The sequence below is a fragment of the Symphalangus syndactylus genome, chromosome 5 (genome assembly GCF_028878055.3).
Source record: "Symphalangus syndactylus isolate Jambi chromosome 5, NHGRI_mSymSyn1-v2.1_pri, whole genome shotgun sequence".
NCBI lineage: Eukaryota > Metazoa > Chordata > Mammalia > Primates > Hylobatidae > Symphalangus > Symphalangus syndactylus.
In genome coordinates, this window is record NC_072427.2 from 74,970,114 (window position 1) to 75,114,292 (window position 144,179).

Here is a 144,179-nt window from a genome sequence, read left to right on the forward strand (position 1 = left end):
GAATCACCACCCTGATGATGAATCTTCTTGGAATCATCACCCTGATGATGATGAAGCAACTGGGAATCAACACCACGATGATGCAACTTCTGGCAGTCACCACCCTGATGATGATGAAGCTTCTGGGAGGCACCATTCCGATGATAAAGCTTCTGAAAGTCACCAGCCTGATGATGATGATGCTTCTGGGAGTAACCACCCCAATGATGTAGCTTCTGGGAGTCACCACCCCAATGATGAAGTTTCTGTGAATCCAAACCCCGATAATGAAGATTCTAGGAGTCACTAACCCAAAGATGAAGCCTCTGGACGTCACCAACCCGATGATGATGAAGCTTCTGGGATTCACAATCCCGACGATGATGAAGCTTCTTGGATTCACCACCCCAATGTTGCAACTTCTGGGAGTCACCACCCTGATGATGATGAAGCTTCTGGGAGTCATCACCTCAAGGATGAAACTTCTGAGTGTGACCACCCTGATGATGAAGCTTCTGGGATTCACCAACCCGATGATGAAGCTTCTGGGAGTCACCATCCCAATGATGAAGCTTCTGGGATTCACCAAATCAATGATGAAGTTTTTGGGAGTCACCATCACGATGTTGATGAAACTTCTGGGTGTCACCACTCCGATGATGATGAAGCTTCTGGGAGTCACCACAACGATGATGAAGCTTCTGGGAATCACCACTCCGATGATGAAGATTCTGAGAGTCACCACCCCGATGGTGAAGCTTCTGGGAATAATCACCTGGATGATAAAGCTTCTGGGAATCACCAACCCCATGATGAAGACTCTGGGAGTCACCACCCTGGTGACATAGCTTCTGGGATTCAGCACCCTGATGATGATGAAGCTTCTGTGAGTCACCACCCCGATGATGAAGCTTCAGAGAGTCACCACCCCAATGATGAAGCTTCTGGAAATCACCACCACGATGATGAAGCTTCTGGGAGTCAACACCCTGACTCGCTTCTGCAAGTCACCACAACGATTATGAAGCTTCTTGGATTCATCATCCCGATGATGAATCTTCTGGGAGTCACCATCCCGAAGATGCAGATTTTGGGAAGCACCACCCTGCTAATGATACTTCTCGGTATCACCACCCCAATGATGATGAATCTTCTGGGAGTCACCACAACGATTATGATGGAGCTTCTGGGAGACACCACTCCTATGATGATAAAGCTTCTGAGAGTCACCAACATGATGATGATAAAGCTTCTGGGATTGAACACCCCGATGACGATGAAGCTACCTGGAGTCACCACCCGGATGATGGTGAAGATTCTGGGTGTCTCCATCTCGAAGATGATGAAGCTTCTGGCAGTAAAAGTCCCGATGATGAAGCTTCTCAGAGTCACCACCCTGATGATGAAGTTTCTGGGAATCACCACCCCTATGATGAAGCACCTGGGAGTCACCAACCTGATGATGAAGCTTCTGGGAATCACCACTTCGATGAAGAAACTTCAGGGAGTCACCATGGCGATGATGATGAAGCTTCGGAGACTCACCACCATGATTATGAAGCTTCTGGAAATCACAACCCCGCTGATGAAGCTTCAGGGAGTCACCACAATGATGAATAAGCTTCTGGGAATCACCACCCAGTTGATGAAGCTTCAGGGTGTCACAACCCTGATGATGATGAGGCTTCTGGGTGTCACCACCCCAATGATGAAGCTTCTGGGATTCACCACCGCAATGATGAAGCTTCTGGGAATCAGCACCCCAATGATGAAGCTTTGGGGAATCATGACCCGGATGATGATGAAGCTTCTGGCAGTCACCACCCTGATGATGATGAAGCATCTGGGAGACACCACCCCTAAGATGATAAAGCTTCTTGGAGTCACCACCCCGATGATGATGAATCTTCTGGGATTCAGCACACCAATGACGATGAAGCTACTGGGAGTCACCACCCCAATGATGATGAAGCTTCAGGGTGTCACCATCTCGAAGATGATGAAACTTCTGGGAGTAAAAACCCCGATGATGAAGCTTCTTGGAGTCACCACAACAATGATGAAGTTTCTGGGAATCACCATCCCTATGACGAAGCATCTGGGAGTCACCAAACCGATGATGTAGCTTCTGGGAATCACCATCCCGATGACGAAGATTCTGGGTGTCAACACAATGATGATGAACCTTCTGGGAATCAACACCCCGATGATGAAACTTCAGGGAGACACCACACCGATGATGAAGCTTCTGAGAGTCACCACCATGATTATGAAGCTTCTGGAAGTCACCACCACGATGATGAAGCTTCGAGGAGTCACCACAACGATGACTAAGTTTCTGGGAATCACCACCCATTTGATGAACCTTCAGGGAGTCACCACCCCGATGATGATGAAGCTTCTGGGATTCACCACCACGATGATGATGAAACTTATGGAAGTCCCCAATGCGATGATGATGAAGCTTCTGGGATTCACCATCACTATGAGGAAGCTTCTGCGATTCACCACCCTGATGATGAATCTTCTGAGAATCACCACCCTGATGATGAAATTTCAGGAAGTCACCACTCCAATGATGAAGCTTCTGGGAGGCACCATCCCGATGACGAAGCTTTTGGGAATCACTACCCGTTGATGAAGCATCTGAGAATCACCACCGCGATGATGAAGCTTCTGGGAGTCACCACCCAATGATGAAGCTTCTGGGAATCACCACCACGATGATGAAACTTCTGGGAGTCACCACTGCGATGGTGAAGATTTTGTGAAGCACCACCCCGCTGATGATACTTCTGGGAGCCACCACATGATGATGATGAATCCTCTGGGACTCACCATCCCGATGATGAAGCTGCTGTTACTCACCACCTTGATGATGAAGAAGCTTCTGAGAGTCACGACCGCGATGATGATAAAGCTTCTGGGAGTCACCACCATAATGATGAAGCTTCTGGGAGTCACCACCCTGATGAGGAATCTTCTGAGAATCAACACTCAGATGCTGAAGTTTCTGGGAGTCACCACCCCGATGATGAAGCTTCTGGGAGCCACCACCCCGATGATGATGAAGACTCTGGGAGTCACCACCATGATGATGAAGCTTCTGAAAGTCACCACCAAATAAAGATGAAGCTTTTTAGAGTCACCACCCTGATGATGATGAACCTTCTGGAAGACACCACCCCGATGATGAAGCTTCTGGGAGTCACCACCCCAATGATGAAGATTCTGGGAAACACAACCGCGATGATGAAGCTTTTGGTAGTCACAACACCAATGATGATGCTTCTGGGAGTAACCACACCGATGATGACGAAGATTCTGGGAATCACCACCCAACGGTGATGAAGATTCTGGGAATCACCACCCGACGATGATGAAGATTCTGGGAGTCACCAGCCCTTTGCCGAAGCTTCTGGGAGTCAACAACCTGATGATGAAGAAGCTCCTGGGAGTCACCACCGCGATGATGAAAATTATGGGAGTCACCACCCAGATGTTGAAGCTTCTGGGATTCATAACCCCAATGATGAAGCTTCTCTGAATCACCACCCAGATGATGAAAGTTCTGGGATTCACCACCCAGATGACGAAGCTTCTGTGAGTCACCAAAACGCTGATGAAGCATCTGGGAATCACCACCCCGATGATGAAGCTTCTGGGAGTCACCAGAGTGATGATGATAAAGCGTCTCAGATTCACCACCACAGTGATGAAGATTCTGGGATTCACCACACCGATGATGAAGCTTCTGGGCGTGAATAACCCGATGATGAAGCTTCTGGGATTCATCATCCCGATGATGAAACTTCTGGGATAAACCACCCTCATGATGAAGGTACTGGGAGTCAACAACAGGATGATGATGAAGCTTTAGGTCACCACCCCAATGATGATGAATCTACTGGGAGTCACCACCCCGTTGATGATGAAGCTTCATTTAGACACCACCCCAACGATGAAGCTTCCGTAAGTCACCACCTCAATGACAAAGCTTCTGGAAGTCTCCATCCCAATGATGATGAAGCTTCTGGGAGTCACCACCCCGATGATGAGGCTTCTGGGAGTCCCCACACTGATGATGAAGCTTCTTGGAATCACCACCCTGATGGCGAAGATTCTGGGATTCACCATCCCAATGATGAAGCTTCCAGAAGTAAACACCCCGTTGATGAAGCTTCTGGATGTCACCACCCGATGATGAAGATTGTGGGAATCACCACCCCGATGACGAAACTTCTGGGAGTCAGCACTCTGATGATAGAGATTTTGGAAAACACCACCCCGCTGATGATGATTTTGGGACTCACTACCCAGATAATTCATAACCTTCTGGTAGTCACCACCCCGATGATGATGAAACTTCTGGGAGTCACCAACCCTATGTTGATGAAGCTTCTGAGATTCACCACCCTGATAATGATGAAGCTTCTGGGATTCACCACACCAATGATGATGAAGCTTCTGGGAGTCACCTCCCCGATGATGATGAAGCCTCTGGGAGTCTCCATCTTGAAGATGATGAAGCTTCTGGGAGTCACAACCCAAATGATAAAGCTTCTTGGAATCACCAACCTGATGACGAAGTTTCTGGAAATCACTCAGATGATGAAGCTTCTGAGAATCACCACCCCGATGATGAAGCTTCTTGGAGTAATCATGATGATGACGCTTCTGGGAATCACCACCCCAATGATGAAGCTTCAGGGAATCAACACTCCAATGATGAAGAGGATTCTGAGAGTCACCACCACGATGATGAAGCTTCTGGGATTCATCACCACCAAGATGAAGCTTCTGGGAGTCACCATCCCAAGGAAGAAGCTTCTGGGAGCCACCACCCCGATGATGAATCTTCTGGGAGTCACCACCCCGATGATGATGCAGATTTTTGGAGTCACCACCTCACTGATGTTGAAGCTTCTCGGAGTCTCCACCTCGAACTTGATGAAGATTCTGGGAGTCAAAATCCCGATGATGAAGCTTCTGGGAGTCCCCACCCTGATGATGATGAAGCTTCTGGGAATCACCACTCCGATGATGAAACTTCTGGGAGTCACCACCCCAATGATGAAGATTTTGAGAAGCACAACCCCGATCATGATGTTTCTGGGACTCACCACACTGACGATGATGAAGCTTCTGGGGGTCTCCACCCAAATGATGATGAAGCATCTGTGAATCAACACCACGATGATGATGAATAATCTGGGAGTAACCACCCCAATGAAGAATCTTCTGGGAATCACCACCCCAATGATGAAGCTTCTGTGAGTCACAACAGCAATGATGAAGTTTCACCGAATCATCACCACCATGATGAAGCTTCAGGGAGTCAATATCCAGATGATGATGAATCTTTTGTGAATCACCACCCCGATGATGACTAAGCTTCTGGGAGTCACCACCCTGATGATGATGAAGGCTTTGGGAGTCACCACCCCAATGATAATGAAGCTTCTCAGTGTCACCCCACCAATGATGACAAATCTTCCGGGAGTAAACACCACGCTGATGGTGAAGCTTCTGGGTGACAGCACTACGAAGATGATGAAGCTTCTGGGAGTCAACACCCCGATCATGAAGCTTCTCAGACTCACCACCCCAATGATGAAGTTTCTGGGAATCGCCAACCTAATGATGAAGCTTCTGGGAGTCACCACCCCAAAGATGAAGCTTTTGGGAGTCACTACAACGATGATAAAGCTTCTGGGAATCAACATCCCGTTGACGAAGCTACAAGGAGTCACCACCCTGATGATGGTGAAGCTTCTGAGTGTCAACAATCTGACAATGAAGCTTCTGGAATTCACCACCACAATGACGAAGCTTCTGGGATTCACCATCACAATGATGAAGCTTCTGGGAATCACCACCCCGATGATGAGGATTCAGAGAATCACCACCACAATGATGAAGCTTCTGGGAGACACGACCCAGATGACAATGAAGCTTCTCAGAGTCACCATCCTGATGATGATGAAGTTTCTGGGAGTCATCACCCAGATGATGAAACTTCTGGGAGTCATCACCCTGATGATGATGAAATTTCTGGGACTCACTACCCCGATGAAGAAGCTTACGGGAGTCACTACACCGATGATGAAATTTCTGGGAGTCACCATCAGGATGAAGAAATTTCTGGGTGTCACCACTCCGATGCTGAAGCTTCTGGGAGTCACCACCCTGATGATGAAGCTTCTGGGATTCACCAACCCGATGATGAAGGTTCTGGGAGTCACCACTCTGCTGATGAAGAAGCGTCTGAGAGTCATCACTGCGATGATGAAAATTATGGGAGTCACCTCCCGGATGATGAAGCTTCTGGGATTCAAATCCCTGATGATGAAGCTTATCGGAATCACCACACTGATGATGAAGTTTCTGGGATTCACCACCCTGATGATGAAACATCTGGGAGTAACCACTGTGACAAAGAAGCTTCTGGAAGTCACGACCCTGATGATGAAGCATTTGCGAGTCACCACAGTGATGAAGCATCTCAGAATCACCACTCCGATGATGAAGCTTCTGGGAGTAACCACCGCAATGGTGATGAAGATTATGAGCGTCACCACCAATATGATGAAGCTTCTGGGATTCTTCAAACCGATGATGAAGCCTCTGGGAGTCACCATACCGATGATAAAGCTTCTGGGATTCACCATCTCGATGATGAAACTTCTGGGATACACCAGTCCCATGATGAAGTTTCTGGGAGTAACCACCCCGATGATGAGGAAGCTTCTGGGAGTCACCACACCGAAAATGAGGCTTCTCGGATTCCCCACACTGATGATGAAGCTTGTTGGAGTCACCACCATGATGACGAAGATTCTGGGATTAAACATCCCATTGATGAAACTTCTGAGAGTCCAAACCCCGATGATGAAACTTCTCAGAATCATCACCCTGATGATGAAATTTCTGGGAATCACCACTGCGATGATGAAGCTTCTGTGATTCGCCACCGCGATGATGAAGCCTCTGGGAGTCAACAGCCCAATGATGAAGCTTCTGGGATTCATCACCCCGATGATGAAACTTCTAGGATTCACTAATCCCATGATGAAGATTGTGGCAGTCACCACCAAGATGATGATGAAGATTCTGGGAGTATCCACCCAGATGATGATGAAGTTTCTGGGAGTCAACACCATGATGTTGATGAAGCTTCTAGGAGTCACCTCCCCAATGATGATGAAGCTTCTGAGAGACACCACACCAATGATGAAGGTTCAGTGAGTCACCACACCGATGACGAATCTTCTGGGAGTCACTGCCCCGATGATGATGAAGCTTCTGGGAGTCACAACCCCGATGATGAGGCTTCTGGGAGTCCCCACACTGATGATGAAGCTTCTGGGAGTCACCACCCTGATGATGAAGATTTTGGGATTCACCACCGCAAAGATGAAGCTTCTGGTGGTAAACAATCAATGATGAAGATTCTGGGAGTCACCACCCCGGTGATGAAGATTCTGGGAATCAGCACACCAATGATGAAGCTTCTGGGAGTCGACACCCCAATGATGAAGATTTTGGGAAGCACCTCCTTGATCATGATGCTTCAGGGAGTCACCACCTCGATGATGATGAATCTTTTGGGAGTCACCAACCTGATGATGATGAAGCTTCTGGGAGTCACCACCCCGATGATGAAGATTCTAGGATTCACCACCCTGATGATGAAACTTCTGGTGGTCAATAAACCGATGATGAAGATTCTGGGAGTCACCACCCCAGTGATGAAGCTTCTGGGAATCACCACCCCAATGATGAAGCTTCTGGGAGTCGACACCACGATGATGATTTTGGGAAGCACCACCCTGATCATGAAGCTTCTGGGAGTCACCCCCCCGATGATGATGAATCTTTTGGGAGTCACCAGCCCGATGATGACGAAGCTTCTGGGAGTCACCACCTCAATGATGATGAAGCTTCTCGGAGTCCCCACCCGGATATTGAAGTTTCTGGGATTCACCAACGTGATGATGAAGCTTTTGGAGTCACCACACCGATGATGAGGCTTCTGGGAGTCACCACAACTATGATGAAGTTTCTGGAATCATCACCCCGATGATGAAACCTCTGGGAGTCTCCACCGCGATGATGATGAAGCTTCTCAGAGGCACCACCCCGAAGATGATGCTTCTGGGATTCAACACCTCAATGATGATGCTGCTGGGAATCACCAACCCGATTATGAAGCTTCTGGGATTCATCTCCCTGATAATGAAACTTCTAGGATTCACCACCCCGATGATGAATATTCTGGGAGTCTCCAAAGCGATGATGATGAAGATTCTGGGAGTCACCACCCTGATGATAATGAAGCTTCTTGGAGTCACAACCCCAATGAGGAAGCTTTTAGGAGTCACACCCCAGATGATGATGAAGCTTCTGGGAGACACCACCAAAATGATGATGGTTCTGTGAGTCACCACTTCGAAGACAAAGTTTCTGGGAGTAACCACCCTGATGATCAACATTCTGGGAGTCACCACCCCAATTATGAAGCTTCGGGGAATCACCACCCTGATGATGAAATTTCTGGGATTCGCCAACCCGATGATGAAGATTTTGGGAAGCAACACCATGATCATGATGCTTCTGGGAGTCAACATCTTGATGATGATGAATCTAGTGGAAGTCACCAGCCTGATGATGATGAAGCTTCTGGGAGTCACCACCCCGATAATGATGAAGCTTCTGTGAGTCACCATCCCAATGATGATGAAGCTTCTGGGAGTCATCATCCCGATGATGATGAAGCTTCTGGGAGTCACCACCCCGATGATGAAGCTTCTGTGAGTCACTACCCTGATGATGAAGCTTCTAGGGGTCACTACCCCGATGTTGAAACTTCTGGGAGTCACTGCCCCGATAATGAAACTTCTAGGAGTCACCACTCTGATGATGAAGCTTCTGGGAGTCACCACCTGATTCTGATGAAGCTTCTGGGAGTTACCACCCCAAAGATAATGAAGCTTCTGAGAGTCATCAACCCGATGATGAAGCTTCTGGGAGTCACCACCCTGGTGATGAAGAAGCTTCTGGCAGTCATCACCACGATGTTGAAAATTATGGGAGTCAGCACCCTGATGAGGAAGCTTCTGGGATTCAAAAACACTGATGATGAAGTTTCTGGGAGTCACCATCCTGATGATAAATCTTCTGGGAGTCACCACTGCTATTATGAGTCTTCTGGGAATAACCACCCTGATGATGAAGCTCCTCGGAGTCTCCATTACGATGATGATGAAGCTTCTGAGAGTCTCCACCCCGATGATGAAGCCTCTGGGATTCACCACACTGATGACGAAGCCTCTGGGAGTCACCAATCTGATGAAGAATCTTCTGGCATTCATCACTCCGATGATGAAAGTTCTAGGATTCAGAAATCAAATGATGAAAATTATGGGAATCACCACAGCATTGTTGATGAAAATACTGTGAGTGTCCACCCATATGATTATGAAGTTTCTGGGAGTCAACACCCCGATGATGACGAAGCTTCTAGGAGTAACCCCCCAAATGATGGCAAAGCATCTGGGAGACACCACCCCAGTGATAAAGGTTCTCTGAGTCACCACCCCGATGACAAAACTTCTGGGAGTCACCACCCCAATGATGAGGCTTCTGGGCGTCCCAACACCGATCAAGAAGCTTCTGGGAGGCACCGCCCCGATGATGAAGATTCTGGGATTCACCATCCCGATGATGAAGCTTCTGGGAGTCAACACACAGATGATGAAACTTCTGGGAGTCACCACCCTGATTATGAGGCTTCTGGGCATCCCAACACCGATCATGAATCTTCTGGGAGTCACCACCCCGATGAGGAAGATTCTGGGATTCAACATCCCAATGATGAAGCTCCTGGGAGTCAACACACTGATGATGAAGATTCTGGGAGTCACCACCCTGATGAGGAAGCTTCTGGGATTTACCACCCCGATGACGAAGCTTCTGGGAGTCGACACTCCGATGATGAAGATTTTGGGAATTACCACCCTGATCATGATGCTTCTGGGAGTCACTACCCTGATGATGATGAATCTTCTGGGAGTCACCACCCCGATGATGACGAAGCTTCTGGGAGTCACCACCCTGATGATGATAAAGCCTCTCGGAGTCATCATCTGGATGTTGAAGTTTCTAGGATTCACCTACACGATGATGAAACTTTTCGGAGTCACCACACTGATGATGAGGCTTCTGGGAGTCACCACAAAGACGACGAAGTTTCTGGAATCACCACCCCAATGAAACTTCTGGGAGTCTCCACCACGATGATGATGAAGCTTCTGAGAGTCACCACCCTGAAGATGAAGCTTCTGGGATTCGACACCTCGATGATGAATCTTCTGGGAGTCACCAACCCGATGATGAAGCTTCTGGGATTCATCTCCGCGATGATGAAACTTCTAGGATTCACCACCCCAATGATGAATATTCTGGGAGTCTCCAAAGCGATGATGATGAAGCTTCTTGGAGTCACAACCTCGATGAAGATGAAGCTTTTAGGAGTCACCCCCAGATGATGATGAAGCTATTGGGAGACACCACCCCAGTGATGATGATTCTGTGAGTCACCCCTCCGATCACAAATTTTCTGAAAGTCACCATCCTGATGATGATGCTTCTGGGAGTCACCACCCCGATTATGAAGCTTCTGGGAATCACCACCCAATGATGAAATTTCTGGGAGCCACTACCCCGATGATGAAGATTTTGGGAAGCACCACCCTGTTCATGATGTTTCTGGGAGTCACCACCTCCATGATGATGAATCTACTGGGAGTCACCAGCTTGATGATGATGAAGCTTCTAGGAGTGACCACCCCGATGATGATGAAGCTTCTGGGAGCCACCACCCCGACGATGATGAATCTTCTGGGAGTCACCATCCCGATGTTGATGAAGCATCTGGGAGTCAACACCCCAACGATGAAGCTTCTGTGAGTCACCACCCTCATGATGAATCTTCTGGGTGTCACTACCCCGATGTTGAAACTTCTGGGAGACATTGCCCTGATCATGAAACTGCTGGGAGTCACCACCCCGATGATGAAGCTTCTGGGAGTCACCACCCAATTCTGGTGAAGCTTCTGGGAGTCACCACCCTGACGATAATGAAGCTTCTGGGAGTCATCACCCTGAAGAGGAAGCTTCTGGGAGTCTCCATCACGATTATGAGGAAGCTTCTGAGAGTCACCACCGCGATGATGAAGACTCTGGGAGTCACCAACCTGATGAAGAAGCTTCTGGAATTCATCACCCCTATGATGAAAGTTCTAGGATTCAGCAATCCCATGGTGAAGATTATGGGAGTCACCAACGCATTGATGATGAAAATTCTGTGAGTGTCCACAACTATGATTATGAAGTTTCAGGGAGTCAACACCTCGATGATGATGAAACTTCTAAAAGTCACCCCCCAAATGATGGCAAAGCTTCTGGGAGACACCACCACAGCGATAAATGTTCTGTGAGTCACCACCACGATGATGAAGCTTCTGGGAGTCACCACCTGGATGATGAAACTGCTGGGCACCCCAACACTGATGATGAAGCTTCTTGGAGTCACCACCCAAATGATGAAGATTCTGGGAGTCATCACACTGATGAAACTTCTGGGAGCAACCACCGCGATGATGAAGCGTCTGGGAATCACCACCCCTATGATGAAACTTCTGGGAGTCACCACCCCGATGATGAACATTTTGGGAAGCACCACCCTGATCATGATGCTTCTGGGAGTCACCACCACGAAGATGTTGATTCTTCTGGGAATCACTACCCCAATGACGATGAATATTCTGGGAGTCACCATCCCAATGATGATGAAGCTTCTGGGAGTCACCACCAAGATGATGATGAGGATTCTGGGAGTTACCACCCCGATGATGATGAAGCTTCTGGGAGTAACCACCACGATGATGATGAAGCTTCTGGCAGTCACCAACCAGATGAAGAAGCTTCTGAGAGTCCAAACCCAGATGGTGAAACTTCTCGGAATCATAACCCCGATGATGATGTTCCTGGGAATCACCACTGCAATGATGAAGCTTCTGGGATTCACCACCCCGTTAATGAATTCCTGGGAGTCACCAACCCGATGATGAAGCTTCTGGGAATCACCACCCCAATGATAAATCTTATTTGAGTCACGACTCAGATGAGGATGAAGCTTCTGGGAGTCACTACCCTGATGATGAAGCTTCCGGGAGTCACCATCCCGATGATAAAGTTTCTGGCAGTCACCACGCCGACGATGAAGCTTCTGGGACTCACCAACCAGATGATGATGAAGCTTCTGGGAGTCACCACCCTGACGAAGATGAAGCTTCTGGGAGTCACCACACCCATGAAGAAGCTTCTGGGAGTCACCACCCTGATGATGAAGAAGATTCTGGGAGTCATTACCGCGATGATGAAAATTATGGGAGTCATTACCCTGATGAAGAAGGTTCTGGAGTTCAAAACACTGATGATGAAGCTTCTCGGAGTCACCACCAGGATGATGAAGTTTCTGGGATCCACCAAACCGATGATGAAGCTTTTGGGAGTCACCACCCCAATGATGAAGTTTCTGGTTGTCACCACAATGATGATGAAGCTTTGGGGAATCACCACCCCGATGATGAAACTTCTGGGAGTCTCCACCGCCATGATGATGAAGCTTCTGAGAGTCACCACCACGATGATGAAGCTTCTGGGACCCAACACCCCGATGATGAAGCCCCTGAGAGTCACCAACCCGATGGTGAAGCTTCTGAGATTCATCACCCCGATGATGAAACTTCTAGGATTCACCAACCCGATGATGAATATTCTTGGAGTCACCACTGCAATGATGATGAAGATTCTGGGAGTCACCACCCCGATGATGATAAAGCTTCTGCGAGTCACCACCCCGATGATGATGAAGCTTTTAGGAGTCGCCCACACTTTGATGATGAAGCTTCTAGGAGACACCACCCCAATGACCAAGGTTCTGTCAGTCACCACCATGATGACGAAGCTTCTGGGAGTAACCACCCCGATGATGATGAAGCTTCTGGGAATCACCTCCCCAATGATGAAGACTCTGGGATTCACCACCCCGATGATGAAGCTGCTGGGAGTCAAAACCCCGATAATGAAGCTTCTGGGAGACACCAACCCGAAGACGAAGCTTCTGGGAGTCACCATCCTGATCATGAAGAAGCTTCTGGGAGTAATCACCGTGATGATGAAAATTATGGGAATCATTACTCTGATAGTGAAGGTTCTGGAATTCAAAACACCGATGATGAAGCTTCTAAGAGTCACCAAAAGGATGATGAAGTTTCTGGGATTCACCAACCAGATGATGAAGCTTTTGGGAATCACCACTCCCATGATGAAGATTCTGGGTGTCACCACAATGATGACGAAGCTTCGGGGAATCACCACCCCGATGATGAAACTTCTGGGAGTCTCCACCCCGATGATGATGAACCTTCTGAGAGTCACCACCCCGATGAAGCTTCTGGGATTCAACAACCCGATGATGACGCCTCAGGGAGTCACCAACCCGATGATGAAGCTTCTGGAATTCATCACCCCGATGATGAAACTTCGAGGATTCACCAACCCAATGATGAATATTCTGGGAGTCAACACCACAATGATGATGAAGATTCTGGGAGTCACCACCCCAATGATGATGAAGCTTTTAGGAGTCACCCACCCGATGATGAAGCTTCTGGGAGACATCACCCCAGTGACGAAGGTTCTGTGAGTCACCACCACAATGAAGAAACTTCTGGGAGTCACCACCCCGATGACGATGAGCTTCTGGGAGTCACTACCCCGATTAGGAGGTTTCTGGGAGTCCCCACATCGATCATGAAGCTTCTGGGAATCACCTCCCAGAAGATGAAGTCTCTAGGATTCACCACCTTGATGATGAAGCTGCTGGGAGGCAAAACCCCGATGACGAAGCTTCTGGGAGACAACAACCCGATGATGAAGCTTCTGGGAATCAAAACCCCGATGATGAATCTTCTGGGAGTCGACACACTGAAGTTGAATAATTTAGGAAGCACCACCCTGATCATGATGCTTCTGGGAGTCACCACCACGATGACGAAGAATCTTCTGGGAATCACAACACCGATGATGATGAAGCTTCTGGCAGTCACCACCACGATGATGAGGAAGCCTCTGGGAATCTCTGTCGTGATGATGAAGATTCAGAGAGTCACCACCCCAATAATGAAGCTTCTGGGAGTCACCACCCCGATGATGAAGCTTCTGGGAGTCAACACCCTGATGATGAAGCTTCTAGGAATCACCACCCCGATGATGAAGATTTTGGGAATCACCATCCCTATGATGAAGCTTCTGGGAATCACCAACCCAGTGATGAACCATCTGGGAGTCACCACCCTGATGATAAAGCTTCTGGGAGTCACCACCCTGAGGATGATGTTCTGGGAGAAGCCAAATCAATGATGATGAATCTTCTGGGAATCATCACCCCGATGATGGTGAAGCTTGTGGGGGTCATCACCCAGATGATGATGATTTTTCTGGGAGTCACCACCCTGATGATTATGAAGCTTCTGAGAGTCACCACCCCGATGATGATGAAGCTTCTGGGAGTCAAAACCCTGATGATGAAGCTTCTGGGAGTCACCAACCTGTTGTTGAAACTTTTGGGAGTCACCAACCTGATGATGAAGCTTCTGGGTATCCCTACTCCGATGATAAACATTCTGTGATTCACCACGCCGATGATGATGAAGCTTCTGAGATTCACCACCGTGATGATGAATCTTCTGGGAGTCACAACCCCGATTCTGAAACTTCTAGAATTCTCCACAAAGATGATGAACCTTCTGGAAGTCACCACCCATATGATGAAGCTTCTTGGAATCACCAACCAATGATGAAATCTCTGGGAGTCAACACCCCGATGACAAAGATTCGGGGAGTCACCATGCTAATGATGAAGCCTCTGGGAATCACCACCACGATGACAAAGCTTCTGAGAGCCACCAACCCTATGATGAAGCTTCTGGATTTCACCAAGCCGATGATGAAGCTTCTGGGTGTCACCACACCGATGATGATGAAGCTTCTGGGAGTCAAATCCCCAGTAATAAAGCTTCCTGGAGTCACCCCCCTGCTGATGAAGATTCTGGGAATCACATCCCGATGATGAAGCTTCCGGCAGTCACCAACCAGAAGATAAAGCTTCCGGGAGTCACCACACCGAGGATGAAGTTCTGGGAGTCACCAATCTGATGAAGATGAATCTTCTCGGAGTCACCACCCCAATGATGATGAAACTTCTATGAGTCACCACCCAGATGATGAAGAACCTGGGAGCCACCACCCTAACGATAATGAACCTTCTGGGAGTCAGCACCCTGATGATGATGAAGCTTCTGGGAGTCACCACCCTGAAGATGTTGAAGATTCTGGGAGTCATAACACTGATGATGAAGCTTCTCGGAGTTACCACCCCGACGACGAAGTTTCTGGGAATCACCACCCTGATCATGAAGCTACTGGGAGTCACCACTCCGAAGTTGAACCTTCTGGGAGTCACCACCCAGATGACGAAGATTCTGGGAGTCACCACCTCGATGATGAAGCTTTTTGGAGTCCCCATCCTGATGATGATGAAGCTTCTGGAAGTCACAACCCCGATGATGAAGTTTCTGGGAATCACCACCCTGATGAGGAAGCTTCTGGGAGCCACCACCCTGATGATGAAGCTTCTGGGAGTCACCACCCTGATGATGAAGCTTCTGGGAGTCACCACAATGTTGATGAAGCTTCTGGGAGTCACCACCCAGATGATGAAGCTTCTGGGAGTAAAAAACCCAATGATGAAGATTCTGGGATTCATCACCCCGCTGATGAAAGGTCTAGGATTCAGCACCCCAATGATGAATAATCTGGGATTCACCTATGCGATGATGATGAAGCTTCTGGGAGTCACAACCCTAATGATGATGAAGCTTTTAGGAGTCAACCCCCGATGATGATGAAGCTTCTGGGAGAGACCACCCCAGTGACGATGATTCTGTGAGTTACCACCTCGATGACAAAGATTCTGGGAGTCACCACAATGATGATGAATTTTCTGGGAGTCACCACCCGGATCATGAAGCCTCTGGGAATTACCACCAAGATGATGAAATTTCTGGGATTCATCACTCTGATGATGAAGATTTTGGGAAGCACCACACCGATCATGATGATTCTGGGAGTCACCACTCCGATAATGATGAATCTTCTGAGAGTCACCACCCTGATGATGATGAAGTTTCTGGGAGTCACCAACCCGACGATGATGAAGCTTCTAGGAGTCACCAACATGAAGATGATGAAACTTCTGGGAGTCAAAACCCTGATGATGAAACTTCTGGTAATCATCAGGCCCATGACGAAGTTTCTGGGAATCACCACTGTGATGACGAAGCTTCTGGGAGTCACCATGCCGATGATGAAGCTTCTGGGAGTCACCACTACGATGCTGAAGCTTCTGCTAGTAAACACAACGATGATGAATCTTCTGGTAATCACCGTGCCAATGATGAAACTTCAGAGTATCACCACCCCGATGATGAAGCTTCTGGGAATCATCATCACGATGATGAAGTTTCTGGAAGTCACCAACCCTTTGAAGATGAAGCTTCTGGTAGTCAAAACCCCAATGATAAAGCTTTTGGGAGTCACCATCCCGAGGATGAAGTTCTGGGAGTCACCAACCTGATGACGATTAATCTTCTGGGAGACAACACCACGATGATGAAGATTCTGGGACTCACCACACTGATGATGAAACTTCTGGGATTCACCAACCCAATGATAAATCCTCTGGGATTCACCACCCAGATGATGATGAAGCTTCTGGGAGTCACTACCCTGATGAAGATGAAGCCTCTGGGAATCACTACCCGATATTGAGACTTCTGGGAGTCACTACCCTCATGATGAAGCTTCTGGGAGTCACCACCCCGATGACAAAGCTGCTGGGAGTCACCACCGCAATGATGAAATTTCTGGGAGTCACCACCCCGATGATAAAGCTTCTGGGGTTCACCAACTCGATAATGAAGCTTCTAGGAATCACCACCCAGATGATGAAGAAACTTCTGGAAGTCACCACCCAGACGAAGATGAAGCTGCTTGGAGTCACCACCAGGATGACGAAGCTTCTGGGAGTCAACACCCAGATGATTAAGAAGCTTCTGGGAGTCCTCAAAGGATTGATGAAATTTATGGGAGTCATCACCCTGATTATGAAGCTTCTGGGATTCAAAACACTGATGATGAAGCTTCTCAGAGCTACCACCAGGACGATGAAGTTTCTGGGATTCACCAACCTGATGATGAAGCTTTTGGGAGTCACCACCCGGATGATGAAGCTTCTGGGTGTCACTACAATGATGATGAAGCTTCTGGGAATCACCACATCGATGATGAAAATTCTGGGAGTCTCCAGCACGACGATGATGAAGCTTCTGAGAGTCATCACCACAATGATGAAGCTTCTGGGATTCAACACCACTATGATGAAGCCTCTGGGAGTCAACAACCCGATGATGAAGCTTCTGGGATTCATCACCCTGATGACAAAACTTCTAGGATTCACCACCGGGATGACGAATATTCTGGCAGTCACCACCATGATGATGACGAAGATTCTGGGAGTCACTACACTGATGATGATGAAGATTCTGGGAGTCACAACCCTGATGATGATGAAGCTTTTAGGAGTCACCCCATGATGATGATGAAGCTTCTGAGAGTCACCACCCCAATGATGAGGCTTCTGGGAGTCCCCACACCCATGATGAAGCTTCTGGGAATCACCTCCCTGATGATGAAGTTTCTGGGACTCACCACCCCGATGACAAAGCTTCTGGTAGTCAGCACCACAATGATGATGAAGCTTCTGGGAAGCACCACCCCGATGATGAGGCTTCTGGGAATCCCCACACTGATGATGAAGCTTCTGGGAATCACCTCCCTGATGATGAAGTTTCTGGGATTCACCACCCGATGATGAATCTGCTGGGAGTCAAAACCGTGATGATGAAGCTTCTGGAAGACACCTATCTGATGATGAATCTTCTGGGAATCACGACCATGATGATGAAACTTCTGGGAGTCGCCACCCCGATGATGAATATTTTGGGAAGCACCACCAGGATCATGATGCTTCTGGGAGTCGTCACCTCAATTATTATGAATCATCTGGGAATCACCACCCCTATGATGAGGAAGCTTCTTGGAGTCACCTTCTCGATGATGATGAAACTTCTGGCAGTCACCACCACAATGATGATGAAGCTTCTGGGAGTCACCACCCCAATGCTGAAGCTTCAGAGAGTCACCACCCCAATAATGAAGCTTCTGGGAGTCACCACCCCGATGATGAAGCTTCTGGGAGTCAACATCCTGATGATGAAGCCTCTGGGAGTCACCACCCCGATGATGAAGCTTCTAGGAATCACCACTACGATGATGATGAATCTTTTGGGAGTCACCACCCTGTTCTGGGAGTCACCACCAGGAGGATGACAAAGATTCTGGGAGTCCCAACCCCGAGGATGAACTTTCTGGGAATCACCACCCCAGTGATTAGGATTCTGGGATCCGAGACCCCGATGATGAAGATTCTGGGAGTCACCACCGTGGTGATGATGTAGCTTCTGGGAATCACCATCCCGATGATGATGTGGCTTCTGTGAGTCACCACCCCGATGAAGCTTCAGTGAGTCACCACCGCAATGACGAAACTTCTGGGAGTCACCACCCCGATGATGATGAAGATTCTGGGAGTCAGCACCCCAATGATAAGGGGTCTGGGAGTCCCCACCCCGATGATGAACCTTCTGGGATTCTCCACCCCAATGATGAATATTCTACAATTCACCATCACGATGATGAAGCTTCTGGGACTCAAAACCCCGATGATGAAACTTCTGGGAGTCACTACCCGATGATGAAGCTTCTGGGAATCCACATCCTGATGATGAAACTTCTGGGAGTCGCCACCCCAATGAGGAAGATTTGGGAAGCACTACCATGATAATGATGCTTCTGCGAGTCACCACCCCAATGACGATAAATCCTTTGGGAGTCACCACCCTGATGATGATGAAGATTCTGGGAGTCACCACCCTGATGATGATGAAGCTTTAGGAAGTCAACACCCCGATGATGATGAAGCTTCAGGGAGTCACCTCCCCAATGTTGATGGCGCTTCTGGGAGTCACCATCTCGATTATGAGGAAGCTTCTGGGAGTCATCACCTGGATGATGAAGAAGCTTCTGAGAGTCACCACCCCGAGGATGAACTTTCTGGGAATCACCACCCCTATGATGAAGCTTCTGGGAGTCACCACAATGATTACGAAGCTTCTGAGAATCACCACCCTGATGATGAAACTTCAGGGAGTCACCAACCTGATGATAATGAAGTTTCTGAGAGTCACAACCCTGATGATGAAGCTACTGGGATTCACCACTCTGATGATGAAGATTCTGGAAAGGAACACCCTGATAATGAAAATTCTGGGAGTTGCCACCCCGATGATGAAGATTTTGGGAAGGACGACCCCAATGATGTTGCTTCTGGGAGTCACCACCCCGATGATAATGAATCTTCTGGAAGTCACCACCCCGATGATGATGAAGCTTCTGGGAGTCACCATGGTGATGATGATGAAGCTTCTGGGAGTCACCATCCTGATGATGATGAAGCTTCTGGAGGTCACCACCCCGATGATGATGAAGATTCTGGGAGTCCCCAACCCGAGGATGAACTTTCTGGGAATCACCGACCCGATGATTAAGCTTCTGGGAATGACATCTCCCCCGATGATGAAGCTTGTGGGATTCACCACCACGATGAAGAAGGTTCTGGGTGTCACCACAACGATGATGAAGATTCTGGGAATCACCACCACAATGACTAAACTTCTGGGAGACACCACCCTGATGACGAAGCTTCTGGGGTTGACCACCCCAGTGATGAAGCTTTCTGGGAATCACCAACCTGATGATGAAGCCTCTATTAATCACCATCCTGATTATGAAGCTTCTGGGAGTCACCACCCTGATGATGAAGCTTTTGGTAGTCACCACCACGATGATGAAGATGCTGGGGCTCACCACCCCAATGAAGATGAAGCTTCTGCGAGTCACGTCCCCGATGATGATAAAGCTTCTGGGAATCACCACCCCAATGATGAAGCTTCTGGGAGTCACCACCCCGATTATGAAGCTTCTGAGAGGCACCACCACGATGATGAGACTTCTGGGAGTCATCAACCGGTTGATGAAGCTTCTGGTAATCACCAAACGGATGATGAAGCCTCTGGGATTCACCACTACGATGATGAAGCTTCTGGGTTTCACCACCCCATTTATGAAGCTTCTGGGATTCAACACCTTGGTGATTATGAAGCTTCTGAGAGTCACCACCCCTATGATGAGTCTTCTGTGATTCACCACCGCCATGATGAATCTTCTGGGAGTCCCATCCCCAATGACGAAGCTTCTGGGAAACACCACCCCATTGATGAAGCTTCTGGGAGTCACCAAAACGATGTTGAAGCCTCTGGGAGTCATCACCCTGATGAAACTTCTGGTAGTCACCACGCCGATGATGAATCTTCAGGTAATCACCACCCCGATGATGAAGCTGCTGGTATTCACCACCCCGATGATCATGAAGTTTCTGGGAATCACCACCCCAATGATAGTAAAGCCTCTGGGAGTCACCACACTGATGATGAAACTTCTGGGAGTCACCAGCCTGATTATGAAACTTCTGAGAATCAACAGCCTGATGTAGAAGTTTCTGGGAGTCACCACCCCAATGATGAAGCTTCTTGGAGTCACCACGCTGATTTTGAAGTTTCTGGGAATCACCACCCCAATGAGGAAGCTTCTGAGACTCACCACTGCGATGACAAAGTTACTGGGATTCACCACCCAGATGATGAAGCCTCTGGGAGACACCACTAGGATGATGAAGCTTCTGGGAGTCAACACCCCGATGATGAAATTTCTGGGATTCACAACCCCGATGATGAAACTTCTGGGAATAACCACCCCGATGAGGAAAATTCTGGGAGTCACCACCCTGGTGATGAAACTTCTTGGATTCAAAACCCCGATGATGAAGCTTCTCGCAATCACCACCCCGATGATCAAGTTTCTGAGAGTCACGACAGTGATGATGAAACTGCTGAGAGTCACCACCCCGATGATTTAGCTTCTGGGATTCAACAACCCGATAATGAAGCCTCTTGGAGTCAACAACCAGATGATGAAGCTGCTGGGATTCATCACCCCGATGAAGAAACTTCTGGGATTCACCACCCCAATGATAAAGATTATGGGAGTCACCACGCGGTGATGATGAAGCTTCTGGGAGCCAACACCCTGATGATGCTGAAGCTTCTGGGAGTCAACACAACGATGATGAAGCTTCCATGAGTCACTGCCCCGATAAAGACTATTCTGGGAGTCACCACCCCGATGATCATGAAGCTTTGGGAGTCACCACCCCGATGATAAGGCTTCTGGGAGACCCCACCCCAATGATGAAGCTTCTGGGATTCACCACCCTGATGATGAACATTCTGGGACTCAGCATCCCGATGATGAAGCTTCTGGGAATCAAAATCCAGATGATGAAGCTTCTGGTAGTCATTACCCAGATGATGAAGCTTCTGGAAATCAACAACCCAATGATGAAATTTCTGGCAGTCTCCACCCTGAGGATGAAGATTTTGAGAAGCACCACCCCAATGATGCTTCTGGGAGTCACCACCCTGATGATGAAGAATCTGGGAGTCACCACCCCGATTACGAAGCTTCTGGGAATCACCATCCCGATGAGGAAGCTTCTGAGATTCAACACCCCGATGATGATGAAGCTTCTGAGAGTCACAACCCCGATGATGAAGCTTCTGGGATTCACCAGCCAGATGATGAAGCCTCTGGGAGTCACCAACCCGATGATGAAGCTTCTGGGATTCATAACACTGATGATGAAACTTCTGGGATTCACCATCGCGATGATGAAGTTTCTGGGAGTCACCACCACGGTGATGATATAGCTTCTGTGAGACAACACCCTGATGATGATGAAGCCTCTGGGAGTAACCAACCCGATGATGAAACTTCTCTGACTCATGACCCCGATGACAAAGTTTCTGGGAGTCAACACCCTGATGATGATGAAGCTTCTGGGAGTCACCATCCCGATGATAAGGCTTCTGGGATTGCCCACCCTGACGATGAATATTCTGGGTTTCAACACCCAGATGATGAAGATTCAGGGATTCACCATCCCGAAGATGAAGGTTCTGGGAGTCAAAATCCCGATGATGAAGCTTCTGAGAGTCACTACCCAAAGATGAATTTCTAGGAATCCATAACCTGATATTGAAACATCTGGGAGTTGCCACCCCGATGAGGAAGATTTTGGGAAGCACCACCCCGATGATGATGCTTCTGGGACTCACCACCCCGATGATGATGAATTTTCTGGGAGTCACCACACCAATGATGATGAAACTTTTGGGAGTCACCACCCCAATGATGATGACGCATCTGTGAATCAGCACCCAGATGATGAGGAAGCTTCTGGGAGTAACCACCCCAATGATGACAAAGCTTCTGGGAGTCACCACCCCGATGATGAAATTTCTGGGAATCACCAACCCGACCATGAAGCTTCTGGGAGTCACCACCCCGATGATGAAGTTTCTGGGAGTCACCATCCCGATGATGAAGCTTCTGGGAGTCACAACAATGATGATGAAGCTTCTGGAATCACCACACTGATGATGAATCTTCAGGGAGTCACCACCGCGATGATGATGAAGCTTCTGAGTTACCATCCCGATGATGATGAAGCCTCTGGGAGTCAGCATCCCAATGATAAATATTCTGGGAGTCACCATTCCGATTATCAAGCTTCTGGGAGCCACTTCCCTGATGCTGAAGCTTCTGAGAATCCTACCCCGATGATGAAACTTCTGGGATTCACCAAACCGATGATGAAACTTCTGAGATTCACAACCACGATGATGTAGCTTTTGGGAGTCACCACCCTGATGATGAAGTTTCTGAGAATCACCGTACACATGATGAAGCTTCTGGGAATCACCACCCCATTGACGAAGGTTCTGGGAGTCACCACCCCGATAATGAATCTTCCGGGAATCAACAAACCGATGACGAGGCCTCTGGGAGTTACCACCCTGATGATGAAGCTTCTGGGAGTCACCATCCTGATGACGAAATTTCTAGGAGTCACCACCCCGATTTTGAAGCTTCTGGCAATCACCATCCCAATGATGAAGCTTCTGGGAGTTACCACCCTGATGATGAAGCTTCCAGGATTCACCACCCCGGATATGAAGCTTCTGGGAATCACGAACCCAATGATGAAGCCTCTGGGAGTCACCACCCCAATAATGAAGCTTCTGGGAGTCACCAACCCAATGATGAATCTTTTGGTAATCATCACCCCTATGATGAAGCTGCTGGGACTCACCACCCCAATGATGATGAAGCTTCTGGGAGTTACCAAACCGATTATTATAAAGCTTCTGGAGTCACCACTCCGATGATGAAGCTTCTGCGCATCACCACCCCGATAATGAATCTTCTGGGAATCAACAACCCGATGACAAGGCCTCTGGGAGTTACCACCATGATGATGAAGCTTCTGGGAGTCACCATCCTGATGATGAAGTTTCTGGGAGTCACCACCCCAATTTTGAAGCTTCTGGCAATCACCATCCCAATGATGAAGCTTCTGGGAGTTACCACCCTGATGATGAAGCTTCCGGGATTCACCACCCCGGATATGAAGCTTCTGGGAATCATGAACCCGATGATGAAGCCTCTGGGAGTCACCACCCCAATAATGAAGCTTCTGGGAGTCACCAACCCGATGATGAATCTTTTGGTAATCATCACCCCTATGATGAAGCTGCTGGGACTCACCACCCCAATGATGATGAAGCTTCTGGGAGTTACCAAACCGATTATTATAAAGCTTCTGGAGTCACCACTCCGATGATGAAGCTTCTGGGCGTCATCACCCCGATGATGAATCTTCTGAGAATCACCACTCCGATGATGAAGCTTCTGGGCGTCACCACCCCGATGATGAATCTTCTGAGAATCACCACCCCGATGATGAAGTTTCTGGTAGTCAACACCCTGATGATGAAGCTTCTGGGAGTCACCAACCCGATAATGAAGCTCCTGGGAATCACCATCCAGATGACGAAGCCTCTGGGAGTCACCACACAGATGATGAAGCTTCTGGGAGTCTCCACCCCGATGATGAACTTCTGGGAGTCACCACTCCGATGATGAAGCTTCTGGGAATCACCACCCCGATGATGAAGCTTCTGCAAGTCAACAAACCAATGATGATGAAGTTTCTGGGAGTCACCATCCAGATGATGATGAAGCTTCTCGGAGTCACCACACCAATTATGAATTTTCTGGTAGTCACCACCATGATGAAGATGAGGCTTACGTGAGTTCCCCCCCCAGATGATGAAGCATCTGGGAGTCACCACCCCGATGATGAAGCTTCTTTGTGACACCACCCTGACGATGAAGCTTCTGGGAATCACAATCCCAGTGATGAAGTTTCTGGGAGCAACCACCACGATGATAATGAAGTTTCTGGGAGTCACCATCCCTATGATGATGAAGCCTCTGGGAGTCAGCACCCTGATGATAAAGCTTCTTGGAGTCACCACCCAGATGATGAAGCTTCTGAGATCACCAGCCCGATGATGAAGCCTCTGGGAATCAACACCCCGATTATGAAGCTTCTGGGAGTCACCACCCCGATGATGAAGCTTTTGGTAATCACCACCCCGATGATGAAGATGCTGGGGCTCAACACCCCGATGATAATAAAGCTTCACTGAATCACTTACTATATGATGATAAAGCTTCTGGGAGTCACCACTCTGATGATTATGAAGCTTCTAGGAGTCACCACCCCGATGATAAGGCTTCTGGGAGTGCCCATCGCGATGATGAATCTTCTGCGATTCACCACCCAGATGATGAAGATTCTGGGATTGACCATCCCGGTGATGAAGCTTCTGGGAGTCAAATTCCCGATGATGAAGCTTCTGGGAGTCACTATCCAATGATGAATTTCTGGGAATCCACACCCTGATGATGAAACTTCTGGGAGTCACCACCCTGATGAGGAAGATTTTGGGAAGCACCACCCCGATGATGATGCTTCTGGGAGTCACCACCCCGATGATGATGAATTCTCTTGGAGTCACCACACCAATGATGATGAAGCCTTTTGGAGTCACCACCCCGATGATGATGAAGCTTTTGGGAGTCACCACCACAATGATGATGAAGCTTCTGGGAGTCACCACCCCGATGATGATGACCCTTCTGGGAATGAGCACCCTGATGATGAGGAAGCTTCTGGGAGTCACCACCCCGATGATGATGAAGCTTCTGGGAGTCACCATCCCGAAGATGAAATTTCTGGGAATCACCAACCCGATGATGAAGCTTCTGGGAGTCACTACCCCGATGATGAAGCTTCTGGGAGTCCCCACCGCGATTATGAAGCTTCTGGGAGTCACCACAACGATGACGAATCTTCTGGGAATCACCACCCTGATGATGAATCTTCAGGGAGTCACCACCCTGATGATGATGAAGCTTCTGAGAGTTACCATCCTGACGATGATGAAGCCTCTGGGAGTCAGCATGCTGATGATAAATATTTTTGGAGTCATCACTTCGATTATCAAGCTTCTGGGAGCCACCTCCCGGATGCTGAAGCTTCTGAGAATGCTACCCCGATGATGAAACTTCTGGGATTCACCAAACCGATGATGAAGCTTCTGAGATTCACAACCACGATGATGTAGCTTCTCGGAGTCACCACCCTGATGATGAAGTTTCTGAGAATCACTGTACACATGATGAAGCTTCTGGGAATCACCACCCCATTGATGAAGCTTCTGGGATTCACCACCCCGATAATGAATCTTCTGGGAATCAACAACCCGATGACAAAGCCTCTGGGAGTTACCACCCTGATGATAAATCTTCTGGGAGTTACCATCCTGATGACAAAGCTTCTGGGAGTCACCAATCCGATTTTGAAGCTTCTGGGAATCACCATCCGAATGATGAAGCTTCTGGGAGTTACCACCCAGATGATGATGCTTCCGGGATTCACCACACCGAATATGAAGCTTCTGGGAATCACGAACCCGATGATGAAGCCTCTGGGAGTCACCACCCCAATTATGAAGCTTCTGGGAGTCACCAACCCGATGATGAATCTTTTGGTAATCACCATCCCTATGATGAAGCTGCTGGGACTCACCACCCCAATGACGATGAAGCTTCTGGGACTTACCAAACCGATGATTATAAAGCTTCTGGAGTCACCACTCCGATGATGAAGCTTCTGGGGGTCACCAACCCGATATTGAAGCTTCTGGGAATCACCATCCAGATGACGAAGCCTCTGGGAGTCACCATCCAGATGATGAAGCTTCTGGGAGTCTCCACCCTGATGATGAATCTTCTGGGATTGAACATCCCGATGACGAAGCTTCTGGGAATCACCAACCCGATGTTGAAGCCTCTGGGAGTCACCACTGTGATGATGAAGCTTCTGGTAGTCACCACCCCGATGATGAATTTTCAGGTAATCACCACACCGATGATGAAGCTGCTGGTATTCATCACACCGATGATCATGAAGTTTATGGGAATCACCACCCTGATGATAAAAAGCTTCTGGGAGTCAACACCCTGATGACGAAGCTTTTTGGAGTAACCACCCCGATGATGATGAATCTTCTGGGAGTCTCCACCTTGAATATAATGAAGCTTCTGGGAGTCAAAACCCCGATGATGAAGGTTCTGGGAGTCATCACCCAGATGAAACTTCTGAGAATCACCACCCCGATGATGAGGTTTCAGGGATTCTCCACCGCAATGATGAAGCTTCTGGGAGGCACCACCCCGATGATGAAGATTCTGGAAATCACCACCCCGATGATGCAGCTTCTGAGAATCACCACCCCAATGATGAAGCTTCTGGGAATCACCATCACGACGATGAATTCTCTGGGAGTAACCACTCTGATAATCAAGCTTCTGGGAGTCACTACCCCGATGATGAAGCATCTGGTAATCACCACCCTGATGTTGAAACTTCAGAGAGTCAACACCCCAATGACGATGAAGCTTCTGAGAGTCATCACCCCAATGATGAAGTTTCTGGGATTCACCACCGCGTTGATGGATCTTCTGGCAATCACCACTCCGATGAAGACGAAGCTTCTGGGAGTCACCAACCCAATGATGATGAAGCTTCTGGGAGTCACCATCCCGATGATGAAGCTTCTGGGAGTCATCACCCTGATGATGATGAAGCTTCTGGGATTCACTACCCCGATGTTGAAACTTCTGGGAATCACTACCCCGAGGATGAAGCTTCTGGGAGTCAATACCCCGATGATGAAGCCTCTGGGAGTTACCACCCCAATGATGAAGCTTCTGGGAGTCACCATCGCCATGATGATGCCTCTGGCATTCACCAACCCGATGATGAAACTTCCGGGAGTCACCACCCCGATTCTGATGAAGCTTCTGGGAGTCACCACCCCGACAATAATGAAGCTTCTGGGAGTCATCACTCAGATGACAAAGCTTCTGGGAGTAACCACCCTGATGATGAAGAAGCTTCTGGGAGTCATCACTGCAATGATATAATTTATAGGAGTCAGCACCATTATGATGAATCTTCTGGGATTCAAAACACCAATGTCGAAGTTTCTGGGAGTCACCACCCCGATGATGACGCTTCTGGGAGTCACCACCGTTATTATGAAGCTTCTGGGAATAACCACCCTAATGATGAAGCTTCTTGGAGTCTCCATTGTGATGATGATGAAGCTTCTGAGAGACAGCACCCCGATGATGAAGCCTCTGGAATTCACCACCCCGAAGATGAAGCCTCTGGGAGTCACCAACCTGATGAAGGATTTCCTGGGATACATCACCCCGATGATGAAAGTTCTAGGATCCAGCAATCCCATGATGAAGATTATGGGAGTCACCACCACGATGATGATGAAGATTCTGTGAGTGTCCACCCCTATGATTATGAAGTTTCTGGGAGTCAAAACCCCGATGATGATGAAGCTTCTTGGAGTCACCCCCCAAATGATGGCGAAGCTTCTGGGAGACACCAGCCCAGTGAAAAATGTTCTGTGAGTCACCAACCCAATGACGAAGCTTCTGGGAGTCACCACCACAATGATGAAGATTCTGGGATTCACCATCCCGATGATGAAGCTTCTGGTGGTCAACACACAGATGATGAAGATTCTGGGAGCCACCACCCTGATGATGAAACTTCTGGGAATCACCACCCAGATGTTGAAGCTTCTGGGAGTCGATACCATGATGATGAAGATTTTGGAAAGCACCACCCTGACCATGATGCTCCTGGGAGTCACCACCCCGATGATGATGAATCTTCTGGGAGTCACCACCGCGATGATGACGAAGCTTCTGGAAGTCACCACCCTGATGATGATGAAGCTTCTCGGCATCACCACCCGGATGCTTAGGTTTCTGGGATTCAACAACGCGATGATGAAGCTCTTGGGAGTCACCACACTGATGATGAGGCTTCTGGGAGTCACTACAACGACGATGAAGTTTCTGGAATCACCACCTCGATGAAACTTCTGGGAGTCTCCACCGCGATGATGATGAAGCTTCTGAGAGTCACCACCCTGAAGACGAAGCTTCTGGGATTCAACGTCTCGACGATGAAGCTTCTGGGAGTCAGCAACCCGATGATGAAGCTTCTGGGATACATCTCCGTGATGATGAAACTTCTAGGATTCACCACCCGGATGATGAAAATTCTGGGAGTCTCCAAAGCGATGATGATGAATGTTCTGGGAGTCACCACCCTGATGATGATGAAGCTTCTTGGAGTCACAACTCTGATGATGATGAAGCTTTTAGGAGTCACTCCCCAGATGATGATGAAGCTTCTGGGAGACACCACCCTAATGATGATGGTTCTGTGTGTCACCATTCCGATGACAAAGTTTCTGGGAGTCACCACCCTGATGATGAAGCTTCTGGGAGTCACCATCACGATTAAGAAGCTTCAGGGAATCCTCACCCTGATGATGAAATTTCTGGGAGTTGCCACCCCGATGATGAAGATTTAGGGAAGCACCACCCTGATTATGATGCTTCTGGGAGTCACCACCTCGATGAAAATGAATCTACTGGGAGTCACCAGCCTGATGATGATGAAGCTTCTGGGAGTCACCACCCCGATCATGATGAAGATTCTGGGAGTCACCACCCTGATGATGACGAAGCTTCCTGGAGTCACCATCTGGGAATCATCACCCAGATGATGAAGCTTCTGGGAGTCTCCATCGTGATGATGAAGCTTCTGTGAGTCAGCATCCCGATGATGAAGCCTCTGGAATTCACCACCCCGAAGATGAAGCCTGTGGGAGTCACCAACCTGATGAAAGATCTTCTGCGATACATCACCCTGATGATGAAAGTTCTAGGATTCAGCAATCCCATGATGTTTATGGGAGTCACCACCGTGTTGATGATGAAGATTCTGTGAGTGTCTACCACTATGATTATGAAGTTTCCAGGAGTCAAAACCCAGATGATGATGAAGCTTCTTGGAATCAGCCCCCAAATGATGGTGAACCTTCTGGGAGACACCACCCCAGTGAAAAAGGTACTGTGAGTCACCACCCCAATGATGAAGCTTCTGGGATTCACCATCCCGATGATGAAGCTTCAGGGCATCCCAAAACCGATGATGAAGCTTCCAGGAGTCACCACCCCGATGATGAAGCTTCTGGGAGTCAACACACTGATGATAAAACTTCTGGGATTCACCACCCCAATGATGAAGCATCTGGGAATCACCAACCCGACGATGAATCTTCTGGGAGTCACCACCCCGATGATGAAGATTTTGGGAAGCACCACCCTGATCATGATGCTTCTGGGAGTCACCACCACAATGATGTTGAATCTTCTGGGAGTCACAACCCCGAAGATGAAGCTTCTGGGGGTCACCATCCCAATGATGATGAAGATTCTGGGAGTCACCAGCAAGATGATGATGAAGCTCCTGGGACTTAACACCCTGATGATGATGAAGCTTCTGGGAGTAACCACCACGATGATGAAGAAGCTTCTGGGAGTCACCAACCCAACGATGAAGAAGCTTCTGGGAGTCCAAACCCCAATGATGAAACTTCTCAGAATCATCACCCCAATGATGAAGTTTCTGGGAATCACCACTGCGATGATGAAGCTTCTGGGATTTACCACCCCGATGATGAAGCCTATGGGAGTCATCAACCCGATTATGAAGCTTCTGGGATTCCTCACCCCGATGATGAAACTTCTAGGATTCACCAATCCCATGACGAAGATTGTGGGAGTCACCACCATGATGATGATGAAGATTCTAGGACTATCCCTGCAGATAATGATGATGTTTCTGGGAGTCAACGCCCTGATGATGATAAAGCTTCTAGGAGTCACCTCCCCAGTGATGACGAAGCTTCCGGGAGACAATACCCAAATGATGAAGGTTCAGTGAGTCACCACCCCGATGACGAAGCTTCTGGGAGTCACCATCCCGATGATAATGAACTTTCTGGGAGTCACGGCCCCAATGATGAGGCTTCTGGGAGTACCCACATCAATGATGAAGCTTCTGGGAGTCACCACCCCAATGATGAAGATTCTCGGATTCACCATCCCGAAGATGAAGCTTCTGGTGGTCAACACACAGATGATGAAGATTCTGGGAGTCACCACCCCGATGATGAAGCTTCTGGGAATCACCACCCCGATGTTGAAGCTTCTGGAAGTCGACACCCTGATGATGAAGATCTTCGGAATCACCACCCTGATCATGATGCTCCTGGGAGTCACCACCCCAATGATGATAAATCTTCTGGGAGTCACCACCACGATGATGACAAAGCTTCTGAGAGTCACCACTCCGATGATGATGAAGCTTCTCGGCGTCACCAACCGGATGTTGAAGTTTCTGGGATTCACCAATGTGATGATGAAGCTTTTGGGAGTCACCACACTGATGATGAGGCTTCTAGGAGTCACCACGACGATGATGAAGTTTCTGGAATCACCACCCCGATGACGAAACTTCTGGGAGTCTCCACCTCGATGATGATGAAGCTTCTGAGAGTCACCACCCTGAAGACGAAGCTTCTGGGATTCAACATCTCGACGATGAAGCTTCTGGGAGTCACCAAACTGATGATGAAGCTTCTGGGATTCATCTCCGCGATGATGAAACTTCTAGGATTCACCACCCCGATGATGAATATTCTGGGAGTCTCCAAAGCGATGATGATGAAGATTCTGGGAGTCACCACCCTGATGATGATGAAGCTTCTTGGAGTCACAACCCTGATGATGATGAAGCTTTTAGGAGTCACTCCCCAGATGATAATGAAGCTTCTGGGAGACAACACCCCAATGATGATGGTTCCGTGTGTCACCACTCCGATGACAAACTTTCTGGAAGTCACCACCCTGATGATGAAGCTTCTGCGAATCATCACCCTGATGATGAAATTTCTGGGAGTCGCCACCCCGATGATGAAGATTTAGGGAAGTACCACCCATATCATGATGCTTCTGGCAGTCACCACCTCGATGATGATGAATCTACTGGGAGTCACCAGCCTGATGATGAGGAAGCTTCTGGGGGTCACCACCCCTATGATGATGAAGCTTCTGGGAGTCACCACCCTGATTATGATGAAGCTTCTGGGACTCACTATCCTGATGATGATGTAGCTTCTGGGAGTCACCACCCTGATGATGATGAGACTTCTGGCAGTCACCACCAAGACGATGATGAATCTTCTGGGAGTCACCACCCAAATGATGAAGCTTCTGGGAGTCAACACCCTGACGATGTAGCCTCTGAGAGTCACCACCCCAATGATGAAGTTTCTGGGAGTCACCACTCCGATGATGAAGATTTTGGGAATCACCACCCCAATGATGAAGATTCTGGGAATCACCACCGCGATTACGGAGCATCTGGGAGTCACCACCCAGATGATGAAGCTTCTGGGAGTCAACAGCCCGATGATGAAGCTCCTGGGATTCATCACCCCCATGATAAAACGTCTAGGATACACAACCCAGATGAAGAATAATCTGGGAGTCACCTACGCAATGATGATGAAGCTTCTGGTAGTCACAACCCTGATGATGATGAAGCTTTTAGGAGTCACCCCCACGATGATGATGAAGCTTCTGGGAGACAACATCCCAATGATGATGATTCCGTGAGTCTCCACCCTGATGACAAAGATTCTGGGAGTCACTACAAAGATGATGAAGTTTCTGGGAGTCACCACCCCGATTATGAAGCTTCCGGGAATCACAACCACGATGATGAAATTTCTGGGAGTCATCACCCCAATGATGAAGATTTTGGGAAGCACCACCCTGCTTATGATGCTTCTGGGAGTCACCACCCCGATGATGATGAATCTTCTGGGAGTCACCACCCTGATGATCATGAAGCTTCTGGGAGTCACCACACCGATAATAATGAAGCTTTTAGGAGCCACCCCATGATGATGATGAAACTTCTAGGAGACAGCACCCCAATGATGAAGGTTCTGTGAGTCACCACCCAGATGACAAAGCTTCTGGGAGTCACCATCCCGATGATGGTGAAGCTTCTGAAAGTCACCACCCTGATGATGAGGCTTCTGGGAGTCCCCACATGGACGACGAAGCTTCTGGGAATCACCTCCCCGATGATGAAGATTCTGGGATTCACCACCCCTATGATGAAGCTGCTGGGAGACAAATCCCCGATGATGAAGCTTCAGGGAGACACCTACCCGATGATGAATCTTCTGGGAATCACCACCCTGATGATGAAACTTCTGGGAGTCACAACTCCGATAATGAATATTTTGTGAAGCACTACCATGATCATAATGCTTCTGGGAGTCACCACCCCGATGATTATGAATCTTCTGGGAATCACTACCCCTATGATGATGAAGCTTCTGGGAGTGACCTCCATGATGATGATGAAACTTCTGGCAGTCACCACCACGATGATGATGAAGCTTCTGGGAGTCACCTCCCCGATCATGAAGATTCTGGGATTCACCACCCCGATGATGAAACTTCTGGGAGTCACCACCCCAGTGATGAATATTTTGCAAAGCATCATCATGATCATGAGGCTTCTGGGAGTCACCACCCCGATGATTATGAATCTTCTGGGAATCACCACCCCTATGACGATGAAGCTTCTGGGAGTCACCTCTCCGATGATGATGAAACTTCTGGCAGTCACCACCACGATGATGATGAAGCTTCTGGGAGTCACCACCCCAATGATGAAGCTTCAGAGAGTCACCACTCCAATAATGAAGCTTCTGGGAGTCACCACCCCGATGATGAAGCTTCTGGGAGTCAACATCCTGATGATGAAGCCTCTGGGAGTCACCACCCTGATGATGAAGCTTCTGCGAATCACCACTACGATGATGATGAATCTTTTGGGAGTCACCACCCCGATGATGATGAAGCTTCTGGGAGTCATACAGTGATGAAGATGAAGCTTCTGGGAGTCACCACCCCGAGGATGACGAAGATTCTGGGAGACCCCACCCCGAGGATGAACTTTCTGGGAATCACTGCCCTGATGATTAAGCTTCTGGGAGTCAACACCCTGATGATGCAGCTTCTGGGAGTCGCCAACCCAATGACGAAGTTTCTGAGAATCACCGCAATGATGAAGCTTCGGGAAATCACCACCCTGATAATGAAGCTTCAGGAAGTCACCACCCCCATGATGATGAGGCTTCTGCGAATCACCACCCCAATGATGAAGCTTTTGGGATTCACCATCATGGTGATGAAACTTCTGGGAAACACCACCCCGATTATGAAGCTTCTGGGAATCACCACCCCAATGATGAAGGTATAGGGATTCACCACCCCGATGATAAAGCTTCTGGGAATCACGACCCTGATGATGAAGCTTCTGGGAATCACCACCCCAGTGATGAAGATATAGGGATTCACCACCCCGATGATAAAGCTTCTGGGTATCACCACTCCGAAGATGATGGTATTGAGAGTCAACACCCCGATGATGATGAAGCTTCTGAGAGTCACCACCCCGATGATAAGGCTTCTGGGAGTCCCCAACCCGATGACGAAACTTCTGGGATTCACAACCACAATGACGAAGATTCTGGGACTCACCACCATGGTGATGATGTAGCTTCTAGGAATCACCATCCCGATGATGATGAAGCTTCTGAGAGTCACCACCCAGATGATGAAGCTTCAGTGAGTCACCACTCTGATGACGAAGCTTCTGGGAGTCACCACCCTGATGATGATGAAGCTTCTGGGAGTCATCACCCTAATGATAAGGCTTCTGAGAGTCACCACCGCGATGATAAAACTTCTGGGATTCACCACCCCAATGCTGAAGATTCTAGAATTCACCATCCCAATGATGAAGCTTCTGGGAATCAAAACTCTGATGATGAAACTTCTGGGAGTCACTACCTGATGATGAAGCTTCTGGGAATGAACACCCTGATGATGAAACTTCTGGGAGTCGCCACCCCAACGAGGAAGATTTGGGAAACACCACCACGATGATGATGCTTCTGGGAGTCAGCACCCCGATGATGATAAATCTTCTGGGAGTCACCACCCCGATGATGATGAATCTCATGGGAGTCACCTCCCCGATGATGACGCTTCGGGGAGTCACCACCCTAATGATGAGGAAGCTTCTGGGAGTCACCACGCAGATGATGATGAAGCTTCTGAGAGTCACCACCCCATTGATGAGCTTTCTGGGAATCACCACCCCGATGATGAAGCTTCTGAGAGTCACCACCCCGATGATGAAGCTTCTGGGAGTCACCATAATGATTATGAAGCTTCTGAGAATCACCACCCTGATGATGAAGCTTCAGGGAGTCACCAACCTGATGATGATGAAGCTTCTGAGAGTCACAACGCCGATGCGGAAGCTTCTGAGATTCACCACCGTGATGATGAAGCTCCTGGGTGTCACCACGCCGATGATGAAGCTTCTGGTAATCGGCACCCCGATGATGGAGCTGCTGGTATTCACCACCACAATGATGATGAATTTTCTGAGATTCACCACCCTGATGATGATAAAGCTTCTGGGAGTCACCACCACGATGATGAAACTTCTGAGAATCACCACCCTGATTATGAAGTTCCTGGGAGTCACCAACCCGACTATGAAGCTTCTGGGAGTCACCACGCCGATTTCGAAGCTTCTGGATATCACCAACCCGATGATGAAGTTTCTGAGAGTCACCACCACGATGATAAAGTTTCTGGGATTCGCCACCGGGATGATGAAGCTTCTGGGAATCCCAAACCCGACGGTGAAGCCTATGGGAGTCAAAATCCCGATGATGAAGCTTCTGGGAGTCACCACCCCGATGATAAAGCTTCTGGAATTCACCACCTCAATGATGAAGATTCTGGGAATGAACACCCTGATGATGAAACTTCTAGGAGTCGCCACCCCAATGATGAAGATTTTGGGAAGGACCACCCCGATGATGATGCTTCTGGGAGTCACCACCCCGATGATGATGAATCCTCTGGGAGTCACCATCCGGATGATGATGAAGCTCCTGGGAGTCACCACGGCGATGAAGATGAAGCTTCTGGGAGTCACCACCCCGATGATGATGAACATTCTGGGAGTCACCACCCCAAGGATGATGAAGATTCTGGAAGTCCCCACCCCGAGGATGAACTTTCTGGGAATCACCACACCGATGATTAAGCTTCTGGGAGTCACAACCCCGATGATGAAGCTTCTGAGATTCACCACCATGATGATGAAGCTTCTGGGTGTCACCACAACGATGATGAAGATTCTAGGAATCACCACCACCATGATTAAGCTTCTGGAAGAAACCACCCTGATGATGAAGCTTCTGGGATTCACCACCCCAATGATGAAGCTTCTGGGTATCACCAACCCGATGATGAAGCCTCTGAGAATCACCACCCTGATTATGAAGCTTCTGGGAGTCACCACCCCGATGATGAATCTTTTCATAATCACCACCCCGATGATGAATATGCTGCGGCTCACCATCCCGATGATGATGAAGCTTCTGGGAGTCTCAGCTGTCCCCTACCTGGGGGATGTCTGGCTTCTTCAGCATCAAGCTGGCAGAGGCTCCAAGGACTGGTGTGGAAGGACAGAGCAGTTTTCCCATGTGACGGGGAACTTGTTTCAGAGGTGTCAAGAGATCCACACTAAGCCTGGTGCTATAAGCTCCAGCTGGTTCCCAACTGAAGTTTTGTGGGGATGAGGAAGGAGGGTGATTTCTAGGATAGGGGAAATATGCTGTTGGTTGAATACAGGATTGTACTTCTCGATATATCTTGGAAAATTTCCTTAGGTTTTGGAAGCCTCAGAACCCTCCAGAGTTTCAATTTCAGAGGCTAAGTCTTTCAGGGTCCCAATAAGAAATATAAAAAGTACAGCCTGCTGGTGATAAAAACAATGACGGTAGTGAGGAGAGGAGGATACTGAGGGAAATGTTTCTTCTTGGCTCATGATAGTTCCTTTCTGTGAAAGGGTGCAATTGACAGAAAGAGTGGGGCTTCACCTGTGGCATCACTTTCTCTACCTTAGCAAGGAGAGGGCCTTATCTGGTTGGAAATTTTCAGAAAAAAATACTAGCTCTTTCTTTTTGTCCTCTACCGATGTTAACTCATCAGCAGAAATGTGAGTTCTTGCCAGCTTCTCCATGCTGTAAGTCTTATGTGGCACCACTGCCTGGGTTGATTGTGAATCTACCTGCCAGAGGGTTGAGGGTGGGAGTACCTGAAACCGTTGAATCCTGCAAATACAAACCACAGCTTCCATTCTGGTCTTTATCTGGCATACAGTTTAGAGTTGCACTTTCCAATCTGCAGCTCTTGTGTCTTGTTTCTGTGCGAAGAATGTGGGTGTGGATGGGCATATTTATTGTGTCCCTGTGATAGTCAATTTTATGTGTCAACTTGGTGAGGGTATGACACCTAGTTGTTTCATCAAACGCCAGTCTATATGTTGCTATGAAAATATTTTTAGATGTGATTAATATTTAAATCAGTTGACTTTAAGTAGAGCATATTTGTGTCCATAATGTGGGTAGGCCTCATTCAATCAGTTGAAGGCTTTTAGAGCCAAGACTGAAGATTTCCCAAGAAAGCAGCAATGCTGACTCACGACTGCAACATACAAATCCCGCCCAAGTTCCCAGCCTACCGACTCAAGACTGCAACACCAACACAACTGAATTTCCAGCCTGCCAGCTTGCCCTATGGATGTAGACTGGTTAGCTCCCACGGTTGCATAAGCTAATTTCTTGAAATAAGTCTCTCTCTGATATATGTCTCCTAATGGTTCTGTTTCTCAGAAGAACTCTGGCGTATACAGTCCCTCATGATCCCCGCACATAATGACTAATAACTGTGGCTGATATCATTGAGTCCTCAACTAATCCTCACAATTACTTACAAGGTAGGCAATAGCATTCCTCCCATTTTAAAGATGGGGGAGCTTAGATGTGAAACAGTTAAGTAACTTGCTCAAGGCTGTGGAACTAGTAAGTGGAGATGCAGCATTTGAATTCAAATTTTCCTGAAACCGTAACTTACGTGTTTAACTATTATTCTATGCAGCCTCCAGGCCACAATAGGAAGTCCTACTCAAAGTTATGATATACTGCACAGTTAAGTTGAAAACACCCATTTGATCATAGTCAAGAGAGGAAAGTCTTTGTTAGTCTTATGCTGAGTGTTTATATTTTGAGTGTCTCTCTGTTTCAGTGCTGGATGAAAGAATTACATGTTAAAGCTGATAGTAATAACCCAATGGTTACTTCTCTGGCCAGCCTCATGGGTGCTTCCATCCCTTAGTTTGGGATGTGATCTATGGTTATGAGTGTCCTTTTTGTATTTGTTACTCTAATATTTAGCATAATCAGTAACTCTCAACGATGGCTATAGGAAGCACACATACCAGCAAGGATAGTGGCATGAAGAAATAAAAGAATCATCATTGATAAAATTCACCTTTGAGGATTTATTCATACATTCATCTGTCTCTTCGTGCATTTATCTGATAGTCGACCAGAAAAGTTTATTGAGAATTTATTCTGTTCATGTATTTTTATTTCATTCATTCATTTATTCAGAAATGAAATTATTATTACACACTCTGTCTCGGTAGGTGGATTCTCCCAAATTCACCCTTGTTTTCACACCCTGCCTTCAACTTCTCTCCCATCTACCTCTTGGAAATGTACCTAACCCGTTTCTATTCCCTCAGTGCCTCGCACTATATTTTCCATGACGATATTTGATAAACTAATACAGATAAATGGATTAATGGAATTGAATGGCATAATGGTTAAGACATACTCAGTTTAAGTGAGTTTTTTTAAAAGCACATCATCTTGATGCAGAAGCAATAACTTTTATGATGGACACTTCAGGCAATACATTATGAGTGGTTTTGGTCTGATGAGCCTTCCCAGTGTCCATTCAATCTCACTACCCATGTTGAGGGTAGCAGTACCATTTTATCAGAAGCCAGCAATATGTCATCTTGCACGACATATTACTTGTTCATAGGATGATTCTCTCATAACATAAAAAGAACCAAGTATTTGCATTAAGAAACTATTTATGTAAGAAAAAGACAATGATTGAAAGAGGCCAACAGACTTCAAAGTGTTTCCTCTCTGGCTTCATAAAAATACTACTTTACTCCTTTGACAGAGGCTGAAGCTGCCTAATCAATAGCCACATTCCTGAACCAACATGTTGGTTAGGATGTAATTCCCACCAATATTTTGGTTAGGCTGTCTAGTTAAAAGACTACATTTTCCATGCTCCATGTATCTAGCTCGTAGGGTGTTTCTTCTAGGAAGTTTCTACAAGTAATGCTGACTCAGCTAAGAGGTGTTTCCTTTTGTTTTTCCCTCTTCTTCCTGCCTGCAAAGCAGATATAAAGGCTGTAGATTCAGCAGCCATTTTGGAACATGAAGCAATGTTAAGAATTGAAGACATAATAATATTGTAGAGTGTAAAGATACGGAGAGTTTGGGTCCTTGGTGAGTAGGGAATTATTCCCTCCATATTGGACTACCTACATCCAGAATTCTTTGATGTAAAGAAGATATACATTTCTGCCTCATTTCAAACTTCTTCAATTTTTGCTTCCACGTATGTGTTCTACTCACCTGAATATGATAGCAACTAACACATCCCCCAAGTTTATCATTAAAATCTATGAACTATATTATTCCAATAATAATGTTTCATTGGCCAGGTGTGGTGGTTCAAGCCTGTAATCCCAGCACTTTGGGAGGCTGAGGTGGCTGGATCATGAGGTCAGGAGATAGAGACCATCCTGGCTAACACAGTGAAATGCCATCTCTACTAAAAATACAAAAAATTAGCCAGGCGTGGCGGCAGGTGCCTGTAGTCCCAGCTGCTTGGGAGGCTGAGGCAGGAGAATGACATGAACCCAGGAGGCAGAGCTTGCAGTGAGCCGAGATCATAACACTGCACTCCAGCCTGGGTGACAGAGCGAGACTCCAACTCAAAACAAAACAAAAATAATGTGGGCAGTGGTTCCAAGATGGCCGAACAGGAACAGCTCCAGTCTGCAGATTGCAGCATGAGTGACACAGAAAATGGGTGATTTCTGCATTTCCAACTGAGGTACAGGGTTCATCTCACTGGGGATTGTCAGACAGTGGGTGCAGGACAGTGGGTGCAACGCACCAAGTGTCAGCCAAAGCAGGGTGAGGCATTGCCTCACCCAGGAAGTGAAAGGGGTCAGGGAATTCCCTTTCCTAGCCAAGCAAAGGTGTGACAGACAGCACCTGGAAAATCGGGTCACTTCCACCCTAATATTGTGCTTTTCCAATGGTCTTAGCAAACGGCACACCAGGAGTTATATCCCACGCCTGTCTCGGAGGGTCCCAAGCCCACAGAGCCTCACTCATAGCTAGCACAGCAGTCTGAGATCGAACTGCAAGGCAGCAGTGAGGCTGGGAGAGGGTCACCCGCCATTGTTGAGGCTTAAGTAGGTAAATAAAGTGACTGGGAAGCTCAAATTGGGTTCAGCCCACCACAGCCCAAGGAAGCCTGGCTGCCCCTGTAGACTCCACCTCTGGGGGCACAGCATAGCCGAACAAAAGGCAGCAGAAACCTCTGCAGATTTAAATGTCCCTGTCTGACAGCTTTGAAGAGAGAAGTGCTTCTCTCAGCATGGAGTTTGAGATCTGAGAACAGACAGACTCCCTCCTCAAGTGGGTCCCTGAATCCTGAGTAGCCTAACTGGGAGGCACCCCCAGTAGGGGCTGACACTTCATATGATCAGGTACCCATCTGAGATGAAAATTCCAGAGAAACAATCAGGCAGCAACATTTGCTGTTCAGCAATATTAGCTTTTCAGCAGCCTTCACTGCTGATACCCAGGCAAACAGGGTCTGGAATGGACCTCTGGCAAACTCCAACAGACCTGCAGCTGAGTGTACTGACTGTTGGAAGGAAAACTAACAAACAGAAAAGACATCCACACCAAAATCCCATGTGTACGTCACCATCATCAAAGATCAAAGGTAGATAAAACCACAAAGTTGGGGAAAAAAGAGAGCAGGAAAGCTGAAAATTCTAAAAATTGGAGCGCCTCTCCTCCTACAAAGGAATGCAGCTCCTCACCAGCAATGGAACAAAGCTGGACAGAGAACGACTTTGATGAGTTGAGAGAAGACGGCATCAGATGATCAAACTTCTCCGAGCTACAGGAGGAAGGTCAAACCCATCACAAAGAAGCTAAAAACCTTGAAAAAAGATTAGATGAATGGCTAACTCGAATAACCAGTGTAGACAAGTCCTTAAATTCTCTACACTGATGGACCTGATGGAGCTGAAAACCATGGAACGAGAACTACGTGATGAATGCACATGCTTCAGTAGCTGATTTGATCAACTGGAAGAAAGGACATTAGTGACAGAAGATCAAATGAACGAAATGAAGTGATAAGAGAAGTTTAGAGAAAAAAGAGTAAAAAGAAATAAACAAAGCCTCCAAGAAATATGGGACTATGTGAAAAGATCAAATCTATTTCTGATTGGTGTACCTGAAAGTGATGGGGAGAATGGAACCAAGTTGGAAAACACTTTGCAGGATATTATCCAGGAGAACTTCCCCAACCTAGCAAGGCGGGCCAACATTCAGATTCAGGAAATACAGAGAACACCACAAAGATACTCTTCGAGAAGGGCAACTCCAAGACACATAATGGTGAGATTCAACAAAGTTGAAATAAAGGAAAAAATGTTAAGGACAGCCAGAGGGAAAGCTCAAGTTACACACAAAGGGAAGCCCATAAGACTAACAGCTGATCTCTCCACAGAAACTACAAGCCAGAAGAGAGTGGGGGCCAATATTCAACATTCTTAAAGAAGAGAATTTTCAACCCAGAATTTCATATCCAGCTAAACTAAGCTTCATAAATGAAGGAGAAATAAATACTTTACAGACAAGCAAAGGCTGAGAGATTTTGTCACCACCAGGCCTTCCCTAAAAGAGCTCCTGAAAGAAGCGCTAAATATGGAAAGGAACAACCGGTACCAGCCACTGCAAAAACATGCCAAATTGGAAAGTGCATCAATGCTAGGGAGAAACTGCATCAACTAATGAGCAAAATAACCAGTTAACATCATAATGACGGGATCAAATTCACACATAACAATATTAACCTTAAATGTAAATGGGCTAAATGCTCCAATTAAAAGACACAGACTGGCAAGTTGGATAAAGAGTCAAGACCCATCAGTCTGCTGTATTCAGGAGACCCATCTCACGAGCAGAGACACACATAGGCTCAAAATAAAGGGACGGAGGAAGATCTACCAAGCAAATGGAAAACAAAAAAAAGCAGGTGTTGCAATCGTAGTCTCTGATAAAACAGACTTTAAACCAACGAAGATCAAAAGAGACAAAGAAGGCCATTACATAATGGTAAAGGGATCAATTCAACAAGAAGAGCTAACTATCCTAACTACGTATCAAAGAAGGCCATTACATAATGGTAAAGGGATCAATTCAACAAGAAGAGCTAACTATCCTAACTACGTATGCACCCAATACAGGAGCACCCAGATTCATAAAGCAAGTCCTTAGAGACCTACAAAGAGACTTAGACTCCAACACAATAATAATGGGAGAACTTAACACCCCACTGTCAACATTAGACACACCAATGAGACAGAAAGTTAACAAGGATATCCAGGATTTGAACTCACCTCTGCACCAAGCGGACCTAATAAACAGCTACAGAACTCTCCACCACAAATCAACAGAATATACATTCTTCTCAGCAACAGATCGCACTTATTCCAAAATTGACCACACAGTTGGAAGCAAAGCACTCCTCAGCAAATGGAAAATAATAGAAATTATAAATGGAAACTGAACAACCTGCTCCTGAATGACTACTGGGTACATAATGAAATGAAGGCAGAAATAAAGATGTTCTTTGAAACCAGTGAGAACAAAGACGCAACATACCAGAATCTCTGGGACACATTCAAAGCAGTGTGTAGAGGGAAATTTATAGCACTAAATGCCCACAACAGAAAGCAGGAAAGATAAAAAATGGACACCATAACGTCACAATGTAAAGAAATAGAGAATCAAGAGCAAACACATTCAAAAGCTAGCAGACGGCAAGAAATAACAAAGATCAGAGCAGAACTGAAGGATATAGAGACACAAAAAAACCTTAAAAAAATCAATGAATCCAGGAGCTGGTTTTTGAAAAGATCAACAAAATTGATACATCACCAGCAAGACTAATAAAGAAGATAACAAAGAAGAATCAAATAAGTGCAAAAAAAAAAAGATAAACGGGATATCATAACTGATCCCACAGAAATACAAGCTATCATCAGAGAATACTATAAACGCCTATATGCAAATAAACTAGAAAATCTAGAAGAAATGGATAAATTCCTGGACACATACACCCTCCCAAGACTAAACCAGGAAGAAGTTGAATCTCTGAATAGACCAGTAACAGACTCTGAAATTGAAGCAATAATTAATAGCCTACCAACCAAAAAAAGTTCAGTACCAGACGGATTCACAGCACAATTCTACCAGAGGTATAAGGAGGAGCTGGTCCCATTCCTTCTGAAACTATTCCAATCAATAGAAAAAGAGGGAATCCTCCCTAACTCATTTTATGAGGCCAGCATCATCCTGATACCAAAGCCTGGCAGAGACACAACCAAAAAAAGAGAATATTAGACCAATATCCCTGATGAACATCGATGTAAAAATCCTCAATAAAATGCTGGCACACCAAATCCAGCAGCACATCAAAAAGCTTATCCACCATGATCAAGTGGGCATCATCCCTGGGATGCAAGGTTGTTTCAACATACGCAAATCAATAAATGTAATCCAGCATATAAACAGAACCAAAGACAAAAACCACATGATTATCTCAATAGATGCAGAAAAGGCCTTTGTCAAAATTCAACAACCCTTCATGCTATAAACTCTCAATAAATTAGGAATTGATGGGACATATCTCAAAATAATAAGAGCTATCTATGACAAACCCACAGCCAATATCATATTGAATGGCCAAAAACTGGAAGCATTCCCTTTGAAAACTGGCACAAGACAGGGATACCCTCTCTCACCACTCCTATTCAACATAGTGTTGGAAGTTCTGGCCAGGACAATCAGGCAGGAGAAGGAAGAAAAGAGTATTCAATTAGGAAAAGAGGAAGTGAAATTATCCCTGTTCGCAGATGACATGATTGTATATCTAGAAAACTCCATTGTCTTAGCCTAAAATCTCCTTAAGCTGATTAGCAACTTCGGCAAAGTATCAGGATACAAAATCAATGTTCAAAAATCACAAGCATTCTTATACACCAATAACAGACAAACAGAGAGCCAAATCATGAGTGAACTCCCATTCACAACTGCTTCAAAGAGAATAAAATACCTAGGAATCCAACTTACAAGGGATGTGAAGGACCTCATCAAGGAGAACTACAAACCACTGCTCAATGAAATAGAAGAGGACACAAACAAAAGGAAGAACATTCCATGCTCATGGATAGGAAGAATCAATACCATGAAAATGGCCATACTGCCCAAAGTAATTTATAGATTCAATGCCATCCTCATCAAGCTAGCAATTGCTTTCTTCACAGAATTGGAAAAAACGACTTTAAAGTTTATACGGAACCAAAAAAGAGCCTGCATTGCCAAGTCAATCCGAAGCCAAAAGAACAAAGCTGGAGGCATCACGCTACCAGACTTCAAACTATACTACAAGGCTACAGTAACCAAAACAGCATGGTACTGGTACCAAAACAGAGATACAGACCAATGGAACATAACAGAGCCCTCAGAAATAATGCTGCACATCTACAACTATCTGATCTTTGACAAAACTGACAAAAACAAGCAATGGGGAAAGGATTCCCTATTTAATAAATGGTGCTGGGAAAACTGGCTAGCCATATGTAGAAAGCTGAAACTGGATCCCTTCCTTACACCTTATACAAAAATTAATTCAAGATGGATTAAAGAGTTACATGTTAGGCCTAAAACCATAAAAACACTAGAAGGAAACCTAGGCAATTCCATTCAGGACATAGGCATGGGCAAGGACTTCATGTCTAAAACACCAAAAGCAATGGCAACAAAAGCCAAAATTGACAAATGGGATCTAATTAAACTAAAGAGCTTCTTCACAGCAAAAGAAACTACCATCAGAGTGAACAGGAAATGAACTCAAACAAATTTACAAGAAAAAAACAACCCCATCAAAAAGTGGGTGAAGGATATGAACAGACACTTCTCAAAAGAAGACATTTATGCAGCCAAAAGGCACATGAAAAAATGCTCATCACTGGCCATCAGAGAAATGCAAATCAATACCACAATGAGATACCATCTTACACCAGTTAGAATGGCGATCATTATAAAGTCAGGAAACAACAGGTGCTGGAGAGGATGTGGAGAAACAGGAACACTTTTACACCATTGGTGGGACTGTAAACTAGTTCAACCATTGTGGAAGCCAGTGTGGAGATTCCTCAGGGACATAGAACTAGAAATACCATTTGACTCAGCCATCCCATTACTGGGTATATATCCAAAGGATTATAAATCATGCAGCTATAAAGACACATGCACATGTATGTTTATTGCGGCACTATTCACAATAGCAAAGACTTGGAACCAACCCAAATATCCAATAATGATAGACTGGATTAAGAAAATGTGGCTCATACACACCATGGAATACTATGAAGCCATAAAAAATGATGAGTTCATGTCTTTGTAGGGACATGGATGAAGCTGGAAGCCATCATTCTCAGCAAACTAACACAAGGACAAAAAACCAAACACCTCATGTTCTCACTCATAGCTGAGAACTGAACAATGAGAACACATGGACACAGGAAGGGGAACATAACACACCGGGGACAGTTGTGGGGTGGGGGAAGGGGGGAGGGATAGCATTAGGAGATATACCTAATGCTAAATGACGAGTTAACGGGTACAGCACGCCAACATGACACATGTATACATATGTAACAAACTTGCACATTGTGCACATGTACCCTAAAACTTAAAGTATAATAATAATAAAATAAAAATAAAAGATCGAGACTTCTGGCCCAAAGGGCCTGCAGCTGGTCTGACCATCTATCAAAAAATCTGAATTTAAATGGAGACACATTGGATTGTGACATGCAATAAAAGAACTAAAGCAGCAGCAGGTCTTGATTTGGGTTTCCCTTCCACCCTACACAGCTCCAGTGAATGGAGGAGTGAGCATGCCTGTGGTGCTCCTGACACATCTGGGGTGGTTCCCACTGACAGTGGTCAACCTTTGGGATTTTCTACACATTGCAGGGTCATCGTCCATCTATGCTAACCTAGAATCTCCAGATAAAAGCTCCTGTTTGGAGACTGGAGAGAAGACTGTCAAACCTGAAGGCCCATGAACTGTCTCAGTCTGGGGAGAACACATGTAGGAAAGGCTACAGAATCTGATGTAAGAAGCCTAATTTCAGATTGACCCATATAGCTTTACGATTGTGAATAATTACCTTACTTTTCAATGCTCTGTTATTCTCTCATCAATGAGAAAAGTGAACCAAATAGTCTCCCATATCCCCTCCAATCTTAACATACTCTGACTTTATGATTAAAGAGTGATACTCACTGGGTGCAGTGGCTCACGCCTGTAATCCCAGCACTTTGGGAGGCCGAGGTGAGCACATCACCTGAGGTGGGGAGTTTGAGACCAGCCTGACCAACATGAAGAAACTCTGTCTCTACTATTTTTACAGAATTAGCCAGGTGTGGTGGTGCATGCCTGTAATCCCAGCTACTCTGGAGGCTGAGGGATGAGAATTGCTTGAACCCGGGAGGCAGATGTTGTGGTTAGCCAAGATCGCACCATTGCACTCCAGCCTGAGCAACAAGAACAAAAATCCACCTCAAAAAAAAAGAAAAGTGATACTAGTAAGGCTAAAACTGTGGCTGAACCCCAATAGGAGCCTGCTGGGATTATGCTATGCAAAATTACTCCACACAGAGCCATTCTGACCATGTCCCTCCATACACCAGCTATCATACAGATATGCACTACTGATATGAGAAGTCCTTCCTACAGAGGACATTGACTGATTCAATAATAGACTAAGTCATTCAACCAAAAAATATTTACTGAGCACTTTCTAGGTATTTAGGTATACAACAGAGCAAAACAGACAAAAATCCCTTCCCTCATGGAGCTTACATTTTAGTGAAAGAGGAAGAGGAGTCAAGTATCAAATAGGAAATATGAGTTGAGGAAATATTTTATGCAGAGCAGCCTGGAGGCCCTTGATAAGGTGACTTTTGAGCCAAAATCCAAAGCAGTGAGAGTGAGCCATGCAGACATAAGGGGAAGAATGTTCCAGGCACAGGGAACAGCAAGGCCCAGAGACAGGACAAGGTCAAGCATGCCTGGCATGTTAAAGGAAACACCATGAGCTCAGTGTTTATAAAGAGGAGTAAGAGCAGGAGAGTAGCAGGAAGCACAGTGAGATAGGTAGTAGGGGACCAGATAATGTAGAAAACAAAGCCACTGGAGAATTTCAACCGAGGGGTAAACATGATCTGAATTCCACTGTAAAAGGATTGTTCTAGCTGTTGTACTGAGAGTAGACTGGGTGGGTGCGGTGGCTCATGCCTGTCATCCCAACATTGAGAGGCCGAGGCAGGCAGATTACTAGAGGCCAGGAGTTCAAGACCAGCCTGGCCAACAGGGCAAAACTCTGTCTCTACTAAAAATACAAAAAAAAAATAGCCAGGCCTGGTGGCTCATGCCTGTAATCCCAGCTATTAGCGAAACTGAGGCAGGAGAATCACTTGAACCCAGGAGGTGAGGGTTGCAGTGAGCCAAGATCACAACATTGTACTCCAGCCTTGGTGACAAAGCAAAACTCCATCACAAAAAAAAAAGAGAGAGAGACAGTAGACTGAAAGAGGCAAGCATGGAAACAAGGAAACCAGTTAGGAGACTGTGGAGATAATCCAGGTGAGAGATGATGGCAGATAGGTCCAGGGTGGCAGCAGTGAGGAGTGAAGAAGGACAGACTCTGGGATATATACTGAAGTTGAATCAACCAGGCACTGGAGGACAGGATGATCTTGGAAAATCTTGGGACTACTGCAGAATCGAATGAAGCTAAATGGCACTAAATTCCAACATCCACTGTGAAATCCTGGGATCAGGGATTTGTTCATCTCTGTCACCTATTGTCCCCACCCAGTGCTTGGCATATAATGGAGATATAAAATGTCTTCAATTCTTGAATGAATAAATGTGGAACTGAATATATTACAAAGCCAAAAGCCCTGTAGTTTGATAGGTTATTAGGAAACCAAAAGCATGTGGTACTAGACATGTTTTACTAACAATGGAACAATGGATTCTCTCCCCTGAGTAAACCTATTTCTCATTTTTTTTTTTTTTTTGAGAGTCTTGCTCTGTCACCCAGGCTGGCAGTTGCACAATGTTAGCTCACTGCAACCTCCACCTCCCAGGATCAAGCAATTCTCATGCCTCAGCCACCCCAGTAGTTGGGACTATAGGCACCCACCACCATTCCCAGCTTATTTTTTTTTTTGTATTTTAGTAGAGACGGGGCTTCACCATGTTGCTGAGGGCTGTCTCAAACTCCTGAGCTCAGGTAATCCACCTACTTTGGCCTCCCAAAGTGCTAGGATTACAGGCATGAGCTACCACACTCAGCCTGAATCTATTTCTTTTTATAAAAAAAATTCCCTTTATAACTTATTTCACAGTAATAAGCAATGAAGCTGACAAGCAACTTTATATAATACAGTTGAAAATCTGAACAACTTGGCCATTTCCCTGAGAGGCCAGATGTAGTCACCAAACCTCATACCACCTCAGTAACTTCCAACTAAAATATAGGGATAAATGTTATACAAGTAGTAAGCTCATGTTCTTATAAATAGTAAATCATGTGCCAGGTACCGTGGCTCACACCTGTAATCCCAGCACTTTCGGAGGCTGAGGTGGGTGGTCACCTGCGGTCAGGAGTTCAAGACCAGCCTGGCCAACATGGTGAAACCCCATCTCTACCAAAAACTACAAAAATCAGGTGTGTGTGGTGGTGCGTACCTGTCGTCCTAGCTACTTGTGAGGCTGAGGCATGAGAATCCCTTGAACCTGGGAGGCAGAGGTTGCAGAAAGCCGAGATCATACCATTGCACTCCAGCCTGGGCAACAGAGCAAGACTCTGTCTCAAAAATAAAGTAAAATAAAAATAAAGGCATACAGGATGCCACTTACATGGACAGGTGTTCAGAGCTTGTGTGGAGGAGTTGTGGATGAGGATGAAAGGCAGCTTGGAGACAATGGAGGCTAACTGGAGTTACTGGATGAAGAAAGGAGGGAAAGAGAGACAAAAGGAAAAGGGTAAGCGGAGTGGAAGATTTGCCTCAGTGTGGAGGTCATCTCTGATTGCTGACAAAGGAAAATGTTGGAGAAGGTCTGAAAATATTGCTAAAGGTCGGCAGTTTCAGAAAATCTTATAATATTTCCTTTACTTTAAAAGAAAACTCAGCATCTCAAAGGTTTAGTAGGAGTTGTTCCCCACCCCACACCCATTTCAGTAGTTGAACCATTCAGCCACAGAAAATAACTCCAGTATGAACACATTAGAATACTACCAATAAAGACATGGGACTCTCCTCCTCTGAGGTTGAGCGCTTCTATTCACTTGCTGCTCAGCCTCCTCTTCTGCGCATCCTCACCTCCTTTGCTGGCATCTGTTCCTCCCATGGATGACTTCACGCCCTCCTCACACAGCCAGGTGCCACCTCCCACTCTTCGAGCCTCCATCATGTGCCTGGCTCCACCGCCTTCTCACGTATGACATCTACCTTTCACCAAGCTGAGGACACAGTGCACCCATGGTGTGTTTAAGGAGACAGTTCTGATGGCCACAAAATTCTTTTGTCATGTGCTCTGTGATTTTAATTGTCCTGTCCAAACACTAATGCATGGTCCACAGTCAGGCCAAGTAAGGTTATGTTAAAATGAGGAACCACCAAGCACCTTTAATTCCTTCCAAGATCTTTTATGAGTGGGACAGAGTCAAGTGCTGTTAGTGATGGCAAGAAGAAGATTCTCCTTCTGGTGACACCTGCTGTACTCTGGTGATGATGGCAAGTCCAGCACTGCTCCAGCACCCAATCCTTGCAGTGTCTTCTTCGACACTTGCACATTCTTTATATAGTACAAGTTTCACATTCTCACTTTCTGCAATAACTGTCACAACTGCTCCTAACAAAAATGGTGACTGCACTCCTCACAACCTTGAATTTGAGCTTTGTCTTCAGAAATGAAGTTTTCTACAGGTTTCATCATCTTCAGACTAATGCAAACTGAAGATCTACCTCCAGGAATATTTTTCTTTCTCTATTACTTCCCTTAGAAAGAAATGTGTAACTTCCAGTCTTCAATTCTTCACCAATGCTTTGATTCTTTGGCTAAATCAAAAGCATGCTGAGGGCAAGGTGTGGTGGTTCACACCTGTAATCCCAGCACTTCAGGAGGCCGAAGTGGGTGGATCACAAGGTCAGGAGTTTGAGACCAACCTGGCCAACATGGTGAAATCCCATTTCTTCTAAAAATACAAAAATTGGCCAGGCATGGTGGCATGCACCCGTAATCCCAGCTACTCAGGAGGATGAGGCAGGAGAATTGCTAGAACCCGGGAGGCAAATGTTGCAGTGAGCTGAAATCATGCCACTGCACTCCAGCCTGGGTGACAAAGCGAGACTCTGTCTCAAAAAAAAAAAAAAAATGAAAACCATGCTTAACCTATGAGTTAAGCACTGAGTTTTGTCTTCTCCATTGCAGAACTCTTGGACAAGGATAATTTTCTTACGCTACTACAGAATTTCTCAACCACTTTCCATGCCATAATCCACACAAAATCTATTTGGCACATTGACTGACCTTAAGTAATTGCCCCAAGGTACTTTGAAAGCTGAAGGAGCCGTATTTTAGGATACACTCATTAACCCAACTTGAGAACATGTATTCACCTTAGCATTCATGAGAATGATTAACTGCACAAATTTGTAAACACCTAATATACACACATAATTCATACTTGATTCCCAACACTTATTTCCTGACAATACAAAAGTTCAAACTAAATAGCCATTTATTAGTTCCTGGCAACATAAGTTCCTAAGGTAATGGATGATCTACAAATTGTGGTCACTTACTCTGACAATGCACAATGGCAAACAAAAAGATGGAAAAGAAAGGTACACCTAGAGCTCTAATAAAGAAACTAGGCTGGGCACGGTAGCTCACGCCTGTAATCCTAACGCTTTGGGAGGCCATGATGGGCGGATCACTTGAAGACAGGGGTCCGATACCAGCCTGGCCAACGTGGCAAAACACCATCTCTACTAAAAATACAAAATTTAGTCAGGCACGGTGGCATGCACCTAGAATCCCAGCTACTCGGAAGGCTGAGGCAGTAGGATCACTTGAACCTGGGAGGCGGAGGTAGCAGTCAGCTGAGAACGCACCATTGTACTCTAGTCTGAGCAACAAGAGCAAAACTTCATTCCCCACAAAAAGAAAATAACATTATTTGTTCAACAGAGACTTATTGGATCTTTTTCTGTTAGGCTGTGATATTCGTGTGCAGGCCAGAATTACAGTATTTGTCATTTTAGGAACAGGGCACACATGAATAAACATTAAGGTCTAAAGGCAAATAGTAACTGCTATCCCTGAACAGCTGAAATGTGGCTACTTCAAACTGAAATATGCTGTGAGTATGAAAGACACACCAATTGTCAACAAAAAGAATATACGCAAATGAAGAATGTGAAATACTTCATTGTGTATTTATAATCATTTCAGGTTGAACTCGAAAATATAAAATTATGTATGTGGCTTGCCTTTGCAGCACATGTTGTATTTCTGTTGGATACCACCGGTCAAAATTCAAAGCTTAATGCCAGGTGCGGTGACTCACATAGGTAATCCCAGCACTTTGGGAGGCTCAGGCAGAAGGATCACCTGAATCCAGCCTGGCCAATATGGTGAAAACTCGTCTCTACACAAAATAAAAAACTCAACCAGGCATGGCTAACTTAGCCTGTAATCCCAGCTACTCGAAAGGCTGAGGCAGGAGAATTGCTTGAGCCTGGTTGCAGTGAGCCGAGATCACACCACTGCACTCCAGCCTGGGTGACAGAGTGAGACTCTGTATCAAAAAAAGAAAGAAAGAAAAAAAAAAACCTTGGGTTATTCCTACACTGCATCTGTTCATATTGATAAATCACAGAGTGCCTATATTGAGCTTCTGCAAAAGATTTTTTGGGGACGTGAAGGAAGGAGCAGTTCCATCATGTAAAAGATTAATTTTTAAAAGCTTCAAGATTAATCTGTGCTTTTAAAAAGGATTTCACAACTATTTCACTTGTTGTATTTGTTCTTGGCTGAGTAAGTTCAGTTGTATTGAGAGTAAGAAGTTTTGGTCTGTGAAAAACAGTTGATATTAATATTATAATAAAACATTTAGAAGATATTTACAGGTCTTTCTCACACAGCTTTGCACTGCTAAATATTATTATTATTATCTGAGATGGAGTCTCATTCTGTCGTCCAGGCTGGAGTGCAGTGGCACAATCTCGACTCACTGCAACCTACGCCTCCCAGGTTCAAGCTATTCTCCTGCCTCAGACTCCCGAGTAGCTGGGACCGCAAGTTCACACTACCACACCTGGCTGATTTTTGTACTTTTAGTAGACACAGGGTTTTGCCATGTTGGCCACACTGGTCTTGAACTCCCGGCCTCAGGTAATCCACCTGCCTCAGCCTCCCAAAGTGCTGGGATTACAAGCATGAGCCACTGCGCCCAGCCAATTGTTAAACATAATACATTCTGCCTTCATTTTACAGTGAAAAAAATCATTTTGGTGACTTGAATTTTGAAAATAGCAATTTTCAGACATTCAGGTGAGACCACCTGGATGTCTCCAAAGTCATCTTTTTTGTAAGATAAATATGCAAAAGTCACTTTTCCCCCAAACCAGCCCAATTATATTTCTGAATCTTAGATGAACTGTCCCACAGCACAGCCAGAAGCAGCTTGCTGTATCATCTTAAAACTTTCCTCTCCCTTATAACTCAGTCCCAACGAATATACACAGACACACAACCTCAATCAGTAAGCAAGACTCTACCCACTTCAACATTCCTTCCATGAGTAGAGAGAGGCTTTCTGTTCCTACCCCCCAACGCTCAAACTACTCACGTGTTACCCTTCAAAATCAAGCCAGAATAACTTTTCTAAAGGGCAGATCCAAATTATTTTAAGAGGAAACTGCTATGAGACCATTTAATGACTGCCACTGCTTTTGTAGGAGCCAAGGCCTTCCTCCATTTGGCCACAAAAGTCTATCTAAGCAATCCCACCATGCCCACATGGCACTCCTCACTCCACACAGAATGGGCAATGTATGTGAATATGTGAGCATATTTGACTCCTCTCTGCCTTTACTCATATTTGAAATACACTGCCTCCCTTCTGGATGCACAAGTGACTGATCTGGGTGTGCCATCCTTGCCTTCTCCCCAAAAAATGCTCAATAACTCTTCATTGCATTTTTCTGAGTATTAAGCCTCCCAAGGACAGGGTTCTTGCTAGAACCAATTTTGCACATCTGATGCTCATACTAAATAAATGTTTGTTCAATAAATGAATCTAAATGTTAATTTTAATATAAAGAAGTCATGATAAGAGGGGAACAAAAGGCCCATCTTGGTCAAATTAATCTTTCCTTGGGGAAGACAATGGATTTGTTTCTGCAGATTATCATCTTACCTCTTAATAACAAACTTAATTCGATTGGCCACTTGAAAGATGTTTTCGAGCCTTGGGATTCCATGTAATGAGGGGCTTCTGAAAGGAATGTTTTCTGGTAGTCCTTCCACATTCAGCTCATTCACATGTGTTTCAAATTTTTGGTATGGTACAGCCTTGGCTTCAGTGCTCCCCAAGGCTTCAGCTGAAAAAAACAAAGTAATTCAGAAGATTATGTTTGTGTTGAAATCAGATTTTAGTACAATCCAAAGCAAGGTGCAAGTCAATTTTTTTTAATTGGAAAATCTCTAGAAACATATTTACTAACTATTGAAACAGACTTAAAGCAAAGGCAACTATCAATGACCCATCATTAGACAGATCAACGACACAGAAAATTAACAAGGATATGAAGGACTTGAACTCAGTTCTCGACAAAGCAGACCTAATAGACATCTAGAGAACTCTCCACCCAAATCCACAGAATATACATTCTTCTCAGCACTTCATCGCACTTATTCTAAAATTGATCACATAATTGGAAGTAAAACACTCCTCAGCAAATGCAAAATAATGGAAATAATAACAAACAGTCTCTCAGACCACAGTGCAATTAAATTAGAACTCAAGATTAAGAAACTCACTCAAAACCACACAACTACATGGAAACTGAACAACAGGCTCCTGAATGACTAGTGGGTAAATAACAAAATTAAGGCAGAAATAAAGATGTTCTTCAAAACCAATGAGAACAAAGACACAACATACCAGAATCTCTGGGACATATTTAAACAGTGTTTAGAGAGAAATTTATAACACTCAAGGCCCACAAGAGAAAGCAGGAAAGATTTAAAACTGACACCCTAACATCAAAATTAAAAGAATTAGAGAAGCAAGAAGAAACAAATTCAAAAGCTAACAGAAGACAAGAAATAACTAAGATCAGGGCAGAACTGAAGGAGACAAGAAAAACCCTTCAAAAATTGAATGAATCCGGGAGCTGATTTTTTTAAAAGATCAACAAAATAGGTAGACCACTAGCCAGAATAACAAAGAAGAAAAGACAAGAATCAAATAGATGCAATAAAAAAAATGATAAAAGGGCTACCAACACTGATCCCACAGAAATACCAACTACTATCAGGGAATACCATAAACATCTCTATGCAAATAAACTAGAAAATCTAGAAGAAATGGATAAATTCCTGGACACATACACCCTCCCAAGTCTAAACTGGGAAGAAGTCAAATCCCTGAAGAGACCAGTAACAAGTCCTGAAATTGAAGCAGTAATTAATAGCCTACCAACCAAAAGAAGTCCAGGACCAGACAGATTCACAGCTGAATTCCAGCAGAAGTACAAAGTAGAGCTGGTACCATTCCTTCTGAAACTATTCTAAACAATAGAAAAAGAGGGACTCTTCCCTAACTCATTTTATGAGGCCAGCATCACCCAGATAAAACCTGGCAGAGACACAACAAAAAAGAAAATTTCAGGCCAATATCCCTGATGAACATCGATGTGAAAATCCTCAATAAAATACTGACGGCCGGTCACGGTGGCTCACGCTTGTAATCCCAGCACTTTGGGAGGCCGAGGCAGGCGGATCACGAGGTCAGGAGATCGAGACCACGACCACGGTGAAACCCCGTCTCCACCAAAGATGCAAAAAATTAGCTGGGCGTGGTGGCGGGCGCCTGTAGTCCCAGCTACTCGGGAGGCTGAGGCAGGAGAATGGCATGAACCCGGAAGGCGGAGCTTGCAGTGAGCCGAGATTGCGCCACTGCACTCCAGCCTGGGCGACAGAGGAAGACTCCATCTCCAAAAAATAAAAAAATAAAATAAAAAATACTGACAAATCAAATCCAGCAACACATCAAAAAGCTTATCCACCACAATCAAGTCAGCTTCATACCTGGGATGCAAGCCTGGTTCAACATACACAAATGAACAAATGTAATCCATCACATAAACAGAACCAATGATAAAAACCACAGGATTATCTGAATAGATGCAGAAAAGGCCTTTGACAAATTTCAACACCCTTCATGCTAAAGACTCTCAATAAACTAGATATTGATGAAACATATCTCAAAATAATAAGAGCTATTTATGACAAACCCACAGCCAACATCATGCTGAATGTGCAAAAACTGGAAGCATTCCCTTTGAAAACTGGCACCACAAGGATGCCCTCTCTCACCACTCCTATTCAACATAGTATTGGAAGTTCTGGCCAGGGTAATCAGGCAAGAGAAAGAAATAAAGGGTATTCAATTTGGAAGAGAGGAAGTCAAATTTCTGTTTCCAGATGACATGATTGTTTATTTAGAAAACCCCATCGTCTCAGCCCCAAATCGCCTTAAGCTGATAATCAACTTCAGCAAAGTCTCAGGATACAAAATCAATGTGCATAAATCACAAGCATCCCTATACACCAATAATAGACAGAGAGCCAAATCATGAGTGAACTACCATTCACAACTGCTACAAAGAGAATAAAATGCCTAGGAATACAACTTACAAGGGATGTGAAGGACCTCTTCAAGGAGAACTACAAACCACTGCCCAAGGAAATAAGAGAAGACACAAATAAATGGAAAAACATTCCATGCTCATGGATAGGAAGAATCAATATTGTAAAAATGGCCATACTGCCCAAAGTAATTTGTAGATTCAATGCTATCCCTATCAAGCTACCATTGACTTTCTTGACAGAATTGGAAAAAAACTACTTTAAATTTCACATGGAACCAAAAAAGAGCCCGCAAAGGCAAGACAATCCTAAGCAAAAAGCACAAAGCTGGAGGTATCACGCTACCTGACTTCAAACTATACTACAAGGCTACAGTAACCAAAACAGCATGGTACTGGTACTAAAACAGGTATATAGACCAATAGAACAGAACAGAAGCCTCGGAAATGACATCACACATCTACAACCATCTGATCTTTGACAAACCTGACAAAAACAAGCAATGGGGAAAGGATTCCCTATTTAATAAATGGTGTTGGGAAAACTGCTTGAGCCATATGCAGAAACTGAAACTGGACCCCTTCCTTACACCTTATACAAAAATTAGCCCAAGATGGATTAAAGATTTAAACGTAAGACCTAAAACCATAAAAACCCTAGAAGAAAACCTAGGCAATACCATTCAGGGCATAGGCATGGGCAGACTTCATGACTAAAACACCAAAAGAAATGGCAACAAAAGCCAAAATTGACAAATGGGATCTAATTAAACTAAAGAGCACAGCACAGCAAAAGAAACTATCAACAGAGTGAACAAGCAACCTACAGAATGGGACAAACCACAGAATGGGACAAAATTTGTGCAATCTGTCTATCTGACAAAGGGCTAATTAACAGAATCTACAAAGAACTTAAACAAATTTACAAGAAAAAAACAACCTCATCAAAAGTGGGCAAAGGATATGAACAGACACTTCTCAAAAGAAGACATTCATGCAGCGAAAGAACATATGAAAAAAAAGCTCATCATCAATGGTCATTAGAGAAATGCAAATCAAAACCACTCCAGTTAGAATGGTGATCATTAAACAGTCAGTAAACAGAAGATGCTGGAGGGGATGTGGAGAAATAGGAACACTTTTACACAGTTGTTGGGAGTGTAAATTAGTTTAACCATTGTGAAAGACAGTGTAGCGATTCCTCAAGGATCTAGAACCAGAAATACCATTTGATCCAGCAATCCCATTACTGGGCATATACCTAAAGGATTATAAATCATTCTACTATAAAGACACATATGCAAGTATGTTCATTGTGGCACTATTCACAATAGCAAAAACTTGGAACTAGCCCAAAAGTTCATCAATGATAGACCAGATAAAGAAAATGTGGCACATATACACCATGGAATACTATGCAGGCATAAAAAAGATGAGTTCATGTCCTTTGCAGGAACATGGATGAAGCTGGAAACCATCATTCTTATCAAACTAACACAAGAACAGAAAATCAAAAACTGCATGTTCTCACTCATAAGTGGGAGTTGAACAATGAGAACCCATGGACACAGGGAGGGGAACATCACACATCGGGGCCTGTCAGGGGGTTGGGGGCTAAAGAAGGGATAGCATTAGGAGAAATACCTAATGTAGATGAGGGGTTGATGGGTGCAGCAAACAACCATGGCACGTGTGTATAGCTATGTAACAAAACGGCACGTTCTGCACATGTACCCCAGAACTTCAAGTATAACAAAAATAATAATAATCACAAAATCCTACTCCCAATCCAAGGCCACAATTTAATTAAAGTCTATAAAACAGGATAAACAAAAAAATCACTCAGTTTATTTCACTCCACAACTTGTATGTGTGACTTACAATGCATTTACTTTAATATCAGTCTTGATAAACTCTGGAGCAGAAAGCCAGGGGTAACCCACCTAATCTTTTAATGAAACGTCTCCAACATGGCCTCGAGTGTGTGGGATCTTTCTCAAGCCCCCATGCTTAAGTGCCATTTGCTGATGGCCCTTCCCCATGAGCGAAGAAGCTGTGTCACTAGTTGAACACTAGGTACAAGAGAGCATGAGAATCATGCTTGCAGCTGTAGTTAGCTGGGGGGCTGGGGGAGGGCACTGATCCATGATTGTGTATTCTGAGTTCTCCCATTTTAATGATAACTGTAAATGTTTTCTATCTTTGAAGATACTTGCATTTTTACGTATGAGAATCCCAAGGCTGAGAAATAAAAATTTTAAAAACTAAAATAATAAGAATAGCCATGCACAGTGGCTCACGCCTGTAATCCCAAAACTTTGGGAGGGCAAGGCAGGCAGATCATGAAGTCAGGAGATTGAGATCATCTTGGCTAACATGGTGAAACCCCATCTCTCCTAAAAATACAAAAAATTAGCTGGGTGTGGTGGCGGGCACCTGTAGTTTCAGCTACTCAGAAAGCTGAGGCAGGAGAATGGCATGAACCTGGAAGGCAGAGCTTGCAGTGAGCAGAGATCGCGCCACTGCACTACAGTCTGGGTGACAGAGCGAGACTCCATCTCAAAAATAAATAAACAGATAAATAAATAAATAAATAAATAAATAAATAAATAAATAAATAAAAATTACCCATCATTAACAGCCTGATTTTGGCAAATTTAAGTGCCCTGGTCCCAAGACAAAATAACTCTAAGATCTTAAAAGACTGAACTCTATTTTTCAGTATCCTTAGGAAGAAGAGAGAGAAAGAAAATCATTATAGACAATAAAGAATACAACCTAAATACTATTTTTTTTTTCTTTTTCGAGATGGAGTCTTGCTCCGTCACCCAGATTGGAGTGCAGTAGCATGATCTTGGTTCATTCCAACCTCTGCCTCCTGGGTTCAAGTGATTCTCCTGCCTCAGCCTCCTGAGTAGCTAAAATTACAAGTGCCCACCACCATGCCTGGCTAACTTTTGTACTTTTCAGTAGAGTCGGGGTTTCACTATGTTGGCCAGGCTGGTCTCAAATTCCTAACCTCAAGTGATCCACCCATCTCTGCCTCCTAAAGGGCTGGGATTACAGGCATGAGCCACTGCACCCGGCCTGCAAATACTATTTGGAAGCAGCCTTTTGCTACGAACTGTTCATGACTGTAATAAACCTCCTCCATTTGCTGCTGCAAACTGGCACATTTCAGGCTAAACTTTCATCTACACTGAAACAACAAGATCAATGTTCTTTACCCCCTTCAACCTCGTGAGCAATATATATATATATATATATATATATATACATACATATATATATAACTGTGCACACAGAATTCATGGAATGGGAAATAAAAAAAGTAAGCAGAGGCCAGTTTAGATTACAAGAAGCATAACAACCAAAGTTAGCACATGAAGATTTTTTGGATCCAGATTTAAAGCATAATTTTTCAGATAATGAGAAAATGAGATACTGTCCATGTAAGAGTGAGAAACTTGGCTGGGTGTGGTGGCTCATGCCTGTAATCCCAGCACTTTGGGAGGCCAAGGTGGGAGGATCACCTGAGGTCAGGAGTTCAAGACCAGCTTGGCAAATATGGCAAAACCCCGTCTCTACTAAAAATAGAAAAATTAGCCAGGCGTGGTGGCATGTGCCTGTAATCCCAGCTACTCAGGAGGCTGAGGCAGGAGAATCGCTGGAGCACAGGGGGCAGAGGCTGCAGTGAGCCGAGATTACGCCATTGTACTCCAGCCTGGGTGACAGTACAAGACTCTGTCTCAAAAAAAAAAAAAAAGAAAAAGAAAAGAGTGAGGAAATTCAACTAAGGGCTGCATATGAGCTGACACCAAAAAAATCATTGTCAATTTTGTCAGATGTGATGAGATACTGGCTGTGTAGGAATACGTAAATGCTGTTCGGGGATGCACACTGAACAGATAAAATGATGTGATGACTGATGTGCTTTGCAATATTCCTGCAAATGGAGGTAAAGGAGTAGAACAAAAGGTGAGACAATCTTAAAGATCACAGAAATTGAGGAATGGGTATTTTAGTGGTCATTGTACTATTTTCTCTACTTTTGAATAGGTATAAAAATTGTGATTTAAAAATGTAAAATAAAACAGCCGGGTGCTGTGACTCATACGCGTAATCCCAGCACTTTGGGAGGCTGAGGCAGGTGGATCACATGAGTCAGGATTTCGAGACCAGCCTGGTCAACATGGTGAAAGCCTGCCTCTACCAAAAATACGAAAAACAAACAAACAAACAAAAAATCAGCCAGGTATGGTGGCAGGCACCTGTAATCCCAGCTACTCAGGGGGCTGAGGCAAGAGAATCCAGGAGGCAGAGGCTGAAGTGAGCTGAGATTTTGCCACTGCACTCCAGCCTGGGTGACAGAGTGAGAATCCACCTCAAAAAAAAAAAAAAAGAAAAGAAAAAAAAGTAAAAATGAATTGATTAATCCCTGCTCTGAAGCCACATCCAAACAGAACTCTAAAAAAAAGATTCAAGCAATTTACATGGTACTTGCTTATATGCACATCTCCCTCGCACCTCTGTATGTAACATTTAAATATTTTGCAACATGATGGGTGGGAGTCGCTCAAAGCTGGACATGCTGGCATGTGCCTGAAGCCCCAGCTACTTGGAGACTGAGGCAGGAGGATAACGTGAGCATAGGAGTTCTAGTCCAGCCCAGACAACATAAGAAGACCCTGTTGCTTTTCTTTTTTTTTTTTTTTTTTGAGATCCAGTTTCACTCTTGTTGCCCAGACTGGAGTGTAATGGTGTGATCTCGGCTCACTGCAACCTCCGGCTGCTGGGCTCAAGCAGTTCTCCTGCCTCAGCCTCCCAAGTAGCTGGGATCACAGGCACACACCACCACACCCAGCTAATTTTGTATTTTTAGTAGAGATGGGGTTTCTCCATGTTGGTCAGGCTGGTCTCAAACTCCTGACCTCAGGTGATCCGCCTTCCAAAATGCTGGGATTACAGGCATGGGCCACCGCACCTGGCCAACCCTGTTTCTTTAAAAAGAAAGGTCGGAGAGCTGTCAGGGAGCTCATTGATGAATTATTTTGGCGATATCAACAATTGCTATCAAAACACCACTATAAAATCCAAAATTATATCTATTCCCAGATCTTTCTCCTTACTTCTAAACTCATTTAACCGTCTCCTCCACCTCCACACCTCAACTTAAATGTCAACTCAAAATAAATAATAATTAATTTATTTGTTCTTAGACTGGCTTTCCTCTAACATCTCAAGACTTGTCTTAAATTCTTAATGTTATTAGCACCAAATCTGAAAGACTCCAGTATACAGACTCTTTGATATAAGAAACACGTGTTTTTGAGAAACCACACAAAATAAAATAATTATCATAGCTGTAAAAACAAATATGCCCATAAACAAATAACAGTAAAGGATTAGAGGATTTCAATCACACTAGAGAGTGATGTTAAATAAAATTATTCTGTTAATTCAACAAGAAAATATATAAACCTGATTCTAAAAAACTTTCTATAAAATAAAAAAGAACCAATTGTTGAAGTTGAGAGTGAAAAAAGTGGAAGTTTCAGAAAGAGGTGAGGCCAACTGCAGAATGTGCTCCTCACGTATCATCAAGGCTGCCCCAATCACACCCCCTGCCTCCCCATCCCCTTATTCTACTTAATTCTATCCCAGACCTTAACACCTTATGTAGTAAATATCTCCTACTTACTACAGCTTTCCCCACCAGATTGAATGCTCCAGAATGTATGGGGCAGTTCCCCCTCCCCCCACACCCGGCACGTGACTCACAGGTGCCAAATGACTGCAGGATTATGAGGCTGGAAGTAGTAAATATTTCCTCAATACTTGCAGTGGTTCACAGCCATGAAAAATCTAATATTTCCTCTCTCCCTTTCAGGAACCTTAAAGAAAGCAGCAATACTGTCATAGGCATTTGAATGAGAGCAACTCGATTTTAAATAGGAGCTGGGTAAAATGAGGCTGAGACCTACTGAGCTGCATTCCCAGATGGTTAAGTCTTTCTAAGTCACAGGGTGATGGAGGAGGTCAGCAAAATATACAGGTCATAAAGACCTTGCTGATAAAATGAGTTGCAGTAAAAAAGCCAGCCAAAACCAAGATAACGACGAAAGTGACCTCTGGTCATCCTCACTGCTACACTCCCACCAACGCCATGGCAGTTTACAAATGCCATGGCAACATCAGGAAGTTATTCTCTATGGTCTAAAAGGTGGACCATAAAAATAATCCACTCCTGGCAGAGTTTGGTGGCTCTCACCTATAATCTCAGCACTCTGGAAGGCCAAGGCGGGTGGATCACCTGAGGTCAGGAGTTTAAGACCAGCCTGGCCAACATGGTGAAACCCCATCTCTACAAAAAGTACAAAAAAAAAAATTAGTTAGGTGTGGTGGTACATGCCTGTGATCCCAGCTATTCAGGAGGCTGACACAGGAGAATCGCTTGAACCCAGGAGGTAGAGGTTGCAGTGAGCCAAGATCTCACCATTGCACTCCAGCCTGGACTCCATCTCAAAAAAAAAAAAAAAAAAACCAGTATGGAGAGCCCGGGTGTGGTGGTTCAGGCCTATAATCCCAGCAGTTTGGGAGGCTGAGGTGGGTGGATCACCTGAGATCAGGAGTTCGAGACCAGCCTGACCAACATGGTGAAACCCCATCTCTATTAAAAATACAAAAATTAGATGGGCATGGTGGCAGGTGCCAGTAATCCCACCTACTTGGGAGGCTGAGACAGGACAATAGCTTGAACCTGGGAGGTGGAAGTTGCAGTGATCCGAGACCACGCCACTGCACTCTAGCCTGGGTAACATGAATGAAACTCTGTCTCAAAAACAAAACAGTAAGAGAAAACTGGAGCTGAGTACTACTCATTGTATTTACTTTCCTAAATAAAACATCATTATAAAAAACATTACTCAGTAATATAATTTAATTGAAGGGGAAAAAACAGACTTACCAAATTTTTTTGCAAAAAGCTGATCCACCATCTTTCATAATTTAGTGATTCTGGTATACCATACTTCCTTCGCTATCGAAATCACAGGAATACAAGTTTTCTCAATCTAATGGATTTAATAACTTAGGTTATTAAATATTATTATTATAAAATGGCAGTATTTTTCTTTCCTGTGACTAATTTTTTTTTTTTTTTTTTGAGATGGAGTCCCGCTCTGTCGCCCAGGCTGGAGTGCAGTGGCACAATCTCGGCTCGCTGCAAGCTCCGCCTCCTGGGTTCATGCCATTCTCCTGCCTCAGCCTCCCAAGTAGCTGGGACTACACACACCTGGCTAATTTTTTGTATTTTTAGTAGAGAAGGGGTTTCACCGTGTTAGCTAGGATGGTCTCGATCTCCTAACCTCGTGCTCCACCCACCTCAGCCTCCCAAAGTGCTGGGATTACAGGCGTGAGCCACTGCACCTGGCACCTGTGACTAATATTATTTCTAAGATCCAGATTGTATTTATTACTGAAACAATGTTGACATACACTGCACAAAAAAAGGAAGAACCAGGCATTCGTTAAAGCTAGGAAAAAGCAGAACTGTGTGCTCAAGAACCACTAGCAGGCAGGACAGGCTGTCTTATGCCTATAATCCCAGTACTTTGGGAGGCTAAGGCAGGCAGATCACCTGAGGTCAGCAGTTCCAGACCAGCCTGGTCAACATGGTGAAACCCAAACTCTAGTGCAAATAAAAAACTTAGGCAGGCATGGTGGCAGGTGCCTGTAATCCCAGCTACTTGGGAGGCTGAGGTAGGCAGAAATGCTTGAACCCAGGAGGTGGGGCTTGCAGTGAGCTGAGATCATACCACTGCACTCCAGCATGGGCAACAGAGGAAAACGTCATCTCAAAAAAAAAAAAAAAAAAAACAGTGAACAGTTAGCAAGTGCCATTTGCTATGTGGAGACTAGGGATATGATCTTGCTGGCAATCCTTCCATTTTAGTAAATCTAAACAGTGTGATTCCATTCTTTTTTGTCTTCACTCCACTCCAGAGCCAAAACAAGTAAGAAAATCAATTATATTTCTATTTCTTTCAAAACACATCTAACAATTAAGAGATGATATGCATGGCTCCATACTCTGAAAGGAACCTTCTTATGTCCTGGGTATCGTGGATATTTGATGAATGCTTGTTCAGTTGACTAGTGTAGACTTCAATAATAAACTGTTCAATGCATTATGCCAGATAAATCTTGCATGTCAAATGTAGGACAACTATTGTGCTTTTAGTTATGTCTACCCATAAATGCAACATTTACATGTATTTATAAGGGGTTAATAAAAAGAAAATGAGTTTATTGTTCTAAAGAGTATTAGAATTTTGATAACATGAATTCTCCTGTCCTGGAACATAATTAAAAGTAAGAGGGATCTTATTTCATGTGAAAGCTACCATTAAAAAAATCATTGTTAAGCATTAAATAATTATTTCACATAATCTTCTAATCTGATTTAAGACTGAAGACCTACCTCCTAAAGCTGGTTTATCAAGTTGTAAATCTTCATGTGTTGAATTCATAAGTTCATGTCTGAAAGGTGAGAATAAATACTTAATATTCACTAGGCAATATTCAGCAAAGTAATATTCACTGGTGCATATTTTACATTTCATCACCAAGGGTGGCTTTGAAAAGAAAAGAAAGGCTGGCCATGGTGGCTCACACCTGTAATCTCAACACTTTGGAAGGCTGAGGCAGATAGATCATGAAGTCAGGAGTTCAAGACCAGCCTGGCCAACATGGTGAAACCCCATCTCTACTAAACATACAAAAATTAGCCAGGCGTTGTGGCAGGTGCCTGTCATCCCAGCTGCTCAGGAGGCTGAGCTAGGAGAATCGCTTGAACCTGGGAGGCAGAGATTGCAGTGAGCCAGGATCATACTCCAGCATGGGTGACAAAAGTGAAACTCCTGCTGAAAAAAACAAAAGAAATATCCCATTACTTTAAGGCAATGTAGATACAGCCAGAATTTCTACAGAAATCTGAACCACATTACAAAGCCAGAAAAACATACCAGCTAATATTATTTAATACAGATAATACTAAATGGAAGAGGTACTTTTTTTTTTTTTGAGATGGCATCCCACTCTGTCACCCAGGATGGAGTGCGGTGGCAGGATCTCAGCTCACTGCAACTGTCGCCTGCTGGGTCCAAGCAATTCTCCTGTCTCAGCCTCCCGAGTAGCTGGGACTACAGGCACCTGCCACCATGCCCTACTAATTTTTGTATTTTTGTAGAGATAGGGTTTCACCATGTTGGTCAGGCTGGTCTTGAACTCCTGACCTCAGGAGATCCGTCCACCTCGGCCTCCCAAAGTGCTAGTATTACAGGCATGAGCTACCAGGCCTGGCCGGAAAAGGTAATATTTTCCAAACATAAACATTAGCGTAACCTTATTGGACTTATAAAAATAATTTTTTTTAGTAACAGAAGCAGAAGATTCTCCTGAACTGTATCATTTCAGCTAACATTTATTTACTTAAGATGAAAATAATATAACAGCTATAAAAAGGCAAGAGGTAGCCAGGTGCAGTGGCTCATGCCTGTAACCCAAACACTTTGGGAGGCCGAGGCAGGTGAATCACCTGAGGTCAGGAGTTTGAGACCAGCCTGGCCAACATGGTGAAACCCCATCTCTACTAAAAATATAAAAATTAGCCAGGCGTGGTGGCAATCGCCTGTAGTCCAAGCTACTAGGGAGGCTGTGGTGGGAGGATCACATGAACCTGAGTGGTGGAGGTTGCAGTGAGCTAAGATCACACCACTGCACTCCAGCCTGGGTGAGAGAGCAAGATTGTTTCAAAGAAAAAAAGAAAAAGTCAAGAGCATTGGGAGTATTAAAATCAGACAGAACAAATGGTCTATCATCAGAACAGCTCCATTTTTTTGCTATCATTATGTGTCAAGGTCAATTTGCTAAACATTAATATTTGTATTAAAGTTTTAAGTGTACCATATAACACATTAGTGCTGACTTAGGTTTAATGTCCTTTGCTGTACAATATAGTTGAATATCATACTTATATATCACAACAAAAGTATCTTTCCCTAAGGCAATTACCATTAATACTGCTTTAAAGTTATAAAATGTGGGCTGAGGGGTGGCTCACACCTGCAATCCCAGCACTTTGGGAGTCCGAGGCAGGCAGATCACGAGGTCAAGAGATCAAGACCATCCTGGTCAACATGGTGAAACCCCGTCTCTACTAAAGTACAAAAAACCTGGGTGGGGTGACGAACACCTATAGTCCCAGCTACTTGGGAGGCTGAGGCAGGAGAATCTCTTGAATCTGGGAGACAGAAGTAGTGGTAAGCCGAGATTGCAACTCCAGCCTGAACAACAAGTGTGAAACTTTGTCTGAAAAAAAAAAATTATGAAATGTGAAGATTGTTTTCATAATTTTACAACACTTGAGCATTACTGTCTTTAAATAATCTAATAAATCACCATCACAACAAAAGCCCCACAAGCTAATCTGTTTCACCTTATAAAAAGCACTGACATTTAGTGTGCGGTAATTTGTTGCAGCAGCCACGGGAAACTAGTATTGTAGTGAAGCCTCAAAACCCACCTGAAGGGGCTGGACATGGTAGCTCATGCCTGTAATCCCAGTACTTTGGGAGGCCAAGGTGGGTGGATCACTTGAGGTCAGGAATTCGAGACCAGCCTTGCCAACATGGTGAAACCCCATTTCTAAAAAAAAATACAAAAATTAGCCAGGCGTGGTGGCACATGCCTATAATCTCAGCTACTCAGGAGGCTGAGACATGGGAACTGTTTGAACCCAGGGTGGGGCAGAGGTTGCAGTGAGCCAAGATTGTGCCACTGCACCCCACCCTGGGTGACAGAGCAAGGCTCCATCTCAACAACAACAACAACAAAAACAAAAAAAAACCCACTTGAAGAAGGTTTTTAGTTCTGTCAACAGTGCCCCACCAAACCCCTTAGAAGCACACATTCCTTTGCTATGGGCCATGGACAGGAAGAAGGAAGCACCTCCTCATGGCAGGGGCCTACCCAGGAGAAATTCAAGGGAAGGCACTGCCAGGCCGGTCCTTCTGCCACGGCCATTTTCTTTTTTTTTTTTTTTTTTTGAGACACAGTTTCACTCTGTCTCCCAGACTGGAGTGCAGTGACACAATCTTGGCTCACTTCGACCTCTGCCTCCCCAGTTCAAGCGATTCTCCTGCCTCAGCCTCCTGAGTAGCAGTGATTACAGGAGCATAGCATGCCTAGCTAATTTTTGTATTTTTAGTAGAGATGGGATTCTGCCATGTTCCCCAGGCTGGGCTCAAACTCCTCGCCTCAAGTGATCCACCTATCTCAGCCTCCCAAAGTGCTGAGGAGTGAGCCACCACACCCAGCACTCACCAAGGCCTTTGATAGCAGGCTTTTTCCAGGTGAGCACTCTTGTCTGGTCTGGTTCTGCCCCACTCTCCGTCTCACCAAGTTGGAATCCCTCACTACTTTTCAGTAGATGAGAGTGTGTACCCCAATCTCAGCTTGGTATGATTCAGGTCTGCATTTAACTCATGAAACCTGGCTGATCTGGGGAAAAAAGTGTCTCTCTGCAGGTATGATACGGGATGGGCCTGTCCCCAGGACCCTGGGAGAGGGAAGCCCAATGTCCCAGCAGGTTGGCAGTGCTGGGGAAGGGAAAGTGTTATGGTAGCCCCAAGACTAAAAAGAGGCAGCAGAGGGAGCAGGGCATCATTCCTATTGAACTCATGCCACTGCCTGAGTGAGGTGAGAGAGGAATGCACCCGAGTGATGTGAGGCAGAGAGGTGCGGTTCCAGGGTGGCCTTCACCCTCCCTTCCTGCCATGTTACTCTGATCCCCTGCAGGTGAGCCTGCCCACTTTGGGCTTAGGGATGCCGCTGAGGCGTGTACTTAAACGCAGCCTCCCATGAATCATGTCTCCAGGAGTGGGGCAGAGCAGGGAGGAGTCCTAGACAGAGGAGAGGCCAGGGCAGGAGGGAGTGGGCCTCAAACTCCAGGAGGGGGCCCTTCTCATGGGTCCTCTTTTCCGGTCTCTCCTTCCTTACCCCTGGGCTGATCACCTGGGGAAGAACTGAGGCAAGGTTTCTCATCCTCAGGTCTGAGGGGTTCAATTACCAGGCCCAAGTAGCTGGGATTACAGGCAAGCACCACCATGCCTGGCTAATTTTGTATTTTTAGTAGAGACAGGGTTTCTCCATGTTGGTCAGGCTGGTCTCGAACTCCTGACCTCAGTTGATCCACCCACCTCTCCCTCCCAAAGTGTTGGGATTACAGGTGTGAGCCACTGAGACTGGTCAAGAAATCCTTTTTTAAAAACGAGCTGGGCTCAGTGGCTCATGCCGAAAATCCCAGCAATTTGGGAGGCCGAGGTGGGTGGATCACTTGAGGTCAGGAGTTTGAGACCAGCCTGGGCAACATGATGTAACCCCATCTCTACTGATATATATATATATATATATATTAGCTGGGTGTGGTGTTGGGCACCTGTAATCCCAGCTTTTCAGGGGGCTGAGGCAGCAGAATCACTTGAACCTGGGAGACAGAGGTTGCAGTGAGCCGAGATCATGCCACTGCAATCCAGCCTGGGTGACAACAGTGAGACTCCATCGCAAAAACAAAAACAGATTCCATCTCAAAAATAAATAAATAAATAAATAAAAATAAATAAAACAAAAAACGTGGTATGGCAATGAAAATACTGTGTTAAAGTTTCATAGAAAATAAAAGACCACTCAGATAAAATAAGCTGTCTTTTTAGATGAGTATATTTGTTATTCTTATTTTACAGCTAAAGAAATCGGTTCAGAGAATGCTATTTGATTGGACCATGTTGCATTTCTGGACAGTGCAGCTGAGATCAGACTTCGTGTGTAACTCCACTAGCCTACCAGGGTGCCTCTCATAAAGGTAAGAAACGTAAATTTGGCCTAATATACAGTTTCCAGGGCAGCACTAGGTCAATTTCACATACAGTACTTCTATGTTCATCAAGGGAAACCTGAAGGGAAGGTGAAAATGCTTCTAGAAGGCAACTGGACACCAGCGCCCTTGTTTGTTGCCTTTGGGCTCTTCCTCTAAGGCCAATAGTGACCTGAAATTACTAACTCTTCCAATCAAGTGGACAAAAGGGTACCAAGGTCGTCAACATCAGACAAATTCACCTGAGGACCTATCTATGTGCTTTGAAAGACAAAACTGCTTTTGTAAAGGATACTGTATTTCAGAAAAACATAATCATATAAACAACTAATAACACTGTAAAATGCTGATGTGTTGAATGCTACTTTAGAAAAACATGTTCAAATCTAGGAAAAAAATTTCTGATAGAAAACTACATATCAGCTGGGCGAGGTGGCTCATGCCTGTAATCCCAGCACTTTGGGAGGCTAAGGCGGGCAGATCACGAGGTCAGGAGCTCCAGAGCAACCTGACCAACATGGTGAAACCCCATCTCTATAAAGATACAAAAAGTTAGCCGGGCATGGTGGCATGTGCCTATAATTCCCAGCTACTCAGGAGGCTGAGGCAGCAGAATCGCTTGAACCCAGGAGGCAGAGGTTGCAGTAAGCCAGTGAGCCAAGATCTGCACCCCAGCCTAGGTGACAGAACAAGACTCTGTCTCAAAAAAAAAAAAAAAAAAAAGGAAGGAAGGAAGGAAGGAGAAAGGAAGAAAGAAGAAGAAAGAAGGAAAACTACATATCAGTTATCTAGCTAGCTAGCTATCTAGAGACAGGCTTTCATTCTATTGCTGAGGATGGAGAGCAGTGGGATGATCATAGCTCACTGCAGCCTTGAGCTCCTGGCCTCAAGTGATCCTCCTTCCTCAGCCTCCTTAGTAGTTAGGGCCACAGGTGAACACATTTACACCTCGATTTTTTGTTTGTTTTATAGAGATAGGGTTTCACTACATTGCCCAGGCTGGTGTCAAACTGGAGTCTCGCTGTGTCCGCCAGGCTGGGGTGCAGTGGTGCGATCTTGGCTCACTGCAACCTTCACCTCCTGGGATCAAGCTATTCTCCTGCATCAGCCTCCTGAGTAGCTGGGACTTCAGGCATGCACCACCACATATGGCTAATTTTTGTATTTTTTGTAGAGACTGGGTTTCACCATGGCCAGGCTAGTCTCGAACTCCTGACCTCAGGTGATCCACCCGCCTCGGCCTCCCAAAGTGCTGGGATTACAGGCGTCAGCCAACAAGCCGGGACGAACACTTTATGTTATTAAATAGCCTAACCCAAGCAGGGTGTGGTCCCTCATGCCTGCAATCCCGACAACTCTGATGGCCAAGGTGAGAAGATCGCTTAAACCCAGTTGTTCGAAACGGGCCTGGGCAACATAACCAGACCCCCATCTCTACAAAAGGTACAAAAATTTGGCCAGGTGCGCACCACGCCTGGCTAATTTTTGTATCTTTTGTAGAGACTGGGTTTCGTCATGTTGCCCAGGCTGGTCTCGAACGCCTGAGCCCAAGCCATCCATCCTCCCGCCTCGGCCTCCCAAAATGCTGGGATTACAGGGCCCAGCCAGCCTCATGTTTTATTTAAGCGGTCCCTCCCTGTTGCACACTTGGATAGTTTTTTTTTTTTTTTCTATTTTTTTAGACAGGGTTTACCTCAGTCTGGCAGGCTGCAATGCTGTGGTGGGATCATAGCTCATTGGAGCCTCGAACTTTGGGGTTCAAGTAGCTGGGGGGCTGAGGTAGGACTGCAGAGATCCGGTCGCGCCATATTGCTAGGCTGCTCTTGGCCTGAAGGGATCCTCCAGCCTCGGCCGCGCCCGGACACAGTCTTCCAGTTTTGACCAAAATAAACACTGTGCTTGGTCTGAGTTTTCAACTACCCTTCTCCAGCCAGCAACACACAGGACCTGGCGGAGAGGTCGTGGTTACCAGGCTACACGCTGAGAAGACTGCCAAGCTGCAAGGACCCTACCGCCCCAGTGACGTCACCGAACGCCCGCGCCTGTGACGTCGCCGAAGGCCCACCTCTATGGCGTCACCAAGGACCGCCTCTCACACGGAGCCAATCGGAACTCGCGGAGGGGCTGCTGGGGGCTTCCAGGAGTGCGCATGTGCGGACGGCTGGCTGCAGGCGGCCCGGCGGGCTGGAACCCGCCGCTGGGCTGGCGCTTTTGTGTCCGGAGGCTTCGGCCTGGCCGCTGTCGCCTATAAGCTACGAGGAGGAGATTTACGACTTGGCCGGGCACAGCAAAGGCCAGACTTTGCGCGAACAGGCGCTACGCGCCAACCGGCCGGCACCTGGCGGGCACCATCGCACGGTGGCGCAGAAGCTCCTCAATGGCCAGCTCCAGCTGCAGCAGCGGCCGCGCACTCGCCTCACCTGAGCTTGGGTACGTGCGCCCCACAACACCTCCCCCAGCCAGGGCTCGGGGACCCCCGGGAGCGTGCCCCCGCTACCTGGCGCCGCTCATCCTGGGCGGGGTCGGTCCCTTCTGAGGCTGCCCCTCATTAGGGAGCTGCACCCCCGAGCTTGACCTCTGAAGGCCCTTTGCGATAGCATTAAGCCTTTGAAACTTTATAGCGGGTTAGAAGGGGCTAGAAAACGAAGAAAACATCTTTTAAAAAATATAAGCGATCAGCGGGGCGCGGTGGCCCACGCCTGTAATCCCAGCACTTTGGGAGGCTGAGGCGGGTGGATCACGAGGTCAGGAGTTCAAGACCAGCCTGGCCAGCATGGTGAAACCCCGTCTCTACTAAAAACACAAAAATTAGCCGGGCGTGGTGGCGGGCGCCTGTAATCCCAGCTACTCGGGAGGCTGAGGCAGAGAATTGTTTGAACCCGGGAGGCGGAGGTTGCTGTGAGCCGAGATCACACCACTGCTCTCCAGCCTGTTGGACAGACTGAGATAACGTCTAAACAAACAAATACATGTATGTGTTTATATATATGCGATCGAGCCCGAGAGGTTGAGATTAAGTAAGCCGAGATTATATAAGCAATCAAGCACGGGAGGTTGAGGTTACGGTGAGCGGAAATTGTGCCATTGCACTCCAGTCTGTGTGACAGAGGGAGACTCTATCTCTAAAAAATTATATGTAAGTGAGAGCTTTTCTTCCAGCCCTCATGCTCAGATTGAAGAAAGTAATTGGGCCAGGACCCGTGGCTCACGCCCTTAATCCCAGCACTTTTGGGGGCCGAGGCCGGCGGATCGCTTGAGCTCAGGAGTTCAGACTAGCTTGGGCAACATGGTGAAACCCTGTCTCTACAAAAATACAAAAAATTAGCTGAGCGTGGTGGCACGCCCTTGTAGTTCCTGCTGCTTGTGGAGCTGAGGCGGGAGGATCGCTTGAGCCTCGATCCTCGCTGCAGCCTCCACCTCCTGGGCTCAGGCAATCCATTTCAGCCTCCCAAAGTGCTGGAATTACAGGAACGAGCCATCGTGCCTGGCCTTACACTATATTTTAATGCTTTTTTTGAAAATGGAAACTTCTACAGGCAATTCACTTCTTCAAACTAATGATAAGGAAATGATGCTGTTCTGTCCTGTTATGTGTTTTGTTTGCGTGTATGTGTGTGTGTGTTTTTTCTTTTTTGAGACAGGATCTTGCTCTATTGCCCTGGCTGGAGTGAGGTGGTGCAACCATAGCTCACTGCAGCCTTGACCTTCGGGCTCAAGGAATCCTTCCTCGTCAGCCTCCCCAGTAGCTAGTACTACAGGTGCCTGCTACCACACTTAGCTAATTCTTTTTTTGACATGGAGTATCACTCTGTCTCCCAGGCTGGAGTGCAGTGGTGCAATCTTGGCTCACTGCAGGCTGGTCTCAAACTCCTAACTTCAGATGGTCCACTCACATTGGCATCCCAAAGTGCTGGGATTACAAGTGTGACCCACTGTGCCCGGTGATTTTGCTCATTTTAGATACTAGAACTTCTTAATTTAATTTTTTTTTTTTTTTCCTGAGATGGAGTTTTGCTTTGTCGCCAGGCTGGAGTGCAGTGGCGTGATCTTGGCTCACTGCAACCTCTGCCTCCTGGGTTCAAGCGATTCTTCTGCCTCAGCCTCCCGAGTAGCTGGGAATACAGGTGCACACCACCACACCAGGAGTTCAAGGCTGCAGTGAGCCATGATCGTGCCACTGCACTCCAGCTTGGGCAACAGAGCGAGACCCTGACTCCACAAGTAAATAAGTCAACATCATATGATCTGTACCAGGGTACAGGCAGGTGCTATTATCCCCACTTTCCATCCTCAACTCTGAGTTGAGTCATACATCAACCTCTAGTAAAAAGTGGCATGCTCTCAGTCAAAGGGGCAAGCCCAAACCACGTGGAAAGGATCTTATCTCTCTTGAGAGCTAATATAAAAAGAATTCCTCCTAGATATAAGCATTGTGACATCAGTTACTTAGGCTAAACATGCCTATTATGCTAAGTGAGTTATTAACAGTAAATACTTTAACTCTGTGCCATGTTAATTATCATAATATGATTTACGATTTGTTTTAACCTTAGGTTATATGTACCTCGAAGCCATTTATATTTTGGTATACATTTAATGGTTACTATACACTAGACTATGTGTATTGGACTAGACATGGAGAGTCAAAAAGAGTATGTGATCAGAGTAGAAATCATGCCCTAGCTTCCTTCGTGTCTACCTCCTACCTCAAGTAGAAGCAGTAGAAAAAGTAATTACCTAAGATTTTCTGGATTCTGGTTTGTGGAGAAGCACCCTTATATTTAGGCTGATGGGTGGCTAAATTAGAAAGGATTTTTTGTGATTTAGAATTTTATACGGAGATGTTCATTGTGATTAATTATTCTTTGAATTAGCAGATTTTTGCTTTTTATAGCTGCATGATTTCTTGTTTATTATTCATTCATTGTTGTCTATTAATAAACAAAAACTTTATTTCACTGAAACAGTGATATATAATCCAAGTTGGGTTTTTTAATAATGACTGACTTTTTTCTTTGGGAATACATTACTGTTAAAAATGTAGATTATTAGATACATTATTTTTAATGAATATAAGTGGTATAATTAGAAGGCTGAAAAGAATCCTTGGAAACATTAGTTTAATTTGATAGCTAACAAACTGAGGACAAGATATTTATTCTTTGTAGCATATTTTCTAAAGTCATTTCATTGTCTCACCAAGAAGTACTTGCATGAAGCCAGTTCAATTCTAGCATCTGTTGAATATTTAAGGTTGAGTAAAGTGGGTGAGTTTAACAGATATTTTCCCTTATTTCTTTTAGGCGAATGTGCATTGGGAAAGTTGACATTAATCAACTCATTATTCCTCATAGATTTGTATTCTGCAGAGTATCCGGGTCCTTCTCACAGAATTAAAAAGACTGTACAGGTATGGATATTAGTATTGTTAATTGATGATAAGCTGGAATAATATTAATACACACAAAGCACATGTTGTAACTTTTATTATGCTTCCTTAGAGGTAAGATGCAAACTTGCCCTTAGCTAGTGTAAGATGGTAAGTATGACTTCATCAAATTAAAAAAAAAAGGAGAAGAAGTACAGTTAATCAGAAGAATTATCTTGACTAGAACTTTCCAAATTTGTCCTAAGGACTTTCCTAGAGATGACACTGTGACATAGTAACCAATTCCCCTGGAGTTGTGCTATCTAGTATGATAGTCATTTGCCATATGTATAAATCAGTTAAAATTAATTAAATTAAAAATGCAATTTCTCATTTGCTCCAGATACATTTCAAGTGTTCGACAGCCACATGTGGCAAGTGGCTGCCATTTTGTGCAGCACATATATGAAGATTTTCATCATTGCAGAAAATCGCGTTGGACGACGTAGAGAAAACATGATTTACAGAAAAGCTATTGTTATTTAAATACAATGTTCTATATTAGTCAGTGGGATAATACCATATCATAGTTAAATGGCAATAGCAATTCTGTAAGACTCCCAAGGTATATATGATCTAATTTACTGCTTCTCAGTCTTTGCTATGCATTCCAATCCTGGGTATCCTGTTAAATTTAGTTCTTCTAGTAGGTCTGAGATGGGCTGTATTTCTACATTTCTAACAAGATCCCAAGTGATACTGATGCTGCTGGATGGTAGATCACACTTTATAGAGCAAGGGGCTAGACTCTAGATGTGCACTTCTTATTAAATGGTACAGCAGCCTGTAGCCACTTCTCATCTTAGCAAAGGTCACCTAACTTCAAGTAACATGACTTGGGTTCATATACGAAGTTTGCCACTTATTTGATAAAGTTGTTTAATTTTTTTAAACCCATTTACTTTTCTATAAAATGGAGATAATACCTATCATAAAATTGTTTTTAAGACATACTCTAAAATAATGTAGCTAGATAGAAGAATTCTCAGTATTGTAAGAAATTTAAAACTGTTTGCTTTAATTTTATCCATTTGTATAAATTCTATCTCAATCCTAATTTAAACCTGATATTTAGACCTTCAGTTTTTCCATAAGTCCTAAATAATATTTTTATTTTTGTTTGAATTCACATTGTTTTTGAGGTATTTTTCTGTCAACTATTAAAACTCCTAAGTTCATCATGAAGTTTTTATATTATTTAAAGTAATCTCTCATTTGAAATTTAAAACTGAATATAATTGTTTTCATATTATGAAGTGTGTTATTAATACACTTAGTGCAAATAATATGCTAATAATTTAGCTGTGTTTCAACAATAAATAGTTTATTTTCTTTCATTTGGAACGTTTTGAAGTAATGAATAAAGATTTATTCAACATAATTTATATTTTTGAATCTTTATATAGAATAAGTGGACATATCTTCCACTGGTAAATTCATTTTGCCTATTTGAAAATATCGATTATTGTCCCTTAACAGTCATCAGTTAATTCATATGTAGAATTGCAACTTAATTGTTTGTTTATTTGCATTCTATAGCTGGCAGCCTGTTATCGATTACATTGATAGTAAATTTGAGGACTACCTAAATGCAGAATCATGCATGAACAGACATCAGATGCCTGATAACAGGGTGCAGTGTTGTTTATCCTTCATTGCTTCTTCAGGACATCGGTCAGTACCTTGATACTTCTGATTCCTTTTTGTTGTTGTTGCTTACTGTTACCTGTATGTGCATATTTTAGTAATCTTTAAGTTTGTGAAGTACATACAGCTATACCCATTATGAAGTACCAAATTTCATGTAGAAATGTCTTAGTTGAAAAGCCTTTTTAAGTCCTGTATAAGCTAAGTGATTTTACTCCTTAGTTCTTTATTCATAAGGATTTTCCCTGCTTCGTGGAACTAAACAGTGTTGCCACCGTTGTTTGAGGTCTCAATATGGCAAATTTAGCTTTCATGTTGACCACTCTGCTACTAATTGAACGACCAAATGAAGAGAAGTAGCCATACCAGTTAGACCTACTCAGAATCAAAGATGCTATTTATTATAAGTCTCGTAAGAGATGGTTATCAAAAGCACTTGCATGCCAGTGTTTTCTTGTGCCATTTCTTTCTACTATAAATCTATTTGGCTTCTGTTTCACCTTAGCTGTCATAGACATGTTGTTTAGGTATCATATTGTCATTACTAACTTTTTGTTTATTAGGGCATAAGACCTAAGAATCTAGACATTAATCTGATGTGATTGTTCTGTTATAGTTAGCCTGTACTCCCTTTTTTTGTTCTTTGTACTTCCCCTTTATTTTGAGTACATATATGTCATTGACAACTGCAGATTTTTCCAGTTATTCTTCCTCAGTCTTTTCCTTTGGGTAAGTAACTCAGCATACATAATTCAGTCACCTGATAATTGTAAATCCACCATCTCTCCACTGAAAGAACTGTAGTAGCATCAGGCTAAACAGCATTAAATTATCTAACACTCACATTACAGTAATAGTGTAAACCAATTCCTGCAAGCATACCTTTCTCTTCTATTTTTGGCTTCTCGCTCTCTTTTTTTTTTTTTTTTTTTTTTTTGTAGATGGGTCAATGCCCATTATCACTCTAGATGGATAAGGGAGCCTTAATTATATACTTACATGTTTGCACTGTCAGATTGGAGTGGGTAAAAATGTTTCTTCTTTTATGTTTAATACTCTTTTTATTTATTTATTCTTTTTGCTATGCCCTAGACCATTACATAACTGAAGACTCCCACCTTCAGGCAGGATTGCGTAGTACATGTTTGTAACTACTTCACATTGCCTTTTGTTGAGGTAATTTCAGTTTTTATTATTATTATTATACTTTAAGTTCTAGGGTACATGTGCACAACGTGCAGGTTTGTTACATATGTATACATGTGCCGTGTTGGTTTGCTGCACCCATTAACTCGTCATTTACATTAGGTATTTCTCCTAATGCTATCCCTCCCCCATCCCCGCACCCCACGACAGGCTCCGATGTGTGATGTTCCCTACCCTCTGTCGAACTGTTCTCATTATTCAATTCCCACCTATGAGTGAGAACATGCGGTGTTTGGTTTTCTGTCCTTGTGATGGTTTGCTCAGAATGATGGTTTCCAGCTTCATCCATGTCCCTACAAGGGACATCAGCTCATCCTTTTTTATGGCTGCATAGTATTCCACGGTGTATATGTGTCACATTTTCTTAATCCAGTCTATCATTTAACAGTGTTCTCAGTTTACATATTTAAATCACTAAACTGACTCTTTGACTTAAAAGGCTCAAAAAAAGTAATCTCAAAAATACAGCACACTGTATAACCTTTTATGAGTATTTATGTAGCTTCTTGAATTTATATTTTTAAATCTTTCTCATTTAACTTGTCAGGGCCTTTTCCTGAAAGCCAGCTGAGTGAAATCTTAACCTGCAGTTAAGTCAATGAAATTTGTCAGTTTATAGCCAATTTTATTATTTTAGATCTGGACTCTCTCCAAGTTTAGTAATTCTCATGAAATCACATTCCTCCCAACCCTTTGGGGAAAATTTTATTTCTTAAAATTGCATGGGAAATGAGAGCTTTTTTAAAAGAAAAAAATTTTTATATTCAAATGATATCTAGTGGCTTTGCACCATTTCTTATTTGTCACAAGGGGTAAGATGTTTAAAATTGCTTTATCTTATATATAAAATGTACCTTTGAATAATTTCTCAGTTTTAACTATTTTTAGAAATGGAGCAAACTTTTGCCCATTGGTACATGATATTGTGGATTAATTGAAAGAATATGAGGCCGGGTGTGGTGGCTCACACCTGTAATCCCAGCACTTTGAGAGGCTGAGGCGGGCGGATCACCTGAGGTTGAGATTTCGAGACCAGACTGACCAACATGGAGAAACCCCGTGTCTACCTAAAACACAAAATTAGCTGGCCATGGTGGCCCATGTCTGTAATCCGAGCTACTAGGGAGGCTGAGTCAGGACAATCGCTTGAACCTGGGAGGCGGTGGTTGCGGTGACCCGAGATCACACCATTGCACTCCAGCCTGGGCAACAAGAGTGAAACTCCTCCTCCTCAAAAAAAAGAATATGGCACAGAATTTTATGTATAGAGTTCCAGATACCCTGCTCACTACAGACTGAAATTCCATGCAGTCTAATACATTAATCAGAGCCTTTCCATCTTGTCTGGGTAGTCCCTAGGTTCCCTTTTTAGAGGGATTTGTTTTTAGAGTAATTATAAATTGGTCCAACTGTGTACTTTCAGTGCCTCCTACCTCCCTCTACAAAGTATGAACTGCATGCATGGCTAATTTATTATTTCAGTTATTATTCCTTCATGTGCATTGTTCCCTATTTTGTAACTATTATTAAAGTAAAAAACTGACTTGGAACATGAATTTTAAAATAGTGTTTTATCCTTCAAGTATTAATTACCGCTTTTAGAAAAATTGGTATCATCCAGTGAGTTTTATACAGGATTTTTTTCCCTTAGAAATACATACATACATACATACAAAAAAAATTTATCATTTACCCTGTAGTTGTTTATTATGCTGTAGACTTTGAGGTTAAATAGTCTTTTCTCTCTAGTGTGGGTTTATCTTCTAGAAATGATAAAGGATATTCTATTGCTTAAAAACAAGATTTAAAAACTAAATTTGTTGATGAAAAGACCAGCCAATATAAAACTAAATGGAAAGAAGAAAAACATTCAACCAGAATGTAGTATACATGTGAACTAAATGTTTTTTGTTGCTGACGTTTTGTAGTCTTCTGAAATTTAATGAGACTTTTACAAGGTTTACCTTTTCTCCCTAAAGTTTAATTTTTAAGCTGACTTCAATGTTTTTTGACTCTTTGATTATATTTAAGAAGTTGACTTCTCTAATTTCCTTATCATGTTTATTTTTAAATATCTTTCTCTTTAAAAGTTGGGATATTATAATAAGTGTTCAGCAAGTATTGATTTGCATTTAAATATAAAATCTTGTTATTTGGATTTTAATACTTTATATTAAATGCCTTTAAGATTTATTAAAATTTTAGATTAACTGAACTCTATTTTTTTGTCACTGGATTAATAAGCAGGCTTATATCTGACGTAATAGCTTAATAAGGCAGTGACAATTTAAATTAGTCATGAGTATAAATTGAAAAACCATAATTTAGAAATCTGAGATTGAATAATTCCTGGCATTTCTATTTAGTGTTTTATATAATGATTAATAAAAAGAAGCAAAACTTAATTCTTTTTTCAAAGATGGATAGGTTCAGGCCAGATGCAGTGGCTTATGCCTGTAATCCCAGCACTTTGGGGACCAAAGCAGGAGGATTGCTTGAGGCCTCAGACTAGGCAACATAGTGACATCCTGTCTCTACAAAAAATAAAAAAATTAGTTGGGGCTGGGCGCAGTGGCTCACACATGTAATCCTAGCACTTTGGAAGGCTGAGGCAGGGGGATCACCTGAGGTCAGGAGTTCAAGACCAGCCTGGCCAACACGGTGAAACCTTGTCTCTACTAAAAATACAAAAATTAGCTGGGCGTGGTGGCGGATGCCTGTAATCCCAGCTACTTGGGAGGCTGAGGCAGGAGAATCGCTTGAACTCGGGAGGCAGAGGTTACCGTGAGCCAAGATTGTGCCACTGCACTCCAGACTGGGCAATAAGAGTGAAACTCAAAAAAAAAAAAAATTAGTTGGGCATGGAGGCACACTCCTGTAGTCCTAGCTACTTAGAAGTCGAAAGTGGAAGAATTGGAGGCTATGGTGAGCTATTACTACACCACTGCACTCCAGCCTGGGTGACAGAGCAAGACTCTGTCAAAAAAGTAAATAGAAATGGATAGGTTCGTTTAGTTAACACTAGTGAGGCAAGAACACAGTTTACAGATAATATAAACAGTGTTATTCCATCCACACACTCTTTTTCATTGTGCTCCCTATTCTCTGAATGCCAGTGTTAAATTTCAAGGGATTTAAGACAAGGAGAATTAGAATAGGCAACTATCTTAATTCTCCATGTTTGCTTTCTCCCCCTCACTGTCTCTTTCTGCCTGTCAGCCTTACTACCACAGTGAAGTACATACAGTAATCTTTGTTAGTAAAAAGACTGGACTATCTTATTAGTCTTAGGACTCTGATCCCCCCAATTTTAATATATATGTTTCTCTTTCTTCATTTTAAAATGTCAGTCAATTCAATTATTAGTATTAGTCAATACAGTTAATAACAGAATGAGACCTTTATTTCATTTTTCTCATGTTTTTATAAAAATTAAGGAATACCACTTTAGAATGGTAGTCCTTTGCAAAATATTTCTAATGTCTTCATTTATTCTTATGAAACATAAAATTTTAGTCCACAGTGTATTCTAGATTTGGGGACTTTTGTTCTCATTTAGAATTGCTAAAGGACATAAGGAAAATCGCAGCAGCTTACTTTTTTCTCAGCAAATATTTGGGCACCTTCACGAGTGTTAGATACCATGCTAGGTCCTGAGGATACAGATGAATTGAGACAAGGCCCTAGCTGCAAAGAGTATTTCAGTGAGAAGATGGGAGAAACAAATACAGATGCTCCTCGACTTGGGACAGGGTTACATTAACCCATTGTAAGTTGAAGATACGTTTGATACACTTTGCCTACTAAACATTATAGCGTAGCCTACGGTTGGACAAATCATTTAACATAAAGCCTATTTTGTGATAATGTTTTGAATATCTCGTGTAATTTATTGAATACTATACTGAAAGTAAAAAACAGAATGGTTGTATGGTTTCTATTCAATGCATATTGCTTGCACACTATCAAAAATTTGAAAAATTGTTAAGTGCAATCATAGTTAGTGAGGAAGCATCTGTATGCAGGCAGGCAGTTACTGTACAGCACATTAAGCGTTGTGATCACATAGAAATATGCCTAGTCTTAGGCTGGAGAAGGATTCCCAGTGGAAATTGGATCATAAACCAGTGTCTTGAGGATGAATAGGAATTAGCCAGGCCAAGGAGAAGCAGGATGATAATGGAGGGTGTTCCAGCCAAGGTGGTAGCCTGTGGCCAGATGTCAAAGTATGGTGCTTTCAAGGAATTGTAAGAAGTTCAAAAAGGTTGGCACATTGGAAGTAGGAGGTAAAGGAAAGGCTAAGAATGCTAAGAGATGAGGTCAGCTGGAGAATCTACGTCTTCACAAGCCTTGTAGGCCATACTAGTTAAGGCATCTGGTCTTTAATAAGATTTTTGGTCAGGGCATAACTTAATAAGATTTGGATTTAGAAAGACCACTCTGACTTCAGTATGGATGGTTTGTATTACAGTTATTCATTCCAAAGGTCTTGGTGGCCTAGACTAAAGTAATGGAAATGGAGATATACATACATATATATGTACATCTATACATATACTATATATATGGGAAGAGGATTAGAGGAGTGGAGGAATCCTAGGTTTCACACTTGAGTAATTGGGTAGACTGTAGTGCCATTCACTGAGATAGGAAGCATAGAAGAGAGAAAATGAGGTTCAGATGAGCTTTTGATTTTAAGGAGCCCATGGAAGACCCGGGGAGCATATCTACTGGGTAAACACAAATCTAGAATGTAACAGTGAGATATGGGCTGTGTATGAAGATTTGAGAGTCAGTTGACCAATTGAAGATAATTGAAATCTAATTGGGGATGTGAAGAATCTTGTTCTCCCAAACCGATCAATTCAGTCATATTAAATACTGTGTATTTCAGACTTACACCATTGGATATTGAGTTAATGAAGCGTTTGCATGAAAAAGTGAATATCATCCCACTTATTGCCAAAGCAGACACACTCACACCAGAGGAATGCCAACAGTTTAAAAAACAGGTGAGCAGGATGTATTAACTCAGGTTTCTTATACCATTCTCTCATAATTTGCAGTTTTTACTATTTTTAGTATAATGTGTTGCAATCCATTCCTCTTACTGCTTTATTGTATTGTCACTTATGCTGTATTAAAAATAACTTGAATCTTCTGCCTTAGTTTTCCCCTCAAAGCTCTTACTCATCATAGTATCCTTATCCTTTGTCAGTTTTTAAATATGGTTGTTTTCATTTTTTTTTTCTTTTTTTGAGATGGAGTCTCGCTCTGTTGCCAAGGTTGGAGTGCAGTGGTGTGATCTCGGCTCACTGCAAGCTCTGCCTGCCGGGTTCACACCATTCTCCTGCCTCAGCCTCCCAAGTAGCTGGGATTTACAGGCACCTGCCACCACTCCCGGCTAATTTTTTGTATTTTTAGTAGAGACGGGGTTTTACCGTGTTAGCCAGGATGGTCTCGATCTCCTAACCTCGTGATCCACCTGCCTTGGCCTCCCAAAGTGCTGGGATTACAGGCCTGAGCCACCGCCCCCGGCCTTAAGTGTTCTTTAATAACACCCCCACACAGACAATTTCTCCCCATACTTTTTAAAATTATTTTCTTAAAATGAATTCCCAGGAAGTGGATTATTCTTTCAAAGGCTGTGATTATTTTTATGGGTCTTTATCTCCCCCACTCCCCATTTTGTCATGGTGCTTCCCCACTAAAGCAAATTCATCTTATAAAGCGTACATCTGTTTCACTGTGACTTTGCCAGCATTGTTTGTTATTTTTATTTTGAAAACCTTTTGGGAATGAAGTGGTACCTAATCATTTCTTTATCTTTTCCTTTTATTTTCCAGAAAGGCTGAACATTTTAAAAACAAAGTTTTCTTTTCCCCTTTTTGTAAACACCTGTTCAAATCCTTTGTCTGTTTGACCAGTAGTACTTGGTATTGCCCGAATTTATTGATATGGGTTCTTTTTATTCTGGGTATTTAGTTCTCTCTCATTTTCACTGTATTTTTTATATTTTTTCTTTTGCTGCTTATATCCTATTTTTGTTTTCAGTGGAAATTACATAAGCAACCTTATATCCCATAATACATCCCTTTCTGCTGTAACTAGCTAGAGCAGAAATTATTATTTGCAGTGAACACCACGAGAGATACAGGTGTTAATTTGCAGACTAGTTTCAATGATGCTCCATATCCAACCTCTTTCTTTCCTGTGTATATTTCTCTAAGAGATAAAAACAATTTAAATGAAAAATAAATTGTCTCAGACACTAAGTAAAAGTAGTTCAAACCAAATCCAATGAACCATGCATGTACTATCTTCAGCTCATCCAGCTTCTTAAACTTAAATCAATAAGGCAGAAAATTCAGACACTTTTAAATTCAAATGTTTTGATTTTCCTATTTGATTAAAAATTGGCTTCCTAAGCACCAAATTTCTAGTTCCTTATGCCCACGAAGGATAATTTTTTTCTAAAATTAGAACCCACATCTTCTATTACTTGCCATGCCTAACAAAGCAAGCAACACAAAGCAAAGAGTCTAGGTTAAAAACAAGCAAAGTTTGTACAAAAAAATAGTAAGAAATTGGCCACTTTATCCATTCAAAAGAGAAAAACCACAGCTAGATTTTAAAGAGAAGAAAATAAATAAATAAATATAAATCGATGTCTTTTAAAATGTCCTAGGAACATTTATTTCCAGTAAAACCTCGGGGTTTTTTTTTAGTCTAAAATGTTGAAAGCCGTGGGTTTCACACCTTTCTCCCTGTTGTATGATAACTAATGTTTAGAGTCAGAGTTAGGAAGGTAAAAGACCTATCTTTTTATCCACATTCTGATACCAACTACGTTTGTGATTTCAGATCAGTCATTGAACACTGAGTCTTTACTTCCCAACCTATAAAATGAGGACTGTGGTCTAAGTCATCTCTAAGATTTCTTCCAGTGCAAACACAGTTTCTTTGTATGACTTCCAGTGTAAAATGTATATATTGCCAGAGCCAGAAAATGCCATCAGAGTTATGACCTCCATTGCATGCCTCCATAAGAAAAAGATAGCCACCCTCAGCACTGAATGCTTCCATTTGTAAACAATAAAATATTTCATTATTCTGGCTTATAAATTTGGTTGTATTCTTTTTACCAAGGACTTGTTTTCACTTAAATGAATTATTTTTAAACTAATATTGGTTGAGGGATTACTGTTTATCAAATCTTGCCAATGCTTTATGTGTGTGGTCTCATTTGTCATAATACCCTTATGAGGTACTGCTCCTTTTTTTAAATAGGTGAAACCACTAAACAGAGAAAGGATAACTGACTTGACCCAGGAAATAGAATTTCTGAATAGAAATGCAATACAATCTTCCCTCACTAACCATCCTCAATTTATTCCTGAAAACCCTGCCACCAAGTGAAAAACAAATAAGAATATTTCCATTTATTTTATTTATTTATTTTTTATTTATTTATTTTTATTTTTATTTTATTATACTTTAGGTTTTAGGGTACATGTGCATAATGTGCAGATTTGTTACATATGTATCCATCATATTTCATCCAACATAAGATATTCAAATACTTTTATAATTGAACAATGAAAACAAGTTTATGTAAGTAATAAAAATGCAAGTTGGAAGAAAATAAATTTAGTATGTACATAAAATACTGTGAGAAAATACAAGATGCTTGACTTGTACTATCATAAAGGTTTACTGCAGTCAAGAAAGCAGGATGTGACTCATGGCTGATGGAGAGGAGGAATAAGGTGGCATACCTCAAAGGTCAATTCTTTCTTATGCACCATTTTAGTCACCAAAATTTTTGATCCGGGGATGGAGGCTCATTATTGTATCTTGCATTCAAAGTACACTTAAAGTTACAGCACAGAAAAAAAATAGAAGAAAAAATAAAAGCTAAATACAGTTTTTAAAAATACATAAAAAAGTGCATGTTTACATCAGACTGAACAGTCAGAGAGGATATGTTTGCTTCATCTTCCTCATTTGGTCACATATACAAAGGAAAACATATTAGATGCATATTTCCAGGCATTTCATATACTGTTTTATAACTAGTGCCTGTTGCGATGAGTAGCAGGTGATGTGTCTTTGCTTGGAATATTAATGTTGGCGTATAAATTGCTTATGGCATATTTATTTAAAGAACTTTGGGGTAAAAAGGCCACACACTGACAAAATAAAAGTTGTCTGAAAATGATACAGCTTTTTAATAACTTCAATAGCAAAAACTAGTTCATTGAACAGTAAGTACAAGAGAAAGTCTGCATGACCTCACAGCTAATACACAACTCCAAGGTAAGATGGCATTGGCCTGGTAGATAACTATCTGTTAGAAGTAATGGAATGTGATAGCTTTATGAGGCACAGACTGCACTAAGCTAAACTTCAGGCCCCGGAATTCCCTTTGTAGCATGTTTCTGGTTGGAAAGAACTACGAGAGATGTTGTCTCACAAGAGCTGGAAGACAGAAGAGGAAGCGGCAGGGTTTTGGCAGGCACACTTTCTCCCAGGTACTCAACCAAAGACGAATCTAGGTACCATTGTAAATGGATTCTGCAGATGCACTTAACGTCCCCAATAGAGGACGTTAAGTTCATCAATAAAGAGATTATCCTGATTAGGTCAGGACCCCTCAGTTAGGGACTTCAAGATAATAGTCCCTAAATGGGTGATCCTGGCTTAATCAGTTGTGAGTCTCTCAAAAGATGGCTTAGGTCTTCCCTAAACCCAAAGACGCCAACCAGCAGTTGCAATTGCTCCCCCTTTCCCTTGAATCTTCCTTCCTGACTGCCTGCCTGTTAAACATTCACCCAGGCCCCAGGGGCTCTTCCCTTCCTGACTACCTGTCCTGTGATCTCCGGACATGCTTAGCTAGCTGCACAGTGATGTAAGCCAATTCCTCATCATAATCGCCTTAAAATATGTATCTACTGGTTTTGCTTCTTGGATGAACTCCAACTGATCCACAGACTATAGCTGTAATTTTAAGATTATAATTGGAAAAACTGTTGCATACATTCTACAGATGGAACAAGTTGGCTTATAGGATATGAGAATAGAGTATTAGACTACTTACTTCTATGTATTTTTATCTCACAGAGAGAGAGAGAGAGTTATAAATTAAGTTTGGACAATATTTATAACACATTAAATTTCATACCCTCACTCGGCCCCTATGTCAGAGTGACTTGTTCCACCCAATACATGAAGTGGCCTCGGAAAAACTACAGAAATCCCATGGCATGCAGGGAATGACAGCAGAACCCTCTTCATTCACTAGCAGCAAATTACAACACATTGGCCCTGTGGGTTATAGAGTAACCATTATTACAAATGCATGGATTTATGAAATACATAATGTTAACTACATTAAAATTTTAAAAATAGGCACCTAGTTTAAAAGACTGTAGCAAGCAAATTGAGTAGATATCAATAATTCAAGCACAAATGAACTATGGCAAGTGGTAAAACCAATTCTTCCACTCTTGATACAGGTTCGTCTTCAGCCACAAATCCAGGTGAGAAAAGTGATGACCTAACAGATTTGATGGGGAATTGGAGGGAAGCAACTTAGTTATTAACCAGACTATTTGAATTATACTATAGGTACATACATATGCTATGCACATACACATATGCATATGCATATAAAATAGTGAACCTTGTCCTAATTGTAAATTTTTCTCAAGATAATATGAAGTCATCATAATTAATAATATTTTTATATTATTTATTCAACACAAGTTAATCCTAATTAATTTCTTTTTGGTGAACATTTTCTAATGTATATATTAGTATAATATATTAGATAATCTAAAATAAATAAAACACTGTAGAAACATGCATCCTTTTTAAAGATGCTTTGGGCATTAAAGATTATCTTTCACAAGTTCTAGAATATTAACCTTTTTTCTTTTTTCTCTTATTAGCCTTTGAAAATTCTAATAAAAGATATAAAATGACTGATTCAAATCAGATAATCACAGACATTCCTTCTAGCTTTCGTCTTTAGTCTATGAATCTCTAGTAGCCTTTTTTTACTTCTTATTTTTCAAATTCTGTGGCCCACCACCTCCTGCTAGAAAACCCCTTCTTAACAAATGACCTTCTTATCTTGTCTTCATCTTTTAGCTTCCACAGTGACCAAGTTATGCTTTTCTTTTGCACAATGGGAACCTTTAAATCCACAAGTGACTTATAATCAACCATCTCCTTGAACACTACCCAGCTCCTCATTGTGCTGTGTGGAACACAGATGCCAACCAAGGCCAAGCAACAAGAAATAAGGAGCTTGGCACCCTCATGCCATGATGCTCTCACTACCCCAACCCTGGATTCCCTGACTGGACTTTGACAGAACAATAAATTCTATCTTGCTTATGCCACTATAATTTGAGATTTTGCTGTCACATATAGTTTAATTTAGTCTTAACTACATATGCAAATGTTTACATAATATATTTTATAATTAAAAAGTAGAAACATAATATATTGACCTGGAGAATAATAATATATCTTGACAACCTTTCTAGGACTGACTATATAGACCTACTTCCTTCTTTTAAGTGGCCACATCTGTTCAATTAAAATAGCATATATAGAGAGTGTGTACACCTTATTTTATTTAACCATCTCTATTTGCTAAGCTTGTTTCACAGATCTGTTATCATAAACAAAAGCCTCAGTCAACATCCTCAACATACCAACGGTGTTTCTTTCTACACATATAGAAATATCCCTCTCAGATTAATTTCATAGTGTAAATACTGAGTCCAAAAGTATTCATATTTCCAATGAACTCCAAGTTGCCTTTCTAAATATATTCCTCATTTTTTCTCCAATCTTTAGTAAACCACTTGTCAGTGGAAGTAGTATGCATCAACCAAATCTTTTTTTTTTTAATTTTATAAACTCCTTAAAAGTTCTTTTTTCCAGACTAAAAATTGTCTGTACACTTTACCATGTAGCATAGTTTTCAGACATTTCATTGTTATAATATCTAACTCTAGTTTATTAATATTTCTTAAATATGCCAACCAAAACTGTTCATATTACTACAAATCAAGAGCTGGAACTTTTTTTTCTATAAATGTCCAGAAGTAAATATTTTAGGCTTTGTGGGTTAGGTCAACTCTGTCATAACTATTCAACTCTGGCATTGAAGCATAAAACTACCCTAGACCATATGAAAACAAATGCAAGTGGCTATGTTCCAATAAAACTTTATTTACAAAAACAGACAGTGGGCCAAATTTGGGCCATGGGCTATAGTTTGTTATAAATTATAGTTTTACTATAATTTACCTTGATCTGAAAAACAGAACTGATGACTAGTGAGGAATTAGGTATGTATAGAAGAAAATTAAATTTCATTTACTGCCTAGCACACAGTTGGTGCACACTAAATGTTTGGTGAATTAATTAATAAGTAGGAAAGTTATGTATGAGATATGTGAATAATCTCACACCTAACATAAAAGAAGAATGCATTTGAAAAGCAAAAAATAGTAATATCTTCTCCGTGTTTCCACTAAGATGTAAGAATAGGTTCATTATTAAAAAAAAAGGAGTAGGATTCATAAAAGAAAATATTTTGAGAGGAATGTAAAGATGAAAAAGGAGCTGGCTGAAGAAGCCCAAAATAAAATCACAAAATTTAAATCTACTTTCAAGTAATACAGTATAGAATTGGGATGTATTCTACCATTTTGAATTTTCAAAATACAAATGAGATTTATGGTTTTCTGTCTAAGTACTTCTCTGATGACTTAGCAAAGAGTAATATTAACTCAAATATGCTTCAGTTGAGTGCCTACCATATGCCAGGCAGTGGGTAAGGAACCCTCCATCATTGTCTCATTCAATAATAACAACAATATGAATTCAGTAGAGTTTTTTCCTTCCATTTTATAGATCATAAAATGAGAGCTAAGGGGAGTTAAGTCACTGTACCAGTGTCACAAAAAAGTGTATTACTTAGAGTCATGCTCCCTACTCAAAAACTGTGCACAAATGGTTAACTGGCCAAAATATGCAAAATAGCTAGCTATTTCAGCTATCTTTGGTACATATTAACAGCTACTTTATATTATCTCACGATTCTGTGAGTAGACTGGTGGGTTCTATTGCTCCCTGTGATCCCTGATGGGCTGCAGTTTTCCGAAGGTTTGACTGAGCTGGCTCTTTTGCATACTAGAAAATTGCGCTGGCTGTAGTCTAGGAAGTCGGTTGGAGTTCTCAACCAGAGAGCCTCACTTCTTCTCTACGTGGTCTTTCCACATGGCATGGGCTTCTCACAGTATGGCGTCTGGGTTGCAAGAAGCAGGAAGTGAAATGTGCCAGACCATTTGTGTCCTGACTTAGAATATTTTTTTCTGCTGCATCCTATTAGTCAAAGCCAATCAAAGCCAACACATTCAGGAATAGGGAAGTAAGCTCTACCCTTTGATGTGAAATATCAAGATGTGAAACAAGTGTATACAAAAGTGAAGAAATTGCTCATGGCCATCTTTGGAGATAAAATCACAAAATAAATTATTATAAATATAAGCAAGAAATAAACACAAAACAAAGTATCTGTCATTTATATGTGACAGTCCAAGCTGAAGGATCCCCGATCATCAGACAGCTCTCCTGTATGCAGCGATTCAGAGACAAGGTCCTTTCCACAATTTACAGACTCATAATCATTTTCATCTAGCAAGGGAAGGAAAGGAAAGCATAGAGAAGGCACCCGCTTCTTAAAGCCTCCAAGGAAGTGATGTACATTAATTCCAAGGACAATCATAATCAGTAATCATATAACCACACCTAGATATGTGCAGGCCAGCAAATCTCCTTAGTCACTGACTGGACGACTGTTCCATCATTCTCCCCTCTTTTTCAACAAAACCAACTTGGCTGACCATCTTAGTCCGGGCTAGTAGTAAAAGGAAAAACCAGGATTGGAACCTAGATCTATCTAACTCTATAATACATGTTCTCTCCATCACGCCTAGAGAAAAGAGGAGTCTCTACTCTAGGGACCTTATAGAGGAGGACAAGTGAACTGAGTAAAAATTATGGTATAATAATTACTACAATTAAGATAGACATTGGATCTATGGAAGTAGATTTTGGCATAGAAGAATATGAAGAGTAGCAGAAGACAAGTTTTGAGAAATAAGAAATAAGAAGGAGGCAGATGAGGAAAGACTCTACTGTAATGATAGTGTATTTTTAAAAAAAACCATGGAATGATTTTAATGAGGTGGAATGATCTGGTAAGTATTTGGAAATGTTATCCTATTCATATGATCCAACATAAAGATTAAACAATAGGTCTTCAATAATACCTTGAATTATTCTATCATGATGAAGGTAATTTACCTGGGTAAGAAGATATTCTCATGAAAAGGATGCAAATTATCTCTATTATTTACACGTTGTACATCATTTCTCTTCTATCTGCTATTTTTTCTAACATGAAGATCATTCTTCTTAGTAGAAAAGGTGACTGTAAAATATAATTTGAAAAGTGTTTTTCCCTTACAAAAATGGGTTTGTTCTTTTTGTTTCACAGAGCTTTACCTTTTAAAATATCCATAGCAATTTTTGCCATTAATTCCAACTTAAATTACCAAGTAAAGTATCAGGAAGCACTTGAGATAGTGTTTAATGATGAAGCTAATGACCCAGCAATGAAGTGAAAGGCATGCAACCATGAAGTCCCATCTGATCACTTTAGAAAAAGCTGAGAAATAGATGTACTCAAAGATAGCTGCACAGAAACATAGTTTAAAATGTGGCAAAAATATGTTAAGGCCACATCCAGGAGTTCATAGAATAACTTACAAGTTTTACTTTATGCAGAAGCATTGAACGGCATTGTGGAGATCCAACCTCTCCAAGCTGAGTTTTTAGAGAAAAACTAAGTATGGTTTGGATGAATATAAGAATTAAAATTATGATTCCTAAGACCAGTTACGAGTTTATTACAGCCATTAAGGTGAGGGATATGAAGGGCGGACTAAGCAGTGGCAGGGGAGCATGCTCAGAGTTGAGCACTGCAAGAGAAGCTGGGGAACGTGAAATCAATGCTGAGGATTCTCATCAGTGAAACCCAGTGGTAATGCCATGGACCCAGGTAGGCTGCACTTGAACTCGGGAAGTTTAGGAGGCAAATATTTTTCACAATTTGAAATACATTATGCCAAGGCATCAAAATAGAATATTAAAGAAAATATTAGAAATTCACATCTGATGACCAGCAAAGAGACCAAGGTCACATAAGTTTAAGGGTAAGAATAAGTGGCCCTGGTTTCCTAGCTACTGGTTCCTGGAAGCCGTTTTTTAGCACTATCTTCTGAGCTCTAGTTGACAAAGTTTCCCATGTACATGTGGTTCACTTGCTTGGGATTTTCATGGTGAAGGCAGTGTGTGTGTGTGTGTGTGTGTGTGCATTTTTTTCTTGATTATTGGGAGAAAATAAACTAACCAGAAATGAAAACAATACAAATTATTAACTAGTAATGGGAGTTGCCAAGTTACTAGTTTAATCCCTAAGACACTCAGCACAGTAACAACTGAATTCTCCCTAACATGATGAATATATTTTCTCACACAGTAAAAATTGTCACCTAACACAAATTATTTTCCATTACTGTCACTTGACAATTACTTGTAATCTAAAGGATTACTACACAGCAGAAAAAGCACCTAGTCACTGTGACTATATAAAATTAACTTTTTATATCCCCCAAATCACAAATTCCTACAGATCAAAGTGCTGACTCCTGGATAAAAAAAGAAATAATAAATTCTGATGTGATCATGAAACCAAAGTGTTCAAAGTGATTATAAAATTTGAAGTTAATAAAAGTCACATGAAATAATCCCCTATATACAGAACCCTACTGATTTACATTTTAATGAAAACTAAGCATTACTTAGGAAAGGTGGGCTTTTAAAAGCATATGAAAAGAAATTTACTTCAGAACGCAGGCCTGGAGTTCTGAAAACCCTTCTAGTCTTTTAAAACATACACCCTCAGAAATTCTTCAGACACCTAGGATTTGTAGACATACTTCAGTTTTCCTATCCTTACTCCTTATCTCCTTTTTTAAAATCCTAATTTACAGCATTTTTCAAGCCCAGATAGGATGAAAGTAATGTAAACAGGCAGCTATGGGCAGATTTTATTGTAAATATAGAAACCAAAGGCTTGGAGCGATATCTGAATCCTGTTCACTTGGCAGTGATGTAGATGTTCAGACAGGACAAATTTTCACTGGAAGGTATGGCTATAAATAAAAATTTTCCCACAGAGAAAGTAACAAAATGTCATCTATTTCTATATGAGCCTGAAAGTGAGCTAGCTCCTTTCCTCCTCTCTGTTAGTCAGCCTTGAGCTGGGCTTTCTCATCTTTAAATGAGAGACATTTATTTTTATTTTATTTTTAGTTCTTTTCTCTCAACTTTTATTTTAAGTTCAGGGAGTACATGTGCAGGTTTGTTACATGGGTAAACTGTGTGTCACTGGGGTTTGGTGTACAAATGATGCCATCACCAGCTGTGAGCATAGTGAGATGTTTTTATCCTCATCCTCTGCCCACCTTCCACCTTCAAGTAAGCCTCAATGTCTGTTGTTCCCTTCTTCGTGTCTATGTGTACTCAGTGTTTAGTTCCCACTTATAAGTGAGAACATGGGGTATTTGGTTTTCTGTTCCTGCATTAATTTACTTAGGATAATGGCCTCCAGCTCCACCTGTGTTGCTGCAAAGGGCATGATTTCATTTTTTGTGGCTGTGTAGTATTCCATGGTGTATCTGTATCACATCTCCTTTATGAACATACAGATGCATGTGTATTTTTGGTAGCATGATTTATATTCCTTTGGGCATATACCCAACAATGGAATTGCTGGGTAGAACAGTAGCTCTGTTTTAAGTTCTTGGAGAAATCTCTAAACTGCTTTCCACAATGCCTGAACTTATATACATTCCCAACAGCAGTATATAAGCATTCCCTTTTCTCTGCAACCTCAAAAACTTTATGACAGTCTCCAAAAGCAATTGAAACAAAAATAGACAAGTGGGACATAATTAAACTAAAGAGCTTCTGAGCAGCAAAAGAAACTGTCAACAGAGTAGACAGACAGTCCACGGAATGGGAGAAAATATTTGCAAGCTATGCATTCCACAAAGGTCTCATACACACCCAGCATCTGTAAGGATCTTAAACAAATCAACAAGCAAAACACAAACAACCACATTTTAAAATGGGCAAAGAACATGAACAGACATTTTTCAAAAGAAGACGTACATGAGGCCACAAGCATAAGAAAAAACGCTCAGCATCACTGATCATTAGAGAAATGTAAACCAAAACCACAATGAGATACCATCTCACCAATCAGAATGTCCATTGCAGTCAAAAAATACATGAGAGACATTTAAAGTCCTAGTTATAATCTGAAGCAAAAGACCTCACTAGTAATGTGAGCTCAGCCATTTTATAAGTAACTTGTCAGAGAAACTTAAAGACAGCTCAGCTAGTGGACCCAAGGAAGACCTTGAGGACCATAAAGGAACCTTTCATTGGTCCAGAATCCATCACCACGGTGGTCATTTCACACAGAGGAAGCCACTGCCCTCTCCTGTGTCCTATCACCTTTGCAGTCTCCACGGTGATAATAATCATTTACAGCCATTTTACCAAGATGAAAACTGGTTCAGAGAACTGACCAGTCATGCAACTTGTGAGGGCTCCTTGGTTGAAAGAAGTTATAACTCAGAAATAATAAAGTACTACACCGCTTTTCTTTTCTTTCTCTTAATTTAGCTTTATTTTAAGTTCCAGGATACGGTGCAGGACGTGCAGGCTTGTTACATAGGTAAACATCTGCTATGGTGGTTTGCTGAACCTATCAACCCGTCACCTAGGTATTAAGCCCTGCATACATTAGCTATTTCTCCTGATGTCCTCCTTCTCCTCACCCCGCGAACAGGCCCCAGGGTGTGTTGTTTCCCTCCCCGTGTCCATGTGTTCTCATTGTTCAGCTCCCACTTATAAGTGAGAACATGCTGTGTTTGATTTTCTGTTTCTGTGTTAGTTTGCTGAGGGTAATGGCTTCCAGCTCCATCCATGTCCCTGCAAAGGACATGATCTTATTCCTTTTTATGGCTACATAGTATTCCATGGTGTATATGTACCACATTTTCTTTATCCAGTCCATCACTGGTGGGCATTTGGGTGGATTCCACATCTTTGTTATTGTGAATAGTGCCACATTCTATTTATAGAATGGTTTATATTCCTTTAGGTATATACCAAGCAACGGGATTGCTGGGTCAAATGGTATGCCTGGTTCTAGATCCTTGAGGAATCGCCACACTGTCTTCCACAATGGTTGAACTAGTCTACATTCCAACCAACAGTGTAGAAGTGTTCCCATTCCTCCACAGCCTTGTCAGCATCTGTTGTGTCTTGACTTTTTTAATCACCATTCTGACTGGCATAAGATAGCTATACTGCTTTTCAAGGGGGAGGAAATGATCCTCTTCAACTGGAAATGTATGTGATCCATATATTTTTAAGAACTAAGGAGCTGAGAAATGATCAGTGTTGACAGAAGGAAGGAGAAGTGGCATCATGGGCTGGTGGCAGATTAAGGGAGCAGAGTTAGAGGACAAATCAAAAATTCAAGTTATCTAGATAAACAGCACGTTGAACTGGCCTAGTGGAGATGAAGAAGTTGATTGAAGAATAGAGACCTTGGTTTGGCATCCATCCCGAGGGCTCTGTAAGTGAGCTGAAACAAGTCCCACAGCACCTGAAGCAGCTTTTTCAGGCTTTCAAGAGGAAAACCCCCTTTTTGCAAACATCAAAATCTCATATTCTCTATTTATGGTATAGATTATGGTAATTGTTTCACAAGTGTATACTTATGTCCAAATTTATCAAGTTATATAGATTAAATATGTACAGCTATTTCATGTCAATTATACTTCCATGAAGTGGTTTTTTAACAAATATAAAAAATAAAATTTCATATTTTCATTTAATACAGAATTGTATAAAATATACTTATTTCTGCTGTTTGAGATATACAATTATATTAAATGTAATGTGTCAATCTATACCAGTCATTCTCAGATAATGCACTTTGCTCTTCTTCTTTTTTTTTTTTTTTGTATTTTTTTTTTTTTTTTTTTGAGACGGAGACTCGCCTGTCGCCCAGGCTGGAGTGCAGTGGCCCAATCTCGGCTCACTGCAAGCTCCGCCTCCTGGGTTCACGCCATTCTACTGCCTCAGCCTCTCCGAGTAGCTGGGACTACAGGCGCCTGCCACCACGCCCGGCTAATTTTTTTTGTATTTTTAGTAGAGACGGGGTTTCACCGTGGTCTCGATCTCCTGACCTCGTGATCCACCCGCCTCGGCCTCCAAAAGTGCTGGGATTACAAGCGTGAGCCACGGCGCCCGGCCCTGCACTTTGCCCTTCTATGAACGTCTTCTAGACTCTAATAGTGAATGGGTATGTCTTTCTAGGCGATTACAGGTGCTAATTTAATTAGCTGTTATGCTGCTGCATGCTAGCAATGTAGATTAGATGAAAATTGTCAACTGTAGATTCTGATTTGGGAGCCAACCCCATAGACACTGTTTTTTTTGCCACAGTTTCCACAGTTCTGATCTCCCAAAGAAACAAATCTGATTGTATCACATACTCACTTTATAAACCCTCACCTCCTTCCTATGGCCTTAAGGATGAATTCCAAACCTAGTGCAACAAATACAATACTTCACAGTGGGCCCAAACTTGCCGTTTTAATCGCACGCCCATGACTAACATATTTTTTACAAAACCTGAGCTCTAACCAAAATGAGCCTCCTGTCCATTTATGACTTGTCTATACAGTCTATTATCTCTACCAGGAATAAAAGCACCTTCTTTGCTCCTTGTTGCAAAATATGTGCTCTTTCTTTGCAACTGTGCTCAAAGTTCACAACTTTTCTTGGGCCCTCCACAACTCCTCTAAGCAAAAATGGCCACACTGTCCCCTCCCTACCCCCTACGTATCCTTCTATAGCATTCATCAAATTCTGTTTCTAGATAGTCCCTTACATATCTGTGTCTTCCTTTCCACAAGAACATCCTTGGAGACAGGACTTCTTACTCACTTTTTTCCCAAATAAGAATCCAATAAATGTTTGTAGAGTAATAAATGAGTCAATGAATGAATGAGAAGTGAGATCCATAAGGAAAAAGATGCATGTCTGAGGGGGCAGAGGGTATGTGAACCCCTACACTAGAGTGCTCATCTATTCATAAGAGCACTTATCCTCTGTGAAAGCCAAAGTGTTTTCTGGTTGAGAACAAAAGCTCTTACAGTACATTGAAACTGTACTAGCAGTAGATTCAAATGTGTTTGAATTTATAATGGTTCATGAAGTAATTATTACTTAGAAAGAAAGATTGTTTACTTTTTCAAATCTCCTTTATAACAAACACTTACCACGTGTCCACTACTGTTCTAACACTTTACAACCATTAACTCATGTAATCACCACAACTGTCCTTGTAAGGCAGATGCTATTATTATCATCCTCATTTTACAGATGGGTAAACTGAGTCACCAGATACTCAAGTGAATTCCCTAAGCTCTGACAATTAGCAAGTAAGAAGCTAACATTAGAATACACACCAGTGGCTTTAAAGTCCACTTTGATGGTTAATTGATTCATTCACCACCAGACTGTGCCTGCAGTGTTTATGTAGTCTAATAACCCAATTAAGGAAAATGGACATTGAAAGAGCAACTTACCAAAGCTATACACAGTACCATCACATCTCATTCGTGACAGAATTGAAATTATCCTCCACATATTCTGACGTTCAGAGTTGAAGGTCTTTCCTTTTGTTATGTATGAGGCATTGTGCTAGATGCGAAAGGAGAATCAGGATGAGAAAGACACAATCCCTGCCCTCAAGATGCCAGTAGTTTATACATAAGTTGCTTTTCCAAGCAGAATAAGATCTTCAAAAATATTATTAACACATTATTGTAATTCAAAGGTGAGTGTAACTGCACCTTATCGTAGAGCTTAGAAAAGACTTATAAGAAGACCTTGAATTTAAGGAGACCCGTGAAGCTTAAGTAAAACTATTTAACGAGAGCTGAATCATGGGAATGTGGAAGGTGTGTTTGGGAGGAGTCCTCTGACTCACCCGGAGCATGCAGGAAAGTTGAGAAGATGGGGCAGCAAGGTTTGAATGATGTCTTTCTCTGAACCACAGTCACACATTCCTCACAGAAATTTATGTCTCATTGCCATAGCAACTGGAAACCATCAAAGACCTTGGAGCAAGGAAACACCATGATCAGAACTGCCCTAGATTCAGTAAGAGATCTCTATGAAACTTTCGGGGATTAAAAAACTGGGGTAGCTGTAAAAAGCAGAAATAATAATGGGCATTGATTTATATGGCTCGGTTCAAATTAGTTTGCAACTAATGAGAATAACTGTCCCCAAACCGTTCCACACACTTCAGCAGGGAGAATATTAATGTGTGATTGGAAAAAAAAATAAATTTTTAAAATCATACCACTTGGCTATTACGAGTAGACAAAATAACATATGTGCATGTTTGAATTAGGATAAGCAGAGAAAGAGGCCATTCCTATATTATATCAATACAAACTGTATACTGAGTCAGCAGAACTAAAAAGTTAGTTAAGTACAAATGAATTAATCAAATCAATTAGCATCAAGTCAGTGGAGCAACCAGTGCTGTGACAGTTTTTGTTATTTCAATTTTTGTTTTACCTTCAGCTGGAAAGAGGCTTAAGGAAGCTCTTCTAGCTCATGGTATTGGAAATACAGCCAAATCCAAATTAAGTTTACCTCCAAATTCCTGCTTTAGCCATGCCATCATTAAATTGAACACTTATATTCAAAACAATGGTTGCAAATAATATTTTAAATCTATTACTATGCAGAGGTTAATATGGTGGTTTAGTATAATATACTGAAAAACAAATCCCCATCTCAAAAGGGCAAAGTAATGTTTTTTGGACCTAATAGGGAAAGAAAAAAAAACTTTATATAGGAAATAACGGGCAGATGGACCTTAACAAAAGAGAAATCAAAGCCTGAAAGGATGATGAATACTTCTCAGTAACTAGGAAACACTTTAATTTTGCAAGTCTCAAACTGGTAATTTTACTGATACCCAATAAGATACATTTAGTTGTGGAAAATGATTGATTTTTGCATTCAATTAATTACACTTCAGGCTTCAACTGACCTATTTTTAACAGTAACCACAGCTGCTTGTGTTCATAAATCTAGAAATAAGCCTAGTTCTCTGTCAGCACTTTTGAGTTATAGACTTGGTTTCTTCTATCTACAAATTAAAAAAAAAAAAAGAAAAGCCTTTATTAAATCACTGGAACCAAAGAAGGCAAGGCTAAAATTCTACTCAAACTTTCTACCTAATTCCAGGAACATATGTTAATCCCAACCCAGAAAATGTTAAAGTTAACACAATACTTAGAACACCTCATCCCCATTGGAATTTGTCTGTTTAAGAAAACATCTCCTAAGGGGCTGAGTTAGCAGCCACTACATGCTTAAATGCCATTAACCCAGGGGAAAAAATTCAGAAAATATCTAAGGAAATATGTGCATTCATACATAGACATACAAAAACCACACAAATAGGCACTAAACCACATACTCAGAATTTTAAAGAAGTCATGCAATACTGAAATGGCCAAAAATGTAACATTAGTTGAATCTATCATGCCAGGATCCTAATAAAAACAGCTCCTGAATGGGCTGTTTAATGTGAAATCATGTAGACAGAGCAGGATGATTACTTGAGAGCTGAATGAAGACTGTTGAGTGTATTGTGTACATATCACTAAAATATGCTGAGGCCAGGTGCAGTGGCTCACACCTATAATCCCAGTGGGAGTATTCCTTGAGCCCAGGAGTTCAAGACCAGCCTGGGCAACACAGCAAGACATTGTCTCTACAAAAAGTCAACAACTTAGCTGGATGTGGTGGTGCACACCTGTGGTCCCAGTTACTCAGGAGGCTGAGTTGGGAGAATCATTTGAGCCCAGGAGGTCAAGGCTGCAGTTAGCATGAACTTGCCACTGCACTCCGAACTGGGTAACAGAGCGAGACCCTATCTCAAGAAAAAAAATAAAGAAAATAATATATATATATACACATATACTGCTATTTTTAATAATAAGTAGTACATGAGAATAAGTCCAATGAAGTTCTGTGGTTAATGACTGGTTTGTTTCATCCAAGCTCAGCAGTCAGAGTCTTCCCCTAGAATGAGAAGGTAACATCTCAGCATGATCCTCTTCTTTCTACAGCAGGGGTCTGGCTGACCTCTGTCTCTCGTTGTCTCCGTCTTCATGCTTAGCTGCTCCACAGCAAACTAACCACTTCCTTGTAATAAGCCAACATGTTATCATTTGTCTGAAATTGTTCTATGTCCAATGCTTAAGTATATGCTTTCTTCCTTAGCCACCAATAGCTCTTGTTTTCTATTTCTGCTTCTTTTGATACTGCCTTTTGTTGTTATTTCTAATTACAACAATTAGGAAATCTGTACAATGCTGGAACCACAAAAGGTATGACAATCCTGAGTAATTTCTGTGGAATGGAAATGTGTTTTACAAATGCCTTCTGCAATGACTGTCAGAGAATACATTCTGTATTTTTTCATAATTTTAAAATCAGAAAAAAATAATGTATTTTGGAGGCAACATGGAAGATGTCTTTTCCAATGATAAAAAAAAAACCTTTTTTTCTCTTGTTGCATTCTATCACAAGTAACAGAGTGGCTAAAGTAGGATGTTGTAGTTTCAAAATTTCAAATTCACAATGTGTGGATAACATATTAACTTGTTTTCTCTGGGAAATGTTTGAAAGCACAGGAACTACATTGAGTAGATAACATCATTACTTGTTCTTAACAGATGGCTCAGTATGTATTTATCGAACAACTATTATGCATTGAGCAACAACAACAATGCATAAGTCATTGGGAGGTTATGCAAAAAATACAAGATAAGATCTGTGCTCTTATAAAATTGATTATCTGTATATGAGGATAAGAAACAAATTCATGAACAGATAAACAACATGAATGCCAAATGAAGGGTATCAAGCCTTGTATTTACTTAGCATTTTACAGAGTACTCCCACATTCATTACTATATTGAATTCTTACACATTAAGCTCATAAGAGACACAACTTTATATTACAAAAGAAACGACTAAGATTCAGAGAGTGAAGTTAGTTGTTCAAAGACATAGCTAGTGAACAGCAAAGCTACAATTTTTTTTATTTTTTTAAGTTATTTCAGTGCCAAATATAGTTTCTTTCCCCTATTATATCACTCTATGGAAAGTCTAGTCAGGAAACTAGAGATCATGCCAAGAAAGTTCACAGAAGGAATTTGATTGGCAAAACTAATTACAAAGGTGTTGCAAGAGCATGAGGGCCAACAGGGAAAGGCGAGGCATGCCGAAGATGAGCAACAGCCAATATCACCTCTGGGTCTGCAAGGAAATGGAGATGGTGTTGCCAAATTATGGTTGCCTGGGGTCCTGGAGGGAATGAGTGCTATGGTGGAAGTACTATGGTAGGGCTGAGATCATGAGATGGGCTGCCTGGAGGAAGCTGGAACCCCAGAGTTGTTATTACCTGAATCAGATGGAAGAGAGTTTAGAGGGATTTTTTTTTTTAAGTAAGACTCTGGGACCATAGAATGAGTACTTAGTAGAAGTATCAAGAGGTAAACTTAATCCAACACAGAGGTAACATTCCAGGGGCTGAGTCTTGAGAAGAAAAATAGAAATCCCTTCTTTATCACTGAAAAATAAAAAATTTCTGTCCAGATTAGGAAATCAAAATCTCCAAGGGCTATGGATTGGATGGCGATGTCTGGACTAATTAATTAACAATTGTATAAACTCTGGCCTGGCCATTGTGGTCTTTGCAAGAAGGACACTTTTTTATACACTCAAGATTGTGGTTATAGTGTTCCATTTGTGGTCACTGTGAATGTGGGATACAGAACCACAGTGCTACAGCTGATTTCTCACAGAAGTAACACCTTCTCTAACGTCAGTGGGCTAGACAACCATATGAGAATTTGCCGCCGGCTCTTCACTTCCTCTCCCTTTCCAGCCTCTCTCCAACACCTCCCATTGGCATAACATGGAGGAAAGCCATTTGCCAAGGGAGTCTGGCAAAAACAGTTTGCAAAGGTCAGCCCTCCGAGATACAGAACACAGCAGAGAAAGAGTGGAACATGCGTCTCTGCATGAACAGGACATTTTATTACAATTGAATGAATGAAATAGCCCAATTTCACTGAAAGTGAAAAAGAAAAAAATATAGCACTTGGGAGTTGCAGAAAGAAAAAGTCATTATGCTAAGACAGAAATGACTTTTTGGTGAAAATGGTCTTTGATGTAAGTTTTGAATAGCATTTTAGAAACATACAGAAAAAAAGGGATGATATGATAGAACAGAGTGAGAAAAGTTACAGAATCCAAGACTATCAAAAAAAACAATGTCCAGGAATAATGAATAGCCCAAGTCAATGAGTAAAGAAGGTGACAGAAATGTTGGAAGTGATTGGGAAAAGAGATTGTACATTAATGAGAGACTCAAAGTATAAACCAAGTGATGGATGTTAAGCTCATGCAATGTGCAGAGGCAATAGCAAGAAATCTGATAATCTAGGAGAATGAGACTGTGGAAGTGACATGAAGCCCAAACAAATGTGTTAGATAGAGCAAAATGTTGACCACTCAACATCTGAATCTATCCACTTCTCTCTCTGCACATCTGAGAGCTCACCCATGATATATCACATTACATTTCTAACAAGTCTCCCCATAGCTTCTTTTTTGTACCATCAACATTCTATTCCACAGAACAACCAGCATGATCTTCTAAATGTTTAACTCAATCCAGTCATCCCTCTGCTTAAAATGCTTCATGGGGCCGGGCGTGGTGGCTCACGCTTGTAATCCCAGCACTTTGGGAGACCGAGGTGAGTGGATCACCAGAGGTCAGGAGTTTGAGACCAGCATGACCATTATGGTGAAACCCTGTCTCCACTAAAAATACAAAAATTAGCCAGACGTAGTGGCAGGTTCCTGTAATTTCAGCTACTTGGGAGACTGAGGCCGGAAAATCGCTTGAACCCGGGAGACGGAGGTTGCAGTGAGCCGAGATCACGCCACTGCACTCCAGCCTGGGTGACAGACTCCATCTCAAAAAAAAAAAAAAAAAAAGCTTCACTGGTCCCCTACTCATGTAAGACCAGAATCCTTAACACATCCTGTGACAGTTCCCTTGATCTGATCCTTCTTCCTCTCCACCTCTTTTCATACCACACTTTCTCTTGTTCTTTCTGCTCTAAGCAAACTGCAGTTCTTTTAGTTCTTCAGCTACGCCATCTGACTCAAGGCAGCTGTTGCCTTTGCCAGGAACACTTTCCTCCCGTCCCATCATCCCACATAACCCAGGAACATAATTCTTCAAACTTCACATCAAAAGACTTTTCTTCGGGGAATCCCTACCTGACTACCCAGACTAGATCATTCTCCCGGTTATATACTTTCATACTACCTTAGTAAATACTATCACAGTTGAAATTGAATAAGGAAAGAAGAGGATGCCACAGAAGGAGGAGTCAAAAACAATCCCCATATTTCTTCCTGGCATAGTAATCAAATGGTAGAAAGAACTCAGAAGAGGGAAGAGATTGGATGTGGAAGGTCAGGAATTGAGGCTTGGACATGTGGAGCTTGAGATTCTTTATGACAAGCAAATGAGATGATCAGATAAGAGGTTTGATGTCCTGGTTTGAGGCGCAGAGGGGAGATCAGATCATCATATCAGGAGCTTTTATGACTTAGGGTCTAAGCTGGTCATACCCAAGCTGGGGCTCACCATCTTCCACCAGAGTCTCTATGACCCTCACCTATAGCATGAATTATCTTGCCACTTACACTTTCTTCCTAGATGATCTCTTCCTCTTCTCTGGTTTTAAACTGTGTCTTCAAAAAGATCATCCTAAATTGCAGACTCCAGGCTGATTTCTCCTCAGGGCACCAAGATCTGGAGGGAGTGGTAGTATTTTGAAACACCCTAAGAAATGAGAGCATTCTAGGAATGTGTTGCAGAATTTGAAGTCAAACTGGCAAATAAAAACCCAGCTACCAAAAATAATGATTATGTGCATCGTCAATGATCATTTCTATATTTCTAAACCATGGTAAGTATTATGAGAAAAATGAAGAGAAAATAACAAGCAGAAACCTACTTTTTTTTAGTTGCTCAGAGGGCCACGCAACATCTTTCTCAAATCAAGATTAACCTGAGAGAGGAGAAGGAGCAGGTTTCCAAGGGTAATATGTTTGGACAAGGGCAAGAAGGAAAAATCAGGGGAAAAAGAAAACTATTTCAGACAGAAATGCAGCATGGATGAAGCCACCAAGATGAGAAAGGTCAGAGTATGCTTGAAAGACAGAAAAATTACATATGAGGGAGAGAACATGTGGCACCCAGTGAGGCTGGAAAGGAAGCGGGAAGGAGGTTATGAGGGTCTTCCCAGCTCACCGTCACCTTGAAATCCACTCACAGCTTGGCCTAGATGGCACTTCTCACCTGTCTCCATCTTTCTCTGTGGGTTGATCTCTTACCACTCCCCAATACACCCTATGCTGTACCTCTTCTTTACCTTTGCTGGAATGCCCTGTTCTCTTACTCCCCTTTCTCTACCTTTCAGTCTTTCTCTGATCTTTCCAGCATTAAGCCAAATAGCAAGCAGAGGTGGTTGCTCCATCCTCTGGTATCTGTAGTATAATATTTGTTTATACTTCTATTTTCATGCTTGCTGCAAAATATATGTAATTGACCTTTTATAGGCTACTAAAATATGATCTTCTCTAGTTCTTTTTGAACTAAAACACTCCTACTATTAACCAAATAAATGTTATTTATCTTTGCATCTTCAATGCCTAGTCTTGGCAAGTACTCAATAAACATTTCTTGAAGATGACACATTTGTAGGCAAGAGATTATTATTAATGGGCTAAAAATTGGGAAGATGTAAACTGTATGAATTACATCAAAAAATAGTGATAATCTATTCTGTGTTTTAAACTCTCTGCAATAAGGGCTGACATAATTTGCATTTTCTGACCTGAAAGAATTTTGTGCTTTTTGTTCACCACTATTCTAAGAGAGATAATGACTTCCTAATCTAGTCTGAGTCTTTGAAACATTAACATAAATGTCTTATTTTACTTCCTTTGATTCCTGCTTTCTGTTTCCCTTCTCGCATTCATGACCTGTCACTTCATCATTTGCATGATATTCAGAAACTAGGGAGAGCTGGTGTGGTAGAGTGGAGAGAGCAGGGCCTCTGGAGACCAGTTTAATTGCCTCCCCTGTCGTTGTCAAACTATGTGAAAAAGCAAAGGCTTTCACTACCATCTAGTTCCACTTACATAGAAGCATTAGGGAAGTTTTTTCCTTTCATATTACACTATCCCTCTGGCAGTGACAGGTAGAGCTATCAGGTGTCCTGGCAATTGAAAAGGGGAGTATCCATATAGGTTGTTTTGGATGGAATTCAGAAAAATAAGAGGGCACAAGTCAACAATTCTCTTGAAAGGATCATACAGGCAGCCATGAAGAAAAGTTTTGTAGGTCCTTACACAGCTAACATGCAGGCTTCTTCTGGGTGGTTATAGGGCATCAAAGTCATTGACTGGGTACTCGTACACTCACTTCCTACTTTTGATCACAAACAATCCAGGGAAGTCCCTTAATACTGACTTGACTCTCCAAGTGACCCTCAAGGTTGATCCACACCTCCAAGGACACACCAACCTCCTCCAAGGTCAAATCCACTCAAATCTCTTTCCTAGCCCCAGCCAGCATGCTCTCACCTCATCTCCTAGCAAGTTGTACTCGAGAATTTTTCCATCCCCTTTCCGATGCATTGTTATAATATAAATTCGATATCCTGCCTCCTTCAAGAATCTTCCCTGTTTATGCTCAAGAGCATTTCTTCTCAGTAAAATCAGGCTCTTGTAGACATTGATGAATTCTTTCTCTTGAATTTTTGATACAATATCACAATTTATCTCAAGGTAAAGTGGATGTACAAGGAAGTGCCGAAGAGAAAAGCACATTAATAAATAGAAAGCATTTCAAAGATTATCTTCCTTTGTATGTAAGTTCTCATTCTTATTTACCTATCTTAAAAATTGAAATGTCTGCCTTTTCTGCCTCATGGGATTGTTGCAACAGTCACAAGAGATAATTCACAAAAATATCTTAAAACATCAAAAACTAACAGATGTTGGCATGGAAGAGTTGAAAAGGAAACACTTCTTTTACACTGCTGGTGGGAATGTAAATAAGTGCAACCACTATGGAAAACAGCATAAAGATTCCTTAAAGAATAAAAGTAGATTTACCATTTAATCCAGCAATCCCACTACTGGGTATCTACCCAGAGGAAAACAAGTGATTATATGAAAAAGACACTTTCACATGCATATTTATAGCAGCATAATTCGCAATTGTAAAAATATGGAACCAGCCTACATGCCCATTGACCAACAAGTGGATAAAGAAAATATGGTGTATATACACCATGGAGTATTACTCAGCCATAAAGAGGAATGGAATAATGGCATTTGCAGCAAACTAGGTGGAGGTGGAGAACATTATTCTAAGTGAAGTACCTCAGAAATAGAAAACCAAATGTCGCATGTTCTCACTTACAAGTAGGAGATAAGCTATAAGGACGCAAAGGAATAAGAATGATATAATGGACTCTGGGGACTTGGGGGGGAAGGATGGACAGGGGTGAGGGATAAAAGACTACACACTGGGTACAGTGTACAGTGCTCAGGTACAGGTGCACCAAAATCTCAGAAATTACAACTAAAGAACTTATCCATGTAACAAAAAAAAAACACCTCTTCCCCAAAAACTATTGAAATTTTTTAAAAACTTAACTTAAAATAATTTGTGTGCACATATATTAGTGGAGCCTCATATTAGGTGGGGATTCGGTTCCCAAAGAACAAGGTAAAAATTCTATATGGTTAAAAAAGATTACTCTTGAAAATTTTGTAAATCGTCATAAAGAATAGCATATGAGGTTTTGTGCCTAAACCTGTACTTTCATTCTGAGGCAAACTAAATGTTAAGAACCACTGAGCTAGATGGAAAGAACAAAAGAGAAATCTATATTCGTATTTTCAGGCATTCAAAGCATTTTGTATTTAAGAAAGCTACCAAACCCTAGAGAATAGCTACAAAATAGGCAGAGAATTTTAAATGTTCTCTTTTGCCTGCCAGGTTCTGTCCATTTCCGTTCATGTTAAGCCACTATAATATTAATAGATATGTTTTGGTTGTAAAGATGAAAGAAACTAGTATCTCAACTTTTGCATTCTGCTGTAACCATAAACATCAGGAGACATCACTGCAACATCCTAACTGGTCTACACCTCTCACTACACAAAAACAATGGCGCCAATCATTTAATGACTTCTTACTCTTAAGATCTCATTTTCTTTTGGACTCAAATACCAATAACTCATTTCTCACTTAAGTGCCGGAACATGGTGACAGCTTATAAGGCTCTCCTCACAATGTGGACACGGCTAGCAGGCATTTTTCTCTACTTACAACCATCTGACACATAAGACCTACAGAGTGCTCTGGCCCCATTTATCTGGAAAGTTTTGGATGAGTGTAGAAAAGTTGAAGGTAAAACCTTTCTAGAAATTACAGCTAAAGCATTGGCCAGACCTTTTGAAACTGAAATTATCCCTTTCCCTATTAGTGGCAAAATAGGGAAATGCATGGCCTACATTTAGGAATCACAGCCGCTTTATTGTGCTATGTAAACAAAGATCCATCTTGTAAAAACTAGACTTTTACCTTACCTTAAATAGCACTAAAAGCTGCTCATCTAATGGCCATTAGGAATATGGTTTTCCACAATCCCATAGCTCTAAATTCCACCCTAGCCAGCATAGGAAGAATGTGAGCTCTGAATAGCAAAAACTATGCACATTCCCAAAAGGAGTGCTAAAGGTTGAGGAACAGGAACGAGGAAGATAGATGTTTCGATAAAGGGGTAGAGAGATCTTCATTATGATGGAACTATCTGTATCTTGATTGCAGTAGTAGTTACATAAATTTGCACATGTGATAAAATTGCTTGGAACTTTATATACACACAGTGACTGCCTATAAAACTAGTGGAATATGAATAAATTCTTTGGATTGGACTAATGTCAATTTTCTGGTTTGGATATTACACTGTACAGTTGGCAAGAGATTTCCACTGAGGGTGACTGGATGAAGAATACATGGGAACTAATTCTAAATCCTAAAGACCTTTACTTTTGCTAATTAGTAGTCATAAGTTGCTACATTTAATTTTTCCAGCATCAAAAGCTATAAGAACAGCTTTGTCATTTTGTCAACAGAAAAGCTTTAGAATTAATCTTTTCTCATTTTTTATGAAGGTACATAAAATGATGACTGATAGATTTATAACCCTAAAACTATATGTATAAGTGATTTTTTAGTCCATCAATACCCTGCATCATTATTTCTCTACATGTGGCTCCCCAACCATTTGTAACAGGCAACTTGTTAGAAATGCAAATTCTGTGTCCCTCCCAGACCTTCTCCTGGTGGACTGGGGAAGGGCAGGGAATCTATGTTTAACAAAAATCCTCCAGATGATTTGATGCACAGTAAGATTTGAGAACCAATGCTCTGCACCATCATTGCTGTAAGATATCTGGCAACGTTCACACTAAAAAGAGAAAGCACTACAAGCAGACATGCAATTTTAATCTGTGCTGAAGGACCCTCTCTGTTGTGCCTCCAAAATATGTGAATTCCTGATTATCCCTGAAGACTCAAGCCCATCCTGCCAGGTCATAGAACTCTGATTGCTAATTTTAGAACAATTCGTAGAAATTCCATCAAGAATATGGAACGTAGACAAAGTCTGATTCCCTGATATACATTATAATTATGTTCAACTAGTGTTTGAAAATCATCGACTTTGCGATTGGGATTAATCTTACATCCTTACCTTATAATTCCCTCAATAAATATTCATTGATTATACTTTTCCATACGTCCCTGTTTAACACCAGAACGTCTCAAGAAAACCCGCTAATTTCCATGACTAACAGAGTACTCTGATATAGGTAATTCAAATCGAATCCATAATTGCAGTCCTTTCTGTTTAACCTACAGCCAAGCACATGATCTTTCATTTGTTTATTGTAAGGACAGCAGATTTTCTTCGTAATTATCCTTTCTTAGGCTAATAGTAGCATGAGTTCACAGTGCTAGAATGGGACTAGTTAACCTGGAACATTCTCAGTCATACTAACAAGAAAAGAGAGCCCTAAAGCTAGTTACAATTAATTCCTAAAATGTATAAATCATTTGTGAAAACTGAGGCTAAACTGAGCTTTTAATAGTTTCACTCTAGCCAGTCAGCGTCCTACCATGGGACGTCACCCAGCGGCTGGATTTGATCCACCTCCACGTTCATGCCAGATGCAGAACTCTTCACTTGAGACACTTCCTAAAATAATGTATCTTGCTTGCATCAGTGAAAGCCCATTGAAACTCTTTGATCAGACAATCATTCCACATTGTCCCAAATGCTTTAAAATTAATTAATTAATTACAATCAAATATACCCAGGCTGTTTGAATGTAAGCCCTTAAAATGTAGGAATCACAGAGAAAAAAATGAAAGAAGAATAGCTGTGGGCCCACACAGTGACTATTCCCTGTAGTTACTAATATTCGAACAAGTAAGAATAATACTGTAATTCATGTGTAATTTCAGGATGTCTCAAGTGAACAAAAGAAGTACACATATGGCTAGGTGCAGTGGTTCACACCTGTAATCCCAGCACTTTGGGAGGCTGAGGCAGGTGGATCACGAGGTCAGGAGATGGAGACCATCCTGGCCAACATGGTGAAACCCCGTCTCTACTAAAAATACAAAACATCAGCTGAGCATGGTGGTGCACACCTGTAGTCCCAGCTACTTGGGAGGTTGAGGCAGAGGAATCGCTAGAACCTGGAAGGCAGAGGCTGCAGTGAGCCGAGATCGCACCACTGCACTCCAGCATGGTGACAGAGTGAGACTCCATCTCTTAAAAAAAAAAAAAAGAAGTACACATTTTTACGAAATTCAGGCCTGAAAGCTATGCATTGAGAAACAATTCAACCCCTAGCAGACATCCACCTGTAAGGTAAGAAAACTACCACCACTGTGGAAGAAAAAAATTACAATAAGGTGAGTAGGGAATATGAACAGGAATCTAATGTGGCAAAAGTATTCTGCAAAATGGTGATAGGCTTCAGGCAAACGGTGTGAACAAAACTTACTCTGCTGGGGTTTTTTTTTCCAAAAATTCTTTTTCATTATTTTTATTGTAAAAATCCATATATGCTCATTGAGGCAAAATTCAGAAAATAAAATTAAGTCAAAAATAAATAAATATAAGTACCCATAAAATTCTCAAAAGGGAAAGTGAGAATGATCTTGCTAAGTCTTTCACAATTATATGAAATATAACAGTGAAATATAATATTATATCCTGAGAGACGTCATGCTGGATAGCAATTTAAACAGAAAAAATGCAGTCCTTATTACAACAAAATTACTTTTCCATAAAGCACTACAGCAAACAAATACAGGAACATATATGGAACAATGAAATAATGAGATCACTGTGCCTCATTATTTATAACAGCAGAAATTTGTATTTGCTGTTATAAATATAACAATTATAGGCAATAAAGGAAGTATGATTGTAGCATGCACCTTCATTAATTCACTCAAAAAATATGTATTAAGTGTCTGTGAAGTGCTGGAGATAGAGCAGTAAGCAAGAAACGGAGTCTCTGCTCTTAGGAAATCTCACGAGCTGATGAGTAAGACCAGGGCTGGATTTACTCTGAAGCCAATGAAGAAAAGCTTCAGGTCCACTCCCTTGCACAGTGCTTTCTGCGACGTTTTCCACCTCATTTTGTATAATAAGTCAGAAAGTTCCTGAAAACAGAGACTTTAAGCTGACTGACATATCACAAATCCAACTTTACACTGACAAATTGATGTAAACAAGAGGGAAGTTTCTACTGCACATTTCTGGTCACAAAAGCATCAGCAAACTCCTAAATAAAAACCAAAACACTCCTATAATTAACCAAATAAATGTTAGCTATGCAAATATTTAATAGACATGCATATATTTAATAATTAATAAATATATTTAATAAAAATAAGATAATTATTTACCCACTTATTCCAGCTCAGGGTCGTGATTAGCCAGAGCCAATCTCAGCAGCTCAGAGTACAAGGTTGGGGAGCCAGGCTTGGACAGGACAACAACCCATCACGGGGTTCATTCACACTCACACCCACACTCGCTCACACTGGGACAATGTGGATGTGCCAGTTCACCTAATGTGCACGTCTTTGGGATTGGAAGGAAACCTGAGAACTGAGAGAAAACCCTGCGGATCGGGGAGAAGGTGCCAGCTCCACACAGACAGTGGTCCCTCTGGGAGTCAGTGTTTTGCTCATCAGTGTTATTATGAAATGATGTTGAACAAAACAGCATTATTCAAGGACTTGCTGTACTCATAACTTCAAATTATCTTCTTTAAAAGGATCACCGGAATCGTGTTTGCTTTAGACCACACAAAACCTGGATTTGCTCTCGAATTAACTAATAGCGAACAACTTAAAATATAAATAAACAAGACACTTTCAGGTACTGACAAGGGCTCCGCAGGAATGAGAATAAGCTGATTTAATAGAGAATGGCAGGGCTATTTTTAAAAAGGAGATCAGGGAAGAACTTATGAACTGAGACCTAAATGAAAATGCCTTAGATGACTTTAGAAAAGCAACAGCCAAAAATGGTTAAACATTACTTGGCATTGAATTCATTTACACACTTAACATGGACTAGATAAAAATTTAGAAAGATTAATTATAACTGCAGAAGTTAAACCCTGCTCATATTTTGTTTTCCACAGATAAGCACAGCAGAGCTCATGAAAATGGATCTCTTTTCTGACTTGCAGACTTTATAATAAATACATTGGTATTTGTTTTAGTTATTTTTATTCTAAAGTCTCATGACTCTTCTACAGACATTTTAATATTTAAAAATGAATACAAATGCAAATATATATATACATACATATATGTGTCTATATATATACACACACATACACATATATGCATACTTCTTGAGACTATTTTGGCAAGCCTAGTGACCTAAATCACTCTGAATTAAAATATAATGTGTATGTATGTATGTGTATCTAATTCTGGTTTTATAATTGTTTTCATTATCATTATTACCTATACACCTGGGGAAATAAGCAAAAAAAAAATTATATTGAAAATAAGAGGCCAGGCACGGTGGCTCACGCCTGTAATCCCAGCACTTTGGGAAGCCGAGGCAGGCGGATCACGAGGTCAGGAGATCGAGACCATCCTGACTAACACAGTGAAACCCCATCTCTACTAAAACTACAAAAAATTAACTGGGTGTGGTGGCAGGCGCCTGTAGTCCCAGCTACTCGGGAGGCTGAGGAAGGAGAAGGGCGTGAACCCAGAAGGCAGAGCTTGCAGTGAGCCGAGATCGCACCACTGCACTCCAGCCTGGGCTACAGAGCAAGACTCTGCTTCAAAAAAAAAAAAGAAAGAAAAAGAAAATAAGGCGTAGGATTAACGTTCATGTAGTCTTTAAATGACTTTAATATCCTCTCCTGTAAATGGGATAATTAGGAAATAGGAAATGGTTGGCTTCTAAATATTTTTCAGCTCTAATAGCAATATAAAAATATTAACTACGGTAGTTTATATTCATACACGCCAACTAGGAGATACATATATATATATATACACACACACACACTCTCTCACACACACGTGTGTGTGTGTGCGTGTGTGTGTGATTTAGAGACAGAGTCTCAATCTGTTGCCCAGATTGGAGTGCTTACTGCAGCCTTGACCTCCTGGGCTCAAGCAATCCTCTAACCTCAGCCCCTCAAATATAGCTAGAACTATGGGCATGTGCCACCATGCCAGGCTAATTTGTTTCTTTTTTGTAGAGACAGGGTCTCACCATGTTGGCTAGACTGGTCTGGAACTCCTGGGCTCAAGCCATCTGCCTCACAAAGTGCTGGAATTACAGGCGGGCACCACTGTGCCCAGCCCACAGAAATAGAAATACTTTGCTTAAGTTAGGGGTCTTTTACCTCTACCTTTTTTTCTCCATAAAAATGTTTTTGTCAGCCAGACGCTGTGGCTCATGCCTGTAATCCCAGCACTTTGGGAGGCTGAGGCAGGCGGATCACAAGAACAAGAGATCGAGATCATCCTGGCCAACATGGCGAAACCCGGTCTCTACTAAAAATACAAAAATTAGCTGGGTGTGGTGGTGCACACCTCTAGTCCCAGCTACTCAAGAGGCTGAGGCAGGAGAATCGCTTGAACCTGGAAGGCGGAGGTTGCAGTGAGCCAAGGTCGCGCCACTGCACTCCAGCCTGGGGGACAGAGCAAGACAGTCTCAAAAAAAAAAAAAAAGTTTTTATTCTGTGTCAAATGCTGACACTACTACACCTATACTTCTGAGTTCTGAATCATTTAAAAGCATTTTCTTACCTAGTATTAACTTCCAAATCAAGACATTTCAAGCTGAGATCTACGTGCAACATATTCATGTTGCTAGAATCGATTAATCAAAATTTCTTCCATCAGACTCGCATCTAATTCCAGAATTGTGATTTTCTTTGTAATAATGAGAAGCACATGGAGGTCTCAATGATGCCTACTAGAGTTGAGGAGGAGAAAAAACAAAAAGAAAAACAGAATGAGAATGATCAACAGTCACAGAGAAAAAGGAGAGGGGGAAAGAATAGCAGAGAGACCAATCTGCACAGGGAAGGAGAAGCTCGGGACTGAGAAGGCAGCCACTCTAAGTCTTTCTTTGGCTTTTCTTCTATCAGTGAGCTGAACTCTTAATTACTTTTTAGTAAAATGATCAACTCCACTGCTGGTGCCTCGAATTCACTCCTGAGGTCAATGGCAGTCTTGTGTCTTATTTCCTTTCAACTACGCACCATTTAATTTTCTGTGGCCCTCAGTTGTAAGGCAAACAAATCCCTAATCCATGATTCAATATCTGGACTCCTCCAGATGTTTGAAAGTGTCTAGGTTAGCAGTCCCCAACCTTTTTGGCACCAGGAATTGGTTTCATGGAAGACAGTTTTTCCATGGACCATGGTGGGAGATGGTTTTGGAATGATTAAAGCACATCACATTTATTGTGCACTTTATTTCTATTATTATTATGTTGTAATATATAATGAAATAATTATACAACCCATCATAATGTAGAATCAGTGGGAGCCCTGAGCTGGTAACTAGACGGTCTCATCTGGGTGTGATGGAAGACAGTGACACCCCAAGTCTGTTGCTTATGTCTAGTCTACTCTGAAATCTTGTTTTGGTTGCTGTCACTACAGAAAACTGCCCTTCACAAAGTAAGAAGCTGGAAATGAAGGAGGCTTTTCAGTGCTGCTGTGGCCATCTCAGGATATTCCACCTCGGCTTTAACCCAGAACATATGGGGATTTGAAGTTGTCTCAAACATGCTTTCAAGGCCACTGTCATTTGCAATCTCAAGCCGTTAATCCTCTTCTAGCACGGACAAAGTGGATTCACCGGGTTTATTTACAAATGGGAAGCAGATCCTTTCCTTCCCAGTTCAGGGGTCTTTTATCATTGAGAAATAATGCTCAAACTCTTTTGGAACCTGAGGTAGGTAATCATGTACCACCTGGGAAAAAGAAGGCTCTGGCTCAATCTCTTTCAAAATTCCTGCTAATGATTGAAACATGTAAAAAAAAAAAAATCTCAATGTTCACTCATCACCCTCATAATTCCAATTTGGATTTGAATGTAACCACTTTATCTGCCGATTTGAACACATTTGTCATTCTACCCTGAAGTGACAGATTGAGTTTGTTGAGCAGGTTGAATATGTCACACGAGTACGCAAGTTTTCTGGGCCATTCTGTGTCACTGAAGTGTGCTTCGAGGGGTGACTTTTTCTAAAATAAATCTCTGGAGTAGCTCTCATAACTCGAAAACTCTGGCCAGTGATCTACCTTTAGAAAGTCATTTCAGTTCTATGTATAAGAGAAGACAGGTATGCTCCGCATCCAACTCCTCACAGAGCTTAGTGAACGGACATAAGTTAAGGGCATGTACTTTAATGTGGCTGATAATTTTAATTACATTCTGCAAAATGATGTTAAGTTCAGGTGACATTTTTTGGCTAGCCAGCATTTCTCTACGGGTGAGACAGTGCATAGACTCACATTCAGAAGCAACCTCTTTAACCCAAGTAGTGAAACCAGAAAGCTGTCCAGTCATGGCCACTCTGTCCATGCATATACCAACACAAAATGACCAATTAAGTTCTCCTGATATGTAATCATTCAAACACTTGACTAGTGCTGCAGCTGTGCTGTTGGTTGGCAAGAAAAGTGCACACATTTCCTCATGCACATCCTCCTGAAAATATGTTGCACAAAAATAAGCATTGTTGGCCAGGAGCAGTGGCTCATGCCTGCAATCCCCACACTTTGGGAGGCTGAGGCAGGTGGATCACAAGGTCAGGAGTTCGACACCAGCCTGACCAAAATGATGAAACCTCGTCTCTACTAAAAATACAAAAATTAGCCAGGCGCAGTGGCAGGTGCCTGTAATCCCAACTACTCGGGAGACTGAGGCAGGAGAATTGCTTGAACCCGGGAAGCACACTCCAGCCTGGGTGACACAGCAAGACTCCATCTCAAAAACAAACAAGAATTGTTACATTGTTATCAACATCAGTAGACTCATCAACCTGGATTGCACACCACAGTGACTCATTAATCCTCTCTAACAATGGCGTCTCCGTATCTTCTATTTTATCAATTCATTTAGTTATGGTTCTGGCTGAAAGAGGAACATGTACCACCTTTTGAACTGCAGCGTCTCCTAAAAGCTTACAACAAATGTCCTTAGCAGTAGGCAGGATCAACTCTTCACCAAGAGTAAAGGGCTTCTTAGCTTTAGCAATGTGGTTAGCTACAAGAATGATGCTGTCAGTGCAGACGCCTCTTATGCAGCGGTGGCCTTCAGTAATTGCTTCTCTTGTTCACATTTTTTTTTTAATTTGAAAAACTCAAAGGCTTGTCTTTTAATGTAGAATGGTTGATCTCCATGAGACAAAGTAGTTTGAAGATTTCGCGGCTTCGTTGGATAGGTGATCGCCACATGTTACACAAAGCGGGTTTGGAGAATATGAATCACCTCTTGCATTGAACCCATAGTTTTAGTAGGATTCTTGATATTTTCTTTTAAATGCAGCTGTCTTTTTGTTGGCAATCTTAGTGTCTTCTTCCGTCTCATCATTGGGTCTTTCCTCCTTTTCAAAGAAGCTCTCTGGTGATGTTTGTTTTTTACTCATTTTGGCTAGGGTTAGCTCATGAGTTTGCCAAAACTTGACTGAGACAAATGTGCAGTGCAAGAAAGAGGCGTGGGCAGAAGTGGTAAATAAAATAATGAGAGGGCCACATGTGGGCTAAAATCAGTGTCATATTCTGACTTAAAGCCTGCCAACAGATGCAGCTTAATTGTCACTTGCCACTTACTGATAGGATTTTGATATGAATCTGTAAACAATTGATTTATTATGCTGTCTGTGCAGTCAAATCTCTCTACTAATTTTCATCTTATATGCAGCCGCTCCCTAGCACTAGCATCACTGCCTCAGCTCCACCTCGGGTAATCAAGCAGTAGAGTTTCATAAGGAGCACTCAACCTCGATTCTCGCATGTGTAGTTCACAATAGGGTTTGTGCTCTTATGAGAATTTAATGCTGCTGCTGGTCTGACAGGAGGCAGAGCTCAGGCATTAATGTGAGTGATGGGGAGAGCTATGAATACAGATGAAGCTTTGCTCACTTGCCCACTGCTCACCTCCTGCTGTGCAGCCTGGTTGTTAACAGGCCACGGACTAGTACTGGTTCATGGCCTGGAAACTGGGGACCCTGGTGTAGGTCATAAAATTCTGATTCCTGATAACCAGCTCTATGCTCTAGCAAACTATACTCCTTCCCTTCAAGGCATCTCATTTTAGTTAAAAGAAGATTGTATTTGTTTTCATGTGTATCAGTGGTGACATAATATTTCTCTAAATGCAATAATTATATGTTGGACACACACCACATGTATGTTTGATGGAACACAGTATTTCCATAAGAGAAACGATAATGTAATAGTCATTACTTTCTCATCATTTCTACATGGTCTTCTGTGTTCAGAAATATAAGAATTCTAATTACCATAATACCTTATAATACTAAATAGTCTACATATAATTATAGTATGTATACATATGTATTAGTTTGATACGTCAAGTCTGTTAAAAGTTAAAGATTTGGTAACTGGATATTTTCAATCTAGGGGCTCAGAAAAACACAGTACTTCAGTGCCAAAGAGGAAAAATTAAAAGACGCAAAGAAGGAAAAGTGTTGACTGTAGTTAAAAGAATGCAGTGGTTATGGTGTGAGCAAAGAGACACAAAATCAAAAGAATCAATTCATCAAGTTCAAACTGAATAAATTTTTTGACCTTAGGAAAAATGCATTTCAACAAAGAGAATGTCTTAGATTAAAAGCTACTTTTTAAAACTAGCTTTTTTGGTGCCATAGGAGCGAGACATTTGTTGGTCCTCTAGTCCCCTGCTGCACAAAGTATGACCTACACCAGCCCCACAACAGCACCAGCCGCAGATGGAAGCTCATTAGAAATGAGGAGTCCCACTCCAGCCTGGGTGACAAAGCAAGACTCTGTCTCAAAACAAAAAAAAGAAATGAGGAATCCTAGGCTCCACTCCACACCTGCTAGATCAAAACAAGTAAGTGGAAAACTAGGATCTGTCATATTGTTGATTTCTGGTAGCCATGAATATAAATTATTTTCATAACTTAGAAATAAAATTAAAATCACAAAATTTTTATAGGACTGAGATATAATAAGTAGAACATGGGTGCCAATGAGAGTCATTTATTAGATAACTTGTATATTTAAAACCTAGAGAATAGAAAGACAATGAACAGGAAAAACAAAACATCTGTTTCAAAAATAATTTCTGGATCTTGATAAGAAACTACTGCTATTAATAGCAAAGGTGCTGACATTTTCAGATAGAAAGGTGAATTTTCAGCTCCTGAAGACACCCATGAACATATGACAATATAATTATTATACACTTACATGTCAAAAGATTAACCTTTTAGTTTCTACAGCAGTTATTACATAATTCTCAAAAACTCTTTATTATGTGTTAGAGAGTAACTACAACAATTCTAAACCTGGTCCTTCTACACTCCTTCCTAGATGATTCCATAGGTTTTAGTGGATTTCACTACTAAAACCATTTTTTTCTTATTTCGATCCAAATAATCTCTAAAAGATATTAATCTACACTAGGATCAAAATGTTAACAGAAAACCACGGAAATAAAAACCAATACAGTAAAATGGCACAGCCACTATGGAAAACAGTACAGAAGTACCTAAAAATATGAAAAATAGAATTATCATATGATTTAGCAATTCCACCTCTGAGTATATACTCAAAAGAATTGAAAAGCAGTTTGGAAGAGTTATTTGCATACCCATGGTCTTAGCAGCATTATTTATAACAGCCAAAGGATAAAAGCAACACAAGTGTCCAACAACCAACAACCAAGGGAAGAATGGATAAAGAAGATGAGGTATTATAATATATGCGTGCAATAATATATGATTGGATTTTATAAGGAAGAAAATTCTGTCATCTGCTACAACATGGATGAAACTTGACGACATCATTCTAAATGAAATAAACCAGTCACAGGAAGAAAGATACTGTATAATTCCCCTTACACAAGGCACCCAGACTAGTCATGTTGATAGAGATAGAAAGTAGAAGAGTAGTTTCCAGAGGCTATGTGGAAGTGGGGGAAAATGAGTTGATATTTAATGGATATAGAATTTCAGTACTGCAAGATGAAGAAAGTTTTGAATATTGGTTGCAAAACGTGTATGTAGTTAACACTACTGGACTGTACACTTACAAACTGCTCTAAGGTGGTAAAAACTTTATGTTATGTTTATTTCACCACAATATTTTTTTAATTTATTTTATTTTATTTATTTATTTTTTGAGACAGGGTCTCGCTCTGTCACCAGGCCTCCTGAGTAGCTGGGACTACAGGCATCCACCACTACGCCTGGCTAAGTTTTGTAATTTTAGTAGAGACAGGGTTTCGCCATGTTGGTCAGGCTGGTCTCAAATTCCTGACCTCAGGTAATCTGCCCGCCTCAGCCTCCCAAAGTGCTGGGATTACAGCCATGAGCCACTGTGCCCTGCCAATTTTTTTTTAATTTTAAAGGGGAAAATAAACCAATGCAGAAGGACATACATAGCTAGGTGTTTATCGTAGCATCATTTACAATAAACACTAGAAATAAGTGAATGCCATGACAAGGAAAATGGCTGAATAGTTTGCCATCTAATAATATGAAGACATTGCCTTAAGGTAAATTAGTTGATTTGGAATAATTTCCACAAAGTAAAACTATTATAAATGAATAAAGTAAGATGAAGAAAATTGTGTATATATGATCAGCTTATGAAAAGCAAGCTACCAACAAATGAAATAATATAATAAAAATTATACTAGTCACTGACATTATTGAACACTCATTACATACTAGGTACCTTTCTAAACACGTAACATGAAGTAATGCACTTAATCTTCACAACATCCCATTAGCCCAGTTTTCAAATAAATCAGCTGAGTTACTGAGAGGTTAGAAAGATTCTCCAAGGTCACACAGTAAGTGTCAGAGACAAGGTGCAAATCCAAGAAGTTGACCTCCAGAAGCTCGTCCTTAAATGTGTGTGGGTGTATGCACGCACGTGTGTGTGTGTCTTTTATATATGATTCCAGATGAAATATACGGAATAATATGTAATAGGATGATGTGCATTCTCTGGAGTAGAGACAGGAATGCCAATGTGGCTGAAAGGAAAAAGAAAGGCAGGGTGGGAAGCAGGGAAAAAAAGAAGAGAACCAGAAGCATAAATGGCATGGCCACATTTGTGCATTTATGTAATACCACATATGTGTAAGAGGAAACATTGAAACTCAAGAAAAGAACAATGAAAAATGTATTTCCAAGAATAACTGTGCTTTTGCTGTTTGAAAGTTTGGTAATGCTATTTCTGAAAGTGAAATTTGAAATTCTCAGGCAAAATTATAGATTTCTATAATTGCACTCATTTTGTATATTTCAACAATTAAATAAAAATCACATATTTGTGATATTTTATATATGCCTTTTATCTTGTTTTCAAAAGTCTGACATTAGTCTTATCGGTGGTTAAAAAATAACAGCAAATATTAATCCATACTCTGTACAATGACAATAGATGTTTTGAGAGGAGAAATGCTTGCTTCATAGTCAAACCAGTGCAGCAGACACAGTATTAAAGTTAAATAGAATATTTTTAGTCAGTTCACCTTATATAATTTACTATGTTGATGTTTACTGCAAATCTCTAAAAGAGACTGAAGTATGCATCATTTTCCAACTTTTCTTGGCTAGAGAGAACTTTTTCCCATGCCTGTTAAACATTGTGAAGAAAAAAAGAAAAAGATTTCACACAGCAGAATCTAGGAGCCTCTCACCTACAATATAACTTTTCTTAACCTTCAAAACTGCCATTAAATTCCCTCTGTAACAAGGCAATGGGAGATATAAATACATAGATACAGAGAGGTTTTGCTTATTTGTTTTCAGTTCACCAAGTTGTGTTCTCACATTTGATATTGTATCACACATAAGATATTAATACCAGAAAAGCAAATATGAGCTCAGCCATGTATTTCATTTATCTTTTTGAAAACAAGAAGTTTACTCACATCAGTCAGTTCTTGACCCATAGTATCATAGTATTTGATTTTCATCTGTGAGTTTCATATTATTCAAAGACCAATCTGTCTGAAGCTATTTTTATGTTAATGTCTATTTTATGTCCTTTCACTATGTTGAAAGTGTTGGCCAGTCGTAACACATTCAAGTAATAAAAAAGCCCCCAAAATAAATCAACTAAGACCCCAACAGAATACTACTCTGGTTCAAGAATACCTTACACTTGGCCGGGCACAGTGGCTCACGCTTGTAATCCCAGCACTTTGGGAGGCCGAGGCGGGCGGATCACGAGGTCAGGAGATCGAGACCATGGTGAAACCCCGTATCTACTAAAAATACAAAAAAATTGGCTGGGCGTGGTGGCGGGCCCCTGTAGTCCCAGCTACTCGGAGAGGCTGAGGCAGGAGAATGGCGTGAACCCAGGAGGCGGAGCTTGCAGTGAGCCGAGATCGCGCCACTGCACTCCAGCCTGGGTGACAGAGCGAGACTCTGTCTCAAAAAAAAAAAAAAAAATAAAGAATACCTTACACTTTCCTCTACCAAGAGAATCAGAAAATCTACAGAGTCTAAAATATGCGTAGGGGAATAGAAATGAAAAGAAAGAGGAAAGATTTTGTAGCCTGGCCAAAGAGATAGTTTCTACTAATGAGCTGCCATTGTTAGAGGCTGGACAAACATTTGATTTAAAGGATCTTTATTGCTGTACTTCTTAAAACTCACTTTTAAGATTGTAAGTATACTCCTGCTCTTTGAACTTTACTAGGTTTTCATGCTGTGATTTGACTACATGCTCTCCAAAATTCATGTTGACACTTAATTCCCATTGTGTTGGTATTAAGAGATGAGGCCTTTAGTTTGGTGATTAGGCCATAAGAGGTCCACCCTCATGAACAAATTAGCATTCTTACAAAAGGGTCACAGGCCACTCTTGGCCTTCCTCCTTCCACCATATGAGGACAGAGTCATAAGGTGGCATTTTGAAACCTGAGAGTAGCCCTCACCAGACACCACTGTTGGCACCTTGATCTTGAACTCCCAGGCTCCAGAACAGTAAGAAATACATTTCTGTTCATTATAAATTACCCAGTCTAAGATATTTTGTTATAGCGGTGCAAAGGGGCTAAGATACAGGAGAAAACTGACGTGAAAGAACTCTGAAGAATTCTTAAACCTATTTAGTAAGTTTATTATTAAAAATGAAGATAATGGGAATTAATAGGGTTCAATGACAGATATTCCCAATTATTCATCAAAATCTGTCTTTCTGTCTTCTAGGCGTCTGGCTGTCCAGCCTCATTTGATGTTAACTTCAGCCATGTGTCCACTCTTAAGCCAAGTTCCACTCTCAGACCTAGGTCAACATTCCATGGGCAGTCCCCTCCCAGACTCTCTTCTCCTCAGTGTCAACTAGAGTGTTTTGCAGACAAATTTTCCTCACAAAAATGATGACAAGACAGCAATGGAATAATTGAATTGCAACAAACCTGGATCCCTGAATAAATAACAGTGTGGAGCAGAGCTACTCATCAATCTGGAAAACTCAACTCAGTCTGCTAAGCAGGAGATAAATAAATGTGAATTATTGAATTACACTATACAGAAAGAATGCCACTACCTGAGTTTAAGTCTCATATTTGCCACTGCCTGACTGGGTGAGCTCAGACAAGTTGTCATTTCCTGATTTCTAAAATGAGAGTGTCTGGCCACATCAGTGCTTTGACAACAGTTTCTCACAGAGCCCTAATTCTCACATTTTTTAAATTATTTCAGAGGGTAGTTTTGGCGGTAGATGAAAGGACATGAGTTAGTGAAGTAGGAAGACATAAGAATCCTTACAATGTTGGTTTACAGATCCCAATTTTTTTCCCTCATCAACCAGTGCAACTCTCTGTTTTACACACTGGGCATTCGAGTATATGAATAAAGAATTCTGCAATTAGAAATATTTATCAAAACCACTAAGCTGTAAAATGAATAACGTACACTTACATTCTGCCATTCTGTATTTTTAGTTGTTCAGTTTCTTAGTAACGATGAAGACTTTTCTCTAAAACATCTGTGTACTTTTACTTAATTGCACTTGTGAACAGTGACACATATTTCATAAGTGACCTGACAAAGTTAGTCACAGAGTCCATAGTCATAAAATGTAATTTTCTTTGTGCAAATTAACTAGGCTATCCAGGGATCTAAGATACAATCTTGACTTCATTAATTTTTTACTTGAATCAACTTACAGGGGAAAAAAAGAGGTAAGAAATGTTTGGCCATATTAAATGAGTTTTTCATATCTATTTGGTGCCTTCAGTTTGTTGTGGAAGAATTCTGGACAACAAATAACAAAAATAATTGTTCTGTGATGTATTAATGTCTTTTAAACTCAATACTCCACCCTATGGCCCTCATAATCGTGTCCATTGCATATATCATTGGCAGCCTTTCCTTTGACTCACTGACAATCAGAATCTAATCTCTCTAGATTCTCCAGGGTTATTTTGAAGAGTTATCACTTCTTGGTGATAACATTTCAATCCTCTAGACTACACAATTTAATACTCATCAACTTATGTCTAACACTCAAATCATTATCACTCATTACACCATTATATATATTGAGTTACTCTTATTTCTAACAATTTATCTATACTCACCCTCTCTGTAGATATATTCAGTTATCTTTCTATATATTTATTTATAAAAACTAAACATTCTTTGATATTAAATATTGATCAAAAATTACAGCTCCTGCTACCAAAGCACTTGGAGCTAATGCCATGGGATTTATTTTTAATAATACATTCTTTTCAATCAAATTATTATTATTAAAAGACATAATATACATACAAATTGTAATGGTGTTACTTATTTTGTTACTATAGATCTCATAAAATTGCTTGTCTGTGAATGGCATGCATTATATGGATGAGTGTTGCTTTCTGCTACAAGTGTCAGAAAAGTGTAAGATGATTGAAACAGGAATTTTGTTCTCATGAACCCATCTGGAGGTATCACCTGTTAACTCACACAAATGGCTCAATAAGGTCAGGGATGGCTTCTCTGTCATTTCCATCCTGGGCAATGGAAAGATGGCTCAACCCAGCCATCACATCCAGGTCCAAGACTGAGGAGGAGCCAAGAAGAGCATCAGTGATATTCACACAGGATCATTTTATCAGAAAAGCTTCCGCTTTCCCATGAGCCTCTCTGCAGTTTCTAATATGTGTTTCTTAGCAGAGAATAATGCCCCAGGAACATCCCTGCCAGAGAGAAATGTCAGCTAGAGGAGTGGCTACTTAGATTTTTCACATTCTCTTTCCTGGTGCTATGTACCATCAGAGCACCTGATAAAACAACTTCATGCCTCATCAACTGCCTAAGATACAACTTTATTAAAACATATTTTTATTATAAATATTTCCATTATTATCATAAAATGTGAACTCTCAGAATCTCTGTTGCAGGCAGAATTCTGGATGACCACAGTATTAGTCTGTTGTCACACTGCTATAAAGAAATATCCAAGACTGGATAATTTATAAAGAAAAGAGGTTTAATTGACTCACTGTTCTGAATGGCTGGGGAGGCCTCAGGAAACTTACAATCATGGCAGGAGGGGAAGCAAACACGTCCTTCTTCACAAGGCGGCAGGAGAGAGAAGTGTGAAGAGTGAGAGGGAAGAGTCCCTTGTAAAACCATTAGATCTTGTGAGAACCCACTCACTATCTCAAGAACAGCATGGGGAAGCTGGGAAACTGCCCCCATGATTCGGTTACCTCCACCTGGTCTCTCCCTTGACATGGGGAGTATGGGGACTACAGGGATTACAATTCAAGATGATATTTTGGGTGGTGACAGCAAAACCCTATCAACCACCACCTATGATCCATCCCATAATGCATTCTCCAGATATATTCCCCTCTTTTGAGTGTTGGAGGAACCCATGAACTTAGTTTTTCATACCTTAATTAGGTTACAAATCTGTGAACCGGTAAATACAATGGAAGGTAACACCACCCTTGGGTGTGGCACAACCCATAGACTTGATAAGCTTTCACTGTGCGGGGGAGGGGGGGAGGGGGTGAACCTCATTGGTGCTCCTTGCCCTGCCTCCCACCTCAGGATGATGCAGAGATCCTTTGAGCTGACACCTGAGCATGTCATCCCCTTACCCCCAGGACAGCACTCAGCCCTGACCAGCTACTTTGTAGGGTGGGATGGGGATAGCTCATTCCCATTAGGTTAAAAATCTCGTGAAGCAATGAGTGCAATGGAAGCTAGCCAGGTGGCTCTAATGCAATCATCACAGCAAATTATAAGACTCTAAACTTGGTTGAGACCACAGAGCAAGACTAGCTGCAGGAAGATTCCCACTGCAGGTGTGTAGACCTCGGAAGCCCAGGACCCCACAGGGTGAATGAGCAGGCTGACCTCTGACCTGCAGACCTGTGAGCAGGCAAGTCTAGGGCTGGATTGAAAGGGGCTAAGCGTGAGGATGCGTCTTCTGCACGGATCTCAACTCACAGGCTCTCTGAATCCTGTCCACAAACCCACCGCCCTCGCTCCCTGATGCCAGAGCCGCCTGCAGCTGGTCAGGCTCAGCCCAAGGACAGGGGAGAGGCCGCGGCCCCGCACCACAGCGGACATCAAGCAGAACACTCGCAAAGCCACCACCTGGGAGGCCCCCAGGAAGCCCCTGGCCACCAAAGCTGCCGGCAAGAGGGCGCCGCCTACAGGAGGGATCAAGAAGCCCCACAGCTACAGGCCTGGCATCCTGGTGCTCTGCAAAATCAGAAAGTACCAGAAGTCCACTCAGCTGCTCCTGCGCAAGCTGCACGTCCAGCACCTGGTGCGCGAGATCACCCAGGCCATCAGCCCGGACCTGCGCTTCCAGAGGGCAGCCACTAGCGCCCTGCAGGAGCCCAGCGAGGCCTACCTGGTGCGCCTCTTTGAAGACACCAACCTGTGTGCCATCCATGCCAGGCACGTGACAATTATGCCCAGAGACATGCAGCTGGCCCGCCGCCTCCGCGGAGCGGGTACTTAAGAGCTTACTCTCCTGGGATACCTTGCACTCTAGAGGGCTTTGCTTCTGTTTTGTTTTTTATTTTTGTTTTTTTTTCTCTTCTTTCAGTTACTGGTAGTTCTGATGTTAGAAGTTTTATTCCATTCTGGTTTCTTTTCCCCCATGGGGTCCAAAAGTAGCTAAGAATATGATTGGGAGTGGAAACATAAGCAGAAATTACAGGTAGTGACTGTGTTTCTATTTGCTTTTATTCATAAACTTTTATTCTGCATTGAGGGTCTAATGCGTTAGTGTTGAGTGGAAATGTCTCAGTGAGCAAGTTTCAGCACTTCAACTCTACAGCAATTGTCAATACATTTGCCCTTTTGTTTGGAGAATGCCTCATTTAGACTATTTACAAGCAAATACATTTCTTCTCGATGGAAACTCGATGATATTCGTCGCACTTGATCAAACAGTAGATGAGACCCTCACTTTGAAATTTTCTATATGCAGCCACGTGGTTTCAATGTTCCCTGTCTCCTGGGCTGTTCCTGCTAGTTTGCTATGAAAATACATCCAACTCTACTTTCTAAAAAGTGAACAGACTCTCCATCCACAAGTCACTTCACATTACAGGAGGCAGAACAGCCAGTGTGAGTCTGTTTGTGGGTAGGAAAGAGACAGACACTTATTAGAAGTTTCTAATGCAGTCCGTCACTGGTAGGTCAGTATTCTAGAACATGGTCATGGCCATGGCCATGACTGGAATAACCAGGGTCTTATTCAGGGAGGTGGTAGAAGCAGCCATCGGTGTGTATGAGATGGGGAATCAGACGCCCCGCTGCAGCCCAAGCATTGGAAGGAGGCTGTTCACAGATGAAAATCCAAGGGCCACTTCAACATCTACTACAAAATAATTGTCTTCTTCTGGGCCCCAGTCTAGATAGAAAGGCCTGTTCTTAAAGGACAAAGGACTGAATCCACTGTTTCTACGACAGGACTGCCTGTGCCCTGCACCTTCTGTGTTTTAGTCTAGGCTGAATTGACCTACAATTTTAACGTCTTTCTCCAACTGTTTCATTGATCTCATCTACATGAAGGCAGCAGCTTCTTTCACAATTGCTTTGACTAAATATTCGTGCTTCTGGGGGCATATAGACACATTTTTCTGTTTCTTTCTACCTGAAAGAAAAAAAGTTGTGTGGGTCCAAAGCGTCCTGGGGAAAGGAAGCTACTTTCAGAGAGAAAACCTCTTCCAAGAGACATGTGTTTTCATACTGAAGCCTGGAGCCGCAATGTCTGAGCTTTTATGCTTGCTGCTTGATTTGAATAGGTGAAGCCTCCAGAAACTATTTCCTTATGGTAGTCTATCCAGAAGGCTGTGTCCTGAGCAGGAGACTGGAATTGATTTGAATGAATGAAATTTGAATGAATGAAAATTGAATTTTCATTTGTCATCCACTGAACTATTTTCTGACTTTTGCAAGAATGAAATTAAAATTACACACCAAGTTGTTGTCTAAAATGACTTTATTCACATTGCTACCAAGATTGTTTTATGTCAGGGGGGCCCTTTGATAATATTAAAATGATAAAGTATTCTAGAAGCTGCATGGAAAACTTCAGAGAGAAAACAGACCCTAGAAACACCGTCTAGTCTCTGCACTCATTTCCATTCCTTCAGCTCTGAAGAATCAGTTTTACTGTAAACTATTTTTATAGCTAAGGTAATATGCTGATCTCTCTCTTGTCCTTCTGAGAAAGAAAAATACATCTGACATGTAATTTTATAGTACGTAAGATTCTCACATATTTTAATTTTATATTATGGTGTTAAAATGCAAAAATTAAAGAGAAAATTCCTATGATTATAAGATTTAAGCATTAAATATGTTCATTAAAATAAAACACTTTTTCTAATTACACTGACATATAATTCATCAAATTCATTCTTACCCTGAATGTAAGAAAAATGGGAACAAATGTATAGTAAAAAATCAAATGAACTTCCTGTGTTCATGGTGGCATGGATGGAGCTTAGTCATCATCACTCTGCCCTAAAAACAAGTATAAAATTTAAAAAGTGCAAAATTGGCCAGGCATGGTGGTTCATGCCAGTAATCCCAGCACTTTGGGAGGCCGAGGCAGGCGAATCACCTGAGGTCGGGAGTTCAAGACCAGCCTGGCCAACATGGAGAAACCCCGTCTCTACTGAAAAAAAAAAAAAAATTAGCTGGGCATGGTGGTGCATGCCTATAATCCCAGCTACTCGGGAGGCTGAGGTAGGAGAATCACTTGAACCTAGGAGGTGGAGGTTGCGGTGAGCCAAGATCGCACCATTGCACACCAGCCTGGGCAACAGGAGTGAAACTCTGTCTCAAAAAAAAGTGAAAAATCAACATCTCTTTTGACATTTCTCTGAGTAGTGAGGTCATAGGGCAAACTGCGGAGAAAATAAAAAGATCTGTGCTTTCCTCACTTCAAAGTATGCTATAAAATGATAGTAACCCAAGCAGAATAACACTGGCTTAAAAACAGACACTTAGACCACTGGAACAGAGTAGAGGCCACAGAAGTCAATCCAGACATGTACAGCCAACTGAGTTTACACAAAGGTGACAACAACAACAATGAAGAAATGACTGTCTTTTCAATCAATGGTGACAGGAAAACTAGATATCCACATGCAAAATAATCAAATTACACCCTTTTCTCTCAGCATATACAAAAATACACTAAAATCTCTTTCAAACTTTAGAGCAGGACCCTCAACTATGACCCTACTACAAGAAACATAGGGAAAAACATCCCCAACGCTGGTTAGGCCAGTGACCTTCTAAATATAACCCAAAAACACAGACAATAAAAGCAAAAGTCGACAAAAGGAATTACATCTAACAAGTTTCTGCACAACAAAGGAAACAATCATCAGAGTGAAGAGACAACCAGCAGAATGGAACAAAATATTTGCACACCATATATCTGATGGGAATAAATTTCCAAAATACCTAAGAAATTCAAACAACTCAATAGGAAGAAAACAAAAATCCAAAATAAAAATAACCAAAAGACCTAAAGAGACATTTATGAAAAAAAGACAGAAAGGTATGACCAGTGGGTGTATGGAAAAATGCTCCACATCGCTTACCATCACAGAAATGCAAATTACAACCAAAATAAAATATTGCGTCACACCCATTAGAATAACTGTTATGAAAACGTCAAGAGATAACAATTGTAGATGAAGTTGTGAAGAAAAGGGAAACCACTTGCCCTGTTGGTGAGAATGCAAATTAGTACAACCACTACAAAAACTAGTATGGCAGTTCCTCCAAAAACTAAAAATAGAGCTACAATATGTTCCACCAATGCCATACTGCTAAATATATATCCAGAGGAAATAAAATTAGTATACTGAAGAGCTATCTGTATGCTCATGTCTATTGCAGCACTATTTACAATAACTAACATATAAAATCAACATAAGTGTCCAAAAAAAGATGACTGGATAAAGAAGATGTGACACGTATACACAACAAAATACATCTCCAGGTTCATCTATGTGTTCTTATATTTTAAGGCTACTTAAGGAATAGCCTAAAAAATAAGGACACAAAGATGAACCTGGAGATCATTATGCTATGTTATGCTATGTGAAATATGCAAGGCATAGAAAAACAAATACTAGACCTCAATCTTATGCAGAATCTAAAAAAGTTGATCTTATAGAAGTAGACAGTAGCATGGTAGTTACCATGGGTTGGGGTGGCAGGGGTGGGGTATTTGAGGAGACAGTCAAAATATACAAAATTTCAGTCACATGGGAGGAATAAATTCAAGAGATCAATTTTACAGCGTGGTGACTCCACCTAACAATATATCGTGCTCTTGAAAAATGCTAAGAGTGAATGTGAAGTGTTCTTACAAAACTACAATAACTGTGTAAAAAGTAGCTAGATTTTGACATTGTAAAATGTATATGATACATCATGTTGTACATAACAAGTATATACAATATGAAATGTCAGTAGACAAGATTTACCAATAAATAAATACAGAGATCCATGGTTGGAAGAGGTTGGTGTTGAAAGAAGGAATAGAGAAGCTAGAGACAAAAGATTTTTAGAGAAGTGAAACTATTTCATAGGACACTATGGTTGTGGATGCCTGTCATGATGCATCTGTCCAAACCCATAGAATGTACAACAAAAACGTAGTGAACCCTAATGTAAGCTACAGACATTGAGTGATAATAATAGGTCAATGTAGTTTCAATGATTGTAACTCACATACAATCTGGGATAGGGAGTTGATACCAGAGGGAGGCTATGCATATGTGGGGGAAGGATATAGGGGAACTCTCTAATTTTTGCCTGATTTTGCATAAAACTAAAACTTTTCTATAAAATGAGTGCAAAATTCTTAGCTAGAGCCATCAGGCAAGAGGAAGAAATAAAAGGTATTAACATTGGAAAAAAGCAAGTCAGACTATCTATGTTGCCTGGTCATCTGATGGTATATATAGTAAACCTTAAACACTCCTACAAAAGACAGCCAGACCTCATAGGTAAATTCAGTAAAATCTCAGGTTACAAGAGTCATGCACACAAATTAACAGCTTGCTATACACCAACAACAACCAAGATGAGAATTAAATAAAAAACTCGATCCCTCTTACAGTAGCTACATATGTATATGGGAATATACTTAAAAAAGAAGGTAAAAGATCCCAAAACAAGAAGAATTACAAGGCACTGCTGAAAGAAGTAATAGACGATACAAATGAACAGAAATACTTTCCATGCCCGTGGATTAGAAAAATCAGTATTGTTAAAACAAAAAACCATGCAGCCCAAAGAAAACTACAGATTCAATGCAATTTCTTCCCAAATAACAACATCATTTTATGCAGAGTTAGAAAAAAAATTCTAAAGTTCATATGGAACCAAAAACAGCCAGGATAGCCAAGCCATCCTAAGGAAAAGGAATAAATATGGAGGCATCACATTACCAACTTCAAAGTATCCCAAAAGGCTATGCCAAACAATGTGGTATTGGCATAAAAGTAGATCCATAGACCAATGAAACAAAATAGAGAAAACAAAAATAAAGCCAACTGATTTTGACAAAGCATACAGAAACATCAACTGGGGAAATAACACCCTATTGAATAAATGCTGATGGGAATATTGAATAGCCACACGCAGAAGAGGGAAACTGGATCCCTATCTTTCATCATACACAAAAATTTACTTAAGGTGAATTTGAGACTTAAATCTAGGTCCTGAAACAATAAAGACTCTAGAAGAAAACCCGGGAAAACTCTTCTAGACATTGGCCTAGGCAAACAACTTATAACAAAGACCCCAAAAGCAAATTCAAAAAAAGCAAAAATAAATCAGTGAGAGCTAATGAAAAGAAAAAATAAATCATCAGAGTAAACAAACAACCTACAGAATGGGAGAAACTATTTGCAAATTATGCCTCTGGCAAAGGACTGATTGATCCAGAATCTACAAGAAATTGAAACAAATCATCAAAGAAAACACAAATAATTCCATTAAAAAGTGAGCAAACAACATGCATAGACGTTTCTCAAAAGAAGACACACAAATAACTAATAAACAGGGAAAAATGCTCCACATCTCTAATTATCAGGGAAATACAATTTAAAGCCACAACGAAAAACAGCTGAGTTTCTCACCCACCTTACCCCAGTGGGAATGGTCATTATTCAATAGTCAAAGAACAGCAGGTGTTGGCGTAAATGTGGTGAAAAGGAAACGTTTAGGCATTGCTGGTGGAATGTAAATTAGTACAACCTCTGCAGAAAACAGTGTAGAGATTTCACAAAGAACTCAAAGTAGATCTACCATTCCATCCAGAAATCCCACTACTGGGTACACACCTAAAAAAAAGAAGTCATTATATCAAAGAAACCTGCACACATACTTTTATCACAGCACAATTCACAATTGCAAGGATATAAAATCAACCTAAGTGCCCATCAACTGATGAGTGGACCCCAAGATGGCCAATAGGAAGCAGCTGTGGTCTGCGGCGCTCACAGAGAGGAAGAGGGGCGAGTGAATGCAGCACCTTCAACTGAAATATCCACGTACTCACATTGAGACTATGTAGGAAAACAACCTGACCCATGGAGAATGAAGAAAAGCAGGGTGGGCCGGGCGCGGTGACCCACGCCTGTAATCCCAGCACTTTGGGAGGCTGAGGCGGGCGGATCACGAGGTCAGGAGATCGAGACCTTCCTGGCTAACATGATGAAGCCCCGTCTCTACTAAAAAATAGAAAAAATTAACCGGGTGTGGTGGCCGGCGCCTGTAATCCCAGCTACTCGGAAGGCTGAGGCAGGAGAATGGCGTGAACCTGGGAGGCGGAGCTTGCAGTGAGCCAAGATTAAGCCACTCCAGCCCAGGCGACAGAGGCAGACTCCGTCTCAAAAAAAAAAAAAAAAACCGAAACCAGCCAATGCCCATCAATCTGGTCGATAAAGAAAATGCTTATATATATGTATATACAACACTGAATACAACTCAGCCAAAAATAGGAAAGAAAAAAAAAAGAAAAGCAGGGTGGAGAAACGGTCCACCCTGGAGCAACACAGAGCCAAGGGAACCCGCACCCCCTGGTGGAGGGAAGCAGTGAGTGATTGCATGCCCCCGGGAAACCACACTTCTCCCGTGGATCTTTGCAATCTGTGGATCAGGAGGTCCCCTTATAGGCCCGTGTCTCCAGCGCCTTGGGTCTGATGCACACAGCTGTGTGGAGTCTCCGCAGAGCAGCTGCTCGAACATGTACAGAGACCCAGGAATTTTGCATACTCTGGCCTCGGGATCCCTGGCAAAGGTATCTGCAGCTCAGGCAAGGCAGAAGGTCTGTGCATACCCCTAGGAAGGGGGCTAAATCCTGGGGGCTGAGCAGCATCAATCTGCAGGCCACACTTACATGGCAACTCACAAGATAGGACCCACTGGCTTGGAATTCCAGCCAGCCACAAGAAACAAGGTGGAGCCAGCCTGAGACAGGACAGAGACCCCAGGAAAGGGCCAAGCTGCTATCTATGCTGTTTGGTCAACTCAGCTGTTTCGGTCTGCGGGCACTGGAGAGTCCAAATGGTCGGGATAGGTAGGGTACCCCCAGCACATCACAGCTGCTTTCCCAGAATGTGGCCAGACTGCTTCTTTAAGCAGGACCCCAATCCACTGCTCCTTGTGAGGTGGGTCCTCCTAGCCAGGGCCTCCAGCCACACCTGCCTCTGTTCTACAGCTGACAGAGTTCTAATTTCTCCCTGAGTCTAAGTGTCCATGGGGTAGGGCATGCTGCCACCATGACTGTTCAGGCATCTCAGCTGGTCCAGCCTGTGGGCCTTGGAGAGCCCTAATGGATCAGGGGCTGAAGGGATCCCCAATACAGCACAGCTGTTCCACCAAAAAGCAGTTAGATTGCTTAAGTATGTCCCTGATCCCATTCCTGCCGACTGCATGAGATTTTCCCAAGCAGTGTAACCAGCCACCTCCTACAGATACATTCAAGTCAGTAACAAGTTTAGTACCCTCCTGGGACAAAGTTTCCAGAGGAAGAAGCAAGATGCCGTCTGTGCTGTTTTGCAGTTTTCAAAGGTGATAATTCCAAGTATGGGAAAAACCCAGGTGACTACAATCTGGAGCAGACACCCAGCAAACTGCAGCAGCCCTACAGAAGAGTGGCTAGAGTGTTAAAAAAAAAATCAAACAGCAAACAACAACCACAACAAAACCAAAACCCCCATCTAAAGGTCAGCAACCTCAAAGCTTGAAGCTAGATAAACCCACAAGGATAAGAAAGAATTTGACAATGCTTTTTATTTTCTCTTACATTTCTTTCAGATGAAATCAAGCTTCAGAGAATAACATCTATCACATTCATATCACATTTTTGCATATCTAACTTGATTTTTTCTCCTGAACTTTACTAAGCGATAGTGATATTCATCAGTTTCAATTTTGAAAAAAAAAAAAAAGAAATTCATGTTGCCTCTTTTAATTCTTAAAAAAAAAAAAAAAAGGATTAGCACAAAAGAAACCTGAAAACTCAAAAACCCAGAGTGCCCCTTTTCCTCCAAATGACCACAACACCTCTCCACCAAGGGCTCAGAAGTGGGCTGAGACTGAGATGACTAAAATGACAAGATGTGGATAAAAATAAACTTCGCTGACCTAAAAGACCATGTTGTAACCCAATGGAAAGAAACTAAGGATCATGATAAAACAATGCAGACTTAGACTCCCACACAATAATAATGAGAGACTTTAACACCCCACTGACAATATTAGACAGATCATCAAAACAGAAAATTAACAGATATTCAGGAGCTGAACTCAGCTCTGGATCAAATGGACCTAACAGGTATCTACAAAACTCTCCACCCCAAAACAATAGAATATACATTCTTCTCATCAACACACAGCAGTTACTCTAAAATTGATCACATAACTGGAAGTAAAACACTTTTCACCAAATGCAAAAGAACTGAAATTATAACAGTCTCTTGGACCACAGCACAATCAAATTAGAACTCAAAATTAAGAAATTCACGCAAAACCATACAACTACATGGAAACTGAACAACCCGCACTGGAATGACTTTTGCGTAAATAATGCAATTAAGGCAGAAATCAAGAAGTTCTTTGAAACTAATGAGAATGAAGATAAAATGTACCAGATTCTCTGGGATGCAGCTAAAGCAGTGTTAAGAGGGAAATTTGTTGCACTAAACACCCACATCAAAAAGTTAGAAAAGACTTGTTAAAAACTTAACATCACAACTAAAGATCTAGAGGACAGGAGCAAACAAATGCCAAAGCTAATAGAAGATAGTAAATAACCAAGATCACAGCTGAACAGAAGGAGATAGAGACAGAAAAAAACCCTTCAAAAAATCGATGAATTCAGTAGCGGGTGTTTTGAAAAAATTAATAAAATAGATAAACTTCTAGCTAGGCTAATAAAGAAGAAAAAGAGAAGATTAAAATAAACACAATCAGGCTGGGTGCAGTGGCTCACACCTGTAATCCCAGCACTTTGGGAGGCCGAGGCAGGTGGATCACAAGGTCAAGAGATCAAGACCATCCTGATCCAAAATGGTGAAACTCTGTCTGTACTAAAAACACAAAAATTAGCTGGGCATAATGGCGTGCACCTGTAGTCCCAGCTACTCGGAAGGCTGAGGCAGGAGAATCGCTGGAACCCAGGAAGTGGAGGTTGCAGTGAGCCGAGATAGCACCACTGCACTCCAGCATGGTGATACAGACTCCATCTCAAAAAAAAAAAAATCCACACACAATCCGAAATACAGGGGATATCACCACTAACCCCACAGCAATACACACAGCCATCAGAGACTACAAACAACGCCTCCATGCACATAAATTAGAAAATTAGAAGAAATAGATAAATTCCTGGACACGTATACCCTACCAAGACTGATCCAGGAGGAAATCAAATCCTCAAATAGACCAATAATTAGTTCTAAAATTGAAGCAGTAATTAATAGCCTACCAACCAAAAAAAGGCCCAGGACCAGAGGATTCACAGTTGAATTCTACCAGAAGTAAAAAAAAAAAAAAAAAAAAAAAAAAAAGGAAGCTGGCACCATTCCTACAGAAACTATTCCAAAATATTAGGCCAGCATCATTCTGATACCAAAACCTAGCAGAGATACAACAAAAAAAGAAAACTTCAGGCTAATATCCTTGATGAACATTGATGCAAAATTCTTCAACAAAATGCTGGCAAACCAAATCCAGCAGCACATCAAAAAGCTTATCCACCACAATCAAGTAGGCTTCATCCCTGTGATGCAAGTCTTGTTCAACTTACACAAATCAATAAATGTGATTCATCACATAAACAGAACTAAAGACAAAATCCACATGATTATCTCAATAGATGTAGAAAAGGCCTTTCATAAAATTCAACATCACTTCATGTTAAAAACTCTCAATAAACTAGGTATCAAAGGAACATACCTCAAAATAAGAGCTGTATATGATAAATCCACAGCCAATATCATACTGAATGGTCAAAGGCTGGAAGCACTTCCTGTGCAAATTGGCACAAGACAAGTTTGCCCTTTCTCACCACTCCTATTCAACATAGTACTGGAAGTCTTAGCCAGAGTAATCAGACAAGAGAAAGAAATAAAGGGCATCCAAATTGTTAAAGAGGAAGTTAAACTGTCACTGTCTCCAGTGGTATGATTGTATACCTAGAAAATCCTAAAGACTCATGTAGAAAGCTCCTAGATCTGTTAAATGAATTCAGCAAAGTTTAAGGATACAAAATCATGTATACAAATCAGTAGCACTGCTATAAACCAACAGTGACCAAGCTGAGAATCAAATCAAGAATTCAACCCCTTTTATAATAGCTGCAAAAAATAAAGTAAAATACTTAGGAATATACCTATCCAAGGATGTGAAAGACCTCTACAAGGAAAAGTGCAAAATACTGCTGAAAGAAATCATAGATGAAACAAACATAAAAACATCCCATGCTTATGGAGGGGTAGAATCACTATTGTAACAATGACCATACTGCCAAAAGCAATCTACAAATTCAATGCAATTTCCATCAATATTCCATTATCATTCTTTGCAGAACTAGAAAAAAACTGTTCTAAAATTTATATGGAAGTATAAAAGAGCCTGCATAGCCAAAGTAAGGCTGAGCACAAAGAAGGAATATAAAGGCATCACATTACCCAACTTCAAATTATACTACAAGGCTATATTTACCAAAACAGCTTGCTACTGGTATAAAAATAGGCATATAGACCAATGAAACAAAATAGATAATCCAGAAATAAAGCCAAATACTTACAGCCAACTGATCTTTGACAAAGCAAACAAAAACATAAAGGAGAGAAAGGACACCCTATTCAACAAATAGTGCCAGGATAATTGGCAAGCCTATCATATAGAAGGATGAAAGTGGATCCTCAACTCTCACCTTATACAAAAATCAACCCAAGATGGATGAAACACTTTAAATCTAAGACCTGAAACCATAAAAATTCTAGAAGATAACATCAGAAAAACTTTCTAGACATTAGCTTAGGCAAAGAGTTCATGACCAAGAACCCAAAAGCAAATGCAAGAAAAACAAAGATAAATAGATGGACTTAATTAAACTAAAAAGCTTCTGCACAGCAAGAAAACTTAGTAAGAATCAGCAGAGTAAACAAACAACCTATAGAGTGGGAGAAAATATTCACATACTGTGTATCTTACAAAGGACTAATATTCAGAATCTACAAGGAACTAAAACAAAGCCTCAAGGAAAAGAACAAACAATCCCATCAAAAAGTGGGCTAAAACATAGACAATTTTCAAAAGAAGATATACAAATGGCCACCAAAACATATGAAAAAATGTTCAATAATGATCAAGGAAATGTAAATCAAAACCACAATGCAATGCCACTTTACTCCTGCAAGAATGCCATAATTAAAAAATCAAAAAATAATAGATGTTATGGTGGATGAGGTGAGGAACACTTTTACACTGCTGGTGGGAATGTAAACTAGCACAACCACTGTGGAAAACAGGGTGGAGATTCCTTAAAGAACTAAAAGGAGATCTATCATTTGATCCACCAATCCCACTACTGGGTATCTGCCCAGAGAAAAATAAGTCATTATATGAAAAAAACACTTGCACACACATGTTTATAGCAGCACAATTCACAATTGCAAAAATATGAAACCAGGCTGGGCACAGTGGCTCAGACCTGTAATCCCAGCACTTTGGGAGGCCGAGGTGGGTGGATCATGAAGTCAGGAGATCGAGACCATCCTGGCTAACATGGTGAAACCCCGTCTCTACCAAAAATATAAAAAATTAGCCAGGCGTGGTGGCGGGCACCTGTAGTCCCAGCTATTAGGGAGGCTGAGGTAGGAGAATGGCATGAACCCAGGAGGTGGAGCTTGCAGCGAGCAAAGATCGCACCACTGCACTCCAGCCTGGGTGACAGAGTGAGACTCCGTCTCAAAAAAAAAAACAAAAAAACCAGCCAATGTCCATCATCGGGTTGATAAAGGAAATGTTATATATATATATATATATATATATATAATAAATGTTATATATGTAATAAATTTGTTATAAATATTATATATATAAATATATATAAATGTTATATAGTTGTGTCTCTGTGTGTGTGTGTGTGTGTATATATATATATATATATATATATATATATATATATACCACTCAATACAACTCAGCCAAAAATAGGAAAGAAATAATGGTATTCCCAGCAACCTGGATGGAACTGGAGACCATTACTTTAAGTGAAGTAACTCAAGAATGGAAAATCAAACATCATATGTTCTCACTTATAAACAGGAGCTAAGCTATGACAACACAAAAACATAAGCATGTTACAGTGGACCTTGCGGACTTAGGTTGAAGCGTGGAAGGGGGTGAGGAATAAAAGACTACGCGTTGGGTACAGTGTACACTGCTCAGGTGGTGGGCACACCAAAATTTCAGAAATCACCATTAAATCACTTATGCATGTAACCAAGCACCACCTGCTCCCCAAAAACTATTGAAATAATAATAAAACAAAAGAAAACAAACAGAAAACAGGAACATATACACCATGGACTGCTACTCAGCCATAAACAGGAATGAAACTATGTCATTTCAGCAACTTGGATGGAACTGGAGGCCATTATTCTCGGTAAAGTAACTCAGGAATCTACAAGCGAATAGTGCACCACCTCACCTAGAAGTGAAAGCTAAGCTGTGGGTCCACAAAAACATGCAGTGTAGTATACTAAACATTAGAGACTCAGAAGTGGGGAAGGTGAGAGGAGGGTGATGGAGGAAGAAACTGCCTGTTGAGTAAAATGTAAACTGAGTGATAAGTGCACTAAAATCCCAGACTTCAACACTATACAATTCATCTGTGGAATGAAAGACAACTTGTACTCCTAAAGCTATTGAAACACATTTTAAAAAATTTAACAACAAAATAATAATAATAAGCTCGAATTTTAAAACACTAATACGAACTTATTTTGTAAGTACTGATATCATGGAATCTATTGTTCTGTGTGCCATACCTACATTGAATTGGGCACTAATTTCTACTATAGGTATCACAAAAGTCTTTTAACAGTATATTTGAATAGAATTCACAACTACACAATTTATCTATGGAACCTAAAACTACAGGTACCCCTACAAATATTGAAATAACAAAATATATTCAATGTGTTCTGAGCTCAGCTGTGACCTCGGGTCAGCAGGTCAGTGAGGTCAAAGCTGGCTTCTCAGGACCTCGTGGCATTCCCATCATGGGCAATGGCAGGATAGCTCAGCTCAGGTGTCCCTTCCACCTTCATAGGGGAAAAGGAGCTTGAGGGAGCTGAGGGGGAGCACCAGCAACAGTCACATGTGATTCTTAGGAAAGCTTTGGCTTATCTGGAGCAAAATCTGCTGGAGGCTACCAGAAGATTTTCATGAGTGTCACTTTTGGGGAGAAAATGTCAGAGGAGAATCCCTGACAGAGAAGTGACCATTTCAAATTTCCATACACCCCCACCCCCCTCCTGGAACACTTCATTCTCAAAGGAACTGATAAAACCTCATGATCTCATGCATTGGTGTTTTGGAGCAGATGTGCAATTTGGCTAAATTTCGACTTTATTAAAGAATTTTTTCCACTGTCAATATTTCCATGATGATGGAGAAATGTAAACTTTCAGATTCCCTTCCACTCCTAGAACTTTAGGTTCCCCACCCACCTACCATCCCTCCCACAAGGCGCACTGCAGAAGGTTGGGTCTCCATTGGGTGTGTGCAGAACCCGGGGACTTGATTGGGTTTTCACAGCCCTGATTAGGTTGAGTATCTAGTGAATCAGGAAGTACAATGGAAGGTAGCTGGATGGGTCTAATCCAATCATCTGAGCTCCTTATAAGAGGCAGGGTTTTACTGAGACCACAGAGATCTCCAGTCAGAAAGAGACTGCCTGCGAGGGAGATTCCTGGCTGCTGCTGTGTAGACCAAGGAAACCCAGGACCCTCCCTCCGGGAAGACTAAGCAGCCCGGCCTCCGACCCACAGACCTGAGAGCTGGTAAGTGTGGGGCTGGGTTGGCGGGGGCTAAGTGTGTGGGAGAGTCATGCGCATGGATCTCAACTCACAGGCTCTCTGAATCCTGTCCACAGCACCACTGCCCTCGCTCTCTGACGCCAGCACCGCCTGCAGCCGGCCAGGCTCAGCCCAAGGAGAGGGGAGAGGCTAAGGCCCCGCATCATGGCGCGCACCAAGCAGACCGCCCGCAAAGCCACCGCCTGGCAGGCCCCCAGGAAACCCCTGGCCACCAAAGCCGTCGGAAAAAGGGCGCCGCCTAAAGGAGGGATCAAGAAGCCTCACCGCTACAAGCCTGGCACTCTGGCGCTGCGGGAAATCAGAAAGTACCAGAAGTCCACGCAGCTGCTCCTGCGCAAGCTGCCCTTCCAGCGCCTGGTGCGCGAGATCGCCCAGGCCATCAGCCCGGACCTGCGCTTCCAGAGCGCGGCCATTGGCGCCCTGCAGGAGGCCAGCGAGGCCTACCTGGTGCAACTCTTTGAAGACACCAACCTGTGTGCCATCCATGCCAGGCGCGTCACAATTATGCCAAGAGACATGCAGCTGGCCCGCCGCCTCCGCAGAGAGGGTCCTTAAGAGCCCAAAGGTAGCTAAGCATAGAACTGGGAGTGGAAACAGGCAGAAATCAGATCTTGGTGGTGTTTCTGTGTGCTTTTGTTTGTTAATGTCTAATCTACCTTGAGGGTCATAAGGCACTAGTGTCAGGTGGGAATGTTTCAGTGAGCCAGTTTCAGCACTTCAGCTCTACATCAATTTTCAAGAAACCTGTTCATTTTCACTGGACTATGCCTGTGTTTAGACTACTAACCAAATAAATCTCTTCCTGATGGCAACTCAGTGATGTTTGTTTAACTTGATCAGTAGATGATATCCACACTTCGACTCTTCCTGTATGCAGCTCTGTGTTTGCAATGCTCCCTGTGTCCTGGGCTGTTCCTGCTAGTTTGCTATGAACGCACATTCAACTCTGCTTTCTAAAATACGAATAGACTCTGTATCCATAGGTCACTTCACATTATAGGAGGCAGTGTGGGTGTGTGTGCGGGTAGGAAAGGGAAAGAGGCAGCCTTTAGAAGTCTGATACCGTCCATCTCTGGCAGTTCAGCATCCTAGAACATGGTTGCATCCATGGCCATGACTGGAGTGACCCAGGCCTTGGTAGGGGAGGTAGCAGGAGAGTCCCTGGAAGTGTATGAGACGTGGGGAGACACACGCCTGCTGCAGCCAAACCATTTGAGGCAGGCTGTCTGCAAGTTAAAGTTTAAGGGCCTCTTTTTTTATTATTATTGTTAAATTTTTTATTATTTTATTTTATTTTATTTTTTGAGACGGAGTCTCGCTGTCTCCCAGGCTGGAGTGCAGTGGCACGATCTTAGCTCACTGCAAGCTCTGGCTCCCAGGTTCACGCCATTCTCCTGCCTCAGCCTCCTGAGTAGCTGGGACTACAGGTGCCCACCACCATGCACAGCTAATTTTCCTATTTTTAGTAGAGACAGGGTTTCATCATGTTGGTCAATATGGTCTCGATCTCCTGGCCTCGTGATCTGCCCACGTTGGCTTCCCAAAGTGCTGGGATTACAGGCGTGAGCCACTGCGCCCAGCCAATTTTTTGTTTTTTGTTTTTGAGATGGAGTCTCGCTCTGTCGCCAGGCTGGAGTGCAGTGGCACGATCTCGGCTCACTGCAACCTCCGACTCCCTGGTTCAAGCGATTCTCTTGCCTCAGCCTCCCGAGTAGCTGGGACTACAGCCACTCGCCACCATGCACAGCTAATTTTTGAACTTTTAGTAGAGCCATGTTGGCCAAGATGGTCTCGATCTCCTGACCTCATGATCTGCCTACCTCAGCCTCCCAAATTACTGGGATTACAGAGGGCCACATTTTTAACAAGTACCAAAAAACCATGTGATTTTAGACTCAAGGCCAAAAAAGAAATCCTGGGGGGAAACGTACTTGTTCCATGTTCCCTATGACAGAAGACTTTGTGTGCCAGAGCTTCAGTGTCTCAATCTACCCTGAATTTACCCACAATTTTAATATCTTCCACAAACTCTTAAATTGGCCACACCTGGGTGAAGGAAGCAACCTATTTCATAATCATTTTGACTAAATATTTGGATCGTTTCTGACATCTGAGTTTTTGTCTACATCTTCCTATTTGGAAGAATAAACTTGCATGGGCCTTTAGCACCCTCCGGATAGCAAACTGCTTTGAAAGAGAAACCCCTTCCAAGAGACTATGGTGATTTCACACTGAAGACAGAAGTTGCTCCGCCTTGGGACTTTGCTTTTTCTGGGTTTTATTTTCTTATCATTATCAGTTACTAGTTCATATTTTCTGCTGAATTTTTTTAAAGGCATTGTTGATGAGATTATGGCTTTCGCACAAAAAAAATATTACTTTGGTGAAAGTGGATTGAAATTAACAGAACTTAAATTTTTCAGTGCTTCTCAAGTACAAGAGTTGAACATGGCATGGTAGGTGAGGGAGTAGGAGGTAGATTTTGACAAGGTTTTTTCAGTTCAGATGATTTCAAATTTTTTGTTTTTATCCAAACTACAGAAAATTTTAATGAGCTGTCAATTCAAAGGTCATTACAAAAAAAATTTGAAGCTAAATCACAATGTAATTTTTGAATTATGATCTCAAAAAATTTGAATCATTGGATGGCATTGCTGTGACCAAACAAGGTTTTTCAGCTCTTTCATCTTTAAAAACAAAAACCTGATGTGGAATCATCTCGTTTTACCAAACAGTAGTCTGCTCCCTTGAATATGTGCCTAAGAAAAACTAATTAAAAACAAAGAACTTCATCTATCTCATTAATAGGTTCATATAAAATAAAATATTTTCTTATCAAATAGACTGCTAGATATTCTTATACTCGGCACTAACTTGAAATTATATGACATGTCTCTCCAATATTCATGATAGTTATTAAACTATTACAAAAGATCTGACTCCATTCATTTTGTGAGAGCATGGCCCCCTTCTCTGCCATGTATGGAAGTTACCACTCTACTTTGTATCCTTCTTCATAGAAAACGTAACACCATCAAATTATTATTTAAACTTGTCTAATTGGGTTACAACAGTTTGTTTGTTGTACTTTTGAAGACCGGACCCTAGATACTATGCACTTGGAAACAGTGCAGCTGGATTGTTTAAACTTTACTTGGGCATAGGCTAAATACTTTTGGGGGACAAAGGCAGGCAGGGCGAATGTTAAGGTTATTCCAGAGTGATCATAAATTGTTGAAAATAACTGTGAAATTGTAGGCCATACGCGCTGGGTCACACCTGTAATCCCAGCACTTTGAGAGGCGAGGCGGGTGGATCTCTTGAAGTCCGGGGTTCAAGACCAGCTTAGCCAACATGGTGAAACTCCATCTCTAATAAAAATACAAAAATTAGCCAGTGTGGTGGCACATGCCTGTAATCCCAGCTACTCTGGAGGCTGAAGCAGGAGAATTGTTTCAACCTGGAAGGCAGAGGTTGCAGTGAATCAAGATCATGCCACTGTATGCCAGCCTGGGCAACTGAGCAAGACCCCATCAAAAAAAAAGAAAAAGAAAGGAGGGAAGGAAGGGGAAGGGAAAAAAGAAGGAAGGAAAGAAAGAAGGAAAGAAAGAAAGAAGGAAAGAAAGAAAGAGAGAGAGAGAAGGAAGGAAGGAAGGAAGGAAGGAAGGAAGGAAGGAAGGAAGGAAGGAAGGAAGGAAAGAAAGAAAAGCTGTGAAGTGCCATCCCTTCATTTGTTAGTCATCTCCTCACTACCTCACCAGTTCCAACCAGAGGCCACATTTTTCTAGGCAGTCTCCAAATGTACATTATGAGATAGACTTTAATAATAGCAGTGAAGCTCCAGGAAAACTTACATTGTTATTAACATGTAATACAACCAGCCATGAAAGCTGTCAAAGATTTTTCCTGGAAAGATATCACTTTCTACAAATTTTCTTCTTGAGAATTGTGGCTATATGACATTACATATTGAGAAGGTTTAGAATGTGTAGGGACACTGAACCTTTTCAGTGAATCCGTTTTTCCTCTTTGAAAAAACAACACTGTGTTTCTGCTCCTGAACCGACCTGACCTCTGAGACCTTGATAGGATCTTGTTTCTGTCTTCAGCAGTTCAGCTTTACTCAGACTCCACAAAAAGCATTGAGTTCTACGTGGAGGCCAGAAAAACGTTCTAACCTTGTGTGTCCAATCACTACCCTCACTGCTGTCTATAGATTTGTCTAGTGCTCGCTGAACACTAGAAGTAAAGAGAACCCTGCCCAAGCAACAAATTGTCCCCACCTCAGGTTGCTTGGGCAGGGTTCTCTTTACTTCTAGTGTTCAGCGAGCACTAGACCTGCCACATCTGCCAGAACACAGCTTCCAAGACTCCCCAGTGCCATGGAAAAAGGAATGAGCTGAGAGCAGTATAAAGCCTGGGTGATATTGAGAC

General features: G+C 42.1%; 3 protein-coding genes and 3 long non-coding RNA genes across 10 annotated transcripts; 5 read left to right on the forward strand and 1 right to left on the reverse strand.

Annotated features, from left to right (window-relative positions):
- Positions 1-36,686: 36,686 nt before the first annotated feature.
- Positions 36,687-71,127, reverse strand: LOC129483189 (general transcription factor II-I-like). Of its 3 annotated transcripts, none has more exons than XM_063640362.1 (6): positions 70,775-71,127; positions 64,630-64,688; positions 53,693-53,876; positions 49,587-49,726; positions 49,123-49,207; positions 36,687-37,046 (listed from the first exon to the last, which is right to left on the reverse strand). In XM_063640362.1, the coding sequence occupies exons 1-4, from the start codon at positions 70,816-70,818 to the stop codon at positions 49,699-49,701; spliced, it is 315 nt and encodes a 104-aa protein (XP_063496432.1). In that variant the 5' UTR covers positions 70,819-71,127; the 3' UTR covers positions 36,687-37,046; positions 49,123-49,207; positions 49,587-49,698. The 3 variants fall into 3 exon arrangements, 2 of the variants coding, with proteins under 2 accessions (XP_063496432.1, XP_063496433.1); XR_010121088.1 differs by lacking the exons at positions 36,687-37,046; positions 49,587-49,726 and adding exons at positions 44,909-46,727; positions 63,115-63,220 and having other exon boundaries at positions 70,775-71,081; XM_063640363.1 differs by lacking the exons at positions 36,687-37,046; positions 49,123-49,207; positions 70,775-71,127 and adding an exon at positions 64,824-65,040 and having other exon boundaries at positions 49,350-49,726.
- A 76-nt stretch (positions 71,128-71,203) lies between these two features.
- Positions 71,204-84,487, forward strand: LOC129483188 (uncharacterized). Of its 3 annotated transcripts, XR_010121103.1 has the most exons (7): positions 71,204-71,511; positions 74,385-74,491; positions 74,853-75,074; positions 76,049-76,183; positions 77,249-77,332; positions 82,257-82,374; positions 84,227-84,487. It is a non-coding gene; the product is annotated as an uncharacterized lncRNA (long non-coding RNA). The 3 variants fall into 3 exon arrangements; XR_008657970.2 differs by lacking the exon at positions 74,853-75,074 and having other exon boundaries at positions 71,208-71,511; positions 83,209-84,487; XR_008657972.2 differs by lacking the exon at positions 74,853-75,074 and having other exon boundaries at positions 71,208-71,511.
- A 1,939-nt stretch (positions 84,488-86,426) lies between these two features.
- LOC134736805 (uncharacterized) lies at positions 86,427-87,777 on the forward strand. The gene is made up of 2 exons (XR_010121105.1): positions 86,427-86,904; positions 87,518-87,777. It is a non-coding gene; the product is annotated as an uncharacterized lncRNA (long non-coding RNA).
- Positions 87,778-114,045: 26,268 nt separating this feature from the next.
- Positions 114,046-123,402, forward strand: LOC134736804 (uncharacterized). Its single transcript, XR_010121104.1, has 3 exons — positions 114,046-114,338; positions 117,283-117,488; positions 121,831-123,402. It is a non-coding gene; the product is annotated as an uncharacterized lncRNA (long non-coding RNA).
- A 1,567-nt stretch (positions 123,403-124,969) lies between these two features.
- LOC129481655 (histone H3.Y-like) lies at positions 124,970-125,599 on the forward strand. Its single transcript, XM_055276748.1, has 2 exons — positions 124,970-125,008; positions 125,129-125,599. The coding sequence occupies exons 1-2, from the start codon at positions 124,970-124,972 to the stop codon at positions 125,597-125,599; spliced, it is 510 nt and encodes a 169-aa protein (XP_055132723.1).
- A 13,977-nt stretch (positions 125,600-139,576) lies between these two features.
- Positions 139,577-140,557, forward strand: LOC129483187 (histone H3.Y). The gene is made up of 2 exons (XM_055280210.2): positions 139,577-139,709; positions 139,802-140,557. Exon 2 carries the CDS (start codon positions 139,890-139,892, stop codon positions 140,298-140,300), a length of 411 nt encoding a protein of 136 aa, XP_055136185.1. The 5' UTR covers positions 139,577-139,709; positions 139,802-139,889; the 3' UTR covers positions 140,301-140,557.
- The last annotated feature ends 3,622 nt before the right edge of the window (positions 140,558-144,179 follow it).

Bases quoted from the DNA above. Each gene is read 5' to 3' on its own strand.
- LOC129481655 (XM_055276748.1), top strand. From the start codon at position 124,970: ATGAGCAGGCTGACCTCTGACCTGCAGACCTGTGAGCAG. The intron at 125,009-125,128 runs GCAAGTCTAGGG...CCCTGATGCCAG, and splicing joins ACCTGCAGACCTGTGAGCAG to AGCCGCCTGCAGCTGGTCAG.
- LOC129483189 (XM_063640362.1), bottom strand. From the start codon at position 70,818: ATGAGCTATGATCCCACCACAGCATTGCAGCCTGCCAGACTGAG. The intron at 64,689-70,774 runs GTAAACCCTGTC...CTCACCTTTCAG, and splicing joins TTGCAGCCTGCCAGACTGAG to ACATGAACTTATGAATTCAA. The intron at 49,727-53,692 runs GTAAGATGATAA...CTGTGTCCTCAG, and splicing joins ATTAAGTTTGTTATTAAGAG to CTTGGTGAAAGGTAGATGTC.
- LOC129483187 (XM_055280210.2), top strand. From the start codon at position 139,890: ATGGCGCGCACCAAGCAGACCGCCCGCAAAGCCACCGCCTGGCAGGCC.